Source organism: Haliotis asinina, chromosome 13, assembly GCF_037392515.1.
Source record: "Haliotis asinina isolate JCU_RB_2024 chromosome 13, JCU_Hal_asi_v2, whole genome shotgun sequence".
NCBI lineage: Eukaryota > Metazoa > Mollusca > Gastropoda > Lepetellida > Haliotidae > Haliotis > Haliotis asinina.
The window spans coordinates 38,674,670-38,818,848 of record NC_090292.1 but is presented as its reverse complement, the minus strand read 5'-3'; the positions used below and the strand labels follow the sequence as shown (position 1 = coordinate 38,818,848).

Below are 144,179 nucleotides of genomic sequence, written 5' to 3'. Positions count from 1 at the left end.
AGACGATCACATAGCACGCTGATCGGAACTACCTCCTGACTTTGGTGATAGGATCGAAAAATAATTGAAGCTGAATATCAGCGCAAGTAATGCAATAGCATTCAGACAAAACACATCAGTGAGGGATGGTGCTCATGCATTTTGTTCATAACGTACTATAACGGGCATCAGTCCTCGTAATTAGCATACGATGACAGAGTCAACGACGTCAGCGAGTCTCACCACCTGACGTTAGTCCAGTCTTATGAGAATCTATGATTGCTGAGGACCAGTCGTAACCGAGATATTGCACGTGTCCAACATACGAGAAGAAAACCTTGTTTTCGTATATTTATGGAGCAGTGCTTATTTATTTGATCTGTGTTGTCTGCCGTACAGGTCCATAAACACAACTAGGAAATATATACCTATAAGCTAAGGTTAAATAGTTTATGAAGTATACAAGTCTTCAGTTAGGTGAAGCAAACCCATTGGCAATACTCCAGCAAATCTACATTTCTTCAGTTTGAAATGACTGTTACATTTTAACATACAATTTCGAAAAAAACAACTGTTCATCTTCTCACAAATTAACTGCGTTTTGATCGACCTCTGTGTTACGTAATGGAAACATTATAGCTAAACGCGACACATCTATTCACATCTATTCACTGTTGTTATTGTGAAGTCGACATGACTATAACCTCTGCGTCTTAAGGCGATTGTTTGGAAAGGTTAATGTCCATCTGGCTGACCTTAACAACGCAACGGTTGCAACCACTGGCTTGCTTGTCATGAACTGGACTTTTGCCTGAAAGTGAACTGTCGACACATTATATACACATAGGTGAAACATTTGAAAGACCTATTTTTGATACTCTTGTATGCGACTGCTTTGCTTATCACGGAATTTTTTGTTTGGATTTAAATTTTGTTTTCATGCGAGATTTCTTGCTGGAAATGAAGAACATCTGCAACTTTCGAGTACACAGAGCCGCACCAGTGGGAACCTCTCCAAACACATTCAATGACACGTCAGTTGGTTATACGACAAAACTGAGAACACTCGGTCTGTATTTTTCTGCTTGATAAGTCAAAATGGAAACCGCAATCAGCACTTCCAAAACAATACTTGTTAAAAGCCGGACCTAAGTTCCGAATACTCAAACTTATGACCGACCCAACAATCCCAGATCAAGACTCACAGGACGCTTGCTGAAATCCTGTGTTAGAGGAAATTATTTTTAGCGGAATGAATCTTTTTGTGACATGTTTCCAAGTTCAAGAGCTCCTGATAAACACTACACCCATACTTTCTTGACGAAATGCGTGATAAAACACGAACCAGTTCAACAATCTCGTTGTACATGTTGCTCTTCTTGTTTGCTGTGGGTTGACAAGATACATGTGGATACATGCAGGTGTTAGGATTTCCGCTCTTGCTGTTAGGCACAGTTAAAATAACATAGCCGTATGTACGCCACGGCGCTTCGCAAGACCATGACACTTTCGCTAGCCAAGTTTCATACATTTTGGAATGGTCTTGTTGACAACTGACAGCAGGAAACAGATAAGCCTTGCAGGAAATAACAAATTGTGTTTCATCACAATTATGAATACATGGGGATATATTATTTAATGATCACAGATTCCAAACATTTGGAACATTCATAAAAAACGTTGTACATGCCAGTATCACTTGCAAACAATTTCAAAACGTGTTTCAACCATGACGGAACACATGGACACGCACGTTGTCCGATGTGATGACACTGACCATGACTGACTCGGTACGGGTCAGTTCTTCTCCTGCGTCTTCGTCCTGTGACAGAGGAACACATCATGTCCTAGTCCTGTGACAGAGGAACACATTATGTCCTAGTCCTGTGACAGAGGAGCACATCATGTCCTAGTCCTGTCACAGAGGAACACATCATGTCCTAGTCCTGTGTCAGAGGAACACAGCATGTCCTAGTCCTGTGACAGTGGAACACATCATGTAATAGTCCTGTGACAGAGGAGCACATCATGTCCTAGTCCTGTGACAGTGGAACACATCATGTCCTAGTCCTGTGACAGTGGAACACATCATGTCCTAGTCCTGTGACAGAGGAGCACATCATGTCCTAGTCCTGTGACAGTGGAACACATCATGTCCTAGTCCTGTGACAGAGGAACACATCATGTCCTAGTCCTGTGACAGAGGAACACATCATGTCCTAGTCCTGTGACAGTGGAACACATCATGTCCTAATCCTGTGTCAGAGGAACACATCATGTCCTAGTCCTGTGACAGTGTGAACACATCATGTCCTAGTCCTGTGACAATGGAACACATCACGTCATGTCCTAGTCCTGTGACAGTGGAACACATCATGTCCTAGTCCTGTGACAGAGGAACACATCATGTCCTAGTCCTGTGACAGTGGAACACATCATGTCCTAGTCCTGTGGCAGAGGAACACATCATGTCCTAGTCCTGTGAAAGAGGAACACATCATGTCCTAGGCCTGTGACAGTGGAACACATCATGTCCTAGTCCTGTCACAGGAACACATCATGTCCTAGTCCTGTGACAGAGGAACACGTCATGTCCTAGTCCTGTGGCAGTGGAACACATCATGTCCTAGTCCTGTGACAGAGGAGCACATCATGTCCTAGTCCTAAGTCAGAGGAACACAGCATGTCCTAGTCCTGTGACAGTGGAACACATCATGTCCTAGTCCTGTGACAGAGGAACACAGCATGTCCTAGTCCTGTGTCAGAGGAACACATCATGTCCTAGGCCTGTGACAGTGGAACACATCATGTCCTAGTCCTGTCACAGGAACACATCATGTCCTAGTCCTGTGACAGAGGAACACGTCATGTCCTAGTCCTGTGGCAGTGGAACACATCATGTCCTAGTCCTGTGTCAGAGGAACACATCATGTCCTAGTCCTGTGACAGTGGAACACATCATGTCCTAGTCCTGTGACAGTGGAACACATCATGTCCTAGTCCTGTGGCAGTGGAACACATTATGTCCTAGTCCTGTGGCAGAGGAACACATCATGTCCTAGTACTGTGACAGAGGAACACATCATCATGTCCTAGTCCTGTGACAGTGGAACACATCATGTCCTAGTCCTGTGGCAGTGGAACACATCATGTCCTAGTCCTGTGGCAGAGGAGCACATCATGTCCTAGTCCTGTGACAGAGGAACACATCATGTCCTAGTCCTGTGACAGTGGAACACGTCATGTCCTAGTCCTGTGTCAGTGGAACACATCATGTCCTAGTCCTGTGACAGTGGAACACATCATGTCCTAGTCCTGTGGCAGTGGAACACATTATGTCCTAGTCCTGTGGCAGAGGAGCACATCATGTCCTAGTCCTGTGACAGATCAACACATCATCATGTCCTAGTCCTGTGGCAGTGGAACACATCATGTCCTAGTCCTGTGACAGAGGAACACATCATGTCCTAGTCCTGTGTCAGAGGAACACAGCATGTCCTAGTCCTGTGACAGTGGAACACATCATGTCCTAGTCCTGTGACAGAGGAACACAGCATGTCCTAGTCCTGTGTCAGAGGAACACATCATGTCCTAGTCCTGTGACAGTGGAACACATCATGTCCTAGTCCTGTGGCAGAGGAACACATCATGTCCTAGTCCTGTGACAGTGGAACACATCATGTCCTAGTCCTGTGGCAGAGGAACACAGCATGTCCTAGTCCTGTGGCAGAGGAACACATCATGTCCTAGTCCTGTGACAGAGGAACACATCATGTCCTAGTCCTGTGACAGTGTGAACACATCATGTCCTAGTCCTGTGACAGAGGAACACATCATGTCCTAGTCTTGTCAAATGAGATTTACTGACCTGTAATTTGGATTGGATATCTCTTCCACTTGCGGCACGTGTACGAAGCGATACTTTCTGTCACATGATATGAGTACGTGCGCATTATAACACCCCAGGTGATACTATTCGGTAGGTCCTAAGTATCCCACGCTTGTCCTACAAGGCGACTTCTGTCGACCGATGACGTCGTTGATTACATGTCACAGATCCTTTCGACATGTTCGAAATAACAGTCATTTCTTTTTCAGAGTTTCAAAAATGGAAACCTTAGTACTACGACTTCGTAGGCCTGTTCTACTTCGTAGGTCTGTTCTACTTCGTAGGTCTGTTCTACTTCGTAGGCCTGTTCTACTTCGTAGGTCTGTTCTAAGGTGTGGTCGAAGCAATAACCTTAATTGTACGAACACTTTGTGCAACTACAGTCTGGTCAGCTATGGTTATTTACTAACTGGGTTCCTAAGGGAGTTGATATTGATAAGACGATGGTCCGTTGAGACTGATATCAAGTGATAGAGGGAATAAATACCAGCGCCTTGAGCAAGCACTGGCTGCGTGAATATGTGCGCTTTATAAATATCCTATAATAATTTGGAAAGAAATCTGGAGATTTGATTATAATGCAATAAAGCACAACATAATGTTAACTGGCACCACCTGCTAATTGTATCCTGTTATCAAGACATACAGCTATTCTTACCAGCCAACAAAGTAGTAAGTGAAATATTTTGACGCCGCAATCAGCAATATTCCAGGTATATGGCAGTGGTCTGTGAGTGAGTGAGTCAGTCAGTTTAGTTTTACGCCGCACTAAGCAATATTCCAGCCATATGGCGGCGGTCACGACGGTCTCTAAATAATCGAGTCTAGACCAGATAATCCGGTGATCAACAGGATGAGCATCGATCTACGAAACTGATACGATAACATCCAAAACAACTCAGCAAGCCAGACCACCCGATCCCGTTAGACGCCTCGGGTAACTGAAGATCAATGTTAACACGGATATTCACGGGTCAACGAACCCAGTAAATAATTAATTAGACTTACAGAATGCCTGTCAATACCAGATGGACTAGTTACGACCACTACACGGGTCACACAGTGGACGTAGAAGTTCCTACTGCAGCGGAGAGTCCCAACAAGCACCACGCGCAAGGCATTCCATGTAATGTTTACCGTGGGTGTGATGCTGACAGATCGATACACCAAGGGCACATTAGCCAGTACTCACACAATGACCCATTATTAAATATGCAGTCATAACCTCGGACACTGTCCAGTGGCGGAGACCCGTACCGCTGTAACCAACAACGGGACCACGTCGTATTTTACGAGCCAAGCGTTTATCGTCAAGGTCGTGTTTCCAGTATCGAGACTCCTTCGAGCGCATGGATACTTCACACAAGTCATCTTCCTAAATGTCGAGGATGATGGATGAGGTTTAACACGTGAAGGTCAAGGTCACCTCGAGGCGGTGACGCAAGTCTTCAAACTCGACCAAACCCCACAAACGTCAGTGTCAAGGATTAATCCATCACAGTAAACCACACAAACACGTAGCCATGCGTTATCCAGAATTATTATCTTTGAGAGGTCATACTTGTAGCGACCATGCACTCCGAGGCAACAACTGTCGTACTGATAACAGTAAGATCATGCACGAACACATCTAATGCATGCGTTCTGACATCACACAGTTAACTCCGTACATGAAACCTGCCCCACAGACAGACTGATCGCACTCAAGACCTTCGCCTCGAGGCGCAGAGCTACAGGTTTATGTTATACGTTCTGGGTACATTTCGAGAATACTTTGTGACACGAAATTCTAGATTATGTCCATTTTGTGTTGAACCTTTAACTGAGACAGAATATCACATGTGTTTGGAGTGTCCCTTTAAGAATAGTCTCAGACACACGACTGTATTGTACTAATCGTTCTAATGAGTGACTTTTGTTTAATCTTCCAGTATATGGCAGCGGTCTGTAAATAATCGAGTCTGGACTAGACAATCCAGTGATCGATGTGTGCATGAGCATCGATTTGCGCAATTGGGAACCGACGACATGTCAGCGAACATGACCACCCGATCCCGTTTGTCGCCTCTTACGACAAACATAGTTGCCTTTAGTGGCAAGCATGGGTTGCATTCGTAACTATTTGTGTCTTTCCGTGACCTACAAGAAGACTTTTACCCCTCTCGTGCCCCATTAGTTCCAAGAATCGTGGCAAACCAATCACAATCACAATCGTAATAAAACGAATGTCAAACCATGAAAATGGTGGAACCGTTGAACTTTGAAACTTTGCTGAACTATACAAAGTATAATATAAACAAATACTTCTAGTTTACGGATGAACAACTTTCAACACTGAAACATATCTGCCAAGGTACTGACTGTATTGCTGTTTTGCCTATTGGATGTAGGATATTCTAAGAGTCATGTTTGGAAATTCAGGGTTATCTGCCCTTGATAATAGTACTAGACTATTTTCATTTCTATGCACGTTAGCGCTTAGACAAGACCCAGTCGTAAACATGGACATGAGCGGGATACGAGACGTCATCGGGCTTGACGGGATGACACGAGCACCTACGAATGGTATGGGTTGCTAAAGGTCAATTCCACGCCGGACTTTCATGGGTCCACCCTTTTTATGATAAAGTTGTTGTTCCCTGCACATTACACGGTTTAGGTATTTTAAATTGATTAGCGAAACAACGTGTTTTAACAAGGCTTTACAACCCATTCATTGTATGCTGATTGACCTTCTACAATGTTATGGCGCTCCGGGATTCCATGATCTGACATTTGTAAATATATAATGGGCATGTTGGTCTGAATAAACCAACCAACTGTTGATGTGGTTAATGTTGTATCGCTGTTGAGTTTGTCATTGCAATTGCTATATCGCCTTCGTTACAGTTGCTGGTCTCGATCTATGATATTTTCGTTTTAGATATTATTGTGATCATAATTATTTGAGTCTTGCGTCAACAGCCGTGAGTCACATATCACAGCCATGTGTCAGATATCACAGCCACGTGTCACATCACAGATATGTGTCACACGTCACAGCCACGAGTCACACCTCTGCCGCGGGTCACACCTTAAGTCGCATGTCACATAACATCCACGTGTCACACATTAAGGTCGTGTGTCACACACTACAGTCATGTGCCATATCTCACAGTCACGAGTCACAAATCACAGCCACGTGTCATCCATCAAGGTCATGTGTCACACCTCACAGCCACGTGTCACACATCACAAGCATGTGTCACACAGCACAGCCACATGTCACACACTACAGTCATGTGTGGCACATCACAGCCACGTGTCATATCTCACAGACGCGAGTCACATATCGCAGCCACGTCTCACACATCACAGTTGTCACACCTCACAGCCACGTGTCACACATCATAGTTATGTGTCACACCTCAAAACCACGTGTTACATATCACGGTAATGTGTGACACGCCACTGTCTTGAGTCGCATACACCATAGTGTTAGTTAAGTCTTTTCCCAATCCGATTATGTGTGAAAGCGATGATAACATACCGACCTCAAACGATGCCCTATCGGAGTAGACCGTCTGTCTGACACAGGCGAGAGGGCAGCTCCACGTTTCAAATTATATACTTCAAATATTCTGCTCCACATCACAAAAGAAACACGTGCTTACCTACCTCCAACACAGCACGTGATTCCAGTGTCCCTCACAAGGTGTCCTCACATGGTTTCAGACGATGCCAGAGTGGTCAGTTGTGAACGTTTCCATGGGAACAAAATTGCGTTCTTCTGTCTATTTCTTCTAAACGAGTCTATATATTCCCTTGCAATGAATTGATTTTCTCCTAAATACGAGTCGGGATTTCTCTGCCACCAGTTCGATCGCACAATGCCGTCTCTCTGCTGATCAGACACATCAAACACCATCCCGCTCTCTTCGATTGTCTCCCTTGTTTTATATCAAAGGGTTTTTCATCATCGTCAGTAAGTAGCATCGATTATGTGAGTTATCAGTGCTTGCCGCAAAGAAGATCTACTCAGTAAAGGGGAAACCTTTATCAAATATTTGGCCGGTGTCAAATGGTCTGTGTGTTTGTGACTAAACACGTTAGAAAGTGCGAGTTTAAATCTGATTAGACTTTGAATTTTCTGTTCAGTGTTGGATATCGAGTACATGCATTCCCACTTACACGCTTCATCTACAAACACGCTGTGATGGCTCGTACTCTGACAAAACATATTGTCTGCTACTAGTCACCTGGACAAATCCTGTGCATCAAATACCCCTATATTTTATATCTCCCTAGACTTCAGCTAAACAACAGCCTAAAAAATCACACTGTAGGCTCCGTTTTATTTTTTCACTATTTCTTATCTATATACCAACATGACTTTCATCACCACATATCGGGAATTGCGTATTCGTTATGCACAAACTCATCCACGTATAAACGAACAAGATAAAAAGTGAAGTATGTTCTCTAAATGAATTTGTGGTGAATGATAATCAATATCCAAGGAATTGAGCTGACTGTTCACGTCTGTAGTCGACGTCAGACGCCGGGAAACAATTCTGACAACCTCCCGCCAATTTCCCACTGTGTAACTCGTGAATAATTCATTCAACCTGGAAGTGTTTTATACCACGCAAAATTACTCTCTCCTTGAGGTGAAACATGCACCGTCGTGACGTCACTCGAGTATTCCCTCAGTGCACCGTCAGTAACAGGAGGGAGGTGAGGGGCAGGTCAACGTAGAGGAGGATCAGCTTCAGTCTTTCATTCTTGTTTCTAAAATATTATAAACAAGATGTTCAAAGCTTGAATTGTTATCTTCTATATAAGATAATCCCCAGTATTAAAACCACATTAGATAATTGATGTGAAAATCCACAGAATAAATATACTCTCCGAGTATCTTCTAGTAATGGGCAGACATCACAGAATCACTGAATACATGGACAAGACATGGACAGTTATGCCAATTGTGTGTTGCCCCACATGTTGAGGATGAACTCCACTTTTGCTGACTGTATCCTTTTTATCCACTTTTTGCGCTCGGGTTTCATTCCACAATATTATTACATGTTGCCAGTTCTTGGTAAAATGTTCATTATTTTCAAGGAACAAATTTAATGTCTGTAATAAACGTTTTTCGTTTGAAGAAGACATAATATCTTTATCAACGAAAAACCTGTTACCTGACAACAATGCGTAAAGCTTGCATTGCCTTGCCTATGTCAGATAGTATCAATGTATAATTTAGTCATGTTGGTTATCAGAGTTCCTGTCAAACAGTCTGAATCAGCTGGTTCTCAGAACTCCTGTCAAACAGTTTGAATCAGGTGCTGTAATTAGTATAATGGGCCGATGGTCCCTGTTCGCGAATATACGCGTCAAACTACCAGATGGTAGAATTATACCACAGCTAATGCACCAAAGTTAATGTCTCTGTTAATAGTTATGATGCTTCGAGATTCCTTGGTTAGATTTAAACCATAGTGCGGTATATGGGATAGACTTGCACTGAGGATGTCAAAGAAACAATGAAGACTTTTGACGAAGTATACTAGAGATGGACATGGCGTCACCGACAGAAATTATCCGGATATCATAACCAGATCGTCCTGTAAATTAAGCATATTCAAACCTACAGCGTGATTGTTACTTACCAGACATGTATTTGACGCTGCACATCAGTAAATGTTGCTATGCATTTAAGTCAGTTGCTAAAAACAACAATGCGATGTGCTGTACCCAGAGGAGATCACCACTACATGGACAACCAGCGAAACCTGTTGTTATGACAGACAATGAAAGTGTCATCTTTATCAGTACAGAAGGCGAGCTGGGAACAGACAAGTGGTCGGTGCATGATGTAGTTTATCATCCCGGTATGACACGGAGAGTACACTGGTCATGTCACTATTGTCGGTTACCTACCGTATTGTTACCTTGTTGCCATCACTAATTTTGCAACGGTGAGCGGTCCTATGTGGTTGGTTAGGGGCAACTTTCACAAGGTACAGCAGGATACAGTTTGAAACACGGACCGGTAAACCTCTCAGTACTGATGATACTTTGCTGAGAAGCGTTGCCTCGTGTAGACTACAGGCCCTAAATCTTACTGACCCTCTTAAGGGTGGGTGTAGTAAACATGTCAGTTTTCGAATCGATATCAAATAACGATACGATTTGTTATGCAGGTCACGTGGTCGTATTGCATGAATTGACAGAAAACAAAAGATGAAAAAAAACAGCCGATGTCTGATTATGTGCTTTGTGTGCTGCATGGTGTGACTCATTCACCAATCGGTATATGGAAGTGTATGTAGAGCCACGTGTTGACAGCTGTAGTATGGTATTATACCAGAATCATGTGTTGACAGCTGTAGTGTGGCATTATTCCAGAATCATGCGTTGACAGCTGTAGTGTGGCATTATACCAGAATCATGTGTTGACAGCTGTAGTGTGGCATTATACCAGAATCATGTGTTGACACCTGTAGAGTGGCATTATACCAGACCCCTCTGTTGACTTCAAGGTGTCGGTGATGTCATGCGCGGCAAAGGATGACCAAACAGTGTATTCTGACGAATCATGGTTTACATGACAGACACAGAGTGCTGCGTAATCGGAATGACATATTTTGGCGGCAACCTCCAAAAACACCATATCTTACGCAGCTTAACACAACAGTATTTCTGGTTCAGTGCACAACTACTCCTCAAGCTGACACCTATTTCTTATCAAAACAAGACGTTTTATTCATTCAGCATTTTATTACAGGTTAAAAAATGAATAATAAATATGGCGCTATGTTGGTCATGCCCAGTATTGGCACACTAAGCTCTACATTTATCTGTAAGCCTGATACAAAATTTGACTAACAAAGATAAAGCAAACGTCCAAATACATTAAGGAGCTTCATGTGTGTTTTCTAGTCTTGCGAAACGTTGCTGCTTAAACCATTTCAGTCTCGAGGTAGTCTTTTTTCTACTGGGTGGGGCAGCTCCGAAAGTTCATGAAATGGCTTAGCTCTATCAGCATTCTCGATTCTCCTGAAAGTTAAGCAAAATGTTGAGATGTCGGTCGGGGGCTGTTGGTGACCCTTGATGTTCCGCTTCTTAGCCTGTCAGTTTGTCTTCCGCGTGTGACCAATCCTCCAACTGTTCGTTTTGTGCAGCCATTGATTCTTGGAACATGAGAGTACGTGACTCCCATCTCCAGAATACACTCTGTTCGTTCTTCTTGCTGTGATGTTAATCGAGGTATATTTTGTTGATCATACGGGTGTACGTTTTGACAGAGAACACAGTTTAGCTCGTGTGTTATATTCACGGGTACCTTTCTGCACGTGCGGGAAGTTATGGTTCTCAAGTCATTTTTACCGTTTAAGACGTGAAGCAGGTGCTTCTCCTTCACATATACTGTTAATGTGTGTTTGTGGGGTGGGCTCCCCATCAGTATATAGCCCCTTAGACAACAGTTATAATATTTGGGGGTGGGGGGTGGGGGGGAGTTCCTTTTGCACATGAGTGTAGATCATAAGATAGGTAGAAGAACCATATCTAGAGTAGATGATTTGCACTTGATCCAAAAGGACAGAACAGCCGGTGATGGTCTCAGTAGTCTGTATGACTTCCAGATGATCTAGGGTTTGCAAGGCAACAATCTTGTTACCCTCAGCATCAGCAAAGAGGGACAACCATCCAATGTCTCAGCCCATGCTCCTCCAAGGTCAACTTTAGAGCGGTCTGCGGCAGGACTGGTGTGGTGTTGAGGCGGGGACGATACAAGTGATGCGAGAAGGACGAGGGAGGACGGACCACAGCATTGCCTTCCCGGGATGCCTACTCATTGTAGAGGATGTACATTTGCGCTGTTTCTTCTCTCGCTCTCTTCCGTAAATTGCTGAGTAACTTGATCTTGTCAGCATCTTCAGGAGGACGAATGTAGCGGCTAACAGTCAGGCACAGCGGTGCACTTGCCAGTACAGCCAGTGACGACACATCGTTGGTCTGCCTGACTTTGATCCTGTTCTACAGATACCCGTCAAGAAGTCGAGGTGTACACCTATACCTGTACTTATCTGGCTGTGTGCAGTGCCACCGTCACAACGACATGGGATCACTCTATCTGGCAGTACATCTGGACCAGTACTTACCTGGCTGTGTGCATTGCCACCGCCACAACGACATGGGATCACTCTATCTGGCAGTACATCTGGACCAGTACTTACCTGGCTGTGTGCAGTGCCACCGCCACAACGACATGGGATCACTCTATCTGGCAGTACATCTGGACCAGTACTTACCTGGCTGTGTGCAGTGCCACTTCCACAACACACATGGAGGTGCAAGACACTCTTTGCCACTGTTCAATTGCAGGAAGAATAGTCACTGTTCAATTGCAGAGTCGGGTTTACACGACATCAACGAGTTTGGCTTTTCACAGTAAATGCCTTCATGGACACTGCGTCGCTTTTGTCCAATCTTACAAAATGTACGGTCAACGGACGGTCGACTAATAAAGATCTCAGTCAGGTGTCCTCGTTACACTTATAAACTGTTTTTGTTCATGTTGTTCCAGTCAAGTTCCGTAGTTCCAAAGACGCTATAGAGTTCCCTAACCTTTAATATAACCTAGCATACACTCTGTATCGACACGCACAAGAGAACAGGACCCAGTGGCTTGACATGAGGCGGAGCGTATTACCTGAGATGAAACGTAAAATCATTGCACGGCTGGCAGACAAGAGGGTCCGTCATTATCTCTAAGACTATCACGATATGTAAGCCTATGGAACTTCGTGTATTCCGCCAGTCCTCCAGACTGGGACACTCAATATCTGCAAATCATTTGTTTGGTTTGTTTTTTTTTTACGCCACTCAGCAATATTTGTTATCAGTGTACACGTGGTCTCAGTTTTATTCCCTGCACTCCTACACTGCGTCTAACAACCCTAGTAGGAGGTCGCGTCAGGTAACCTTTGAGATTGACGAATCAAAACACAGCTTACCAAGTCGCAAAAGTGGACATTCGCACATATCTTTTGAACTTTTACCTCGAAAAGGTTCTGCCGAATGCTATGTTCCGTACGATCGCTTCCGGCTGACACACATGGAGCACGGAACAACACTGTTAACAGTCAGTAAACAGTCGCTGAAAATAGAGTTTTTGTCAGTATTCAAAGATGTCGACTTGGCAGATGGTAAGGATGCCATCAGAAAGCCTTAACCGTATACACTCCAGGTCAAATACGAGTATATATGTTTTACGCGCATTTTCCTTTGTTGAGGAATCAGGGTCAGTGACTGGGGAATTTTGGAAGTCCCACCAAACCCCAAACAGTAGCCGTTGATGTCTGAATAGTCAGATCCGTTCGGCCGTCGCGCTAGATCGCTCAAACGTTACCTGACGCGACGACATACTTGGGTTTATTAGACTCAGATGAGGAGTGTAACGAAAAATCCTGAGACTGGGTTTACTCAGACTGTATTCCAATTACATGGTGGCGGTTTGTAAATAATCGACATCAGCAGCAGCAGCAGTAATCAACATCATCAGCAACGATCTACACAAATGGGATACGATGACAGGTGTCAGCAGGTGTCAGCAGGTGTCAGCGAGCCTGACCACACGATCCCGTTCGTCACCTCTTACACCAAGCATAGGTTACTGAAGATCAATTCTTAACCCTATCTTCACGTCTATGTACATTCCAAGATAGGTTGCATGTATTCATTCTTTATGCATGCATGAGCAGTATGTGCACATAAACCATCTTCACTTCACCTGAGGGCATTTCGCGATACGACTTGCCATTTCCTGAAGTCATGTCGGAAAATATAGTGTTGATGTAAAATCTTTTGTGCGCGACGAGAACAGCAAGAGTTGTCTCCCTTAGACCACTACACCAAATTGACAATTGAAATCGCATTACAGTCTTGAATGAGCATTGGAGAGCGTCGATTGTTATCGGGTAGTTACAGTCCGCCAATGTATATGTGTGGGTCATTATAAAACAGTGGTTGACAGCATGAGGAATGGTCTACCGCATCCAGTAACTATGGATTTTCTACTTTGAACATTGTTTTTTGTTTCACAGTTCTGACTGATATATCACTGGAAATATATTTTTCTGGGCGACTCATTCAGAAGCAGGGAAAAGTGAATGAGTGCAACTACATAGCGTCTGTCTGAATAATCGATTCTGGACCAGATAATTCAGTGATCAACAACATGAGCATCGATCTAAGCATTAAGGAACATGTTTCAACCAAGTCAGACCATCCGAGCCCGTTAGTCGCCACTTGCGACAAGCATGTGTTACTGAAGATCAGTTCTAACCCGAATCTTCACGGGTTGGTCTGATGTGGAGAAAGGGAAGCGTTAGTCATATATCAGTGACGTGATCTGCCATTAGATTACGCTACACTAGATCTTGTGTTTGTCTCTACACTCAGGTGCCACAAGATGGCTGACTTTTCGGGGAATGGAAACTATAGAACGTGTTGCTTGCCTTATCGGAATCCTGTTGCATGAAAATTTTATTATGTGTCCCTATGAGATCAGTGCCCGTCGTAAACGCATAGGTAGTGACCCCTACAGTCTCTGAAGTTAATAGAAGAGGCAAATTATCCCAAGTGGAGTGGAGACACTTCCTCAAGTCACCTTGTCCCCTGATCGTAGAAATGTATTCTTCACATTGTATTTCAACACAAGCCAAATATTGTCGATTCTGTTCATATCTGGGCTCTGTGCTGGACATGGCAGCGGCGGAATGTCATTCCTTCGTTGCCATGCTTCCGTCTGACGGGACCGATGCATATGTGCATTATCATCTTGGAGCGGCCATGGTTCGTCGAGGAACTACTTTACAACAACGGTCACAAAAAGTTGTCAAATATGTATCAATATACTTATCACTGTTCATATTTTCACCGACGAACACCAAACACCCCCACCGGACTTAGGTAATGCACCCCACATCAACTTCATAGACCGAACTATTCCTTGACTGAAATACCCGAGACACTCGCCCCCATAGCTTTCTGGTCGCTTTTGCAACACTATATAACTTCCATCGGGTTTAACAACAATAGTTATTTCATCAGTAAAGGTGACCTTTTTCCAGTGCCTATCAACAGTCCAATGAATTTTTTCCTCTACACCACGCCACACGTTTTTTCCCGTCATCATGACCTCACGTATTCCGAGCTTTTTGCAAACGGTCCGACGAACAAATCCCAGTGAATATAAATTTCGTTGAACAGTTCTTTTGGAAACAGGTTGTGGCACAGACTGATTTAAAATGTGTTATATCCCCCAAAGATTTCCGCCGATCAACTTTAACCAGCCCCGCGCTGTGATGTTTGCAGGTCTACCAGAATGACGTCAGTTTTCGACATTTTCCCGTTCTCGATATCGCTTTAAAAATTTGCAAATTGTAGAAGTATACTCTTGAAAAATCGCCTGATCTATATCCGTCATTTATCTTACTGATAATGGCGTGTTTGGTGTCAATACTCATCTCCTTTCCCTGTCCTTTAATTGTTATTGTTTCTGTCTCCAAGTGGGATGGTACCTCATCTGAGTGTGATCTTTCCCCATGAAAGTGGGATAGTACTTCATCCAAGTGGGATGGTACCTCATCTGAGTGTGGTGGTACCTTATGAAAGTGGGATAGTACTTCATCCAAGTGGGATGGTACCTCATCTGAGTGTGGTGGTACCTCATGAAAGTGGGATAGTACTTCATCCAGGTGGGATGGTACCTCATCTGAGTGTGGTGGTACCTCATGAAAGTGGGATAGTACTTCATCCAAGTGGGATGGTACCTGACCTGAGTGTGATCTTACCCCATGAAAGTGGGATAGTACTTCATCCAAGTGGGATGGTACCTCATCTGAGTGTGGTGGTACCTCATGAAAGTGGGATGGTACATTATCAACAACCAATCAGTTGAGCTTCTCGAGTTGTACAAGTACCTAGGGATACTAACTGACTGCAAACTGACTTTCACTCAAAATTCCAATGCAGCCTGCAACAAATGCCAGTCTCGCTGCATTCATTCCACATCGATTCCACTTAAATGTCTTTGTTTCATATATCATGTACACGATCTATTTTAACATTTTCTAAGCACTGCTTGTATGGATTCCTGTCGATTAAATAGGATTGTTAAAGTTGCAGGAAAAAAATGTTTGGTTTTTATTTTATTTTGATAGTTTAGACACTCTGCCCATATCATCTATTGTAAATCTTTCTGCCAGAATTTTACAAGACCAACCAATGTTTTAAGCTCTGTTATAAACTTTTACCGTCTGGTCATAGATATCTTTTACCAAATTCCAAGTCATAGAGACGAAAACGCTCTTTCACACCAGTTAGTATAGCCTTTTAGTATATTTATTGTTATATGTTTGTCTTATAAATAATGTATTTCATTTTCTTTTTAACTATGCATGTAATGTCATTGCTGTTGTTTGTTGCTATCTCGCGTTCCTATCCCTTACAATATTCCCTTTTGAGCAATAAAGAATTATCTTATCTCTTATCTGATGTTACCCCTGAGTATCTCTCTCAGATACGTTGTTGGTACACACTCATCAGAGACACTGCTTGTAGTGTTTTTTTTTCATCCGAACACAATAGCAAGATCCGTTACTGAATGTTGTGTCGCTGCTATGAAAGCACAATATCTGACGCCACGGTTCTACAACTTTGGTGGTCTTCAGCAGTGTCTCAATGAAGCGACAATTGGATGACTGTGTGGTTGACGGTACCTGACCACAGTTTGCTTGCTTAAGTGTGGTCTGTATTGATCCCCTGCCCTATGGGGCTTACATGGCCGTTTTCGACCGTCGCCTTTAGGGACTGATTACGCCCAATCACACCAACGACAACCTGTCGAGGTGAGTTGCTGGAGTAGACATATCTAATAGCAATTTGTGGAGGACACCGGGAATTGGCTTCTCCTGGGAGAATAAGTTCCGCATCAAAAGAGTGAGTGAGTGAGTGAGTGAGTGAGTGAGTGAGTGAGTGAGTTAGGTTACACTGCTCATCTCAAATGACATTCAAGTTGAAGGATCTTGTGCAATACCTTGTTCAGTTTACAATTCTGATGCTCCAACACAACAATTAACAAGGTCTCGTTTAAAGCATGAAAATAGCGTATGTTAACACCGTCTGTGACTGGTTGTAGCTATATCAAGTTCATGTATCAAACCAACAGTCCCTATAATCGACTTGGACCAGAACAATCAAAATACAAATGAATCTGCTGCAAACGTTTAAATATGTGTAATGTGAAAAAGGAATGTTAAAACGATTTAAAGCAATCCATATATTTGGTCTCATGTTTAGATTTTCTCATATTTGCCTGACTCAGTAACCACACGTGACATTGGAGCCCAGTACTTATCGCATTTAGATGAGATGCAAGAGTTACTTCCCTTTGACCATATTTTAAACGCCACAGCACGACGCGAGGCCCTGAGGAGTGTTTCGGCTGCACTCAGCTAATGACCCATTTCTGGATAGGTACAACACGTATATGTCTCTCTCAGACGTCTTGAAGCAAACATGTCTCTTTTTTTCATTCCAGTGTTGTTGGAAGTTGGCAGGACTTTAATCACTTAAGCATGGCTTCGAATCCACACTTGGCAAGTGGATGCAGTTCAGACAGAAACGGATCCAGAATCACTTTCATACGCATGCTAATGTCATGGAAAACAATATCATTCCTCATTTGTGTGACAACTATGTCATATTAATATGTCTAATGAAACACCAGTTATGGAGCTGGGAAGTAGAAAACCCCTTACATAACTTTCAGTCAACAAAATGGCTTGTGTTTCATCATTGTTCCAGATGAACATGTGTCAGTATTTATAAAATATTGATCTGTCATTCTATTTCATTATTAGCTGGAATGACTAGTGATTGGTACAGATTCATCACAGTGTTTCTTCATGTGAAAACTGTCGCACAACTGAAGAATGATCTTCTTACTTAAATGTAGCATGCATATGTATGTAGGTGGCGAGAAAAGATTTTCATATTGTTCGTAACGTTGCTTTTAAAAAAAAAAAATATTGGACATATATGAGACTAATCCCTACTTAAACACATATTTTATTCTCGTAGATTGACTGGACTATTTCAAGTAGTTCTCATTTATATCTTTTTATTGATGAAAAATGACATAACGAAACCGACATCAAAAAAAGATTCACAATACTTATTCATATTATGTTGTACTGACATGTCCTTTTCTTATACTAGTGTGGTGCAGTGGGTTAGAAGACTGCTAAAAGCCTCCGCTCGTTACGCTGAAAGCCGAGTTCGTTTCCCCACATGGGCACAATGTGTGAAGACAATTTCTGGTGTCACCCGTCGTAATATTGCTGGAATATTGCTAAAAGCGGCGTAAAACCATTGTCACTCACAATATCAGTGTGCATGTCCTTTGTCGTGTGTGTCATGAGTGATCAGCACGTGCAGGGTCGGCGTTCTGACTGCCATTATTCCTGAACCACTTTCTTCGCGACGGTCGTTTACACAGCTGGACCAAGACAAAGCTAAAGACAGTTTTAGTGCCACCCGTCAGTACTAATATAAAACAATAGACTGTATGTGATAATGTACGGTACTTTCTGCAATGATGGGAAACACAGACCCACAGGAAATCATCGGTATAACGTGGACTCCAAGGGTAGAGACTCTTGGATGCTGGTGGACAGCGAGTAACAAGCAACGAGTATAATTCACTGGATGTAATATAACTTATTTCCTGGACAGATCGCGGCATTGTTACATTATCGATCGCACAGGGGAGCAGAGTAGCCGCATGATGGCGGGGCACAGATATTACAGTCAGAAGTGTGCACACATAACAGAACCTCCACTTCCTATCCACTTCTCCTCTCAAAGAAGCAACTATCATCCATCCCCACATACTTAAGACTTTGAACCCCAACTTAAGCTACGAGTATTAATACTTGTGCGTTGTTAACCTAACACAAGCTTAATGTAATTTGTCGGTGAAGGATGCATCACGTAGACCTCACCTCGTTTTGTCATAATCCAGCACTATTAACATCTATTTATCATGATCAGCCCTGCAAAGTGGAGCCCAGCTAAGCACTGTTACTTTCATTAATACATGCATTGTCATGTCACGGAGTCGCTGGCGTGGTCGCCGCCATTATGGTTTTAACTTTCACCAGTTTCACACCCAAGCTGTTTGACGCAATGCTGATAATGGCGTTTTTATTAGTCAACGGTGGATGTATGTTGTTATACATATTATTTCATTTTCGTATTGATCTCTGTGAAGTGTTTTATGGATATCATTAGTTTTCAGAAACTGGCATCCACGAAATCGTCTTTTTGTTTTAAATATTATAGTTTAATCAAATATATGACTGTTTTCAAGCGAGACAAGGATACAAGATTCTGTTTCAAAATGTCGTGCAGGCGTTGTTATACATGTTTCTCAATGTTTTACTTCCCAATTTCTAAGATGCTACTCTTAGACGGATCTTCAAGTGTTGGCACGGACAGTCCTTCTCTTCTGTTTCAATGAAGCATGCTGAAGTCTGACTGTCGTTGTATATTCCAGAAACAACGGAAAATGAAATTTTATTTATTGTATTTTTAGTTTTCTGTTTCTGTGAATACCCGCCCCTCTGTAGAACCGACCGTTAATCTATAGCGCAAGCCTGCTATCAGTAAATTGTCTGTGTAAACCCATAAGTCATCAACACTGATTAGTCGTCAGACTTCCAACAGAAGGGGAATTAAAGGCGATGACAACTCTGAATTCAGACGAACAGAAGCGTGTCATTTCGACAGAGAACGACACTGCTGTCGAACTCCGACTTTTGTTGTGTGTTTTATTGGTACAAGTCGTGCTAGCAGAATATTTGTGTATCCTGAAGGGTTATTTAGCTGCCTCTTGAAGACAGTTTATATGAAACTATTCTGTTGTAATAAGGCATTGTTCAAATTGTGAGAGTATGTTCAAGCCTGCGAGCCGAGTTGAAATGCATTCCTCTCAAGGCTACATTCATACTATATGGTTTACAGAGATCAATGCATGAGGTAAGCAATGTCGACATAAAGCATATTTAAAATTGCATACAATAGAGCAGTGAAATGTTGACAATTTAAGAGAGAAGGGCCACGGTAGAGGTAGTACACCCTTGCATACATCATATGTTTGGTCAGTCTATAGGGGCGGTGAGGGTAGCCTAGTGACCAGGGGCAGTGTTATGATAGAACACCGCCAATGTAGTAAGTCATGGGGGCGGTGAGGGTAGCCTAGTGACCAGGGGCAGTTTTATGATAGAACACCGTCAATGTAGTAAGTCATGGGGGCGGTGAGGGTAGCCTAGTGACCAGGGACAGTGTTATGATAGAACACCGCCAGTGTAGTAAGTCATGGGGGCGGTGAGGGTAGCCTAGTGACCAGGGACAGTGTTATGATAGAACGCCATCAATGTAGTAAGTCATGGGGGCGGTGAGGGTAGCCTAGTGACCAGGGACAGTGTTATGATAGAACGCCATCAATGTAGTAAGTCATGGGGGCGGTGAGGGTAGCCTAGTGACCAGGGGCAGTGTTATGATAGAACACCGCCAGTGTAGTAAGTCATGGGGGCGGTGAGGGTAGCCTAGTGACCAGGGACAGCGTTATGATAGAACACCGTCAATGTAGTAAGTCATGGGGGCGGTGAGGATAGCCTAGTGACCAGGGACAGTGTTATGATAGAACACCGCCAGTGTAGTAAGGCATCGGGGCGGTGAGGGTAGCCTAGTGACCAGGGACAGCGTTATGATAGAACACCGTCAATGTAGTAAGTCATGGGGGCGGTGTGGATAGCCTAGTGACCAGGGACAGTTTTATGATAGAACACCGCCAATGTAGTAAGTCATGGGGGCGGTGAGGGTAGCCTAGTGACCAGGGACAGTGTTATGATAGAACACCGCCAATGTAGTAAGTCATGGGGGCGGTGTGGATAGCCTAGTGACCAGGGACAGTGTTATGATAGAACACCGCCAATGTAGTAAGTCATGGGGGCGGTGAGGGTAGCCTAGTGACCAGGGACAGTGTTATGATAGAACACCGCCAATGTAGTAAGTCATGGGGGCGGTGTGGATAGCCTAGTGACCAGGGACAGTGTTATGATAGAACGCCATCAATGTAGTAAGTCATGGGGGCGGTGAGGGTAGCCTAGTGACCAGGGACAGTGTTATGATAGAACACCGCCAATGTAGTAAGTCATGGGGGCGGTGTGGATAGCCTAGTGACCAGGGACAGTGTTATGATAGAACGCCATCAATGTAGTAAGTCATGGGGGCGGTGAGGGTAGCCTAGTGACCAGGGACAGTGTTATGATAGAACACCGTCAATGTAGTAAGTCATGGGGGCGGTGTGGATAGCCTAGTGACCAGGGACAGTGTTATGATAGAACACCGCCAGTGTAGTAAGGCATGGGGGCGGTGAGGGTAGCCTAGTGACCAGGGACAGTGTTATGATAGAACACCGCCAGTGTAGTAAGGCATGGGGGCGGTGAGGGTAGCCTAGTGACCAGGGACAGTGTTATGATAGAACACCGCCAATGTAGTAAGTCATGGGGGCGGTGTGGATAGCCTAGTGACCAGGGACAGTGTTATGATAGAACGCCATCAATGTAGTAAGTCATGGGGGCGGTGAGGGTAGCCTAGTGACCAGGGACAGCGTTATGATAGAACGCCATCAATGTAGTAAGTCATGGGGGCGGTGTGGATAGCCTAGTGACCAGGGACAGTGTTATGATAGAACGCCATCAATGTAGTAAGTCATGGGGGCGGTGAGGGTAGCCTAGTGACCAGGGACAGTGTTATGATAGAACACCGTCAATGTAGTAAGTCATGGGGGCGGTGTGGATAGCCTAGTGACCAGGGACAGTGTTATGATAGAACACCGCCAGTGTAGTAAGGCATGGGGGCGGTGAGGGTAGCCTAGTGACCAGGGACAGTGTTATGATAGAACACCGTCAATGTAGTAAGTCATGGGGGCGGTGAGGGTAGCCTAGTGACCAGGGACAGTGTTATGATAGAACACCGCCAGTGTAGTAAGGCATGGGGGCGGTGAGGGTAGCCTAGTGACCAGGGACAGTGTTATGATAGAACGCCATCAATGTAGTAAGTCATGGGGGCGGTGTGGATAGCCTAGTGACCAGGGACAGCGTTATGATAGAACGCCATCAATGTAGTAAGTCATGGGGGCGGTGTGGATAGCCTAGTGACCAGGGACAGTGTTATGATAGAACACCGTCAATGTAGTAAGTCATGGGGGCGGTGAGGGTAGCCTAGTGACCAGGGACAGCGTTATGATAGAACGCCATCAAAGTAGTAAGTCATGGGGGCGGTGAGGGTAGCCTAGTGACCAGGGACAGTGTTATGATAGAACACCGTCAATGTAGTAAGTCATGGGGGCGGTGAGGGTAGCCTAGTGACCAGGGACAGCGTTATGATAGAACGCCATCAATGTAGTAAGTCATGGGGGCGGTGAGGGTAGCCTAGTGACCAGGGGCAGTGTTATGATAGAACACCGCCAGTGTAGTAAGGCATGGGGGCGGTGAGGGTAGCCTAGTGACCAGGGACAGTGTTATGATAGAACGCCATCAATGTAGTAAGTCATGGGGGCGGTGAGGGTAGCCTAGTGACCAGGGACAGTTTTATGATAGAACGCCATCAATGTAGTAAGTCATGGGGGCGGTGAGGGTAGGCTAGTGACCAGGGACAGTGTTATGATAGAACGCCATCAATGTAGTAAGTCATGGGGGCGGTGAGGGTAGCCTAGTGACCAGGGACAGTGTTATGATAGAACACCGCCAATGTAGTAAGTCATGGGGGCGGTGAGGGTAGCCTAGTGACCAGGGACAGTGTTATGATAGAACACCGCCAGTGTAGTAAGGCATGGGGGCGGTGAGGGTAGCCTAGTGACCAGGGACAGTGTTATGATAGAACGCCATCAATGTAGTAAGTCATGGGGGCGGTGAGGGTAGCCTAGTGACCAGGGACAGTTTTATGATAGAACGCCATCAATGTAGTAAGTCATGGGGGCGGTGAGGGTAGCCTAGTGACCAGGGACAGTGTTATGATAGAACACCGTCAATGTAGTAAGTCATGGGGGCGGTGAGGATAGCCTAGTGGGTTAAAGCGTTCGTTCGCCATGCCGAAGAACCGGGTTTGATTCCCTACATGGATACAATGTGGTGAGCGCATTTCTCGTGTTCAACGCCGTTATATTGCTGGAATATTGTATAAAACCGTACTTCCTCACAACAATTACAAGGCAAAGAAGTGACAACCGCACACTATATGAAGCCGTTTGTGTTGCTGTGATTACAGGCATTTAATATCTCATGAAATAGCTTAAAATGATATACACGCCAAAATAGGTACAATGAGTGGAATCATTCATCGTAATATGGGCCGCTGTCTGTTCAAGAATGTTTTTCTTAAAGTGGTAGCAGTGACAATTGCTGATTCAGCGTTAAGTAACATGTTCTCGCTAATAACCTGTGAATTGTAGGATTAAATGTCAAGGTTGACGTGTACGGGGTTTCTTTCAATGATTTACGTCAAGAAGACTTAGAAGTTCCAAAGGAATTAATTATTTTGTCACACAAATTTAACTGGTGCTTGTTTGCAATCTACAGCCAAGAGGAAATCACATCGACGTGTGGCACTCTGTTGTATACAGCCATTGGACAATATCCGCGAGAATGTACATGATCTGTAGGTGTCTGGATGAGTGGAGGACAACATTATGTATTCCCCACGTATCACACTGGCTATATATTTACTGCACCACCAGATCCTCAAAACAAAACGTTTACGTTTTCCCCAAAGCTCTGAGCAAACAATTCACTAAAACATCCCTCCATCGCTAACCTGGCTCCTCCCTTCGTCACCAGAAATGCAATGTTTAATACCTAGACCCTAAATACTTTATATGTAAATCTGGCCAAAATATTTGATAACACTTTGTATTTTCACAGATCAGAAGTGCTCTTTTGAAGCTAAATGTGTCCGTATGCACACCTTAAATGTCTCGGATCCAGAAAAGCAAACGTTTAATCGTTGGCTAGATTTCAGATGTTATTGAAGACAGATTATCAGGAGCACTTGCTTCTGTTTTTACGTCATCTGGTGAACGTAAGAGTACACATTTCAACTTTGTACTTACACTTGTATCAACGCAGACTTGGTCTTGTCGCCCGATAATAGCAATGCGGGGTAACCTCAGTGCAACACAACGTGGCTAGTGTTAGCTCAAAGATTTGAGAGCGTGTAACTATGTAGCGGTTGTCTATCAACCATGTTCGGGAAAATCGGATCAGTGCCATTCATGGGGTTCCATTTATGATGACAATACGGAACAGGTCATCAGCTGCAGTATATAATGTCATTATAAATGGGCGTTCTGTTATCAAAAATAACTACTGTCTGTCATCAACATGCTGATTGAAAACTGGTGGTGGTCACATCACCTCAGCAGCAAGAGACAGCCTTGTGTGTAATACGTGATGGAATATACCCCTAGTTCTGTTAGTAGTCCGTTACTCTTTGGTCGAGGTCATCAGCTGGTGCACGATGATAAAATTACGAAGATTAAGCTATGTGTACACAGTGAGCATAAGGTTATAGTGGGTTGGCAGTTATAACGGGGAGGCACGGTGTAGTCATGGCAACCCATGCAGTACTAGTGGGTGATTGCATTTGGTTCTACGTCACGTATACGTTTTAGCCATATCAGCAATATCACGGCACGGCACGGCGGGGAACACCAGAAGTAGTCTTCACACACTGTACCCTTGTGGGGAATCGAACCTGGGTCTTCAAAGAGCCGAGAAAACGCTTTAACCACTACCCTACACACACACACACACACACACACACACACACACACACACACACACACACACACACACACACACACACACACACACACACACACACACACACACACACACAATCCAATGCCTTACAATACTGACAGAGTTCTGTTTTGACACTGTCCCTGGTCAGTCAGGTAATGGACATTCATACGACCGGTTCATGTCATGCGGGTTATTCGGAAGCTGACGTCTTCACAATCAGCACTGTCACCAGTCCAAATGTTTACTGTAGAGAGAGTGTGTGCACACCCAGATACAGGCATGGTGGTGGCTGCAGCAGGGGGTGGTAGTCACATTGTGGTTGTAGCAATGTTGTAATGGTAGCAGTTTTACGTCACGTTAAGCAATTCTTCAGAAATAACACGACTGGGGACACCAGAAATGTGCTTCACACGATGTACCCGTGTGGGGAGTCGAACCTTTCCGCGTGACGAGCGAACGCTTCAACCGCCAAGCTACCCCACCGCCCTTTATAGATGTAGTGATTTAATAGTGGTAGTCGTCGTGGGCAGTTGTAGTCGAAGCGTGAGCGTCAGTGGTTGTGGTAGAAGTAGAGATGGTGTTAGTAGGGGTGGTAGTGGTCGTGGTAGTGGTAGTGGTAGTGGTGGTGGTTGTGGTAGGATCTATGTTCAAAATGTCAATGAATAATATTTATCATATGATTGACATAAAATATTGTGTTTTTATGACACGCCATAACAGTCTTAAATAACACATTGTTATTGACCTAACAAGGAGGTTATTTATTCTGAGTACAGTCAGGCCGCGTTAATCCGGACACTTGTGTTTTTCATCAAAAACTTTCGGATAGTGAAACGTACGGACTACTGAAACGAACTTTTATGAACACAACTGCAGTAGGGTTACTTCCCTTTCACATGGCAATACAAAAACATACGAACGTATACAAGTTTCAAAAGACTTTATTACAGTTTGTAGACATAAGAACTTGAATATTCATATAATAACCAATCAATGCATACAATCATGTCTGGATAGATTATACAACTCGTTTTATTATAAAACTCACTTGTGAAAGAAATCTACTTGACGGTAACAGTTCTGAATGGAGCTTTTTACTTCGGACCAGCGAGGTTATTTCTGAGTATATGTATATATGAAGTCACTTGTGGTTCACGTGATGTTGTCACGGGTTGTCATTAACGTCGCTGACGTGTGCTTACTAAAAATTATTTTGTATTTTCACGTACATTCACGTATCTCATTGTTTATCATCAGCAACGGTTAACGTAACTGCAGGAGGGTTTCTACCCTAACATTGTATGAAACATTTACGTGACATCAACAAGAAACTATACTCCTCGCACGACGTCGACTCCCAGTCGTATGTGTCTATAGCAATCTTACTCAAATCATTTCCGTGTGCATTGAGTCGAAAAGCGTGCACGTTATAGCATTATCTGTGTATAACATTATCTGTGTATAACTATTATCTGTGTATAACATTATCTGTGTATAACATTATCTGTGTATAACTATTATCGATGTATAACATTATCTGTGTATAACTATTATCTGTGTATAACATTATCTGTGTGTATAACATTATCTGTGTATAACTATTATCTGTGTATAACATTATCTGTGTATAACTATTATCTATGTATAACATTATCTGTGTATAACATTATCTGTGTATAACTATTATCTGTGTATAACATTATCTGTGTATAACTATTGTCGATGTATAACATTATCTGTGTATAACATTATCTGTGTATAACTATTATCTATGTATAACATTATCTGTGTATAACATTATCTGTGTATAACTATTATCGATGTATAACATTATCTGTGTATAACTATTATCTGTGTATAACATTATCTGTGTGTATAACATTATCTGTGTATAACTATTATCTGTGTATAACATTATCTGTGTATAACTATTATCTATGTATAACATTATCTGTGTATAACATTATCTGTGTATAACTATTATCGGTGTATAACATTATCGGTGTATAACATTATCGGTGTATAACATTATCTGTGTATAACATTATCTGTGTATAACTATTATCTGTGTATAACATTATCGGTTTTTAACATTATCGGTGTATAACATTATCTGTGTATAACTATTGTCGATGTATAACATTATCTGTGTATAACATTAGCTGTGTATAACTATTATCGATGTATAACATTATCTGTGTATAACATTATCTGTGTATAACTATTATCGGTGTATAACATTATCTGTGTATAACTATTGTCGATGTATAACATTATCTGTGTATAACATTATCTGTGTATAACTTTTATCGGTGTATAACATTATCTGTGAATAACTATTATCTGTGTATAACTATTATCTGTGCATAACATTATCTGCGTATAACATTATCTGTGTATAACTATTATCTGCGTATAACATTATCTGTGTATATATAACTACTGATCGTGGTAGTCATAGTGGTTTAAATACATATAATTCCATTCAAACAGAAAGAAAAGGATTGGCAGGAAAGGCTTCACATGCGAAGGTTCACATTCATGCGTAATGTTGTATATAACAGGCATAGCAAGTTATCTCTCAATAATAACAATCTTGGATATCAACAATTTATCTTAGTTTTATTTCGCAGCAAGTTAATGCAAACTGGAAATTAACAGAAACTGTAAAACTTCCATGAATCAAATCGCTGTGACCCAATAATGAACTGGTGGACTGAGTGTAGAATACCCATATTCGTGTGATGTGATATAGAGGATATAGTGTTAGTGCCTATGACATACTATGTTTGCGGCACCAGTGCCTACAGTGTTAGTATCTCCCGAGCGAGGGCGATACCGATATTTAGGCACGAGTGTCATAAACATAATACGTCATGGGCACGAATATAATATTCTATTTATTACCGTAGTCGTTAAATTGATGAAAATTAACCAAAATCGACTTTCAAACGTTTGCTGGATACCCGCCGTTATCTCATGTGGGAGCAACGTCACAGAAGAACCGTGACATCATGGCATTGTTCATGACGTCACGTTATCATGACAAAGGGACATATTGCCCTATGGTATCGTATAAACAATACCAACCCATACCAATATGTTGGCTCTCGTGGCTAATAAATTGAGTTGTTACCATTTAAACCATTCTGCAGGGAGAAGCCTTTCTCCCAGAAATATTATTCTTATCGCATGTTATTATATTTAGGACACGTGCAAAAATAGTGGAATACATTCTCATAATTTTGTGAGCAGGAGCAAGAAGCACTATCAGAAATGAAACGATTATATTCGTCACTGTTTAAGTCTCTATGACAGTGTATTATTTGACAGAATCGACTACCAAATTGTAGATCGAACGTTGCGTTGATATCAACTTGTGGTGTGATTAGATTCTTAAACAGACGAAAGATTTTCCGTATTTGTAAGTAGGTTGTTCCAGTTTAATGGTATCGTGGGAAAAAGACGATTTGGCATAATTAGTAGATTTTCATTTTATAGTCTGATAATTTTCATTATTCCTATTTAAAGATTGCAGTTACTGTTGTCAGACACACCAGTGGTAGTGGAGGTGGTGGTGGTGAAGGTAGTGATGGCAACAGTGGTGAAGGTAGTGATGGCAACAGAGCATGATAGTTGCACTGACAGCATCTGTATTAGCGGTAGTGATAGCGATAGTGATAGTGACAGGGAAATGGTAGTGATGACAACAGTGGTAGAGACAGAAAAGGTGGTAGTGATAGCAACAGTGGTAGTGATCGCGACAGTGATAGTGATAGCAATGGTAGTAGTGGTAGCAACAGTGGTAGTGGTGGTGTTATTGGTAGTGGAAGTGTCACGGATAGTGTTATAAGACGCACTGGATACCATGCAATGGTAGGTCTCCATACCCAATAATAAAACTTTGGTCTTAGTGTCTGTACATGTCATCCCAGTCAGCAGGACGCCGCAACGGTAATCTGTTTCGGAGATGACGGTGTTTTACCACTCTAATAATAAATACATTTATTGATTGGACCTCCCGATGACATAAGCAACGTCAGATTTTCATCAGCGAAAAGGCAAACATCCTTCTCGGCTTAAAGCCGGAGAGACATCCTCATTAACCCGCTGAGAAGCCTCCAAACACACAGTCTTCTTTGTCCTTTGTGTTGTATTTTTAAAACTTACAACTTAAGATGACATCAGCCACGCTAAGAAAATTACAGATCTTGTGTGTGAAAGTCTCAATTTATTGGGAACGGGAGAGTCCACTTTGACCTTTTTCATTAGGGGTGACAGGTTTGCATTCAAATCACGGAGCGATGGTAAAAATAAATTGAAGAAACTTTATGCGCTTAAACTTGATACTGCTGATAACGATATTGCTGTCGTATCTCCCGGGCCATGTCACACTTAATAATTAAGTAATACATTAAGGAAAAAACAAAATGCAAAATCTCACACCACTATTGAAGTAGGATAGTCCCAATGAGACTGGCGACCGTTTGCTCTCTGCTTGAGTGCGCACCAATCAAATCGCTGGATTGGCGTTCGGCGACCCCGGTCTATTTTAAGGTTGACGTGCGAGAAATGTACACAAATACTGCCATGTGCTCCGCGCGTGAAGGGTGATCAGCTGACAGTTAACGACATCGATGTTTCTTTGACAAGTGTACATTTCACAATGGAAAAAGGTATGTCACTTTCATTGTTTCTTTCAAAAATACAATTGGGTTCACATATTTACTATTTCTATTCTATCCTCAAAATATATATGAATAATATTTGTCGTATGATTGACAAACTCTATTGTGTTTTTATAAAACTCTGTAACAGCCCTGAACAACACATTGTTATTTTCTCACTGGCCTGAGTGACCTTGCAACGAAGTTATTTCTGAGTACATGTATATATGAAGTCACATGTGGTTGACGTGATGGTGTCGCGGGCTGTCATCAACGTGCTTACTAAATATTCTTTTGTATTTCCATGTACAGTAATTGTTTATCAGTTGCAGGTTTCCTATCCAAAAATACATAAGTCACTGTATGAAACATTTACGTGACATCAACAAGAAACTATACTCCTCGCACGAGGTCGGCCCCAAGTTGCATGTGACTATAGCAATCTTACTCAAATCATTTCCGTGTGCATTGAGTCGAAAAGCGTGCACGTCATATAATTTGCCTCCTAACATTATCTGTGTATGACTATTATCTGTGCATAACTACATAACAGCAATGCATGAGATGGATTTCTAGGGGTCATCACGCGGGGTCAATGATGTGCATTCACATCATTTACTTGGCCGTTCTTTATATCTGCCTATGTTTTTTGGCTGTTCCGCTATAATGTAATCCTGCAACTCTCCCAGGAGCGAATGTAGTACCTAAAGTAACATCGTGTTCTTGAGGTGTGGCATCTTGGTAAAGATTAACATCAACTTCAAATTGCTAAGTGATGTTTCCGATGGGCTTTGTTTTGTGTAACTGGCATTTTGGTATTACGATAAGATAGCAGGATGTAGCGAATTGCTGTGATAGCGGAACAGGGTATCAGTATCTATAACCTTACGTAACTTCCTCACTATCCACTAGTGATTGCTTTGCACTGCACACATTGTCTAATGCAGGGTTTAGTCATTAATACCGACAGCTGACGGACATGTGTATTTCATTAGCAGGCTGCATGAAGTGTCATTTTTGTATTGACAGGGTTTCGATAGTATGTGATGTATAAATGTTAGGCTAAGAACTAGTATCTGAAATGAACATATTTTAGAGAAAAAAGTTCATAGTATAAAAAAAATATTTATGTATAAGACATAAATTATCGTTCCAGTGGAAAAGAACTAAAGCAATTGTTTTCAACAGCGCATTTGACCAAGCGCCTCAGAGCAAACCTTGACATCAGACTCTACAGGGTTTTTAACATTTTCATGAGAAGGTATAGGTATATATTCATAAATATTCCGGTGAACAGAATGTTCGTCTCGTTACTTCGTTGCTGAAATGTATAACACATCTTGCGCTAAGTTGACACACACACGTGAGTCAGGTCGCAAGACCACGTTTATGGGTTGGGAAATTTCATGATGCAGTAATATAATTACTTCATACTTTCCATGACCTCGTAGCCGATGTTGGTATTTGCACGATGAGATAGCTCCATGGGTTGGAAATCACACGGGTATCAATAAATCAGAGCCTGCTACATCAGTGACAGTCAGTCGAGCGGAACACGACAGAAGGAAGTGTAATTGCCAAGGTGATAGGGCTAATGAAAACATCAGTGTTATCTCTCTCCCCGTGATTAATTAACTGCCATGGCGGGTGTAGATATGAAAGGACCACCTTGTTTCACACCAGACGAGTATCTCATTATCGGATATCCTTTGCGGTCTGATCCGTTGTTGATCTATTACGTAAAACCAACCGCCTGTCATTTGGGTGCGTCGTACCAGAATGCACCTCGTAAATGTCACGCTGGGAGCATGGTTTATATTCATTGTTAGAGTGTTATTGTTATGAGAATTACCTCACGTGTAATAACTTTTAAAGTATTAAGAAGTCCGAGAATGACGTTGGTTTCTAGGTCGTACACTACCTGTCCACACAATACGCCCCCCCCCCCCCCCCCCCAAGCCCAACCCTTTCATTCTGTCTTGAAATTGGTTAAAAAAATGTTAAATGACCATTGAAACTCGGGCACGTTCTCTTCAACACAACACGCTGTCGCAGGTCAACGTCGTCTTTGACGTTTCCTCCATCAGTCATAGTGACCCGCTGACCCCGTGGAAGTTTGACTAAGTTACAGCATTTCGCTCATTTTTTCTTGTTCACCATCCTCAGATTCGTTCTGCACGCTTTGCATGCACGTTTTTGAGAACACGGACAGCTCACAATATACAAAAGCCCCCAACAGTGTCGGTTCCGCCCAATAACCTCGTCTATGATGTATGACAAAATTATTCGGAACATTTAGGGTCAGGTATGTTTCCGTTCCGCTTAGCGACATCTTACCTGTTGCCGTGTACCGCCAGTGATATGTATCCCATGGCAACACAAGCAAGCCAAGTTATGATCATTCCGACAGCCCTCGACTTCACAGGTATTTGCAGGTCACCTGGGGTCAAACGTATCGTGTTACCAGGTAACTGATTTAGCGTGTACATCAATAATCTCCCTTGTGATGGTGACGTTATGCACGTGTAAGTCAAGGTATGAACTAGATACCAAGAATTGACATGACAGCTATTATTTACGGTCGAACCTTGCACGTAAAGTCCCTGGAATGGTATAGCTTTCATCTGCTATGAATTCTAATTCATAGTGTGTCTAGTCACTGTACTTAACCCTCGCCCGTATTGCCTTGATGGCATCTAGACGCGCTCTGTCGAAGTTTGAGGTACTTCTCAGTGTGCCTTGTTCGGGACTGAACAATGACCAAGTTTCTGATAAGAAATATATATATAAGAGGAGTCCGCGTTTCAGTTTAACTATTGAAACAAAAGAAATAACGTGCAAGGCACGTTCTCTGATATTTCAGCGACAGCACCCGACGTCACAGTGGACAGTCTGTCCTACACTGACTTTAATGAGTCACCGCACGACTCTGAATTTATATATGACTCTGGTAGAAACCACCAATCCCCTTCAGACTGAAAAGGAATCTCAGGGAGAGAGTCAGAAGCTGGGGAAATCTAGACTTGCTTCACTCTGGCTCCAAATTTGCTGAGGTGCAGCTGTTTTTCTACCACTCACTGTCCGTCTTTCCGAAGGCTGGTTTAAAACACATCAGATCGCGCTCTGCGACAAATGTATGATCTGCGCTGCCAAAACAATTGGTGTGTGCATGGAGACCAAGAATAATAACGCTGCAAATTGTCTTTGATATTCCAAAGAAACCCTCCCATCTGTGGTTGAATGAAGGTCCACCTCTCTGGTTGCTCATCTCTGTCTGGGACAACTAATGAAGCCATCTGTCCGGTCGCACTTGACCCTCAATCCCCAAGGGCATCTCAATTCATCGATAGATCGATACTGAAGTCCAGATGCCACTCTGTAATAACTAATTGGCCTAATAATTGCTGCGGGAATTATACATGCGTTGCAGGATATCCGACGACCGTTTTGAGATTAAGGTCATATCTTTCCAGTGTCAGTGATGAGGGGCCATGCTTGAGGCGTACTTTTATTAAGCCTAATATATATTTTAGCGGTGTGACATTTAGTTGTATATTTATTGGTAGCCATGTAGAAATTATTTTCAAACTTGAAATTTATGTGACTATGAAACTCGCGAAAATGTCCTCGTGTCTTGTGGAACCATGGTGAATGCACCTGTGTTCATGTTGCTAATTATAGTCTCTTCGCGTCTGATCCCCATGCATGTAAATCACCCCTATCTTCTCCCCTCTGTCCTGACGTAAGCATCTCATTTTACAATTGTCCACTTGCGGCCATCCCTGTGGTGAGTGTGGAGATGACACGAGGAAGACTGTCCACTTGTTCTCCCATAACGCTGTGATTGATCTGTTCATTGTCTGGACCGGTCACCGCCTAGTGGCCATTGTCCAGCTATTGTCAACAGAATCGCCTCATTGACTGCAGCTTTGTGATGGTCTAATATAATGTAAACAGCATCTCCCTATGGGGGGTTCTTGAAGGAAATCACTTCCGGGTCACCGTCACATGGTATTGTTTTAACCATGTGCGGTTCAGTAGGGTGCCATTGCTTGGCCGACGTCCGGAAGATGGAATCCTGTCATAAAAATCCTTTGTGACAGCCTTTAACTTTCCGTTCCTGCTGTCATAGAGTCCTGAGAGATGTCACATTGAGTCTTTGAGGGACATTTAGAAGTGGAATACATAAGAATGAAGATATTTATGGATATCAACTTCTTTATATGATAACACAACGTTGCTGATGATGAAGGAGTAAGCATTAACTCCGAAACGTTGTGTTCTCATATAAAGAAGTTGATATCCATAAAAATCTTCATTCTTATGTCACATTGAGGACTGTAATATTTCCGATATTTACCCAATCGTAGTTAGGTTTGATTGTGGAATGCCTACCACAATCTTATACGTTCGGCTCAAGATTTCTACTCTGTTAGCAGCTCCGTGCCCAGTACTTGCTAATGTTTGCTGTGTGGACATTAGTATCAGAAATACACAGATCTTATTACCGCACATAACATGATGTTGGCATTTACATGTATACATACGACCTTCATACAACCACTCGCTCATACAGAGCAATAACCTCTCATGCAGTCCCTGAATAAAATGTATCCAAGAAAGTCCATGGAAGTCTTGAATCCGATTCATCCATTACTGATTTCAACACGCTTGTCACTTTCATTGTGCATGTCCAACCTTTTTCATTTTTCTGAAAAAAATTATTCAGTTCCCTAAGTAAGCCCCGGGAAGTATTCCTTTTAATTATATTTTATTTCTATTTATTCTGATCCATTTTTTTATGTAAAATGAGTTCATTACAGTGACGTGTCGTTCAACGGATCAAGTGCTGCCACCTTACCGATTCCTATCGTCTTGTGTCAGACAGTGTCAGTGTAACAACACCATCCAGTTTACTTCCACTTGAAATATTAATCTATTTGTATAGTAATTGAAACTCAAAATATTTTAGTATAATACAGTAAGATTAGAGAAAATCTGTACGGGACATTAGTAGTTCAGGAGCATGTGATGTCATGATTTGAAACTTCACTGCATCTCATTAACTCGTGTCTGTGGACGAGCATACCTGCTGAGTCCCTGCCCCCATCACGTGTTGTTTGATGTTGCTCACAACCGTCTCTATATTCCAGGGATCACCGGCTTTGATAACTAAGAGTGACAGATGAGCTCTAATACTGTTTTACCTCACTGAGTTTCTCGTCTTGCACACGGCACTAAATCAATGCAAGTCGTTAACCTCCGTATTTGCTAACAGTAGTGTAACGGGGGTTATTTGTATAAACCCCTTAAGGGAACACTTCGTTTCATAATCATTTTCATAATCCTTTGAGCAGAAAAGTTTACCTTTGTTCTTCCGAAAACATATTACACGGATGATTCAGTTTGGTTCATCACAATTATGTCTGTCAGCCGGTCAGGTTGTTCGTTGATCACTGTAGGGGGTCGTGATTTGGAAGATTCGGGTTCTCTTTAATTTCGCATCTTTCAACATGAAACTGACAAAGATGTGAGAGCGTGAACATGCTAAACAAACAATTCCAGTGACATCTGAATATCAGCTGTAATTCATGATCGAGGGCGGTGGAGCTGGTAGCGTTTACGGAGCTACATGATAATTATCGACAGAAAGAAATATGATTGTTCTTTGTTGACAAGGCTTCTACATCTGCCGACCTAGAGCCCTTGAAACCGCTGGGGGCGATAATTCCGTGAAATCTCCGCCTCTAAGTGCAAGCCTCATCGCAGGCACTTCATTCTAAACGTCTACACGCGAGCCGCTCATATAATACGAACTGAGGGACTAAATCTGATTTCAGCTTACACTCCTAGCAGTGCGTAGACGTATTATCTAACTATGACAATAGTAAAAAATACTGCTGTAAGGAGCTTAAGTTGTTGGCTGCTTCAGCTCAGCATGACGTCACCGACATCACCTCGCGTCATGTCGTTATCGCGAGAACAAACGGCATTTTCTCCCGTTCCATCTTGCAACTGCAGACAATAGATTTTGAAGTATGAAGCTTAGGAAGTATCCCGAGGTGACTCATTGGAGCTAATCTCAGAACATTTTGATTAGGAACTGGAGCGCTTGTCCTCTCTCACTGGGAATGTCACAGTTGGAAGCACGAGCGGCGGCAGGACATCTCTCCAGAAGAGTCTTTTTCAAAAAGGAAAACCTTAATTTGCTATTGCCTTTAATAAACACAGACTGTCCGGCCCAACTATCGCTGTATGTCCACGTGCTGATGAGTAAGTGGCCCCATTAACGCTACTTCTGTCAAGTTTATCACTTATGTCAATTCTCCATCGTCCACGTCTGAAAAAACTCAGTCGTTAATTGGTTTAATTGTAAATAAATGGCAATTAGTAACTGTAATATAGCATTCAACATTACTTCCAAGCCTGATATCCGCCAAATGATTTTTGTGAATGTGTTTATGGATGCACTATTTTATTCAATATACTTCCGCATAGTCATTAACGGCACGAAGCCATAGTGATTGTGCTTTCGTTGACATTGTTTACACGAAAAAGGGTTTGTAATTACAACTTAAGGCGATTTCTAGCATTTCACGGGCGGAAATGGCTTTTAACTTTTCGTGTTCAAGATAAAATATGCATTATGGGGTTGTTACAGGCTTGAAATCACTGTCACTTGGTCCTTAATGACTGATTGTCTTCGTCTATTACAAGCTAAAGACTGTCTCCTCTGCCCTATGAAAATGTTCCACGACAGAAGATAATGTCCTTGATAGCTTGCCCAATATTAAGAAAACACTTCTTGTCGAATCCAAAATACTTAACGTGTTGAATCAAGGGAAAACACTTCATTCAGGAAATAATAAAAGAAATAATATTCATAGATTTGGAATGCGGGTGATAATCAGCATCGATATGTTTGTCGTTTTGACAATTTACAGCGTTTAATGTGTAAATCAGTGTGTTGTGTTGATCCCAGCGCGACTCGGTTCTATGGTACAATATCTGGGCAAAAAGCGCAGTCAAACGCGGGCTAGATTTTGTCTGCAGGATAATGGGACGGCGGTGAACTCTGACCTGATTCCTGCATGTTCAAAAGTCACGATGAAGCTACTGAAACAGATACCCTGCCCCTATAATTCAGAAAATCACTTTATTCCATGCCCAGACAATGCGATCTCGCGAGATTTTCCCACATGTGTACTCGACACGGAAATTGTTGCTATCGTCACAAGAGCAACCTTTGTCGATGCGACATTGGGCTGATTTCAACAGCGGCTATGTAATTCCAGGACGAATGTCATTCAAATGTCCAGACTTAACAGCGATAATTGTAGGATAATCGGGCGAGGTGGGGGAGCATTTTAGCAACCCTTAATTACCCCATCGCAAGTTTTGTCTCGGACTCTTCGAAGGGGGGACACTTGAACCCTGCTATATTTATCTTACACGACAGGGTCGAGAATCCAAATATAATTACAATCTGTATTGGACGAGTATTTATGATCGGTGGGATTATTTAGAGAAGTTAGGAGCTTAATCATCCAAGGAACACGTGCAGCCACTTGGCTGGATCTGTAATTATATCTAGACAGGTTTTGTGATGTTCGTATCTGTGCGCACGGAGCCCACCAAAATGCTGGAATATCTTTTATCAACATTTAAATCGTGATCCTTTGTCCCGTTTTCACTATAAATATTTTTTTGTTGCAGTAAACGTAAGATATCTTTATATTGATGTAGACATTTTGTTGAAATCACGACGTCAAACTTCGCCTGGAACACAATGGGAAACGGAATCAATCTAAATTAATGTATTAATTATCTGAGTTTCATTCATGGAGCAGATATTTTTTACAAAGTGCAAATTATTAAGGAATTCAAATGTTCGAGTGCTGGCTTTGAAAGAGATTTTGAAAGGTCCACCCACTTTAACTGTTTACATGAGAAAGTATTTATCAACAAAATAATCACCCGAGTAAATTTGATTTACTATCAAAATCACTTCAGACACAAAGCAATCCAGATTATATTTGAACGGCGACAACACTTGATTTTTTTAGCAATACTGGATTCAATTTGAGGCTGACAATAGACTGGATAGCGGAGACTGCAAATGACCCGGGAATGAAAAGTCGCTGTTGTCAATTGCCAGCTCCCGCGATCAGACTCATTCTGGTATAAAGTATCGGGGTTGTAGAGGTGATTGACAGATGCAAACCTCTCGATACCTTCATAATGAAATAAATGGCGTCGTATAATAGATATTTCGAGTCTTGTGCGAGCAAGGCTGATATCTGTCTGAGAGTGGAAATATAACACTCCAAGTGCCGTCTTTGCATTTTGCCGTATCTCTTATAACACAATACAAGTTTCACGCCTATACAAAGAGGGCATTTGTGTGATGTTTCCCAGGACAAAGCAAGCATGATTAATCCCCGTTATACGGTGTAGAATTTCATTGTTGTCCAAGATTTAACAAACATCTGCGCGTGCGGCAGCATTCAAGGCCCCATGTGCCATAATTAATATGGCGGAACGACGAATGATTCACAGATCATGTGATCGACCATCAGAACTCGGCGGTAACTAAACTTCCGGAAGGTGTTTGGTTAATGTCAAGAAATATGACTTCGGATGCTGTTTTGCTAATATAATATTATCAATAACTAACAGAATTAATCCGACCCACCTGTGTGTCGGTTTGACATATTTACTTGGAAACTGAAATAGCTTGAGGATATTCTCGCCATGACAACTTTGGTCGTGACACGCAATATAGCGACGTTCTGCAATAAGTACACTTGTTAATGCTCTTGTTCATGTGAGCATGAAATGCTATGAACCAGTATTTTCACTCAGTGTTGTTTGAAGATAACTTGTAAACTCTTTTATTTGATATTACCGCGCAACGACTCATACATGCAATTTAACGGTCAGAAATTTTGACAAGTCAGTTCAATGAGCATGTCCATTTCTGTAATTAACAACGATTGTAAAAGATCCGCGATGAAATAAGTCATTAACTCAGCAATTCAATCAGGAAATATTTGCCCATTACGATTGTTAAATGCTCTCTGCTGCACGGATCATTGACCCGGTCCGCACGGGTTGCTGTAGTCGTGACCCACGACACACCGCCGCAACACGTAGGTCGTCCACCCAAGCGTCCGATTTAGTTTCATCTTGTTCCCATCCCCATCTTGCAAACCCTCAGTGTTAATTTCTCTTAGCTGTGCAACACACACGTAATGCCATCGAAAAAAACATTTTACTTTGTATTTCCGATGCGCATTTCATGCTGGCAATGTTTCATCTTTCGCTCAAGGACGATCTTTCGTCCACGTCCTCACGCCCTTTTTGGGTTAATTTACCATATTGCTATTTAGGCAAAACACCCTGTTCATGGTTTCCATTATAGACACATTTAGTAATCATCAAGATACCAACGAGAACCATCTTTAGGGAAATATTAACGACCACACATTTTTTATGTATATCTGTGTTCAGCATTTGTTTCCTCTTGCACAAATGCAGATTATATACTTAATAACAAACCACACGAATGTACTGTTAACCGGGGTAACGGTGGTATTTCGTCAAATCACACACATGAGTAAACACGCGTGGGTCGTTTCCTTTGAACTTTGCCGACACGCAGCTTCCCCTTGTCCTGGGGGAAACCTGTGTTTGGCATATTTCTCGTGAAGTTACTTCGGATATGAACTGGGCCGACATAAGGGACATGATGCACGCGCATGACCGAAGACAAAAGCTCGCTCAAATGTAGAGGTTGCACGCGACAGATGCACGCGCCGTCAAATATCGCCGCCAGTTGTTCTCCAGATGCGGGTTTTAGGGGAAAGGGAACCGCCATTGTATTGTAGGTACCCCTGAAACGATATGGTGACCTTTAGCGCCCATAGCCAGGGTATCCCCAAAGCTACCCACAATAATCTGCCTTGTTCAATGGGTGATTTACAAAGAGAAATATTAGTCGGTTTGCAGCTCATAAACAAGCCATCAATAAGATGCGGTCTTAAACATAATAACGAAGGACACAGGAGCACGCCCTGTATCACCAGGGTTAGTTGCTTGACCGGGGTCGCTGACCGCTGCAAACAATTCGTGATCTTGTTTCAATCTGGCTGCTTATCCAACCATCTCTATTCTACAGTTTTTCAATTGTGATGCCATTATGGAAAAGTCAAGTATCATTCTGCACTACAAGTTTCGCATGTGGTATTTCAACAAAATGACCCCAGCAAACAAACCCGCCTTCCCCATTCTTACACATAAGGGCTATGGTCCGAATAAATGTCAAAGGTGAAAGCACTCCCAAACACCCACCCAGTTTGACAGGTCTAGTACCACTGAACCTTCCCCACAATGTCAACTTGGAGACTTAAGTACCAGGCGTTCCTATTGCTAGGAAAGTTTTACTTTTGAAATATGCCCCCTTTTTACCCTGACGTCATTGTAATCAAAACGATGACTAACAGACAAAGGGTCATTTTAAAAAATCCGATTCTTAAAGTGGTAGACGGAAGAGAAAAAACGACGCCCGATGAGTCACTGAAAAAGTTGACAGTTTCTTTTTAAAAAGTGAACACATCCCCATCGTTGCCTGAAGTTGGCTGCTACGCAATCAGGCCTTATACGGCTTGACAATATTCAGTAATGACATGCATGTACAAATTAGAAAGTAGGAGTCACCCAACCATAGTTGGGAGACAATACAGCTTCCCCCTCCCGACAGACATGGGGGCTCAACCGTCTGAAGATGACCTGAAATCAATACAGCACACATGGCCACGATAGCCTTTCATTGATCAGCGCTTCTCTAGACACCATACACCCGTACGCTGGGAGGGTAATCACCCCAGCTAAGAACAATACCCTCTGTCTCTGTGAGTCATCAGCACGGCCCGGCCTTGTGCGGGGGAGGGGTGGGGGAGTCAGGGTCGAGGGTAAGGGAGATAGGGTCACTACTCGAGAGTCTAGGGTAGTCGAGATGAGTAAGACGTGACATCATTGGTTTTGATTTGCAACTTTCATGCATACATGAGCGCGTAAAAGTGAGGCTGATGAGTTAATATTTGGACTTTATCGTTTAGATAATGTGCATATCACTCCCACATGACGTCACCACGATGTCTGGACAACTGGCGTTAATGTGGGCAGCCACTTTAAACTTTGAAATGCTTTTTGTCCATTGCACAAAAAGTTGTGAAATCTGATGTCATCCAATGAAATCCTAATCATGTTCTGGATTCATTAAAAGTTTTAAAACGTTTGCTTTACAATAAATGCCCATACAAACCCCGCGTGTGTAATACTGCATCATGTAAGGTATAATGTTCATGTTTTATTCCATTTGTTCGTGTAACACAAAAAGTCACAAAGATGACGCTTCCTATTATGAGGAAGTTTTCACCTCTCTGTAAGGTGTCATTTATGCTTCAGAATTATGTCCGCCGCTTCTAAACGTGGACTTGGACCTCGGTTACACCATCAACTCTTCTAACCGCAGCATCAACAGTGTTGTTAACGTCCTCTGCAACAACCGAACAGTCAGTGTTCTCAAGTGCCTTTCAAGTCGAGTCTGGAACGGCACCAAGGCGCCATGTACACCAGGTATAACATCGACCATCATCATTATCATAAATAAATCGATTTCTATAGCATTAGTTCCAGTTCTCGAAAAATAAAGTTAGACACTTTATGTTTTCTTAAAAAAGTATTTCTTCGGTTTTGATTCGAAAATCTTCATGTTTTTTATTGTCCATAAATCAAGTGGAAACAACCTGTTCACCTCATTTTACCGTACTTCCATCAAATATGTGCGTATGGTCTGCATTCTTGAATTCACAACCATTCTGTTCACGAACACCATGCTTTCAAATTTACAATAATGTGAAATTGTGAAATGACTTTGTGTGATTGGGGATTTGTTTGGATTCAGACGTGGAGGTTGCAGAGGCAGAGGAGGTTCAGGTGGAAACCATCATCATTATCGTGTGGGTGCTAGGCGGAGTTCTCCTCCTCGCACTGCTCGTGCTCCTTGCTGTCATTGTGACGTCACACAAGAAGGACGTGAGGGGGAGTTCACCAAGGTATGTGATCCATTCGTCAACATGCAATGTCTCGACAGATTGTCCCATCAGCGATAGATTTCTGACTGAAACCGTTATCTCCACACTAACTGAAGCAGGTCATTCTTAATTGTTTGGTTTATTCGCATGCTATTTTGTGTGTTCATTGCTTCTGGTATGACCAAACAAATCGGCATACAACCCTAATAACTGTATGATACAAGTCCGCAAAACATCAACTATTTTGAAAACACGTATTTTGAGATTTTCCCATTTCTAGTTCCACACATTTCAGAACGTCCATCTTCACCGTATCGTCCAACCGAAATTCACGAGGGGGAGACAACCCAGCCTTCACGACTGAGAACGAATCTCCACAAGGTCAAACGTCCTTAGCCAGAAATAGTTCCCACAGGTCGTCGTTACGTCCTCCGTCCTATCATGAAGCTGTGTCAGGAAGGATCATATGTGTGCCCGGTATGGCCGCCAGGATGTCGCCCAACGTGGGTAGAGCTACACCTAGCGGTGGTAGAAGAGAGATTAACAGCCCAAGAACTCGCCAAAACAGGGAAGAAAATTGCAGGTCCAACAACGGTGCTAGGGGGCGCTACGTATATGATTACCCGTCATGTTACTGGGAGGAAGAACCTCCACCTCCATATTCACTGGTGGTCGGAGACAGACCCGAACCGTCTTCTAGAATTCCAGCAAGCTCGTCACATCAACCCCGAAGCTCAGCGACTGCTGGTGTAGATTCTTCCCGAATACAACACATAGAACGACATAGGCCTCTTCAAACCTCGGCTCCGATAGCCAGGTCAGTAAGTGAATTAAAATACTCCTTGTTATCAAAAATGAGAAACGACGTCCTATCATACTGAGGAAAACAAATTAAGGAACACCACTTCATGTCGGAGTTCCTATGTTTATTTTCAAATTTCCACCCACAACGTTGTTCAAAGCTGATGTTGAAAGTGGAAAATATTCTAAGAACACGTGATTTTTCCAGTGTTCCTTTATTTGTGTCTCTAAGTATATTACAGAACGCCGTAATCGAGAATTCTGAATGTAAGTTCTCCTGATGCACCAGAAATATAATCAGTTTGTACGCCAGATGTGTCACTGCATCTTGGCTTTGAAACATGAGTTAGTGGTGTGATATATTTCTTTAGCCTGTCATTTTCTCGGAGACGGTAAACCGGGAACATATTACACACATAATGCTGAGAAACTTGAATCACTTAGGGCGATTGTTTTTCATCGATCTCCTAACAAAAGAACGAGTCTTTGTTTAGTAATTACCCCTCCTACGCTCGTCCTTCTAATCTCCACAACCGATGCTGGCTGGTTATTAACTATTATTGTAACCTTTATTTCATTTTGTTTCCGCTCTCATATTTCTAAACTGAGATTTGTTTTACGTTGCAGGTTAGAGTATGATTGTTTCTGACTGTGAACAGTTTGGATTTCAAAAGCACCGACGGCGCGAGATTTGCATCACGGCGAGACGAGATACGCCGAGACTAGTGCAATTGTTCCAAAGTGACAGAACACTTTTAACGCTTTTGTGATTTTTCACCAAAACACGGGTGATTGTCATCTCTAATCACGTGACCGTCCAGAGACAATGTTAAGAAGTCCCCATGTGCAATATATTTCAACGTGCAATCTGACATATGATATTGACATTCCTTGTGTAGTGACCTGCAGTGGGTATCATCAGAGACCATCTATTATATGGTCTCTGGTATCATGTAGAATCAGACGTGCTTTAGTAACGTGTGCAGTGACTCTGTGTGCCAAACTATGTAATGGCTGCCTGTAGTACTTGGTGGCATCTTGTATCTGCTTATTCACAAGCTAGTCATGTACAAATTATCAGTAGGTGTCAATTTTGTGTATGCGTAAAATCGGTGCTACCAAACAGTATTACTTCATCAGTACCACAATACTCATGGTCCAGCTGCTGCAGTGGATGTAGGTTCCTGGTAGTGGCCGACTTTCCATGCGGGCTGCCAATATCCATGTAAGGGGCGGTATTCTAGGATTGTTTTGAATTTATTAAATGCCTAGTCACAAAGCAAAAATACCTATTACCAATTCTGCCTCTTGTGATTTCTTCCAAATATCCTAGTAGTGTATCAAACTGTCATTTGAAAGCTGTGTGTCTTCCAGATTTACCGTCCATAAACTGACATACATTTCACTTAATTTTTCGCCAACCGTATCTGCGGACCTAAACTAGTCAGAACTGCGTAGGATCAAAACCCTCATCTACAATTTGATGTTGTAATTTGGATGTGGATTACGATATTAACAGACGTGAAGCATCAAGGTCCGTTTCATGGCAATACATCCCAAGCTGATAACAATCAATTTTGGCAGTCCCGTAGTGAAGGTGAACGTGTACAAATCGTGTAAGTATGTAGATAAGTAGATAGCAGGTCTGAGTGCTAGAGTCATCCAAAGAACACTGTATATAGACCACTCCGTGCTTCCTTGACATAATGTCAGGAAGCTTTCGCCACCATTCGTCTTGTTCCGGGATCTGCCGTGCAGGTTACGGAAAGGGGAGAGCGGTGGCGAATGATCAGTTAGTGAAACTAGTTCAGCAACTTGTCGGATGTTTCCGTCAGCGCGGATACGACCGATGTGGGTTTTGCGGCATTACCTATACGGTATTATTGACAGAAGTCTTCCATTAGCAGATAGATCATCTTCATGTACATATGCATGTACTGTTATTTGCATTGCACTGTGCGCCTGAGCATTAAATCAAAGTTGTGTGTATATATCATAAAAGTATTACATTTCTGTTGTGCATTCCGTTCTTTTGAATGTTCAGAATGTTTAATCCAGTATGTAAAGGTTGTAATCGTGTTTGTTTCAACTAGAAGTGTCATAGTTAACCTCTGTCGCCAGTGACCTGTGTCATACATTTCACCGCTAGCCTGTTTCAGTTTCCACTCTTGTACATTGCACCGTGTGATAATCCTTTGTAAATGTGTTTTGAAATCTGATGTCAGCCATGTCATGTTAATCTTTCACTTTCATACTGCTCCTGTAAGTGTGCCTTCATATGTTTTGATACAGTAATATATTTACCTGTTTACATGTAAACCTTTGTAGTGTGCCTTTCACTCAAGTCTGTGATGTCTGTCACTACAGACACGTTTCACCACTCGACGTTCATGCCCACCCGAAGTGTCTGTTACGGAAAGGGGCGAGTGTTCACGATACCATTGTACATAATCACATGTATCTTAGAATTCACTGGAAGTGACGAACATCAACTCTGGCAGCAGAGCAATATGGCAAATATGATCATGTGTGATTTTAAGGGTGCTCTTCAAAACTGATTTGTACTACACACCTGATCATCTAGATTGCATACAATGAAATCCAGTTTCGGGGTATCTCTCTAGTCTTTGATAAAACTGTTTTATACTTTTGTACGATTTGTCATTATATGCAATGATCTGTCCCAACTTCGTGTGCCTGACGGTATGTCCATGTTGTTACTTGTTTTTTCCCTGTCCATTTTTATTATTGTCTTCCAAATAAAGACGTTTTAAATGTATATACTTTTCCTTTGTGGATATGTAATTATTGTATACTGTGAATGCCTCACAGAATGTTTCACATATCGCAGTACCGCAGCATTCAAAGTCAGCGTTTGTCAGTGATAAGCTACCGAGCTCATTTTCCTTTAATCACCGGTGTTATTATCAGTTGTTAAGAAATAAGGAATGATTGGAAGTATTAGCTTTACTGTTTTGACATTAATAATACTAAATAGAGGTAAAAAACAACATTGCCATGAAGTTATGTTAGCAGAAAGTTCGTGCAATGATCAAACAGCCAATGAAATATTGTTAGTCGACGCGGACATGTTTTTCCTTTTCGTGCAGTTTTTAAAATCATGATTAATATAAATATCAGCGCATCTCTGGAGCCGCTGATGTGTTTGTGTCACGCAGCAGGAAGAGGCAACCAGTCAGTGGACCAGTCACTTCAGTCACGTGACCCAGCCCGGGACTGGCATCAGGGCTTTTGTTGTTGCGGAGATGTTGTCGCAATACCCTGTAACCGTGACAAGAACTTGATAATTAAATCTCGTGTCCACAGTAACGATCGGGGCAAAGTATCAACTGAATTTGAACAGATGGAGAAAATTGCGGGTTAGAAAATCACACTATGCTAAAGCAGGAAGAATAGAATATTATCCCTGGTTAGAATAAAGATTCTAGGTTTATTGATAAACTTGTTTAAAATGTGCTTTTGTGATATGTGTAGCTGTTCTGGAGTGCTACAACTGTGACGACAAATGGCAACTGTGGTTGATAATCTGTAGAAATGTATTGTGTCCACTGGTATTTATGCTGCAGTTAATCGGCGGAAGTCTGAAATGTTCTGCCACTGGTAAAGAGTGTAGGATATTGTGCTATCTCTGGCTGACATTGGCTTAAAGCCTTAGAGTTTTTTCAACGTATTGTAGAGAAATGCTGCTGAATAGCTAATCGCGCAAAATATCTTGTACATTTTAATCTTTTTACCTTTTGAACATGCATGCATTATATGAACGCAACAGCATGACAGTAATGCGTCATATGTTAGCTTCTGTTTGATGAATGGACGACGTAAGTGGTATTACTGGTGATAAAGATCCACACAAATCATGTTTCCACCAGGAGTCTGTTATGTGTAAAGCTTCTTCCATTTTGATGAAATCATAATAAAATTATTATTCCATTATATTTCTCTTTATCGTACATATTGAACTAATCTCGAGGGATGGCTATTTCTATATACTGCCGACAGCGCAAAATAGGCAAATATATGGTGTAACAGCTTCCGGTTAATGGTACTCAGAGGTACCCCCTGTCCAGTATATATACTGGCTGATGACCAGATGTGCGGGACCCTGTATGACACCGGAGGTTTTCATCAAGGGTCATACTTAGACCACACACAAAATATTCTTCTTTCTCATAACATGTTTTAAAAAAACATATGGCTTGGGCGAGCGGATTTTATTTTTATATTTTATGTCCCAAACCCACTGATTTATGTGGGAATTTACACCTTTTCTCTGATACAAAAACGAAACAGGAGCGTGACAATTCATGCATATTATAACAGTCAAGTTGCATTTTCTCAAGTGTAAAAAATAATGTTTTTGGTCGGGCGGTAAAAAGAATCAAGATTATTATCATATATAGATGGATTATAATACAATGCCGAAGCCTCGACTCGGTAGATTCACGAATGTATAGGATAGGTGGGTAAATGCAATTGTCCCAAGTAAGCTCAACTTATCCATGACGATATGTTTATATATGCAAACCAAAGGTGAGAGTGAGATGTGTCGTGCCCGTGTCCACCTGTAAGACACACAGCAGACACACAATAGTAGACACATGTCCAGTGCCTTACTCCAGGCAGCCTTGCAAATGAATATGTGTTATGTGTAAATATACTTCTTGCAATATAATCTATATTTTACACAATCTGGATACATATTATGCATAATGCAGAACTGAGACATGACATACTAGATACAACTCCAGACCAACCAACCTTTACCTTACGGTATTCGAACCCACACTCTGAGAGTGAGGCACCTAATTGTCAGCACACAAAGTCAGCCATCTAACTAACCCAGTCACGCGGCTTTCACAATTACAACATGTGACATGTGACCACTCTTAAATGGCATTGTGTGACCATAATCGTATGTGATACTGTTAACAAAATAAGATGTAATGGCTCAGTGGCACCCTGTATGTATCTCTACGGCACAGGGTTATATTCCATCGTCGCAAACAATGCAGACGTTTTAATTCAAGTCACACACATGCCCGAAGAACCACAGGAGTGGGTTAGGAGTAGGAGGTATCACTTCTTTACACTGTTGACAATGCGCGAAAATACATGTAGTTCTCACAATATACTGTGTGTCGGCACTTCTCTTGACGTAACCATATTGTTATAGTCAGCTGGATAATGTATCCTTGACTCACTCCAATGTAGTTCATTTTAATGTGATATATGAACAACGGATATATGTACAGTGTATAGGACGTTCAGAGAATATAGCTGAACTGAGATTTGCGGCCAAATTATATAGAACGTCAAATCGTACAATGTTATCATAGGTGAAATACATAATGCTCCGTACCCACGTTTGTTCAACTCACGCGTGACCTTGACACAACAACACGACAGAACAGTAACCAGTGATAAATAATTCCTATAAAATTTCCTTCAAGATCTGTTTCTTATCACTGAACCCTTTTAATTGTCAACGTGTAGAATCACTGCCTAGTTTTGTTGAGTTCCTAAAGCCTCTTTATTTGTGAAATAGCAAAAATAACATTTCCACATGGAAGACAGCACGCGCTAGAACATTTACTCCAAAGAAGCAATTGTTTTGTTCTGCGTGAGCCTTATAAGTGCAATGCACATTACCCATTTTCCAGAAATGACATTATATTGAGATCTTGTCACATTTGGATAGATGTTTGTCTTAGTGTTACCGTGGAAGTACTACTTTTAACATTGTCATGGATGTGTGCAATTCCACTGTTCAATAGATCGGCGACTATTAAAGGAAACATTTATATCAGTTTTGATGCAGATGCTATAATTCATGTGCTGATCTAAATTTATTCTGAGGCATGATCGAAATTTTGTGCACTCTTAGCAGTTATTCATTTTGTTATCTCTCTTTATTTGCACCGAGGCCATTTAGGTATCATTTTTTCATGATACAGTTTTTGCCATTTCTTCAATAATTTCAGCAGCTTCTCGCTATATTTCAAGTTTATTTAATTTGTTTCAACTAGAGGCAGAGCAGTTGTCCCAAATATCACAGGACTGCTCTTGAATACGTTTCATTAATATCAAGACTGGTGATCTTTCAAAATATTTCACTTTACGCAAAGCTGAAAACGTGTGCTTTCGACACAACAATAATAAAACATGTACATTTATAGTTTAGACAAAGAGACGGTAACATATAGACATACTATATGGGGAACAACTTCTTTAAGCCATGTAATGTTTCCATGCACATTTTTTATTGTTGTCAAGCATGTATTTCCGTAAAGTCTGTCTATGCTGTACTACCCAACTTCTAAAATACCACTCAAAGAAGAGACAGCAAGATGGCTTTTTTGTGTCTCTACATGTTCACTGGCTCTATTGAATAACAAAACTATGGCTAGTCAATCCCCAACTTGTTCATGGCAAGTGTATGTTTCGTTTGAGATGATTTAAAATAAGGCTAAATAAAAAAGTGCAGTGTATCTCGGACATAAGCGCGTCACTTTCACTTGTTCGCGCAAAAAATAATTTTGACTTGGCAGAGTCCCGATCATCCATTGTCCACCAGAAGAATAAATGTTGTAAGAACGGCTGTGACTGAATCTACAACTCTAAACACGTGCTAACCTTTCCAAGCTGAGAGAAAAAAAATGTGTTCCTCTCTCGTCACTTTTTTCTATCAAACATTAAAAAAAGTTCTACCGCCCTCGCCACTTTTCAGAAAAAAGTGCCCGAGAAACATTTAATTTTTTATGCAACCTCACAAGCACAACGCATACCCTCTTACGAAGAAACGATATATTTTGATTTATCACTTCTTCAGTGTGAGCCACGTCTGTGTCTAATATCTATATGTGTATATCACTTTATTATTTAGAATTACGAATCACGCTGGAAACGTTCAAAAAGCCATTTCTCGTAACCATGGAAACCTTTGGATAGCACGAAAAACTGGAAACAAAATGTCGAGTAATTCTTGCTTCCATGCCAGATGGCCTATGCGACCAGTAATCGAGTTAAAATGGCGAACCTGACAATCAGAAGTGCTCAACGTGGCTAATTATTCTCGGTGCCGAGATTCTCGAGGGGACGGGACACGCGCTGGGGCGGAGCGGTACTTTGAGTAGAACTATAGCCGGCTTCGGGTAGAAAAATGTTTTATTGTTGTGTTGAAGGCCGCGAACTTGCGTGTAATACTTAAACAAACGGCCTAATCTAATGCACTGAAGATCGACAAAAGGCACTGGCTTATATGACCGACGTGCATGGTTTAACATTGTTTATAAATCTGATGATAAGGCTATTAATACACTTGGGCGAAAGAGCTAGAAAATCTCATTTCCACTAAAAGTTCTACAAAAAGAGTGACAATGAATTTATCCTCTAACGTTGGATGACGTGATATAATCAGTTTCTCATTACGGGCAATCTTCTTGATTAATTGCAAGTATTATCCGCTGATTACATAAAGATTACAACATCGTTAGATGGGAAGGCCTGTTTACACAGTGATCTCACAGGCTCAGGTCCCATTGTCTCGAGTGAAGCATCTTCTGTTAATTAAGACACATTTCGCATCCACTCATTAACTACCTCAGCGGCAGTTAGCAGATTTATTGAAAACTACCATGATTTATGGCTAGGATTCGGTTAGTCATCTCAAAGAAAGAGAGTGGTTGTCAGTGAGGTCTGCAGATTACGTGACATCTATTACGTGTGATGGTGTTACTATTAATATGGTGTTGTAGATACATACATGCATCTCAGTAGCTACTCAAGCCTGCAGTTTGTCAGTAGTCGCACAAGGAAGGGCAGACATATCAGTAGCCGTGCACATCAATTGTCCGACACTTCAGTAGCCTGATGGTAGTCTCAGTAGCCTGATGGTAGTCTCCGTAGCCTGATGGTAGTGTCTCCGTAGCCTGATGGTAGTCTCAGTAGCCTGATGGTAGTGTCTCCGTAGCCTGATGGTAGTCTCCGTAGCCTGATGGTAGTCTCAGTAGCCTGATGGTAGTGTCTCAGTAGCCTGATGGTAGCCTCAGTAGCCTGATGGTAGTGTCTCCGTAGCCTGATGGTAGTCTCAGTAGCCTTATGGTGGTGTCTCAGTAGCCTGATGGTAGTGTCTCAGTAGCCTGATATGGTAGTGTCTCAGTAGCCTGATGGTAGTCTTACACATTAGCAGTCTGATAATAATCCGACACGTCAGTATATAATGATACATGTCAGTATCCGAACTAGCTAGTAGCTAGATACACAACAATAGTCAGATACTGGGAAATCAACTCAACACTTACGCTCATTCAGATCCCAGTTAGGGTGGAGCAGAAGAGAGCAGTGTTCAGACAACAGAACAGTGGCTACAGCCGTGATGAACACAGCGTGGACGCATTCAATGTAATTTGCAGATCGACTAAAGAGAAATGTATTTTGAGTTTTCTTTACTTCTTCCATTTTATGATACAGAACACATGTTTCTGTTTATAAAGTGTAAGCTGTCTAAACCGACACTCATTGGGACTGAAGAAATAATCCGGTTTCGACTGTGTGCCGAATTGTAGAGCTGATAGCAAACGTACAAGCTGTGGATGGGACTGAGATATACTCCTCGCTCTCCCTCGAGAAACACCAACATTTAGGCACTCGTAAACTTAGTATGGCCTTCATGCTTTGGAGCTCAACCTGCTGGTCACCTCCTTCGTTTTAGAAAACCACAACTGTAATGACGTCAACAGTCAACATGACTGCAAAGCCATGTTACGTCAGTGTGACGTCATTCCTACAATGTCGAGCAGATGAGGCTGCTTAGAATACATTGGATCCTGTGAAGTGAGAGTATTTGTAACCCGGTATTGTATTGCCTCTACGCCCTAATATTATTAGCCCGACGAAAATAAATCACATTTTCTCGGTCATGTCGGACAATCTCCCCTACTCTCAACCCAATACAATTTGTAATTAGCTTGCAATTTTGGAGAGATGCTGTAATTTTCTTCCGTGGTTGAAGCCCTGCAAATATAGATTTTGAGATAATTATTAACTAACAGCTCTGTTAAAATTGGGAAGAGCCCAGTTGATGGAGCAGTTTTTGAACTCGTGGAAATCTACATTTCCTCTTTCTACTGTATGGCTATGGCTTTGGGGCCAGGGAAGGAGAGAAGTAAAATGTTTTGTTTTGGAGTGTGAGACGGACGTGTTCTTGAGATGGCAAAGAATATTTTAGTGGTATATACTCTTCTATCTTTTATGGTTATCTCCCTTTAAACAGCGAATAGTAGACTGACATTGCCCTCGCCAGGTAAGTAAACAACATGTCATTGTCTGTCCGACATCAGCAAAAGCCTGATATTATTGTGTGAGGAAAAAGGTACCTAGGTTTGCCTGCTTATACCGTTTTATGAAAACAATTCCTTTATATCTTGACTGCTGTCACTAAACGCTTATAGGTGGAGTTTCTGTGGTCAAGACACCGTTCTTAATTACTTACATACTCAAATGCATTGTTTTGGTAGTTATACCAATTGACCCAATGTTGGCCGCGGACTTGGACACCGCATAGGCAACTCCAGTGATGCATTTTCATTAAGCATAATTTCTTTGGTCTTGGTGGGTAATTTTCTTAAGAAATATACAAATCTGTACCTACAAGTCCATATATCTTAGTAGATACTGAATTAAAAGCTTATATCGAGAAACTGTGTCACGATTCTCTGGGGCTATTTTGATACCGTGTGTACCTTGCAGATGTCCAGCATGTGGGCAGTTTGACTGTGGAGACATGAACACATCCACTACCTCCAGCCCACTTGAAGCCAGCTTGATAAACCTCGTCAGAAAACTCAACATGTCAGGTACAGCCGAGTGTTGGGGATTTTATTCATCAAGTACTGGGCAAATCGGTTTATCCTTCATGAGCCAGTCATTCATTATAATCAGCGTATATAATCCCCTTCATCTGAATTTTCCTGACATTGTCATTGTATTTGTGGGGTTTGTTTTATGAAATCTCAATTGGTCCTTTTTTCCAAATTTAAAAGCTTGTAAGTTCAGATTGGTTGAAAAAGCAGTTATTCAACACATTTTCAGATAAAAGGAATGTTCGAAAGTGAGGGAAAATACAGTATCAAGGTGTACTTTTCTCCACAGTTGATTATATCAAAGGACAGTTTGCCGCCAGTGTTCTATGTTCACTTGTGCAGTGATAGAAATTAACACTTGCCTGGAGGCCTGAGGCAAGCAGAAGTTTGTCTAGGTGAATTAGAACTGTGGTACTTGTTGTCTGGTAGGTGACACGGGTATGTGTCATTGCTGATTATAAAGATGGAAAGACTTCTGTCCCCATCCCCTCTTCTGATAACTGATAAATAGCTCCACCATAATCATTTAAATGTGTTTGGCTCACTACAGTTGGTTAATATAAACTAACTATTTAACTGCATCATTTCTTTTACTGGACCAGTAGAAAACAGCTTGGACCAAGGGCCTATCTGAAAATATGGTTAATTTCTATCACTGTTGTGGTGAAAATTAAGTTAGAAAGCTCAGGGTATGTTTTACTACATACTCTATCTCTGTGCAACATTTCACAATGACATATATCCTAGAAAGTAGAAAGTGGTTTTACATTTTTTTATCTCCATGAAATAATACAAATTGTTAATTCCAGAGTATTCTAAATGGTTACTGGAGAAATCCACAAATCCAATTTGATCTCTTGACATGGAGATGGAAGAATGTGGAAGTTATTGTTATCATTTTATATATAGAAATGGAACATTGCCTTTATTTCTGATATATTTCATGTAATTTGTAAGCTAGGAAACTATGAATCAGCTGCATTTCTGATACATATAGAACCCCCTGGTTTTGAGTGATTGGGTGAGTTTAGCTTTATGACAATTTTAGCAATATTCCAGCAACATCATGAGAAATGGGCTTTACACATTGTACTAGACTAACAGCTAGTCTCTGATATGAACATATTTTACTGAAAAAATGTTCATAGTGAATAAAAATAATATAATGGAGCCCTGAGACTTTCTTCTGTTTCCTGAAGCTATGGAAATCAAGACTTGCCACATTTTCTAGACGTGCGTGAACTTTCTTGGATATATATACTTCAGGGTCTGTACTACAGACTAACATTATACCAGTGTCTTGAACTGAACCCAGATCTTCGGAGGAAAAGCAAACACTTTAATCACTGGAATACCCCACCACCCCAGTCTGGTTTTGAAAAAAATTACAAATGTATTAGCCTGAGCCTTCTGTTTTCAAGCATTTTTTATTAATTTATCTCACAAGCTTCAGCATATGTTTTCCAGGTCTTTTTGATGTAACTTACATGTGTGCACAATTCCAAATAATGGTCTTTTAAAACAATGTGGTTCTAAACTTCAAGATTAACTTTCTCAAAAAAATCTTTTTTTTTCATACCTAGAGCACCCAGTTTTCCAGTATCAGTCCCTGGGTCTGTAGACTGATCATGAGAATAACATGACTGGTTTTAACTGTATATCATCGTCATAGCAGTGATACTTACCACATTGTCATCCGTTATGAAGATGGAGTATACATGTATGTTTGACATCATCTTTGGCCAATCCAGATGCTGACAGTCAGCCACCTCTCTCTCCATATTGATAGAAACCCTCCATGTGTGAAAATATAGCTGTGTGTTTCACAGATTATTCGGTAGTTTGGCAGATCTATGTCATATGATATAATTTTGTGTTTATTCATATAAATAACTAATCATTTATGGAATATATATTTTTGATTGCTGAACACTGATGAACCACTGATTGTTTAACAAATCAGTGATTGGTGTCTAACTTTTAACTTCTTCTCAGGGCAGGTAAGGAGGGGACTATGATCATTAAATAAGTAATCAAAAAGGAAGTTAAAATGCTCAAGTATGTAAAAAAAGTCATGTATTTGTGTCGATCAGCTATATTATATTTTATATAACTGACCAACTGACCAGCAGATTTCATACCAAAATGTTTGTGGAAACTCTTAGTATCATTTCAGTTGATCTAGCATACATAATTGAGAAGCTGATGTATCATGTCAGAATTTATAATAGTGTCGGAAAGTAGACTAATTTTGATATTTGTTTGAAGCTTTGCCAGGTCACACAACTCCGAACAGTGGTCTTCCGACAGAGAGCAGAGAGGAGTTCTTTCATCACCTTACTCTCAAGGATGAGACTGTGTTTGTGGCCCTCATTGTCATGGGCGTCATTGTGCCTGCAATCTTCATATCTGTCTTTGCCCTAATTTGCATCAGAAGACATAAGGAGATGAAGGCCAGGAAGTAAGAGTTACCTCCCTTTCACCAGTAATGCTTCAGCTCCTCACAAGCTGAGGCCCAGTCCTTTACCCTGACTACTCCTTACTAGGCTAAACATAGTGTAGATATCGTAATGCCCAGAGAATGTTGGGTCTTTATGTATTCATGAAAGAGACCATCCATTGTTCTTTTTATCTTTTTGAACTGCCTATATATATTCCGGTTGCTTTGTTTACCTACATGCAGAGCTCATATATATGGTCTCTGGTATAGGACAATGTAGAATCTTGACTGGCTTTTCTTAACTGAATGACATAGTTGCACAGAGATGCCTACCTCTGTGATTTTATCATAGTCGCTGCAACTTTTAACCTCAAACTATGCCAATATGATTGCAATAGAAATTCTACAAAATTTGAAGAATTCATTAACATTTGGACACATAGATAAAAACATATATTTTCCTCGATTAAGTACACTTTTGCTAAAAAGGGATGACAAGAAGAAATGTGATGCTGATAATTTTTAATTATGCCGTTGAAAATGTGTGAAGTTAAATGTTCACAGTTAATGAGTGTCATATTATCTTTCTCAGAATCCACCACAATTTGAAGTATTTAGTTGACTACTAATTGTCATCCTTGAAACCAATATTTGAAACACTTTGGTGTTGGCAACTCTGTGTTACGTGGTTTGAGAAATGAAATTCTATTTGAGTTATGGATGTTAACTTTTGAGATATGAGAGGAAGACAAGGTTTGAGAATGTATTCTTTTTCTCTAACTGTATTTCTATATGTCTATAAGTACAAAGCTTAGTGGATACAGATTATGTGATAATGTAAGGAATTAATGACATGTTTACATTTCCTTGTCAGGTCAACATTAAGGTAATTTGTGATGATTTTCCACTTGATTTCTATGAACATTTTCATTAGCACACAGTGTTTACAAATGGTGTTTCAAAGTAACAGGACATTGGGTCCTTTTAGATTCAGATGTCTGTTTGGCCCACTGAAAATTTACAGGACCCACAGAATAAAATCTAACACACATTTCAGATTTAACATTTCTCATAATTGGCATTGAAATTATTAACATTATTTAATGACAAACATTATAAACATAAATTCATAAACAGTGAACAGGTGTCACATGCCACAAATAACAACTTCAGACAAAGTTATCGTGATATATTCAGTCAGACACTGGGGCCAGCAGGTTGGGGACTTCTGTCTGACCACTGGCAAATCTGCCAGATTTTTCAGAGGGTTAGACGCTATTCATGAACACTGAGCACAATGAGTGAGAGCTTTTAGTTTTTCTTACTTATGTGGGAATTTGTCTTTTACAAGAAATGAAGTGAGGGAGTAAGTTTAGTTTTACACCGCACTCAGCAGTATTCCAGCTATATGGTGGTGGTCTGTAAATAATTGAGTCTGGACCAGACAATCCAGTGATCAAAAGCATGAGTTGCTGAAGACAAACCTTCACAAGAAATAGAAATATGTCTTTATAGAATCTTATAGAAACTTGGTGCAAAGCATATCAGAATTAATTTGTCATCAAACTGAATTGTATGTGGAAAAGTATTGTTTATATATTGTTCTAGTTATGACCAACTATTGGGGGATTCCTTTATCACTATAAAATATATTGTGAGTAATCATTTTTCGTATATAAAGTTCTGTACTGAAATTTGTACTACAAATCAAACTTTGTAGAGATGTATCCAGATTTATGGTTCAGAAGTTGAAGATATGTTATAGAGAAACATTTACAACTCAACTGACTTCCATAAAATGTATGTAATCCACCCATCCCCTCTCCAGCCCTGCATGTCCTTACAAAAGCAGTGACACCACTAGTGTACATGTGTACAAAACTGATGACCCCCTATTAGCCCAGAATGGGGATATGTACAATGAACAGGTTTTATTATGATCCACACTGAATTTCACTAGCTTACAACAGGACTAGCCTTGATAACCCTTTTTTGACATGTTATTTTTGATGATGTGAACATGTACGGCCACTGGGAAACATGTTTTTGGGAGCCACAGATTACCGAAACTGTGGTGTCATGTAGAGCATTATTGCGAGGGATGACAGAATGGAGTTTGTAGTCTTGTTACATAGCGTTGATGATGGATGTTACTGGTTGAAAGGCTGCTGTTTGGGCAAGGCTTGGCTATGTAAAGCTGAATATTGTAGGTTGTACGTGCAGTGGACACAAAATATCTGAGTCCTGTGCTGGCATTCTGATCCGAAGTCGAGTGCCTCGTCCACATGACCAAGAGGTTAACCGTGCTACATATTCTTCTCTAGAGTCAGTGTCACCTGAGCCAGTAGGCGAGATTTGAGCCTGCTACACAAACGCGTACATCAGACTCCATTACCCAAGAGAGAATCTTACAGTGTTTTTGTCTTACCTCCGTAAACTGTGCAAAATGTCACTGTACTTTATTGTGAAGATCGATAAGTTTGCTACCGACTTTATGATGTGTACACAAAATTGTGTCTGGATTGACTGGATTTTTAACATCTGTGAAACATATTCTGACAAGCCTGAAGTGTGCTTCAAAATGATTAATTTATGTTTTGTGTTGAGTGTGCAAATGACTTCATGTCTAAATAAAGCATTGAAAGTCGGTAAAATAAATATCTACATAGTGAACACAGAAACAGCGAATTGAATGGTTCTCAAACTCCAAGCACCTCGTGCATGATATTATGATGTTGTAGGTTTGTTAGCTTCTCAGTGGAGAGTTTGGCTGTCACCATGGTAGCGGGTAATATTTTTTCCAGTTTTCACCCTCCTGGGATGACATGGAAACTTGTTAAAGCATCATTGACCAATGAAATTAAATTATATTTTACATGTAGGTGAAATAAAGATATGTATCTTCCAAGAACAGATAATTTGGCAGAAGCTGACATCCATAATTTCATCTCTAGTCATATCACTACTAAACAGCATAGAAAGCTTTGAATGAGGTTGTTATCTCCATGTAGCAGCATTAGATTATTGCTGTTTCAGAGCAGCGATGTTGTTGCGGGATGCCCAGGACATGGCGATGGAGGACTATCCATACATGATGCGGGGTCTCACTCGCTTCTCCCCTTGGAGGATCTGATGACCACCACCTCTGTCTGTTCAGCATGCAATAACCTGACACAAACACCATGGCAACTGGCACCATGGCAACTGGCACCATGGCAAGTGGCAGGAACAACAGCGGTGTATGTTTTGACCACATGGGTAAATGTAGTCACACGTTACAGTCATAGACCTCTTGCTTGGCTCCAAGTATCAATTTGACATCATCTTTCATGTCTTATGGAACATGAATATTGTTTATGAAGGCTTGTTCATGCTGATAATGATCTAGTCGCAACATAAAAGTGCACACAGTAAATATATATCAAGGTTTTACATGACACACAAATGTGCGGAGGGGGAGAATGGATTTGGAAACCCAGAATTACTTCATCCAAAATGATACACAAAGCACCTAAAGCGCATTTAAACCTCACATGACCACTGATTCAATCCAGGCTCTGATATAATTATCTGAATATTCACCTTGCTACACCATTTCAAAACTTTACAGGACTCTCGTATTACCAGCAGGGACCTGTAACATTTATTGATGGTGACTCTGCTTGTGTGGGCAAGGTAAAACGTTGATATATATTGATATGTTGATGCTACTGACAGTGCAATGTATTTTTTTTGTGTGCAAATTCTGCAGGTACAAATTCTCGTCTTGTTCATTGTTTCTTGGGAAATGAAAGCTTCAATCTAATTTCTCAAATCCCTTTAAAGACAATGTAGTTGTGTCATGATGCTAAGTTTAGTTGCAAGTTAGTGACACACTTCTACATATTGTAGTGTATACTCATGGTGTTGTATTGAGTCAGCCAGCCAGCAGTTGTAGCAGCTGTCTGTTGTGTTGTTTGTCATGGTGGTTGGTGTCTCTTGTACATCTAAAGTGTCTTGTACCACCTGGTATCTCACATACATAGCATGTCAGTAGCTGTCAGGAGGGGTCCCAAGCACCGTGCTACAGTCTTCTGTCCCCACATACATTGTTTGTCCACAGCTGTCATGAAGAGGTCCCTAGCACAGTGCCAAAGTCTTCCGTCCCCATCCCCACGTACATAGCTTGTCAGTAGCTGTCAGGAAATGTTCCTTGCACAGTGGTACAGTCTTCTGTTGTTGTGGGTTGTAGGATGTTTTAACTAAAAGATGATGATAAGGGGAGCTTTTCCCATGCCATGAATTTCTAAGCTAATACACCGATTACAACCTAACAATAGATAGGACTGACTGAGACATACCTTGTTCCCCCCCCCCCCGGACCTGACTGCTAATTACCCTTCCCCCCCTCCCCAACCCCAACCCCCAACCTCAACAATAATGAGGCTGTGCAGTCCCAGAAGCTCCCCCACTCATGTCTTACACAGATGTCCGTCCACTGATACTGTGTGCTTACTTGGTTTAGCAAGTGGTTAACAAAAAAGATTTTCAAGTGTACATTTTTTGTGCATGTTTTTCAGGTTTGAAGGAATTATATATTTTACAATGAAAATGATCAACCCCAGTAATAGGAATTTGTAAAGAAAGTGTATGTCTGGAGTGACATACATATATGACTCTTGCTGGAGACAAATATGCAAGTGTTGGCCAGAATCTCAAGGATTGGTAGTGTAAGGGAGAAGTTATCTCCCTTCGACCAGACTCCCTCTAATGTGAATGTTATACTAGTCAGATTTTTTTGCATTTTGTTTTGATAAAATTATATTTTAATGCCATATGCATTTCACAAAGTACATATTTCCATAAATGAAATACATGTAAACAGTATATATTTAATAAGCTTTTAATCTTTTTGAAGCAAAAGAACTTTTAAGTCTATCAGAGGAAATATGTTTTGGATTCTGAGATATTCAAGTAGATATGCCTTTCGAAAATGATGAAAAACTACTCAGATTAATTGTTCCCTTGACCTGTGTGAAAACTCCATCCTGCTGATACTCAATGAATGTCTGTTCGACCTATCAGTGTGATTACATGGGATCTGAGTGATTAGCTGGCTGTAGAAATATATAGATTTCATTTCAGATTTCATGAGGAAGTGACGTTCACAGAGGATGAGGACATATGGATGTTGACTTTTGTGTTATGAGCTGAGGAAGGAGTCAGGACATACTCTGAAACATTGTGTTCCTCACAAGAATAAAGATAAAAACATCCATGAGTTCTCTCCCTTGTGTGTGTCACAATTCTACTGTAGTTGGCAGTTGAGATTGAGACATAATTTATTCAATAAAGAAACGGATTGGGCACAAGTTGTCCAAATTTAATAAGCCCTCTCCACAAAGTGGCAGTTATTAGCATGGTCGTATTTTCAATATCCGGTAATCCCCTGTTGAATATACATCCTTCAGACAGCACCGCAATGCACTTTACCTGAATCTCTTTGTATTTGACATTTGACATCACAATAATTATTTTCAAAACTGAGTATTTTACTAATAATGAAACTGAGTTACCTGTTTGTTTAACTTATGTTTGTTTGTCTGTATATCATGACAGTATTTATTTGGTTGTATTATTCTAGATATCAGGTTTTGTGAACACTGTCACCTGTTACAGATTCTGACAGACTAAAAAGTGGCCACAACTCCACTCTTCATTAAAATTGTCGGTATGAGTTCATTTTGGATATGAATTCACCGTCTCCTATACATAATGTATGTATTTTATATAGGCTACGTTAATAACTTTCAAGGGACATAACTCTAAATTGTTGTCATTGTTGCTATGGATAATGTTATCTTCAGCACAGAAGATCAAGATTGTACCTTATGATCGCAAAATGAGATGAGTTACAGTTGTGCTGCAACTGGATTTGTGTAAGAAGTGTTAGTATTGTAATTTGTAACTATGATTCTTTTTGTGCAAGTGGGCCCTCATCCGAAGATGCTGTCCTGTGGAAACCTGTAGTATGCCTGTAAACATCAGTCTGCAGTACTACCAACAGATCCAGACATGAACAGCTACTGATAAGAATCACTCCCAGTAATTTGGACATTATTACATCTATAGATGTACATATTTATTTATATATTTTGGGGAATGCAATTAAAGGGTAGGCAGGAAGATGTTAGGGCCATTTATGGTTATTCTCCTGTCCCTTCCTTACATGATTACAATTAGACTTCTGATGTATAACAAACATCACCACTGTCCAACCCTTTCAGCACTGTTTCACAGGTTGAGGCATATTGTTTGAAACAAAAGCTTTTGTCATTGTGTCCCAGGGTGTATCACAGCCTGACATGTCCCAGGGTGCATCACAGCCCGACGTGCCAGGGTGCATCACAGCCTGACATGTCCCAGACTGTAACTGCTAAAGTGGATTAATTGGTGTCATCATCTAGTGTTCAGCTGAATGTACTAGTCAGAATCAATGTCTATATTCTGATAAACATTGATGGAGTCTTTTATGCTGAAAAATAACTGGAAAATAGTAGGTTGGTAGATTCCACTGAGAGTGGATGTTTCTGTGTACCCTCTATTGATGGGACTGGAAACATGATGTTGGATGTAATTCCTAGTGAAGGCCACAGTCCTAGATATAATTCCCAGTAAAGGTTCTGGTGTTAAATATAAAATTCCTGGCCAAGGTGTGGCTGTTAAGGGTAATTCACAATAAAGGCCAAGATGACAATAGTCATGATGTTAACTGTAATTCCCAGCGAAGGCCAGGACAACAAAGGCCATGATGTTAAATGTTATTCCGAGTGAAGGCCAGGAGGACAGAGTCATCATGTTAAATGGATTAACCGGTGAAGGTCAGGACAACAAAGGTCATGATGTTAAATGTAATTTCTGGTGAAGGTCTTGATGATAGATTTAATGTTCTCCAAATGCCATGATACACATCAGGAAATATATCTTCCTTTAGTTTGTTCTTCCATGATCCGCTATTAAGTGTGATGTTAAGATGTGTACTGCCCACTGCACCGTTGTCCATCAGTATCTGCAGACACCTGGCCACAGGGGCTTCTAGTCCATATATTTATGATATAAACAGAGCTTAGAGAGCTTTTTTGTTTTGAGCCTGTATTGTTATAGACATGTACTAGATTCTGCAATAAACATTGCTGCATTTGTCTGTCTGTGTTCAGTGACTGCTTTCATTTTGAATCTGGTCCTACTGGAATGGCCATTGCTCAACATGACCTATTGCACACAATACAGAATCCTGGATACACATTGTGAAATCACAAGCGAGATTGGGAATACAGTATCTAAAACAAGTTCCACTCAGAAACAGGATTGGGAATACACCATCTGAAACAAATTGCACACAGCAAGAGGATTGGGAATACACTATCTGAAACAGGTTTCACACAACACAAGACCTAAATACAGTATCTAGAATAAGTTGCACGGGAACAGGGCGCAAGTTTCACACTAAACGGGACCTGCATAGGCTATCTTAAGTTGCAAAGAAACATGATCTTGGACACATTATACAAAAACACTTGCACACACCTCGAGACCTGGATAGACTATCTAAACCAGCTTGCACAGAAACAGGGCCGTGGAAACACTATTAGAAAAACAGTCGCACATAAACAGGACCCTGCATACGTTATCTGAAACAAGTTGCATAGAAACATGGCCATGGATACACTATCTAAAATCAGCTGCACGAAAAACCCAAGGACCTAGAATGAACTGCTCTTGGAAATGTTTCTGAATTTGGGAACTGTACCTGGGTTTAATCTATATGACCTATGTTTCGAGGTAATAGTAACCACTCCACGTTGTCCCGATACGCGCGCGTGTCTATTGCAATTATCCATACGTCGAACCACAAGACTACAACCCTATTCATATCCAAATTTAAGTTTGTTTGGAAAACCGAAGAGTAACAGTAACATACATGACGATCGACATATTTCACACAGTAACATTATGGTTACTTGGGTTACTGTCAACCAGTCAGTACTGCTTATTGTTATGACAACTTTACTGCAAGCTATTTATATTGAGAATTTCTGCGGACGGAAGTGTTAGTGAAGACGTTTAACAGTGTGATCCTAAACCTGTCAATAATTACCCTACCTTCACGTCATGAGGACGATGTTGTAAAGAAGAACAAAATGGTGATTGACTGTCAATACAAATAAAAATAACTTTCCATTAACAGTGTGATGCAATCACGCTAATCCAGCTTTTAAATGTCCCATTGAACAGGGTGGTTTCGGTCCACAGGATCCAGGGAAAAATGATATGGCGCGTGTGAGTGACGGTGTGTGCACGGCCGAGTCTTGCAGGAGAACGTGGACACACGAGGAGGCCCAACCCATAGTAACAACAAACATGTGGTTCATATAAAACATTCATTATATAAATATGACATTGTAGGACTCGGTTATTGACCAGATTCTGAGTATATAGCGTGTATAGGGGAAGATAGCTGTGGGGTAGAGTCCGGGCTTGGAGGGTGACTACTGTCCCTTACAGAGAGGATGTGGGTGGGGGTAGAGTTTGGGTTAGGGATATGACAACTGTCCTCTGCTGCCTCACTGACGGGGCTCGACACCCGTATGATGTAATATCTTTATACGGGAAAGCAAGGCAAGAAGACGTATTCCGCTAGGCTGTGCAAGAAGGGCACATGACTGACATTTATGAAATCTGCACTCAGTAAATATCCAAGTATGATTTATAAGATGATATCGGTTCAGAAAAATAACTGAATAATCACCTTTTCTGTGACTAAAACGTCAAAATATAACAACACAATGGAACCATTGTTCAGCTGTGCGGAGACGAAGTTCATCATCCGTGCGGGTTGGAAGTGAGGGCGAGTTATGGAGTATTTCCTGGCAATCACAGGAATGGAAGCGCACTTACATGTAAAGGACATACGTGTTACAACAGTTGACGGCGGTGAAGAGTGGGGTGAGGTTTTGAGTACGATTACACTATGCAGAAGGGTCAAATATAAATATGAAAAGTTATTTCGCATTCGATAATACAATCCAAAATGCCGGTACAGTGACATCATATTTGTAGGTCAATATTTACACGTTATTATGTGCAGATAAATATATTAACCCATATGCAGATCCTAATTTCATGTTCATCCTACACAACAAAACCCCAGTATTGAGAATACCATCTTCAATTGGAATGGTATCCCCGTATTCAGAGTTTGCACAACAGGTACCCCTCGACAGGTACCCCTCGACAGAGTGGTATCAGGGCACCATATCTGTGCCAACCCTCCATCACACACCTGGGTCCAGCTTGCCAGTCAGGGTCCTACTAACGATGCACGTGACATCACCAGTAGTGTATAAAGTGGTTCTGTGTTGCCTTTCTTGGTGGATGTTGGATCGACACATTTTCGCAGACACACGCCTTCCGCAAACTCTCACAAGAGTGGAGTACATTGTTTAATATTGCACTTCGCCGCTATTCACTACGACCACAGGCCGTCGACGAATATGTCACTATAAATATGACGGGTTTGCAGATACGTCGTCCACCGTCTTCCTCGTTAACGTCACTTCCTGTTGGACCCCACCTTCTTTAAATGGCATATGGTCTCCACGTGTGACAATACTTCAATTCCTCAAAACCGGGTGCTGTCGGGCGGCAATGTGTCCATGGTCGTGAGCATGCGCGAATCTTGCCAGGAATCGCTGATTGGTTTGAGAAGTAAGACTTTCCCTGAGCATGCGCGGAGTATCTCGTCATTATCTATCTCCGTTCCATCCTCCTCCAAGACAACCTTGACCTTGCCCCGGATCCCCAGCTTCTCGCGGCCTGTGAGAGCAGACAATAGGGGTCAGTACAGAACTAAACAATCAAATCTAAGCACTGGTGTATATATAAGCACTGGTGTATATATAAGCACTGGTGTATATATAAGCACTGGTGTATATATAAGCACTGGTGTATATAAGCACTGGTGTATATATAAGCACTGGTGTATATATAAGCAGTGGTGTATATAAGTATTTTTCTTGTAGCACTAGTATGGATATGGGGTTGTCCGGGATGGGTGGATGTCGGCAGTGTGCGAAATAACCGCTGGCCCGCTAACCAGTTGTTAGTAAAAATCCAGTCGGAACACTAAACCTCCACAGTCAATGGCCCGACTTTCCAGTAACTTTTCATGTGGTGATTTTGTAAATATATCGCTCTCCCCGACTTGTTAAGTTATAACACACTCTAATGCAAGATTATGGCCTGATAAAAATATTCATGATACCAGCAGCTAAATGACGAAACCCGTGTCTACATTCAAATTTCGGGCTAGTGAATTATGTTGGCTTTTTATGCTACCCGACTGGCTAGAAAATGTGGAAACTATTTCACACACTGGATATGGGTTTTTGTGTGGAGACATGTTTGGTGTATATAACCTATTGCCTGATCTGATATAGGTCAAATCCTGTATAGGTTGTCCATCGACTGAAATGTAAACCGGACTCAAAACAGCACGTGATATCTTCTCCTCTCTTCTGCTATCTGCCAAGCTACAGTGCCAGTCAAACGAGGGGCTACAAGTGGGAGTTGTTTACAACGACAATGTCAGTAATGCAGTGCATTATGTCTCCTTGTTGTTACATAGGGTAAGAGGTAGCCTAATTGCTATAGCGTTTACCCGTCGCACCGAAGACGTGGGCTCCATTCCCCTCATGGGTAGAATGTGTGGAGCCCATATGTGGTTTCCCCTGACGTGATATTGCTGGAATATTGCTAAAAGCGGCGATAAAACCATACTCCCACAAATCACTCATTCTGTCGTTATGTACACATCTATTCCAAATTCGTTCGGGAAGTGACGTCAGCTAACATCTCAAACAGTCACATCAAAATACAGCGCACAGAATGTCCTATGTGTGGAACTGGCTCGAAGACGCTGTCTATTTCCAGCGGGGACCACACAGGGGCATAAAGGTAAACACGTTCAGAAAATATCAATTTGTCAGTGTTATACGCGAGTACATCCGGGATGATAGATGGCAAGGGAGGGGAGGGTGGAGGTGCTCTGGTTTGCTCATTCTTCACGCACAGCTGAAGGTTAGAATTAGTCTTTCCGTAATCCATGCTGATCACAAGAGGCGATTAACCGGATCAGTAGTATGTATCTACATGTCCTATACCAAATGATACAAGATAAATGTGTGTGTGTGTGTGTGTGTGTGTGTGTGTGTGTGTGAGAGAGAGAGAGAGAGAGAGAGAGAGAGAGAGTTTGTGTGTGTTTGTGTGTGTGAGGGTGGCTGGGGTTCAATGGTCATTTAATAACCTTTATGCACCCCCTGGATCCGCCTAAATTGCGGAAAAACTGGTTCACGATGACGCTGAAGGCACTGTTTGATTTTGCTGTACCTTGTTGCAGATTTCACTGCCTGTAAGACCACAGTAATCGTGGTACTGAGTGAACCTACAGATGTGTTGGGAACAGCTCTTGCACTGATTGTCTGCAGGTTCAACTCGGAATATTTATTTAGCAAAACTACATCGAAATTCACTTAAACGGTTTGAGAACGAAACGAATTCGATAAAGGCGTTTGTGTCTTCATTGGAGACCGTTGAGCCTAAGTCCACAGTTGCGATGCAGCTACTCTTGCTTCCTCGCGTGATCTTACCTCGATCAGTCAATTCCTCAAGGTCATCAGCAAATGCAAAGGTTTTCCTGTTGCGGTCGTTTGTCCAGATTTTATACAACCTCCTGAAATGCGAACATATTTAATGACTGCGCGAAAGAAATAATATCTGTGGCGATAGGAGTATACTGTCACACACAGATCACTGACACACCCTGACAGACTGATCCATCCAGCTGATGACAGTAGAGCTCGGAGTTGTCACAGTCACAGGAACACTGCTTGAGGAGATCGCAACGATATCACCAATAATTGATTATTACTTGAACATCTCTGGTTAAATCTATATGGATTCCAGAGTTATCACCCAAACGCCATTGTGCAAACTCATCGCATCTGGAGGAGATGTCAAAGTACGTGGGCGGAAGGAAAACGTAAGAAAATTGAAAGTGATTGTATCTGACTAGGAATCAAAGCGACACATCATATATGAAAACTGGTTCACGATGGATTTTGTACCCTAAATAGTTCCTGAACCGCATGTACTGAAAGCGCATAGGGACGACACAATGTAATCAACCTATCCTCATGATGTCGAAGGGATGACACAATGTAACCATCCGAGGGGATGACACAATGTAACTATCCTATACTCAAACTGTCGAATGGCCTTATAGCCATTTACCGACACAACCAAGCTTGTGTCAAATTGTAGCCGTCGCGTCCTCAGGGTAGTTTGGTATGAAACCAATGATTGACAAAATCATACAAGTTCAAACAGACTGGTTGAGAGGTTTGATATGTACATTGTAGAAATTTGCTTTCTGAAGGACCCTCTTGAATTCTTGAATCGTACCGGAGACCACCACGGATCTGTAAATGCACTAAGAACGAACGAACGAAAGAACGAACGAACGAAAGGACGAACGAACTATGTTGCCATTGTGTTAGTTTGTACCTTTGCAACTGTGTACCTGGTCTTACCTTTGGCTGATTTCGCCGTTGGTGTTCGGCAGGCTGCTGATGGAATCGTTCATGTAGCCGATTGAGCTGCGTCGTGACTCCCGTCTCACCAACTCGTCCAGTGGGTCTCGGATCGAGAGACGTTCCAATGTCTGCGCTAGACGCTCATTCCTACATACATGGGTGCAGTGAGATACTCATACAATGTTATTACATCTTACTGTCAACGTATGTGGCATGTGGTTTTCCGATACAAGCATCGATTAGCATGTACACACAAGACAACGGGGAATGACACTTGTGATAAGCATGGGAGAGAAGCCGTGAGTCAGGAAACCCCTCCCTCCCATCGCCTGAATCTCCTCCACCCCACCCCTACGCCAACTAGGCCCCGTACATTCAAATGGTCGGATAGAGGTTCCTTCATCATGTGTTTATGTATCTGTTAGTATCACTGTATTTGGTCGCATATTATTAATTTTACACAGGTTTAACTGGTGTCCAAGAATCAGTTTTACTACATGCATATAAAACCAAGTGGGCTATTTACCTTCTCCTTTTCGTCCTTGACTTCCTTCTAGCCAGGATGATTACAATCAGTATTAATACTACAACAAGTATGAATATCACGGAGCAGGTCACAGCCAGGATGATTATCTCTCTATCTGAGTAGTCACCTGGAAGACAAAGGCGAGATTGCATACTTTGTGAACAGTCTTACTATGTTTTCAACTCCCTGAGGATTTTCCACAGTCATAGAGGTTTAATCACTCTTTCTCATGCTATCTGGTTCTAAAGTCACTTACTAAAGAATACAAATCCTTCAACTTGTGACTGTGTAGCAGCCAATGTAAGGGCGCTGCGTCACCTGCCCCGGCCCACTGTCATTATGCGTGGACATGTGACATGAACACGTGACATTATGTGACTCATTCAAGCCGTGACCACGTCATGTATGAGAGCAAGACCATATACATAGCCATATGCAATATTTGCAAGAGTTGGTATGTTTATCTCTGCACTCAGTAATATTCCGGCTCTGTGACAGCGGTCCCTGCGTAACCGAGTCTTCACTTAAAATAATCCAGGGATCAACATCATGAGCACCGATCAGTACACGCAGTTTGGATACGATGGCATATGACTGTATATGATTGTCAATCAAATGAGCGAGCCTGATCACACAATCCCCTTAGTCGCCTCTTACGACAGACGTAGGTTACTGAAGACAAGTTCATCTTCATGGATCTTGCTGGGTCATTTGCAAGAGTAAAACGCAATATTTACCTATTTCTGTATTTTAAAGCAAATGGCCCAGATACGCTGTGACATACAATAAAGGAGAAACTGGCATAATATTTGCCTTTTACTTGAATACCAATTTCTAAATGCCTCTCTAAAGAACCTCGCCAAAACTTCAAAAACGATCCGTTGGAAATAAAATAATAAAATGTCGTACGAATACATATAGGAAGACGGTCGCTCCATTCTGCTGTTGGGAGACAGGTCAGCTGACTCTCGCCAACCAATCGCTGACTGGCGTCCGAGCACGTGACTATGACTGTGGTGTTGACCGCTGTGGATGATGTGCTGAGCGTCAAGGAGGCGTTGTGAGCCTTTTTCGTGAGATCTTCACAGTCTGGCAACAGGAACCAAACAACTTTGACAGTCTTTTTGCTTCAATGTTTGCATTTGATGGTACGTGTCTGCGGGTGGACATTCTTAACAAAAGTATAGAACTAGCCAGTGTTTACATCTAATCACGATCGCGTTCTTGATCAAATCGGAGTGTACATCAAAAACACAGTTTCCTAAAGCTTGAATGTCTCATATCTGATGCTGCCTGTGAGATTGTCTGACATTGCGTCCCAGTGGCGCCAATGATGTCAGTCAGTCGGGTTACATATATCCACATGTATCCACATCCACGCCGCACTCACCAACATTCCAGCTTTATATGATTAATATTGAAGTCAATTTCAAACAATCCAGTGATTATGAGCGCAGGATGAATATGGATACTATGACATGTGCCAAGGAAATCTGAAAGACCGACATGATGAAATTGGGATAATGATGGTTGCGGCCTATAGTATCTTTCATATACACATTGTCGTTGAAAGAATTCATGTTCCGTTTTAGTATAAGTACTACCCTGCAAGTATGTACATCTATATCAATTATAGAACAGATGACAGAGCAACCGCTGATGTGGCTATATTGTGATACAGCCTATTTACGAGCTCCGTGATAGCCCTACTTCTCCCGGGTCATGTTTACTTTGAAATACCTACAAATCACTGTATGATATTCCCAAATAAATCCATACTGCGATCTACAGTTGACGTTCGTCAACACCCTGTAGTGATTGTAGATTGTACTCTGATAGACAACGACAGCTGTGGGCCCATCAGTGTCGACCTGAGCGATGTAGTGTGTCACTGAGATCTGAAGGCCCTGATCAATCCCCACTAGATGTGGGTGACGGATGGCCAGACGCCTTTCCAATGGTTGTAAATACAATTATCTTTTCAATATCTGCTAGAGGTTATCCAGGTATCCATAGGTTGAGGGTTAATGCGATACAAAACTGTTCCTGCTCTGACAGTCGAGTCCTACCCTCATCAGCACCTAGGACCCGCGTGTTGAAGTTGATATGACGTCACGCTTATGTCAATCATTAATTTGTAACCTGTCCTGTACACCCTTGAATACCACCATACCTGCCATATTTGAATACTGTCAGAAAGGGTAGACGTCAGAACCTCGCTCACGTTGTAACCATCTGAAACAAGATAAGATGCAGTGATAAAGCTAGAGATTTCAGATGGAACGACGAAGGATTTTTATCATCTTGATTGTTTGCAACGTAATAAGGGAAATATGGAGTCTTTACAGTCTGTAAAATAACTTCGTGCCCTTCCTTCCAAAATTATGCTTCGGCGTGCTTGTCAACTCAGCCTGTTATGTCTTGTCATACCCTCCCTCATACCCGGTCTTGTTTTGTCATTGTAATTAGATGTGTACATTGTACATTTGTCATTGTAATTAGATGTGTACATTGTACATTTGTCATTGTAATTAGATGTGTACATTGTACATTTGGAATGAAGGTTATCTATATCTTTGATCTACCGGAATATGGTTCGCGTGAACAACGGAAAATGCAAGAACCATTTCCATGCTACTATAGGTAGCATCATCCTTTACCATTGATCCATCTACTAGGATCTGAAAGTCGTGGTTCAAATCCTCAAATATTCACACAACGATTCTTGATGTCAACAACACACTGTTTGTTTGGGTTTTTTTGGGTTTTTTCGCTTTTGGAGAGTTGCGTGGTATTAATTGCCCTGTCTCTGTATGTTCATTAGACACTGATGTGTCTGACCATTTGTAGCTCCTCGTGTACACTGTGTGCGGTGTAAAACAACGGACAACTAAATCAGATGCAAAGGCTGCTTCACCTCTTATGCTCTCTCTCTCAACACGCCATGATATATCTGCAAACATTGTATACACTGACTCCACCGTGTATGCATTTACCGTGACGTGTGTTATGTAACAAACGTTGGAATAACGGAGATGTGAATATATGTTCACACAGATGTTCGGTATGAATATGTCTTGATGCGTGGAGACCGATCATGACTCACACATTTACACGAATAACTACATTCGTATGAGCTGTGGTATCGCTGAGTGGTACACACACTGGCAAGGTTAAGTGAGTAACTGCTGATAGCAAATGCCCGACATTGATCACCTGATCATGAAGTCGACATGGAGGATGAGTGAGATGAAACACCCAGAATTATGCGTGAAACATGCCATGCACGTTAATACTCATACGACGATGATATTTATTTCAAACAACAACACGTGGATGTGCTTTATCTGGTTTCTGATATAGAGCCAACATAAGTCGTTCGTGAATTTAAATTACATGTAAGGCGGTTGTTTCTCAACAGACAACGGCGAAGCCTACCTTGAGCTTGCGAACCGCAGCTCTCGTCAGCATCATCAACAGTACATAAACATATACTTACCTCCGAACAGACCGGGGACAGCATTATGCAGCCATGTGTTATGATATTCCTCTCTCAGTTACACATGACCAGATTGCTCCCCACGTAGTCGATACAATCAACTGCCAGCTGCCTTCTACAGTACTCGTCAAAATCAGGTACTACCCAATGTCGGTGCTTTTCATTGGAAACACGCTATAGCCTAAGCGTATAAATCCAAGCCTCAGACGTAGCTTAATCTCATTAATACACCGAAAACAGCACCAAGATGTGTGTAATGAATTATTACATGTCTGGAGTTGAATCTCTGTCTGGGCTCGTGCTGTAGGGAGTTTACTTCACTCACCTTCTACATGTTTAGGTAGGAAATCAGAAAACTGTGATGAACGTTATTATTATGCGTATGTTGCCTAGAAACCAAGCATAATAATCGGACGGAATCTGTGACACATAGTCTGCGGATCCTGTCCACCCAAAAGCAGATGATGTCCGACTGAACTTATTCGGAACTTGAAAGTGGCTTCAAGCCCCGTCAGAAGCATCCCTTACAAACATCACCGTTTTTAATATTTATACTCACACAGTACTCATATGTGTATATCATACTATATTACACTTCCTTAAAGGTCACATGCAACGTAAAACAGAACTTTGTAGATTCTGATACCTTTTGGAATGCACTTACCGAAACAAATCATCAAAAATGCCAATTCAATCTATAAAGGTGAAAAGCGCTGAGAGAAAAGTGGTTTCAACGGCTATGCTGCGCTGCTCTCATAACGCATGCGCAGTGAATAGATTCGCGGAGCTTGAAACAGTATATGCCTGCCCGAAGTATGAGGCCGTGTGCAATAATCTAATCTTGTTTGTGTGCACAAACAAGTAAATAATCTACTCGTTACATGAAAAAAACATGTTAACTGTGATAAGTAGACTCTGTCACAGAGAAAATTCAATGTCTGGTTTAGTGACACCTACATCTCTGCCTGCCTGTCTGCTAATGACAATATGCAATGCCCAACTTCAGTTACTGACCATTTGCAATTTGAAATCAACACCATTCGGGCTTATAAGCCACAAACAAAGAGCCGGCTAAGCGTATCAGCAAGTGAACCAGTGGCCATTGACAAGACTTCGTAACACATGAGTGCACATACACCGCCTCTGACTGGGTTCGATATCGCGGCTGCTTCGTTCCAAGGGAGATAAACCCAAGTACAAAATATTGCACTTTTGATTTGCTATTATACGCTTATAATTTTGTTTATTTGTTTTTTCAGAATCACCAATGCATTCTAAATATTACGGACAAGTGATACCTGTTTTAATTATGTTTGCGTCTTTGGTTTTCATGTGACCTTTAATAGTTTTCTTTGAAATGGATTAAATGGAAGATTAAAACCAACAACTGTGAGATTTGTAGTTTAAGGTGTATATGACATGATACCAAAACCACAACGACAACAACTTTGCGACACGCAAGGCTATTGTATGACCTGGAAAGTGAGTGAATATCTGTTTACAGTTGTGCGTACAACGGCTAAAGAAACACCAGCGAAGGGTTGACGAAAATAGGCATTCGTACAATACCGAGCAAGCAATATTTTTTAAAGAATAGTGTTGTGTACACGTGACAATCGTTTTATGATAAGTTATCTAGCAATCTCATCTTGACCGTGTCAGTGTGTTCCTGACTGTGGTCGTCTCTCATCGCCTCAGCCCCGTCTCAGGTAGCTTTGTCGGAATCCAATGACTGTAAACAGCAACTTCTAAGTGATGTATGTTTGTGTATATTTGAAGGTGTGAACGGTCAAGTAGCGGAACCCATTTCCTGGCACTCTGTGGGTAATAGGTCTGTAACGAGGTTAATAGAATGTACCGACACAGCGGAGGTTGTGATACCTTGATGAGCAACCTTTCTCTCTCACTGTCTCTGACACACAACCTGCACACGCCCGATGACGGTGACTATTAAGAAGAATATAAACGTAGTATAACGACATGTACACGTCTAGTGGCAAGCCTTCAGTTAAATCACTGTCGGAAACAGGAAAAAACTTTTTTTTTTCACATTTATCTTTACATTTAATGTAGCTGATATGTGATAGTATGGAATATCTTCTAAAGTAAGTTTGGTCTAACTACAGTTCCAATGGTAGGGAGATAGGAAACGTAATAAATGAACTTTATTGAGGAGAAATTGGTGCAGAAATGAGTAAAGCGGATTTTTTTCAAAGTCCAAAGTGACTTATCTGGAACATACCATGGCTTTATTCAAATTAGTGTGCGATGAAATTGTCTTTCAAAGGACACTTTTTAAATTTTGAAATCAGCCTTATAATAACTTTCATAATGAAACTATTAACGATACAGCTACCATGGAGACACACTATCACTTAAAAAAGAAACATGTAGGAGGGGTCGTCTCAAAAGAAAAACTAGGACAGGTGTAGCAGACGATGGCTGGGATAGGGCTGGGAGATAGAGATATCAGCTAATATTATATGATAATCCCTTTGGGGAATTAATTGTGGAAGTACACGGTATGTCATAATAATTTACAAGTAATATCCAGTCTTGTCGATCTTCGGTTGGTCATGCTACCTATATATTTTGAGATATTTAATACAATGCTTTCTTGTATGAAACTTTAGAGAAGAAAAACATGTAAAATGTTAATCAGTACATGAGACATAATCAACACATATACGAAAAGCAAAAAATACCTTTGAGATGGCCCATTGGGCCAGTGGGCAGCACATGTATTTCCTGCCATGTAAATCGACGGTACGTCGTCATACCTGGCATCATCGTTTGATCTATTGTTTTCAGGAGCTTGTCGTCTTTTTTCCCGATTTTTACGAGTCAACTTGATTTTTTTTGATAACCAATTACCCTTCCCACTGCATGCCCAGTTAGGCCAAAGTGAGTTATTTCGACACATTCTAATTGCAGTTGTGTATATTTTAGGTATGCATAGTAACAGCCTAAATCAGTTGGGTTTCTTTTCTATTTTCGACAGTACTTTAGTACTGACTGTCCTAACGGCATGTACACATCTTGAGGCAAGCATTCAGTTACCGCTGACTATCGTAACGGCATGTACACGTCTTGAGGCAAGCATTCAGTTACCGCTGACTATCGTAACGGCATGTACACGTCTTGAGGCAAGCATTCAGTTATCGCTGACTATCGTAACGGCATGTACACGTCTTGAGGCAAGCATTTAGTTACCGCTGACTATCGTAACGGCATGTGCATGTCCAGTAACGAACCTTTAATACAACTCTAGGTCACTGGGACACCCTTTCCTAGCACTTTGTAGATGAAAACGTTCAGCGGCCGATGTGGGAGACAACGGGAGATATTTTTGCGCGACTCTGTGTATTGAACGCGTCCAGATGTGGAGTGACTGCAACAGGTGTAACAGCCCGTCTACATGGGGACAACAATGTACAGATGGCACATGGGACGCCACTTGCGGAACACGAATAGTAGGACAATGTATTGACAACAATGTATACAGTAAGTCATTGCACCTGACGTTTATATACAATTAGGTATTTATTTGTTTAGCGAGATACTTTCAGAGTAGTAGGAATTCATTACGCAGATAACATGTGTGGTAATATAATATTCATCCATAGCTACTCACACGTGTACCATCAACATTACGTCACAACGTACGGCTGTTTCTCTATTACATCAGAGTCTCGCATGAAAGGAGTCGCAAATAGACGCATATTTTGTCATAGGGTTAACATGATTCCACAGAGGAATCACCAAAAACTTCGAGCCAGCAATCTGTATCCTTTTGTCAGCACAGCTTACTGAACGTTTCATAATTAGGTTCTTGCATAATAAATCCCACTACACTAGGAGCACTAGAATCATGTGCTCCTGGATCACCATGTATACTCTTAAGAAAAAGTAGGGAAACTTTAATTTTTAATTTACGATCAAAAATATTTGGGAGATTTATCGGAGCCAATCAATGATAATATTGAATGCTATGAGAGTGCATCACCATTTACACTTCCTTACAACCATAGCTATTTGGAATGTGGTCTTTTTAACACAAACGACTAGAAACAAACACTAACAGTTGTGTGATGCAAGATAAGTGTCCAAATCAATCTTCTAAGTGATTTCCCGACCTTCTTGAAAACCGTCAAAATCAAGAATGTCATCCCATGCACGTGTTGTGCTCGTGCCTCCCATTCATTATGTTTAGGGGCGGTAACAGAGGGAAATGGTGGTGCGTTCATACGATGTTTGTCCTTGAAACGATTGTCAACGTTTACACTTCCTATCCAATTGAATGTTTATGTTCCCCAACTTTTCCCGAAGAGACAGATACTTGTGACAACTGTGGTTGGATGAAATAGTGTAAGACGTTTATGTCTTTTAAAATCACACGTATCCAGTAATTAAAACTGACCACAGTGCTGTCATTGTCATAACCATGACTTATGTGTAAAGATATTTTCAAGTCGGTGATATTTGGTGTGAAACTAGGTTTGATATGTTCCGCTTCCTGTGCTTGGAAAATGAGCCGGACGAAGTGGCCAGAAATGGTGTTTTGTTGTATTTTAAAGTCTTGTGTACATGAGATGGCTGTTAACAGCCTGGATGATTTAAGAAATATCAGGTCACTATAGAAGTGTATGGGAAAACACTTGATGTTGTGTAACCATAAACGCGGCCCAACAATGACGTCACCATGCACATAGGATGCAAATACAAGGAAAGACACGGCAAAGGATGTAGCACCAGAAAGGACGTTACGCCAGGAAATGATGTAATTCCAGGAAAGTGTATGACGCCAGGAAAGGTTGTGACACCAGGAAAGGACGTGACAACAGGAAATGATTTGACACAAGGAAAGGACATGACACCAGGAAAGGTTGTGACACCAGGAAAGGACGTGACAACAGGAAATGATCTGACACCAGGAAAGGACATGACACCAGGAAAGGACGTGACAACAGGAAATGATCTGACACTAGGAAAGGACATGACACCAGGAAAGGATGTAACACCAGGAAAGGACATGCCACCAGGAAAGGATGTAACACCAGGAAAGGATAGGACGTGACACCAGGAAAGGATGTGACACCAAGAAAGGTTATGACACCTGGAAAGGATATGACACTAGGAAAGGATGTGACACCAGGAAAGGACATGCCACCAGGAAAGGATGTAACACCAGGAAAGGATAGGACGTGACACTAGGAAAGGATGTGACACCAAGAAAGGTTATGACACCTGGGAAGGATATGACACTAGGAAAGGTTGTGACACCAGGATAGGATGTAATATCGTTCTATAGAGGGGAATACCATTTTATCATCTGAGTATACCAATGATAATAACCGACCGAACCACGAATGTAACATGAAATGTACAACTTCGGCGGCTGAACGTATGGTGTGTTCGGATGAATTCTAACATAGGCACCGACATTACATTTTTGTGTGTACACAGCCTGGCAAAGCACTGACAACCCTTACTCCAAGACAAGGCGGTTCTGGAGTTGTAACCCTGTGGTTCTGTACCTGAGGTAAGAGCGAAAAGAATGCCGGGAAGGGTTGCTGTTACGACTGTAAATGGACTTTAAACTGATACTTTATCGATAACGACACGGATCAATCTTTTTCGATCGACCTGTTGTTTTGCCTTCATTGAACAGTGGAGATGTTCAACTTATCGTAAGTCGTCTAGTTATGGACATGCACAACACAATGACACAACACAATGACACAACACAATGACACAACACAATGACACAACACAATGACACAACACAATGCAGTGCGAAACATAAACGAGTAAAACAAGACAGTTAGAGTCTCTGCTAAACTTCAAGGTTGAACTTCAAGATTACATCAGCTGCCTTTACCAAGTACATTATTCCACCAAACAGGTGCTGAATGATATTAGCAATCGATATGTGGTATTCGTCTGTCAAAAGAGAAAGAAAATCTCATTTCCACTGAGGCCGAGAAGGCAGCTGTCTGGCAGAGATCGATACGATAATGAGGTGCTGAGCCATACCAGTTTGTACTAGAGTGAGGTGCAGCACCGCTCCCACCCCACCCCTCACTCCCAGATTACCCCCATAGTTGACTTAACTAGGGCAAGCCGAGCGACACACATTCCTCACGGTGCAAACATTTTCTTCTTAACACATTTCTTGTCCACGTGTTTTTGTCTGGCATGAACTGCCGTTTAATGTGAGCTGCAGATAAACCAGCTCTGGCAATAATTGGATTACAATCTGATTTATCGCTGAGCTAGCTTTTTGTTGGTTGCGTCAGTCTGACATGGCATCCATGACCTAGCTGCTTCAAGATGCCATTCCAAATCAGTGATAGCGATTCGGCTTTAGTAGCATCGGTGTCTTTGCATCGTGAAATATGAATATGAAAATTCGCCATAGCCACATGCGGACCTTGAAGTAACCTTGTTACCTAGGCTATGGCCAACGACAGTGAAAACCTTCAAATGATCCACGGTTTTGAGTAAAAGTATGGGGACAACTGACAAAAAGGAAAATAACCAGCTATAGCAATAAGTGATCAGTATCTCCTGCTGTGCCTCGATGCGGGTTTGTTCAACAAAGTCCTTTTTTGGCTAAGGTCCAATAAACATGCAAGACATATCGTAGATAGATGTATATTACAAACAGACGGAGAGTCTAGGGTATTCATGTATATGTACTAGAAGGAAACAAATGTCGCATTTCCTTTTTAATATCTTGAATATATGTCATATAAATTGTTATGTTTCTGAAAATGTCTGCTTATTCTTCGTCAGTTTGATGTTTCCGGCATTCTTTGAACGTGATTCCTGGTAGAATATTCGCTCAACATGTACCTTTAATATTTGTCTCACAGATTTATCAAAATCCAAACTAAAATCAAGGAGGATTCTATATATGTTCTCAAAAAGTTCTTGAAGATTCGTTCTGCTTTCTTTCTTGTGGAAGGATTGTGTGAGTACGTGATCGTGATTTGATATCAGCATTTCTGTTCAAACATTGTTGCTCGTTACCCGATGGGGAAGCCTTGTGGTTAAAGCATTCGCTCGTCACACCGACGGCCCGGGTTCGATTCCCACACGCATACTATATGCTAAGCCCATTCCCGGTGTCACCCGCCATTATATTGCTAGCATATTGCTAAAAGCGGCGTAAAACAACACTCACTCACTCATTACCTCACATCTATTACTTAGCCATGTTAATAAAATAAATCACGCATTGTAATGAAGATATCAATGCAGTCAACTCCTTACATATGTAGAAAACCTGCTGCTGGATATTCTACACTAACTAACGACTGGAGACAGTAAATATATTCCCGGGTTTACGATAAGCATCAATACACACGCTTGTCTTTGTTCTGGTACTCGAGACGCGAACGTCACGCGGGATCGCCATGTATTTCACACCTTTCACCCTGAACAGGCACAACAAACTCGAGGTGATATACCTCGCCGAATCACCCGATAGCGTGGCGCTGCTCCGTGTCTTGACTCGCAATTAGAATCTTGATACAGTACTCCATAATGTCACGCGGACAAACAGACATAACTGTACGTGACAGTGGCATACGTACATGCACATGCATCTTACACGGCTTAATGAACCTTTGTGCTCGACTGCCGCGGGGAATTACACAGGAGAATAATCAGACACGTCTTACGGATATTTGAATACTGTGACCATTCTATTACAAGTTTGGGGTGGGGTAGAGTAGTTGTTAAAACGTCCGCTTGTCACGCCGAATACCCGGGATCGAATTCCCCACATCGGGACAATGTGTGCAGCTCATTTCGGGTGTCCCCCGCCGTGATATTGCTGGAATATTGCTTAAAGGGGCGTAAAACACATTTCCTCAACGTGTGCACAGGCTCAACACTTTAAAGGGAAACATGCTACTGCTGAAATATGTAATGCCATCATTATTTCAAGATATTTTGTATGAACTGAGTCACATGGCACTAAGTGCCACACCATGGTCAGGTTCCCTGTGAAAATGAGAGTATCTGGGCAAAACTGTAACGTCAAAAATCATGAAAACATATTCTTAGTAGAAGACAACTGTCAGCAGCCTATAAACCAACTAGTGTCTGGGTGGTTCCTAAGGACCGACCGTTCAACTCTTTGGTAAAAGCACTGCCGAGTTCCTAAAGAGTTGCCAGCAGTACATGGCCTCTTGAGAGGGATCTATAGCTCGTTCACCTCTGTGTTCAATAGGGTTGACGACAATGACAATACGACAACGACGCGAACAATGGCCTCCTGCTCCAGTGAGGCATCAGCGATCCTAGGTCGTGCGTTATCGTTCTTGAGGAATACAGGCCCGACTGCACAGTTAAACTGGCTCAAGTACTCATCTTAAACGTCACACGGGCACATCTGTCATCGTACCCCGCTGAAATGCAATAGGCATAGAGTGGTAACACCGAACCAAGACAACAGTCTTGAAAGACAAATGAAGCGATATGCACCATTTGGACTGCATGGTAGTTCTTACCTTTTAAGTTGGACTTACTCTCAGGCATTGCCCTGTGATGCGTTATGACGGCACGATACATCTCCCATGGTGCCATCACCATGTACACGCAAAGGGAATACACACCGAGTGTACAGAGTACAGAACACTGCCATATTGTTCCTCACCCATTTATAGTCTGGCAGAAAATATTTCAGGACGGTGTTTGGTTACTTTACTTTAAAACTATAAGTGCTATCCGTTTCCAATTTGGAATAAGGTTTTATAATTCTTCTGCCACTGAGGATTTTAATTGTCATAATGTATCACTCGATAATAAGAAAGTTGTCATTATTTCAAGTCACAACAACACCTCGCATGTCAAGGGTGTTAGGGGGCATGTTAGGGGACAGGTTTATTTTCTAGGCATTATTGACAGTCCATTAATCATATTTCTGTGAAACTATACATGTACACATTAGTGAAGTTTGTCTTTGAGTTTTATTTTGGGTGTTACTTGTTTTCCTCGAATTTTTCAAGATTTTTCAATCACAAGGCATCTCTTCTTCGGACAGGTCAGTATCTCATTCATCTCCAAGATGTATTAAGATTGGTGGGATGGTCTCTTCTCTAATACCATCTAGTTTCCAGTACTCATTTTCAACTGCCAATACATGTGTGACTCATCGACTGATATCAGTCTCCTCAATTGCCGTGTGAACATTTTATTTTTTTCAAAGTCAGATAACCTGAATGTAGTGTTGCAGCGTGATACCTTCCTCTTGATATCCCCCATATCAGTTCAATTGGATTCAAATCACAATGGTCTGGCGGTAGTCGTAGACCCTCGTGACCAGCGTTCTTCAACATATTGTTGATGGCACAAGAAGGTGGTGTTTGTGCTGTATCACAAGCTCATACTACACTGCTTTTGTTGTTTTGTCAGGTCTTACGATGTTGTTTCTGTCAAACCATTCAATGATCTCTGCTTTACGGCAATTGGATGTTGGACACCGTTGTCGGACTAACGGCAACTGTGGTATGGAGCATTTTCCATGACTGCCAAGGATTTTTCTGGACGGGCTGTGATCAGTTGTTCTTTTACATACTGTGTAAAGATAGCCCCGTTCATTTCCGTATGGTAGTCTCTCCCATCTCTGTAACCTTCAACGCGTTACTTTCAAATTTTCTCAAGTAATGTATTCTTGATTTTACGTTGTCATGCCGTTCACACATAGCAAGTTTTATCCCCTGAACACTTTTATATTTGTAACCAAATTTAAGCAACAATTTGCAAATAGTATAACAACAGACATCAAGGTGGTGGTCTTGAACAAGAATTTGTTTCAATCGCCGTACCGACACATGCTCATTTTGACGTGTTAGTTTTCTAATTGTGTCTCTGAAAAGCCTTTGATCAAAACTATCCAGTTTTAATTTCCTAGCAATCTTTGAGATGGTCCCTGGAATGTCTGTAGACGAGGCATGAATAATTCCTCTCAACACGCCCTTTGAGAGATCCAAGGCATGTTGGGTCCGTTTGAAATACTTTTCAGGAGCTACAAATGGACGACCCCTTTCACTTTCTCGTTTGAAATAATTATAGATTTTTCTAATATTGTCTTTTGCGTCAGTCGCCACATTGGTTGTGGACATTTCTCTATGTGTAGATGTGTGTGCACTTCGTGAAATGCACGTGCCTTACGTCACGTGACAAGATCTGCCGAGCATAATGTAAGGATTTCACATATGGCCTGCCTATTTGCATGACCGGGTCGCTGTTCCGGTAAGTTGCTCAACACCCTTGACATGTGAGGTGTTGTTGTGACTTGAAATAGTGACAGCTCTTATAGACAACTTTCTTATTATCGAGTGATAAATTATGACAATTAAAATCCTCAATGGTAGAAGAATTATAAAGCCTAATGCCAAATTGGAAACGGATAGCACTTATAGTTTCAAAGTAAAGTTACCAAATACCATTCTGAAATATTTTCTGCCAGACTATAGATATACCGGTACTTGACAAGTGTATTAACATGTATATTTACACAAACTGGTATGCTTTCGTGTAAATACAATCGCTGATCGAGGTTCGTGGGTATTTCACACTTTGTAGTATTTGTGTCAAATAACGGTAACGGTCCAGGTTTTAAACGTATAAGGTTTCAACACTGGTATACGGGCGTTCATCGCAAACACCTGCATCATTGCTGTGGTGAGATCTGTAACACTGCCTTATGGCTGTGTTGTAATTTGTAACACTGTCTCATTGTTGTGTTGAGATCATCAACGCCTCGTCATTGCTGTGTTAAGACATATAACATTGCGTCATTGCTGTGGAGATATCTGTAACACTGCCTGCTGTGTTGAGATATGTAACACTGACTGTTTGCTAACTTTAAATCAACAGATACCTCTGTTCTGTTGCACTTTAGTAATCCACAAGAAATACTCCTAGAAACGACTCTCATGATAACATGACGATTGATGTCCCACTATCTATAAGAAGGACGCTGTCTGTGCCCCTGCCAGCCAGTACATAACAACTACAAACATATTCTTATGTTGACCGCCTGTAATCTGCATGCCCCAGCATTACGTCCATGTAGATATTACATCTCAGGGTGGTTTGGTTCACTACAAACATATATCCCCTGTAGCATCAGACTCACATGTATCCCTATATGTTCGTTGTACATTTGTACTGAATCATATGACACCCGAGATGAATCAAGTATACATGGCACTTATCACGACAACATAGTTTGGTGGCACCAGTATCAGGTGAATCAAGTATGCATGACGCTATCACGACAACATAGTTTGGTGGCACCAGTATCAGGTGAATCAAGTATGCATGACACTACCACGACAACATAGTTTGGTGGCACCAGTATCAGGTGAATCAAGTATGCATGACACTACCACGACAACATAGTTTGGTGGCACCAGTATCAGGTGAATCAAGTATGCATGACACTTATCACGACAACATAGTTTGGTGGCACCAGTATCAGGTGAATCAAGTATGCATGACACTACCACGACAACATAGTTTGGTGGCACCAGTATCAGGTGAATCAAGTATGCATGACGCTACCACGACAACATAGTTTGGTGGCACCAGTATCAGGTGAATCAAGTATGCATGACACTTATCACGACAACATAGTTTGGTGGTACCAGTATCAGGTGAATCAAGTATGCATGACGCTACCACGACAACATAGTTTGGTGGTTCCAGTATCAGGTGAATCAAGTATGCAGGACACTACCACGACAACATAGTTTGGTGGTACCAGTATCAGGTGAATCAAGTATGCATGACACTTATCACGACAACATAGTTTGGTGGCACCAGTATCAGGTGAATCAAGTATGCATGACGCTACCACGACAACATAGTTTGGTGGCACCAGTATCAGGTGAATCAAGTATGCATGACACTTATCACGACAACATAGTTTGGTGGTACCAGTATCAAGTGAATCAAGTATGCATGACGCTACCACGACAACATAGTTTGGTGGTACCAGTATCAGGTGAATCAAGTATGCAGGACACTACCACGACAACATAGTTTGGTGGAACCAGTATCAGGTGAATCAAGTATGCATGACACTTATCACGACAACATAGTTTGGTGGTTCCAGTATCAGGTGAATCAAGTATGCATGACACTTATCACGACAACATAGTTTGGTGGTACCAGTATCAGGTGAATCAAGTATGCATGACACTACCACGACAACATAGTTTGGTGGCACCAGTATCAGGTGAATCAAGTATGCATGGCACTTATCACGACAACATAGTTTGGTGGTACCAGTATCAGGTGAATCAAGTATGCATGACGCTATCACGACAACATAGTTTGGTGGTACCAGTATCAGGTGAATCAAGTATGCATGGCACTTATCACGACAACATAGTTTGGTGGTTCCAGTATCAGGTGAATCAAGTATGCATGGCACTTATCACGACAACATAGTTTGGTGGTACCAGTATCGGGTGAATCAAGCATGCATGGCACTTTTCACGACAACATAGTTTGGTGGTACCAGTATCAGGTGAATCAAGTATGCATGGCACCTATCACGACAACATAGTTTGGTGGTACCAGTATCAGGTGAATCAAGTATGCATGGCACCTATCACGACAACATAGTTTGGTGGCACCAGTATCAGGTGAATCAAGCATGCATGGCACTTATCACGACAACATAGTTTGGTGGCACCAGTATCAGGTGAATCAAGTATGCATGACGCTATCACGACAACATAGTTTGGTGGCACCAGTATCAGGTGAATCAAGTATGCATGACGCTATCACGACAACATAGTTTGGTGGTACCAGTATCAGGTGAATCAAGTATGCATGACGCTATCACGACAACATAGTTTGGTGGTACCAGTATCAGGTGAATCAAGTATGCATGGCACTTATCACGACAACATAGTTTGGTGGTACCAGTATCAGGTGAATCAAGTATGCATGACGCTACCACGACAACATAGTTTGGTGGTACCAGTATCAGGTGAATCAAGTATGCATGACGCTATCACGACAACATAGTTTGGTGGTACCAGTATCAGGTGAATCAAGTATGCATGACGCTATCACGACAACATAGTTTGGTGGTACCAGTATCAGGTGAATCAAGTATGCATGGCACTTATCACGACAACATAGTTTGGTGGTACCAGTATCAGGTGAATCAAGTATGCATGACACTATCACGACAACATAGTTTGGTGGTACCAGTATCAGGTGAATCAAGTATGCATGGCACTTATCACGACAACATAGTTTGGTGGTACCAGTATCAGGTGAATCAAGTATGCATGACACTATCACGACAACATAGTTTGGTGGTACCAGTATCAGGTGAATCAAGTATGCATGACGCTATCACGACAACATAGTTTGGTGGTACTAGTATCAGGTGAATCAAGTATGCATGGCACTTATCACGACAACATAGTTTGGTGGTACCAGTATCAGGTGAATCAAGTATGCATGACGCTATCACGACAACATAGTTTGGTGGTACCAGTATCAGGTGAATCAAGTATGCATGACGCTACCACGACAACATAGTTTGGTGGTACCAGTATCAGGTGAATCAAGTATGCATGACGCTATCACGACAACATAGTTTGGTGGTACCAGTATCAGGTGAATCAAGTATGCATGGCACTTATCACGACAACATAGTTTGGTGGTACCAGTATCAGGTGAATCAAGTATGCATGGCACTTATCACGACAACATAGTTTGGTGGTACCAGTATCAGGTGAGTCAAGTATGCATGACACTATCACGACAACATAGTTTGGTGGTACCAGTATCAGGTGAATCAAGTATGCATGGCACTTATCACGACAACATAGTTTGGTGGTACCAGTATCAGGTGAATCAAGTATGCATGACGCTATCACGACAACATAGTTTGGTGGTGCCAGTATCAGGTGAATCAAGTATGCATGGCACTTATCACGACAACATAGTTTGGTGGTACCAGTATCAGGTGTATCAAGTATGCATGACACTATCACGACAACATAGTTTGGTGGTACCAGTATCAGGTGAATCAAGTATGCATGATGCTATCACGACAACATATTTTGGTGGTACCAGTATCAGGTGAATCAAGTATGCATGGCACTTATCACGACAACATAGTTTGGTGGTACCAGTATCAGGTGAATCAAGTATGCATGACGCTACCACGACAACATAGTTTGGTGGTACCAGTATCAGGTGAATCAAGTATGCATGACGCTATCACGACAACATAGTTTGGTGGTACCAGTATCAGGTGAATCAAGTATGCATGACGCTATCACGACAACATAGTTTGGTGGTACCAGTATCAGGTGAATCAAGTATGCATGGCACTTATCACGACAACATAGTTTGGTGGTACCAGTATCAGGTGAATCAAGTATGCATGACACTATCACGACAACATAGTTTGGTGGTACCAGTATCAGGTGAATCAAGTATGCATGGCACTTATCACGACAACATAGTTTGGTGGTACCAGTATCAGGTGAATCAAGTATGCATGACACTATCACGACAACATAGTTTGGTGGTACCAGTATCAGGTGAATCAAGTATGCATGACGCTATCACGACAACATAGTTTGGTGGTACCAGTATCAGGTGAATCAAGTATGCATGGCACTTATCACGACAACATAGTTTGGTGGTACCAGTATCAGGTGAATCAAGTATGCATGACGCTATCACGACAACATAGTTTGGTGGTACCAGTATCAGGTGAATCAAGTATGCATGACGCTACCACGACAACATAGTTTGGTGGTACCAGTATCAGGTGAATCAAGTATGCATGACGCTATCACGACAACATAGTTTGGTGGCACCAGTATCAGGTGAATCAAGTATGCATGACGCTATCACGACAACATAGTTTGGTGGTACCAGTATCAGGTGAATCAAGTATGCATGGCACTTATCACGACAACATAGTTTGGTGGTACCAGTATCAGGTGAGTCAAGTATGCATGACACTATCACGACAACATAGTTTGGTGGTACCAGTATCAGGTGAATCAAGTATGCATGGCACTTATCACGACAACATAGTTTGGTGGTACCAGTATCAGGTGAATCAAGTATGCATGACACTATCACGACAACATAGTTTGGTGGTACCAGTATCAGGTGAATCAAGTATGCATGACGCTATCACGACAACATAGTTTGGTGGTACCAGTATCAGGTGAATCAAGTATGCATGGCACTTATCACGACAACATAGTTTGGTGGTACCAGTATCAGGTGAATCAAGTATGCATGACGCTATCACGACAACATAGTTTGGTGGTACCAGTATCAGGTGAATCAAGTATGCATGACGCTACAACGACAACATAGTTTGGTGGTACCAGTATCAGGTGAATCAAGTATGCATGACGCTATCACGACAACATAGTTTGGTGGTACCAGTATCAGGTGAATCAAGTATGCATGACGCTATCACGACAACATAGTTTGGTGGTACCAGTATCAGGTGAATCAAGTATGCATGGCACTTATCACGACAACATAGTTTGGTGGTACCAGTATCAGGTGAGTCAAGTATGCATGACACTATCACGACAACATAGTTTGGTGGTACCAGTATCAGGTGAATCAAGTATGCATGGCACTTATCACGACAACATAGTTTGGTGGTACCAGTATCAGGTGAATCAAGTATGCATGACACTATCACGACAACATAGTTTGGTGGTACCAGTATCAGGTGAATCAAGTATGCATGACGCTATCACGACAACATAGTTTGGTGGTACCAGTATCAGGTGAATCAAGTATGCATGGCACTTATCACGACAACATAGTTTGGTGGTACCAGTATCAGGTGAATCAAGTATGCATGACGCTATCACGACAACATAGTTTGGTGGTACCAGTATCAGGTGAATCAAGTATGCATGACGCTACCACGACAACATAGTTTGGTGGTACCAGTATCAGGTGAATCAAGTATGCATGACGCTATCACGACAACATAGTTTGGTGGTACCAGTATCAAGTGAATCAAGTATGCATGGCACTTATCATGACAACATAGTTTGGTGGTACCAGTATCAGGTGAATCAAGTATGCATGACGCTACCACGACAACATAGTTTGGTGGTACCAGTATCAGGTGAATCAAGTATGCATGACGCTACCACGACAACATAGTTTGGTGGTACCAGTATCAGGTGAATCAAGTATGCATGACGCTACCACGACAACATAGTTTGGTGGTACCAGTATCAGGTGAATCAAGTATGCATGACGCTATCACGACAACATAGTTTGGTGGTACCAGTATCAAGTGAATCAAGTATGCATGGCACTTATCACGACAACATAGTTTGGTGGTACCAGTATCAGGTGAGTCAAGCATGGATGACACTATCACGACAACATAGTTTGGTGGTACCAGTATCAGGTGAATCAAGTATGCATGGCACTTATCACGACAACATGGTTTGGTGGTACCAGTATCAGGTGAATCAAGTATGCATGACACTATCACGACAACATAGTTTGGTGGTACCAGTATCAAGTGAATCAAGTATGCATGACGCTATCACGACAACATAGTTTGGTGATACCAGTATCAGGTGAATCAAGTATGCATGGCACTTATCACGACAACATAGTTTGGTGGTACCAGTATCAGGTGAATCAAGTATGCATGACGCTATCACGACAACATAGTTTGGTGGTACCAGTATCAGGTGAATCAAGTATGCATGACGCTACCACGACAACATAGTTTGGTGGCACCAGTATCAGGTGAATCAAGTATGCATGACGCTATCACGACAACATAGTTTGGTGGTACCAGTATCAGGTGAATCAAGTATGCATGACGCTACCACGACAACATAGTTTGGTGGTACCAGTATCAGGTGAATCAAGTATGCATGACGCTACCACGACAACATAGTTTGGTGGTACCAGTATCAGGTGAATCAAGTATGCATGACGCTATCACGACAACATAGTTTGGTGGCACCAGTATCAGGTGAATCAAGTATGCATGACACTTATCACGACAACATAGTTTGGTGGCACCAGTATCAGGTGAATCAAGTATGCATGACGCTATCACGACAACATAGTTTGGTGGCACCAGTATCAGGTGAATCAAGTATGCATGACGCTATCACGACAACATAGTTTGGTGGTACCAGTATCAGGTGAATCAAGTATGCATGACGCTACCACGACAACATAGTTTGGTGGTTCCAGTATCAGGTGAGCTGAGGACAGCGCCTATCCGTTGTTTAACGACACACCGACTCCCCCTATGTTCCTACAGTAAATACATGGATTGTCCTTTCAGATCCCTAGATGAACTCCACAAGCCCTTCACACGCCTCGTGGTCAGCACGATCACATTGTGAATGTATTAAACCTATCCATGGTAAACATATTTCAATAGTGGGCGATATATTGTAGATAAACACTTTCTCCACCGTGTGTGCCAGTAAGAAATCCCGTTAGCTGCTAGTGTTTGATAACACAAAGTAACATGATACCGTTACTCATGCAGGAATCCAGACTATGTATTACTCAAATACTTGTTAGCTGCTATATAGATTTACGGACACATTGCGGGGTTACACATAGGACGTCATATATCATGGGCGGGTACCGGTTAATCAATTCGTTTCTAGACTAAACACGAGAATGAACTGGAAATGTGATACTTTACAAAGCGGTTGTAATTGGGTTTCCTTGAACTATGGCAGTATTCGATACCTGGGGTGTGATGTTACACCGCTCTTGCCACGTGGCAGACAACGTCATTGACCGACTGGAGATGTCGATGTTGTGCAGCTCTGAACGGTGTTCATGTACATTGCAGTCGATTTATCCACTGTGAGGGGAAAGGACAAGGAGACAGAGACAGTGAATCCTCCATGTGGCATGGTGATGACGTGAAGAGAGGTACAGATTGATAGTGGTCGGCAGTCACCATGATGGTCATTCCCTCACACATGCATACGCGCACGCACGCACGCACGCACGCACGCACATATGATTCTGCAGGTGTATAAGCAGTGAATACAGAAATGAAGTGTCTAGATATTTCTTTACTGGCTCTTCAGGTGCACAATGAAAACTATGCCCACGCCTTGTTTTTTTACATCTCTCAGTGGGGTTGGTTTGGTTGGTCTTCATATCTCTACACAGACATACATCCTATACTGGTTATGGGCGGAAGGCTCACAATGTTACACTGCCCCGTAAATCTATCTGTGTTAGATATGACGCTCTGGTCATAATCGCAAGTCAGTACAAAGGTGAAGGTAGGCTCTCTGGCCCGTACATGGTATTACGATATATCGGTGTTCTTCACACAATCCGAAAAAACGTCTGCATTTTAGATCTGATACTAAACGCCAGTTACCCGTTCTCGTAAGCAACATACCTGATTTTCTTCGTGAGCAGGTTTACATCAATGCATTACAATATTACCCCTCGTATATGGCAGGCGTGTCTACTGCAGACAAGCCCTTACCTCGAGTGACTGTAAGCATGCTCATTCCACTGGTATACTGTAACCAAGAACATCACACCTGTGTTTACTATAAGCTTTACATTACACCTTTGTATACTGTAACAAAGAATGTCACACCCATGTACTGTAACCAGTATCACCACACCTGTATACTGTAACAAAAATATTGCATATCTGTGTACTGCAACCAAGTACCCGTGTTTACTGTAAGTAAGAACATTGCACCTGCGTATATTGTAACAAAGAACATCACACCAGTGTACTGCAAGCAAGAGCGTGACACCTGTGCATTGTAACAAAGAGCATCACACCCGTGTACTGTAATACAAATATTGCACCTTTGTATACTGTGACAGAGATCCCATTTGTGTACTGTAACCCAAATCATCGCACCTGTCTACAGTAAACAAAACCATGACACTTGCCTACTGCAACCAAAAACATCACATCTGTGTACTGAGAACATCACACCTGAGTGCAGTAAAAACAAACATCGCATAAAAACACACATCGTGTGTGCAGTAACAAAGATCCCATTTGTATTCTGTAACCAAAAACATCGCATTTGTGTTCAGTAACAAAGAAGATCACATCTGTATTCTGTTTTCCTACGTCTCATCTGTATACTGCAGCACAAGCACCAAACGTAGTTTCTTTGTAACCAGGCACATTAGATATCTACAACGTTAGCTAGAAAACATATGAATGACATTGTACATATTTTTTAAGGATTTTCTCCAACCCAATTTGTCAGCATGTTTATTTGTAACAACACCACGCGTTGAGACTGACAAGTGTTGTGAAAAGTTTGAAAAGAAGTCTGGTGTAACTAAGTGGAGAATGTGTAGTTGGTGTCTATGGGGGAAATATCAACGTCCAGTAGTACGTCATTGCTAGTAGTGAAAACCGCTCTGTCTTCACACCAACACGCGGTCAGGACGGGAACACAAGCACGCACCTTCCATAAGGCGATAATTACTGTGTTATTAGCATAAACGGTATAGCATAAATATTTAAGCCGACGGCATGAGCGGCAGAATGTAACTAGACACAGGTGGAAGTGATCACTGTTGGTGTACTGGATGTGCATACCAGGCGGACACATATGGAATATGAATAAACACCGACAGATTCATAGGAGGCGATTCTCTTGAAACGAGGAAGTCATCTGTGGCGTCGAGCCCAGTACGAGACGTGCACGTGAACACGGACTGACGGAAACCAGTAGTTACTTTTTGTATTAAAACACATTGAAAAACTAGGTGAAGAAAACGCCGATCTGTTGTGGAGTACACCTGCAGACACAGTAAAACGACCCGCATCCCTGATGGTAATCTGTTTCAGACTCAAAGAACAACATTGCCCTAGATTTCCTCAGAATGTGAACTTCTGGTCTCCTCGGTGCCCCTTTTCATTTTAAAATGGGTTTGTTTGTTGCTGTGAAAATGTATATGTTGTGAGACTAAGCGCTAGCCTACCCTGATGGCTGTAGTGTATGTGCAACTATCAGCGTGATTGCTAAGATAGCGATATCTCTGATAGGTGTACACCTAACAGTGATTATCGACAGTTTGCACACACACTCGCTGAATGCAACCCTACTAGTGTTCTGACCCCCCTCCCAAACCCCTCCCAATCCCGCCATGGGACTCCGCCTGGGGGGTGGGGTGGAGGGGGGGGGGGGTGTCGCGGGGGTGTCCAGGCGAGGTATATGACACTCACTAAGGTTCTTAAAAATCTATATATGATATGTTTACACACACGTTTCTACATGGCTAAAATAAACAAATACGTTTTTATTAAAAACTCCCACCTAATACTACATGTAGATGAATAGTTTAGTACAGCGATAAGATTTAACTTACGCACTTGAAGGTTGACATTTTGTCATGAACCGTTGCTTGAAGTGCACATAGATCTTGGCATATGATATATTTAACTACATGCTGTCGTGGCTACAAAATGCACAATGGCTTCCTTCTGTCTCTGTCATTATCAGCTCTTTGCGATATCAGATACTGTTCGAGCTGACACATCTGTGATGATCGGAATGTCCTCACAGGTCAGTTAACCACTGCATCATGTCACGTATCACATACACTCCCAAGGAAATCAACACTCTATTTTCAGGCTAAAAGCAACTATATACGTTGTCCTCCATTCATGTCTCAACGACTTGCATTCAAGGCACTCCATCGCGTGCTCGTCTGAACCCAGTCGTATGATATTATTATCGGCAAGCAGGCTGGAAGTATGTGGCTATAGTTATGTGAAGCTATTAAACCGTATGACATGGCTATTGGGCAAGTACTGTGAAATCCTACACCTGCGTTTCTTGTAATTGACATTGTTAATGAGGGCGGCGTACAGCCATGCCAGGTGGACGCATGGCGGTTGGAGCGATCAATGTCTTAAACGTACACAAGGGTCTCACAAAACATAAGTCATTGTTAATTCACAAAGTTGTACAACATACACCTACTGTCGTTGTTGTAGATATTGATCGCCTGAACACAACACTTAGTCTGTATAACTTTAGAGATACCGCTACAAGTGCTATGATCTATGTTCAGTCGCATACTATTCTGGGTATTTAAGAAAAATGACTTCATCACGTGTGTGTATGTACACCTCTTTCACTATCGTTTTCTATCACTTGTAGATAGAGCAGCTTTTTAAACATCACCGATGTTTGAAAACTGAGAAATTATATCGTCTTTGATCATTAACTATAGTGAAAACACTCACCTGCAAATCTTGAGTCTGCAGACCAATAAGCAGTGCTGTAGGCTCGACTTATTTCTGCACCGTTATCCCGGAAGACAGGTGTGTCTTCAGCCGTTATATCTACTAAGCAAGTAAATTCAACGCTTGTTTACTCTCGGACCGCTAGAAATCACTGAGCGATAGGTAACACCGGCGAGAGGCCTTTGCGGACAAACGTGTTCGTTCTTGCAGGCTAGTTGTCAATTTAGATTTACCCAGCTTGATTACCTATGGACACGAATCTGTGTTCGTTCTTTGGAGCCGATTGTCATTTTTAATTACTCCAGTGGGTAAGGGATGTAGAATTACTGAAGTTATTCCCAGTGTATATTATTTTATGTTGCGGTCATATACCGGCGTGTAAGTAACGGTGAAACTGTATACACAGACCTTGGTAATTTGATACGGGGATCTCAGTTTGTTGAATGCGACTTTCGTATAGTTAATACAAACACTGAGGGTGACGCATGTCGACATGGTGTTATTGTTTAATCTGACGTTGGCAGACCCCAGCAATATTCACATACATTCACATTGTTAAGTTTGGCTTTACTGTTGACGAAGTCTGGACAAAGCAGACACCTCGTTGAATATTGCATGACCTCAGATTACCTCAATAACCTCCTGAGGTGTGAAAAAATGCAGTTATTGACCCGTATCTTATTGAAAACATATGAGATATAACGTCACTGTGTTGTAGGCGAGACTGTCGCGTGGTGAACGTTGTCGCACACTCAACTACGGAATCCTATAAGGGACAATGTCTCTTGTCACACTTTGCTTAATTTTGTCACTTTTTGCTTGTTTTTGTAAGGGCGACAAAGCCACAATGTTAGGTTCCACGGAATGTGCAACAGTGATTGCAGGCAGTGTTTTCAATACTCTACTTTACCAGCTGGCCATCAAGGCCTGCTGCTACCTGCAGGCTTTAAAATCTACAGGCCCTGAATGATTTCTGCAGGCCCATTTTGTTAAAGTTAAACCAGTAAAACCAAAATGGACTACACAGAACTCAGTTTCACGGTGTTCCTACACACTCAGGCGAAGTCTCTGAAACACAGAAACGAAACATGATGACTCTTGAATGATTCCCGAACGTTGATAAAGGAAACGAGGGCAAACATTCCAGTTGAAACATAACTGACAGATAATGCACGGAAGGCCATAAAGGTCTGCACATATTTGAAACTGATAGCCGATTAAATAACAACCAGCGCTGGGCCTAAGGGCCAACGATTATTTCGAACGCTGACTGAAGGTGAACTTGCCTTGATGTGTCTTCTCTGCTGCTGATGTCAACGTTGGTGGCTGGGGTGGTGCTGGGAACGTCACACGTCGCTTACGAAGATAGTATTTATGCTTCCCTGAATGGCTGAGGGTGTCCAAGCACAGACTCATCGGGATGTTGACACGACGGCGAAATTTTATTCAGGTGAAATTGCGTAAACAACGTGTTAAATTAAAGATTGTGAGGCTGGTATAATATTATCCTTTGTGCGCTTTTGGTCGTAGTTTATACTAGTATCTTCAGAGTGTTTAGTGTGATAAGTGTAGTATATACACATATCGGTCAAAAGTGTAAGTTTGTGAGTGAGTTGGGTTTGGACCACCTTTAGAAAATATCTCAGCAATATCACAACACGGGACTCCAGAAATGGAGGAACTGGGGATCGAATCCGGCGTGGCGGGCGAACACTTTAACCACTAGGCTATCCCACCGCTCCATAAGGTATATGTACTAATAAACGTACAGTCAAACGAAGGAGACCCGAAATCGAGTACGACATGAGGCGCAACAAACGTAAGCCAACTGTGTACCACCCATTCAATTATTTACGAGGTCGGGGGGATTTAGGATTGAGTTTAAATGTTTCTAATAAAACGGATGAATAAAGAAAATCGACCGTCCGTGTCCAGCGTTATGACATATTGAAGACTGAAGACTGGGCTATACACTGCCTCATTGTACCTCCACAGTAGACATGCATATGTATAGGGGATTTCCCGTGTTTCCAGTGTTTCAGCAAGTGTTTGCTCTCTCGGACATAGAGACACACAGCGACTACCACAAGAGTCTGTCAGTTACCCTGACCACAACTACACACTGCAGATTGGCAACCGTTTGTCGTTACTGACAACTGTGTCACATATTTGATATATGACCTCTGGCCTTTGTCGAGATACAAGCAAAGATAAGAAGCACCTCAGATTTGCTGGATTCAAGTGAGCATTTTGAAGTGTGGACATTGTGTCCCGGTCAAGTGTCTGTAGGGGTATGTAATATACGATCTGGTGTACAGCTCATACCTCCATGACAGGTACCTCACTAACATTAGAAGTTGTTTGTTCACAGGTCAAGGGGGCTACATGGTTTCATGTACCATCTATGTTAGTTTGTGATCCCCAAGCCCAAGCCGAACAACTCAATGTAAATTTTGAACTGTTTCAACCACGGGTATTGGATCATTATAAGGAATACCGAAAATAGGCAATACCCCAAACACTACTAAACACGAAGTACCCCACTTCAGTATTTCCAGATGGTAACATAGAAAATGTTTCTCTATATGGTGAATGTTTGAATGTGTGACCTATTATTGTAGCATGTCGAACCTGGAAGTAGATCATATATACCCCTCAACGAAATACTTCCTTGATGTGGTACTAGTATTTGGGAAGGTGGACGAGATAAGTGTAGCAACAAAACCATCGACATTTCCACACTTGCATCTATATATTGATCCTGCCTCACATATAAATGTTGCTCAGGCAATCAATGTAACCTGCTTTTAAAAGCGAGGACTTTTTCTGTGTTACCCGCTGTAATGCTGAACTGTTGGTACGTTGTTTCTGTTGGCTCAGGGAATGTGGACACGCATTGAAGGTGCAGTGTACATAAACCCATGGGGTCCGAGGGACCACTGAACAACGTATTTGTTTTTCAATGTTAATTCTGAAGTGTTTGAAGCACGGGTACAAATGTTTCGTTAGCCATCGATGGATTTTGCAAACAAGAAAAACAGATTTAGAGTTATCTCGCTTCCATCGCTTTGCATTCGCAAAACATCAGTACTTTCTGCTCATCATACGTGATTCTATGTTATTCGAGATAAAGTATTACTACCATGGAGTACTAAATGAGTTCGGCATTCCCAGCAAAGTACATAGGAAATGTTCCTCGCTTTTAATTGGGGTACATTGAAAATGGTAGAAGAGCGCTCAACCAATCAGAAATATAATATACACCGAAGTAACCCTACAGGTTTTCATAGTTGTCAGGTCACGCTGAACTGAAGCATAATGCGCACATGACGTTGTGTACTGAGACTTTCTAAGATGCTTCGGGGAAAAATCAAAGGCACCGACAGTACTTTATCAAACGATGTACACTTTTTACATTATGTCACAATGTATTGGCGACACTACGCCATCCTTGACTGCCCCCTCGTAATCGATGCACGTCAGTTGTCATCACCTCCTACAGCCTCGTATGTATGTGTGTGTATGTGTGTGCGTGTGTGTGTGTGCATGTGTGTGTATGCATGTATGAGTTTAGAAAATTGAAATGCTTTTGTTTGTGAAAAGGAGAAAGTTCAACGAGGTCATCAACAAAAAGCCATTGGACGTCTGCACAATCTCCAGTTTGCCTTTCAGTAAATGTATTCATAGTGTTCAAGTCAGCCTTTGTTTCTGCTTGTATCGTTGCTGCAAAACGAACAGTCCACCACATCCAACATTTTATGGCCGCATCACAAAAGCGTCTGTTAGGCGGATTCTCAGATGTCTCGTGCTTTCTGAAGGAGTGCAGTCTTTAATGAGTCGGGCTGTGTCACACAGATACTGTAGCTTCTCGGAGAGTGGCTGCTTATCAAGAAACAGTTACTTCTGATAATTCAGTGACAAGTTTTACTGTTGTTAGAGTGATAATCGATCAACAATGACTGTCCGAAAACTTTGCGATACTTTGACCAGGAGTGTTGACATGCTTAGACCAGGACTGTGAGTGTTGATATGCTTAGACCAGGACTGTGAGTGTTGATATGCTTAGACCAGGACTGTGAGTGTTGACATGCTTAGACCAGGACTGTGAGTGTTGACGTGCTTAGACCAGGACTGTGAGTGTTGACATGCTTAGACCAGGACTGTGAGTGTTGATATGCTTAGACCAGGACTGTGAGTGTTGACATGCTTAGACCAGGACTGTGAGTGTTGATATACTTTGACCAGGACTGTGAGTGTTGATGTACTTTGACCAGGACTGTGAGTGTTGACGTGCTTAGACCAGGACTGTGAGTGTTGATATGCTTAGACCAGGACTGTGAGTGTTGACATGCTTAGACAAGGACTGTGAGTGTTGACGTGCTTAGACCAGGACTGTGAGTGTTGATATACTTTGACCAGGACTGTGAGTGTTGATGTACTTTGACCAGGACTGTGAGTGTTGACGTGCTTAGACCAGGACTGTGAGTGTTGACATGCTTAGACCAGGACTGTGAGTGTTGACGTGCTTAGACCAGGACTGTGAGTGTTGATATACTTTGACCAGGACTGTGAGTGTTGATGTACTTTGACCAGGACTGTGAGTGTTGACGTGCTTAGACCAGGACTGTGAGTGTTGACATGCTTAGACCAGGACTGTGAGTGTTGATATACTTTGACCAGGACTGTGAGTGTTGACATGCTTAGACCAGGACTGTGAGTGTTGACGTGCTTAGACCAGGACTGTGAGTGTTGACATGCTTAGACCAGGACTGTGAGTGTTGACATGCTTAGACCAGGACTGTGAGTGTTGACATGCTTAGACCAGGACTGTGAGTGTTGACATGCTTAGACCAGGACTGTGAGTGTTGATATGCTTAGACCAGGACTGTGAGTGTTGACATGCTTAGACCAGGACTGTGAGTGTTGATATACTTTGACCAGGACTGTGAGTGTTGATATACTTTGACCAGGACTGTGAGTGTTGATATACTTTGACCAGAACTGTGAGTGTTGATATACTTTGACCAGGACTGTGAGTGTTGATATGCTTTGACCAGAACTGTGAGTGTTGATATACTTTGACCAGAACTGTGAGTGTTGATATACTTTGACCAGGACTGTGAGTGTTGATATACTTTGACCAGGACTGTGAGTGTTGATATACTTTGACCAGGACTGTGAGTGTTGATATACTTTGACCAGGACTGTGAGTGTTGATATACTTTGACCAGGACTGTGAGTGTTGATATACTTTGACCAGAACTGTGAGTGTTGATATACTTTGACCAGAACTGTGAGTGTTGATATACTTTGACCAGGACTGTGAGTGTTGATATACTTTGACCAGGACTGTGAGTGTTGATATACTTTGACCAGAACTGTGAGTGTTGATATACTTTGACCAGAACTGTGAGTGTTGATATGCTTTGACCAGGACTGTTCATATGATATCGAAACATAATTTCATTACCCTATTGAGGAAATGACTTACTTTTCAGCCGATTAGAATTGTCTCGTGTGAAAGCGAAAATAGTGAAAGTGAAAGCACCACAAACAAATGGGTTACAGTGGTCCTTGTTCCAATTCCTTGTTTTATAGGAAAATGGTATTTACAAATGAAATTTAACCTTATACTTAACACCGTATTTCTGTATTATATGTCGAGGTTTAGGCAGTGAAAGCTCGTAAAAGAAGAAGTGTAGTATTGCAACATACAAACGCTTAGAAGTATCAAATCCAGCTGACTAATATTTGTGTATCCAGTTAAATGAATTATTCTAAAAGGGTTAGACTGAGGTTGCGCAATAGGACGGAACCAGTAAACAGGATACGAGACTGTTCTGTAATCAATGTTTTGACTTGCTTTGACCAGGACTGAGTCGTGGTGTACTTTGATAGGGGTCAAACGAATCTTGATTTTAAACTCATGGACCAAAAAAGCGAGCATTTTGAATTTTTGGCAAAGTTCTTAGTGCAGAGACAGGGGCATCCAGATGTTCGAGAAGCATGTGCACAAGTGCAAAGTTTTTGATTCAGTAACCTGTGCTGTGCTGTCTTCATTCTGTCTCGCACAGTATTTTATGTTTATTAGTTTTCGAGTTAGGTTGCAATTCATCGGTCCGCTTTTGAGCCAGACGGGCAACAGTAAGTGGGAACTTGAAGGCTCAGAGAATCAAACATCGTGGTTATACCATTTCTCCACCAGCAACAACACTTCTGCAGCACGATAGCGGTAAGCCCCCACCCAGATTGTATCACCTATTGCAGCACGGCTCCCTTGGGAGCTGCATTCGCCGCCTTACACGCGCATCCTGCACGTCATTGGATTGCGGGACCCTTGCGCGTCACGTAGAATTTTTCCGTTTCTTTTTTGGCAAATTTATAGCCCAGCAATTAAGGTTTCCGTGATTTTAGGCCTTCTGAATTTCTTCCACAGGAGTCTCGGTGGAAGACTTTTCTTCCACCCAGCCTCCGGTGGAAGTCGCTCGCGCCATTGTATTTTGGAAGCCTTTTACTTTGTGATATCTATGCATGTTATACATGGTTGGAAACCCGATCCAACGCTCTCTCCAAAAATGCAAACGTGATTCTAATGGTGCCCCTGGTAACCAGTCCAGATTGAATCTCCGACATGATGGTTTGTGTAATTTTGTTGAACTTCAATTCTTCTATATCACAGTAGTCATCATGCCACCATAGTCCGGTCATGATGTAATGGCAACCACTCTTACGATTCACCTTAGAAAATGCATTTCTATGCTGCGTTTGAAAGCCAGTTAAAGCGTGTGTCAGACAGTGTATAAAACGCACACGTTGCGCATTTAGTGGTGGAGCTACATGGGTATTAATGTGCGAAATGCAACAAATACCGCAGGTGATATAGATTGGCGGAATTTACATGAATCTGTTCACCGGCTATACCGGCGTCGTTAATATTTACAACTACAAAGCATTTGCAAGGGGATTCATGTGGGATTCTGGAAATGTGCAACATGCTGGTGTGCAACATTAGACATTCGCTCTACACAGGAATCAATATACGTGACAGAGCTAAAGTTGCAACGAAATGGAATGAAGCCATAGAAGCAACGCCTGTGGTCTTAATATATAAACTTTTACGGTGGTGGAAAGCCCTTGAAAGTGCGGTTCTGCCAAGGTGTAATGTGCATTCGAGTCGCGTCTGAGAGTCAAGCAATGCGCGCCATTATGTAAATGCATTTGCGCCAATGGCGGGTAAAGTAGTCGGGGATCCGGCGCTCGTCTCCCGTCAGTGTTACGGCAGCTATAATTTCACGATCCACCATCCAAAATTTAATGTTTAACATGCATCTGAAAGCCCTTGAAAGTGCGGCTCTGCCAAATTATAACGGGCGTTCGAGGAACATGAGATAATCAGGCAATGCGCGTCATTACGTAACTGTTCTTGTGCGACTGGTAGGTAAAAACGGAGATCTGGCGCGTACCTTCCGCCAGCTATTATTTCATTATCCTTCATCCAAAATGAAAGATTTAAAATGCATCGGAAAGCCCTTGAAAGTGCGGTTGTGCCAAGGTGTGACGTATATTCGTGTCACCTCAGACAGTCAAGCCATGCGCGTCATTATGCAACTGCTGATGGCGGGTAAAGTCGGGGGTCTGGCGCACGTGTCCCGTCAGTGTTACGGCACCTATAATTTCACGATCAATCATCCAACATTTAATGTTTCAAACGCACCTGAAAGCCCTTGAAAGTGCGTCTATGCCAGGTTATAATATGCATTCAAGGAACGTCTTTTAATCAAGGAATGCGCGGCATTATGTAACTGTACTTGTGCGTGTGGCTGGTAGAATTGGGGATCTGGCGCGCATCTTTCCTCAGCTGTTACTTCAGCATCAGAAACCAATGGTGTAAAAGGGGTCGGTAATACCTTGACAATGTGGATGTGCCAAGGTATACTGTGCATTCGAATAAACGTTCCCTTATGTAACGACGCGCATCAAACAGACAAGATGGCGCCATGCTCTGACAACTGTAACTTATCACAAAGGCCGCCTCTGTCTGGCCACTTAGTTACTGAGTTGCGTTCGCAACTCCTTATCATCATTATTTTCATAACTTCTTTCAGATCTGTCCGCATGGACTGATTGTATATACTAGGAGTACACGTTCTTCTCTACCTTCCTGTAAACTTAATTACTACGTGATTAGCTGCATATCACTCGTCTGTGTTCACATCTTCGTACCCTGGAGATGCTATTTATCAGCAATTGTAATTTCGTCACCTGCCTTGCTCTTTTATGGTTATAATCACTCAGCTTGGGTCACTTCCTTTTGACATGCCGCTACTTTGTGATTTTAAACCTCGTCGCCCCACTGACTTCAACTTTGCGTATAAAATTCCTTTGGCATGTGCAATTCACACCTTTTGGCATGCTCTTGCCCCTCCAAATGGACATCACGCATGGAATGGAGATGGACAATTTCCAGTTTCCTCCTCCCCCGTAGAAACATCCGGCTTGGCCACGTGAACTTCATCTAAACCATCCCATTGGTTGTCTGACCGCGACATGGTAATATAAGGGAATGCATGTCACTGCAATTTCATCATCACAGACCAAGTGTCTTAGTGGATCACTACCAGTCAGCGCTGGCAATCACCATTGGCAAGTGAACTTTACTTTTATTTCTTCTCGTTTGTTCTTAATTTCTGCATTTTTCAGTCATTTACGTTGCTCACTTTATCAAACTGATACTCAACATTACTAGGTTTATTCCCTAAATAGACATATCGTATAAGCAGTTTATTTCTTAATTTGTCCAGGACTGTGACATCCAGACCAATCATTCCCAGAAAGTAAGTGTCCCAGCACTATCATCAAGTATGCCTTCCACAAACATTTCGGTCGTTTGTCAAAAGTGTAAAACATATTACAAAGGCATCGCGCATTTAAAGCAATGTTATCCTGGTAGTTCTACTCCTGGTCTACACGCCATACACGCCCAAAATCGCCGCCGTAGCGAGTCCTATACTGCTACACAGCTGGTGTCAATGTCGGCTCTATTGGCATTTTGTGGCACATACAGTGTCAACAAAAATCAAATCCCTGATTACATCAGGGTACTTAAACACTTTGGCCACACAATTCAAGGACAGGACGCATCTGCAGCCTCTCCTTCAACTAGTAATCCAATGCCGAGTACCAGTGCTGGTTTAACTGGGTCTACCAGAAGTGGTACTCGGTATAATTACAAACAAAACACAGTCAGGGCTAATCTTACAAACACTGGCTTATACGATAGGTTCCCTGAAAGTGAGCCGACACTTTCAGGGTTTTATCAATATTTAACCAATATTCTTAAAAAAGCAGGGCGTAATGCTGGTGACACGTGTCGCCGCGTTTCTAAGTTTTTCTATTATATCCAAAAACATGTTTTCCCAAATAGTAATATGGCTTGTATCAACTTTGATATATTTGAGCATGTAGATGAAATTCATTATTTTAACACGGTCCTTTCACAAAATGGGGTATCTGCAGGTGGCATTAAAAATTACATGTCAGCTGTCAAATCCTTTCTCAGCTACTGCCAAACGTACGTTCAAATGTCCCCAAGGGTTTTCGATAATTTGCGTAGGTTTACAAGTGCTACGCATTGTTCATATACAGGTGTCTCTAGCCAGTATAAACGCGAAGAGGTCCGTAAATCTGTTACAGAATTCAGAGATGAAACCAAACAACCGCCGCCCATTTCCGTTGTTCAAAAGGGGTACACCGATCCTGCAACCAGACAAGAGGTGAGGGACATCCTGGACCGGGCCAAGGCAGATCAACTTCCATCTGAGGACGATCAGCGCCTGGTGATGCGGTACTTGTCTTGTGGGATAATTCAACTTGGACATGCCCAAAGACCTTCAGTGCCGTCGTGTATGAAGTTGGCAGATTTCAATAAGGCACGGTGTGTTGCCGGGAGGTACCAACTTTCTTTCATGGACCACAAGACGTCCATGAGCTTCCTGGTCACCCTAAGCTTGTCCAAAGAGGATTACGACATGTTCAGGGATTACCGTCAATATGTACGTGGTGACATGCCTGAAGATGCTCTACCGGACAAATCGCCTTTCTTCAGGAGAGTGGACGGCACTGAAGTGGGGAATATGTGTCTCGAGTTGGCCCGCTATCAGAGGACAAGAGGTTTCCTTAAACCCAACTTCGAAAACGAACGGAGGACATTTACGGCCACGGATGTTCGGAAAGCTTTGGAGACTGAAGTGGCAAGGCAGCATCCCGATGATGCTGCAAAACGTAAGATGGCCAGTGACTATCTTGCACATGGCCAAAAGACTGTCAGTAGGTACTACGCTAAGAAGACTCCCTTACAGGCTGCTAGTGAGTGTGCTTTTGTGCAAGATGTTATCCAACAAGCAGCGGGTACATCGAACGCTGAGGAATCTGCATCGGCGTCAGTTCCAACAGATTCCTCCAGCCAGCTCCAGCCCCAGCCCCAACACCTTGAAGGTAGGGGGAAGGGAAAAGGGAAAAGCAAAGGAAAAGGCAAGCTCATAAAGCCCCAAAGGTGAGAAACAAGTAGATGAAAGTGAAAGTAGACCGGAAAGTTGATAAAGCCAAAACCGTAGGATAGAAGTAGTAGGTTATAGCCTGTAATTCCATAACCTTATGTCAGTTTCGACCCATTAGGTTTATACAGCAGTAGTAAAGGGGTTCGCTGTTCGAACTTGCTGTTGTGGGAATGGTGCAGGAAAAGCCACATGACACTAGACCAGAGAGTAGATCAAACCAAAACCGTAGGATAGAAGTAGCAGGTTATAGCCTGTAATTCCATAACCTAATGTCAGTTTCGACCCATTAGGTTTATACAGCAGTAGTAGAGGGGTTCGCTGTTCGAACTTGCTGTTGTGGGAATGGTGCAGGAGAAGAAAAATGGCACTCTTAAATGAGCAACCTCCACGTGGTGACTGCTGGTTAACACAAATAGCTCATAATGTATTTGGTTCAGTTATACAATTCTTTATGTATCTAATGTGTTATGTCTTTTTCAGATATATTTTTCTATATCCGTTCTGCGCTATATAAGTCATTTCAAATGCAATGCAATGTTTCGTTCATGTGGTTTCGCAAAAGTCTATTTCATGATATATTTGGTTCAAACATACCATTCTTTATATATCTAACATAGTATATCTTTTTCAGCTATATTTTCTTTCTAGCAAAGATGCTAGGCATGTCCGTAGGTAATGCCGCTTGTCCGTTCCGTCGCAACGGCGCCGGTAGCGGAAGTAGACTTTCGTTCTAATTTCGTTATCCCTCATTGGATTTCTAATATCTATGATTCATTTGAAAGGTCTCTTCATGGGGTTTCTGGCGATGCATAACATGCACGTCTGCAATGCTGTGCACAGCTGCAACCGTCTGCATATAGTGCCGCTTTTCTATCCGGCTTGACTTCCGCCGCCGACTCATGTCGACCCCGCCAATAACCCCTTATGGTATCTCTCTCCTTTCGAAGATCCCTAACATCTACAGTGCATGTGAAAGCCCATGCAAATGGGCTTCAAGACGATGTACGACATGCCCATGTGCACTGGCATGGCAAGCTACATACGTCTGCGTGTCATGCCGCGTGTCCCGTGCGTCGCGAACGCCATCAGTGCGTTATTTCTTGGTTAATCATGTGTACATGTCTGATGCGACTTTCAGTATCTTATAGTCATTAGAAAGAGCATTTCAATTCGCTTCTGGTGGTGTATGGCATGTGCATGTGCGACGTTGAGCAAAGATGCTAGGCATGTCCGTAGGTGATGCCGCTTGTCCGTTCCGTCGCAGCGGCGCCGGTAGCGGAAGTAGACTTTCGTTCTAATTTCGTTATCCCTCATTGGATTTCTAATATCTATGATTCATTTGAAAGGTCTTTTCATGGGGTTTCTAGTGATGTATAACATGCACATCTGCAATGTTGTGTATAGCTGTCCGTATGTAATGCCGCATGTTAGTTCCGTCGCAACGGCGCCGTTAGCGGAAGTAGACTTTCGTCCTAATTTCGTTATCCCTCATTGGATTTCTTATATCTATGATTCATTTGAAAGGTCTTTCCATGGGGTTTCTAGCGATGTATAACATGGACATCTGCAATGTTGTACATAGCTGTCCGCATGTAATGCCGCATGTTAGTTCCGTCGCAACGGCGCCGTTAGCGGAAGTAGATTTTAGTCCTAATTTCGTTATCCCTCATGGGATTTCTTATATCTATGCTTCATTTGAAAGGTCTTTTCATGGGGTTTCTAGTGATGTATAACATGCACGTCTGCAATGTTGTGTATAGCTGTCCATATTTAATGCCGCATGTTAGTTCCGTCGCAACGGCGCCGTTAGCGGAAGTAGACTTTCGTTCTAATTTCGTTATCCCTCATTGGATTTCTTATATCTATGATTCATTTGAAAGGTCTTTCCATGGGGTTTCTAGCGATGTATAACATGCACGTCTGCAATGTTGTGTATAGCTGTCCGCATGTAATGCCGCATGCTATTTCCGTTTCAACGGATCGGTAATCGGAAGTTAATTTCGTTGATAATTTTTATATCGTTTTCTCGTTCCTAAATGTCCATAATGCGTATGAATGCCCTTTCAAATCTGCTTCTAACGACGTATCACATGTACATATACAATGGTTTTTGGAGAGGCTACACACGTCCGTATATACCGCCGCTTTTCGCGTCTACGGCCTTTCAATGGCGCATTTGCTCTCGTGTTGCCTTATTGCGTCTTTTTTGCTTCTAACTGCAGCACTCTAGTCTGTAGCATACATTTTTTGGTATCATTAGAAAGCTCTTCTGGTGACGGCAACAATGGTGTAAACAGATTTCATCTATTCTGAAAATTGTAAAGTATATTGCACAATTTGTTCGAAAAAATAGTCGTTTTTTACTGTACTTTTTTTAAAAAATACTATGTAACTTCTTTTCTAAAAGTCACATGTCAAATTGGATGGTATTGCCAGAAAGCCCATTTAATGGCGGAGGTACATGCAAAATCTTTTCAAATAAAGTAAATCTAAACTTTTTAAAATGTGTACTATCGTCAGGTGAAAGTTTAACTATCCAACGTATTTACGTACTTTACGTATTTACACAAGGGGAACCCGAGCCAGCTTGGCCACTGCTCGGAAAATGCCTAGGTTCCCCGGGCACGAACGTAGACGGGACGGGAACGGAACGGCGATGCGGAAATTGCGACGGTGCCCTCTACGTCTGCCCACGAAGGTTGGAAAGTATCAAGGTTGTGCATAGGGGGATAATTCCGACCTCCACCATGATCAAGCACTTGGTTGACGTGGTGGTTAGCGTGAGTAACGGCGCGCGACGTTGTTCATACTATTCATCATTCGTTCTGCCGAAGACGCTCGATCTATAAGCGGCCATGGTGTAGCAAAACCGAAAACCAAAACTATCGAGTCTTGACAGGGGGCTCAATGGCGAGTTTGCGAGAAGCAGAACGATATGCTGGTGTTGCATACGCCGGTGATTTTACCTAGAAGCAGGCGATGTCTCAGCCACGAAGCAGGCAAAACACTGGCGTTGCACAGAGGTTGAGGGGGCGACCTCGAGACGAGAGGCGATGATGGTGAAACGGTAGCTGGCGCAGGCAAACCCGTTCGAGTCTTTATTTGCCCGTGAGCAAGTGTAGACTCTGCTGACTTTTGCCTAGAGATGGGTGATAGTGTCGGAAGCAGATCGACATGCTGGTGTTGCATAGCAGGCGAGGGGACGATCCCGAGAGGAGAGTCGATGATGGTGAAACGGTAGCTGGCGCAGGCAAACCCGTTCGAGTCTTGATTTGCCCGTGAGCAAGTGTAGACTCTGCTGACTTTTGCCTAGAGATGGGTGATAGTGTCGGAAGCAGATCGACATGCTGGTGTTGCATAGCAGGCGAGGGGACGATCCCGAGAGGAGAGTCGATGATGGTGAAACGGTAGCTGGCGCAGGCAAACCCGTTCGAGTCTTTATTTGCCCGTGAGCAAGTGTAGACTCTGCTGACTTTTGCCTAGAGATGGGTGATAGTGTCGGAAGCAGATCGACATGCTGGTGTTGCATAGCAGGCGAGGGGACGATCCCGAGAGGAGAGTCGATGATGGTGAAACGGTAGCTGGCGCAGGCAAACCCGTTCGAGTCTTGATTTGCCCGTGAGCAAGTGTAGACTCTGCTGACTTTTGCCTAGAGATGGGTGATAGTGTCGGAAGCAGATCGACATGCTGGTGTTGCATAGCAGGCGAGGGGACGATCCCGAGAGGAGAGTCGATGATGGTGAAACGGTAGCTGGCGCAGGCAAACCCGTTCGAGTCTTGATTTGCCCGTGAGCAAGTGTAGACTCTGCTGACTTTTGCCTAGAGATGGGTGATAGTGTCGGAAGCAGATCGACATGCTGGTGTTGCATAGCAGGCGAGGGGACGATCCCGAGAGGAGAGTCGATGATGGTGACAGGGTAGCTGGCGCAGGCAAACCCGTTCGAGTCTTGATTTGCCCGTGAGCAAGTGTAGACTCTGCTGACTTTTGCCTAGAGATGGGTGATAGTGTCGGAAGCAGATCGACATGCTGGTGTTGCATAGCAGGCGAGGGGACGATCCCGAGACGAGAGTCGATGATGGTGACAGGGTAGCTGGCGCAGGCAAACCCGTTCGAGTCTTGATTTGCCCGTGAGCAAGTGTAGACTCTGCTGACTTTTGCCTAGAGATGGGTGATAGTGTCGGAAGCAGATCGACATGCTGGTGTTGCATAGCAGGCGAGGGGACGATCCCGAGAGGAGAGTCGATGATGGTGAAACGGTAGCTGGCGCAGGCAAACCCGTTCGAGTCTTGATTTGCCCGTGAGCAAGTGTAGACTCTGCTGACTTTTGCCTAGAGATGGGTGATAGTGTCGGAAGCAGATCGACATGCTGGTGTTGCATAGCAGGCGAGGGGACGATCCCGAGAGGAGAGTCGATGATGGTGACAGGGTAGCTGGCGCAGGCAAACCCGTTCGAGTCTTGATTTGCCCGTGAGCAAGTGTAGACTCTGCTGACTTTTGCCTAGAGATGGGTGATAGTGTCGGAAGCAGATCGACATGCTGGTGTTGCATAGCAGGCGAGGGGACGATCCCGAGAGGAGAGTCGATGATGGTGAAACGGTAGCTGGCGCAGGCAAACCCGTTCGAGTCTTTATTTGCCCGTGAGCAAGTGTAGACTCTGCTGACTTTTGCCTAGAGATGGGTGATAGTGTCGGAAGCAGATCGACATGCTGGTGTTGCATAGCAGGCGAGGGGACGATCCCGAGAGGAGAGTCGATGATGGTGAAACGGTAGCTGGCGCAGGCAAACCCGTTCGAGTCTTGATTTGCCCGTGAGCAAGTGTAGACTCTGCTGACTTTTGCCTAGAGATGGGTGATAGTGTCGGAAGCAGATCGACATGCTGGTGTTGCATAGCAGGCGAGGGGACGATCCCGAGAGGAGAGTCGATGATGGTGAAACGGTAGCTGGCGCAGGCAAACCCGTTCGAGTCTTGATTTGCCCGTGAGCAAGTGTAGACTCTGCTGACTTTTGCCTAGAGATGGGTGATAGTGTCGGAAGCAGATCGACATGCTGGTGTTGCATAGCAGGCGAGGGGACGATCCCGAGAGGAGAGTCGATGATGGTGACAGGGTAGCTGGCGCAGGCAAACCCGTTCGAGTCTTTATTTGCCCGTGAGCAAGTGTAGACTCTGCTGACTTTTGCCTAGAGATGGGTGATAGTGTCGGAAGCAGATCGACATGCTGGTGTTGCATAGCAGGCGAGGGGACGATCCCGAGAGGAGAGTCGATGATGGTGAAACGGTAGCTGGCGCAGGCAAACCCGTTCGAGTCTTGATTTGCCCGTGAGCAAGTGTAGACTCTGCTGACTTTTGCCTAGAGATGGGTGATAGTGTCGGAAGCAGATCGACATGCTGGTGTTGCATAGCAGGCGAGGGGACGATCCCGAGAGGAGAGTCGATGATGGTGAAACGGTAGCTGGCGCAGGCACACCCGTTCGAGTCTTGACAGGAGACTCTAGGTCGATTTGGTGGTAGTTGTTCATGATTTGCCGTGTCAAATCTTTGCGATTCCCTAAGGTGTGGCATATGGGAAATGAGCGGTCTATTGCTGTAGTGTCTACAGCTACGTGAGACATCTACTTGATGGGTAGATGCGACGGCATGACATGCCAGACGGACATTGACGTTTTGTTATGCATGTTGATGTAAATCGTAGTGTGTGTTGTTCACGTGTAGCAGCTCTACTGCCAACAGTACTTGAAGAACCACGACCTCCTTCCTACGTCGACTCAAGTGTGCCTTCACAGCAATCAGACTTTGGAATGAAAGTTGTATCCTTCCACGTTTCATGATTTGTATGATACATTTGTGTTAACATATTTGAGGTATCTGTCCATTATGTACGGCAATTGTATGGGTATTCAATAATTCGTGAGCTATGGTTATCATGGTGCATGCTAAATTAAAAGAACAACCTAACGCTGTTCCCTTCTAATCCAAACCATTAACCTCCAATCAAAGTAACATAAAATTAAAACGGAGAGTCCACGTCCTTCTCTCTACACTAAATCACTAACCCATTCCGAATTAACCTAAATGACATAACCTTAAAGCTAAAATCATCAATACCGACAATGTTAAATCTAAACCGCTAACCCAAACCTAAATGACATAAATTTAAAGCTAAAACCATGCATACCGCGGTGCGTATAACTGAATAATAAACACTGACAATGACAGAACGTAAAACTGGAGATAAATGCCAAACTAAAAGGACAAAAGTAACACCGCCTAAACCACTTAACCCCCAAACCAAAAACATTAAATTAACGTGAAAAAATTACCAAGAGAGAGAGAGAAGGTGACTACGAAACTCAAACATTACCAACTCAAAACAAAAATACCTAACACCACTAATAAAAACTAAAAGCTCGAAATAAACAAAATAGGTGGAAAACGGTAGATCATGTAACCCTTGACCCAAGTGAAATGGTATACTTGCATCAAGGTCTACAAAGTCAGTCGGTCGGCCGAGGCATTGATAATATGTTACCGGGTGAAGGTGCCATATTTTCAATGCCTACAAACTGGCCCGGAAAAATTGTCTTTAATTCCAGCTGGTGTGATGCTTAATACCGGGTTTCCATGTTTGCCGATAGTTTGATGTTGCATGGAAATGTAGCCTTGGTATTGTCCAGCTGGTGTGATCCGTACTCCCGATAGTTTGATGTTGTATGGAAGTTGTTTGATGTTGTATGGAAATGTAGCCTTGGTATTGTCTTTAATTCCAGCTGGAGAGAAAGCGAAGACACTGCCTTTGTGATTCTTAGTGTTACTACAGGTCACCCTCACACAAGACAAACACAATCACATCACATCACTACATTGTCTGGAATTGTGCCGTGACTGGTGTCATGTTTGCAGAAGCACTTGTCGGGGTGGGACACACAAGCTTGGCTCTGATGCTTTGATGGTAATGCCTAATCCGTGAGTTTCTGAGTGAGAAGCCAACCAAAGTGGCGGCAATTACGACTGAAAACACCAATCATTGACTCGTTGTTTTATCCCATAACTGAACGAGATGAGTGAGTCGTGTCAGGCTTAAGCTAACAACAGGTCTTAATCCATGAACGATTGATCCCGTGAGTTCAATGCAGAGCTCAGTACAAACACTTATCAATGACCCAGGCTATATATACTTAGCAGTCAGATACGAGCATCACGGCACTTGTGCTGATATTATTTGACACAACTCATTGTCAGAAATCGTTCTTGAAGACTAACTTCATTCAATTCATGGCCTGCGCACTTTTTGAAGCTCCTGTTTCAAAGCCACTGCACTTTGCCATCCTGGGGCATAGTTTCGTGCGGCGACTTGTTCAAGTCTGTCCCCCTCCACATGGCATCCTCACTACCGTGCGTGGGATCGGAGGGGCGACCGTCGCTCGGATGAAAGCTGAGGTGGATGCCCTTGATGCAGCTTTTCAGGGCATTGTGTTCTTTCAAGTGGGAGAGAACGACGTGTCGGCCTCTACTGATCCTCGGGACCTGGTCGAAGACCTGCTGGATCTTCTGGACTACCTTCGGTGGAAACGGCCAGGCTCCAGGGCGGTGATAGGGAGTCTGTTTCCGAGGGTAAAACCAAGGAACATGACGGTCTCTGCCTACAAGCGGAAGGTGGAGGAGGCGAACCGGCGCTTGAAGAAGATGTTGCGATGCCGTCTGGATACCACCCTTTGGGAACACAGCCAGCACATGAGGATGGGACCTGCGCTGCTAGCCAAGGATGGCGTACACCTGACACCAAAAGCTAATGGGCAGTTCTGGCTTTCAATTCGTAAGTGTATGTGTAGGTATGTTTACTCACTCACTCACTCACTCACTCACTCACTCACTCACTCACTCACTCACTCACTCACTCACTCACTCACTCACTCACTCACTCACTCACTCACTCACTCACTCACTCACTCACTCACTCACTCACTCACTCACTCACTCACTCACTCACTCACTCACTCACTTTGGCTTTGGGTGGCTTTAAGGGTGGGAAAACATAACGGCAGCCACACGTGTCGCACATGACGCGAAAGTCAAGACACAGGGCTTCCGACCCATGTCGAAGACAAAACCCTGGGGTCGATGTACGAAACATGACAAGTACCTACAGCGTGAAAAAATTGCCATAAATCGGGATAAATCGGGCTTAAAAGCGCCCCGGCGTCGAACCCGGTAAAGATTTGTCACTTCTGATGTTACCACCAGATAGCCCTGGGGACCAGCTTCACGTCGATGTGAAACCTGTCAATAGGATGTGAATATTCAACGTTCGAGTGACGTTTAAAAGATGCTCTCCGAGTAAGGCTTTTGTCTTGGTAAAATTACAGGTCTATAACAGATGGGAAAGTGGGCGTGGACGCCCAACCAGGCACCCCATGTCGACCCCGTGATAACCCCAGGTGCTTCATGCACGTGGCCGAATTTTCATGTATGATATGTGTGCAGTATGTCTCTTTCTCCCGGGATGGGACAATTAGTGAACGCAGGATGCATAGATCAAACCCTGGTGATATCAAATCTGAGCTGTTTTGGCCCCCGTTACGCGCACGGGGCTTAGCTTTGGGTGGCTTTAAGGGTGGGAAAACATGACTGCACCCGCATGTGTCGCACATGACGTGAAAGCCAAGACACAGGACTTCCGATCCAGAGTCAAATCAAAACCCTGGGGTCGATGTACGAAACATGACAAGTACCCGCAGCGTGAAAAAGCTGCCAAAAATCGAGTTACATCGGACTTAAAAGCGTCCCGACGTCGAACCTGTCGACGACAGGTCATTTCTGATGACACCGCCAGATAGCCCTGGAAACCAGCTTTACGTCGATGTGCAACATAGGAATGGGGCGTGCATGGTCAGCGCCCAGGCGGCCGTTAAGTGACGGCACCCTACGTCTCTTGCCCCCTGATATAGGCCATAAAGCGCGAATTATCCAAAACATCTTGAACGCCCAGAGTAGAATATCGAAGTTCTTCCATGGCCAGAACGCGCACAGGACTTAAACCCCATAGGACCCTTGTGGGATAACCTGAATCGTGAGAAGGCGACCATGACCCCCAGCGAACCGATGAGCGCTTGCAGACACTCTCAGGAACGAGTGGAATATAAATGGCGTCATTCGTCGGCTGACGACATCAATCAGACGGCAAGTCATTGCGCTTGTTGCTGCTAGAGGTGGTCATATTCGTTACTAAAGGTGTGTATGCGTGACCAGAGACCTGAAGCGACTGAGGCATTTCGTGATTGACACTTGTTGTATCTGTTAACCCTCCTATTCCAACTCCTCTGGCCATTACATGGCACATGCTCTTCATCTGCAGTGGGTTTCTCATAGACACTGTTGGCGCATTGTCCCAAATGCTGGTTTTATTCATGTACTATCACCTAAAACATTGCATGTTTGGCTTTGATTTTATCGATCATTAATAAGCGTTTTCACTTTCTTTTGCCCACTGGTTTAGTTCTTTCGGTCAGCTCTACAGTTTTGTAGTTTACTTTAAATGCCGAGATTCATGGAAATATTATTCACAGCAAAATCTCACAGCTGAGGATGCCTTGATACAGCAGGTGCCCCTTATCTTGACAGTTTATGGGCAGAGTTCTGTCATAATCGGAGTTGATGTTTAATTTGTAATAAGAATTGGGAATTTGGTCATAATCACTTAATTACAGACATTGTGACCCAACACGTACTGTCCTGGGACGATAATACGAAGTACTGACTGTCCGGGGACATTGTGACCAAGCACTCATTGTCCTGGGTTTATGTTACTGTCAGTCCTGGGACATTGTTACTGACTGTCGTGAGACAATGTTACCATGTATTGACCGTCCGTTGACATTGTTACCACGCACCTACTGTCTTGAAATATTGTTACCAAGCACTGACAATCCGAGAACATTGTTACGAAGGACTCATTGTCCTGGGACCACATTAATCTGTTTGTCCAGGGACAATATTACCAATTCCTGACAGTCCTGGACAGTGTTACTGACTGTTCTAGGACGCTGTTACCAAGCACTGGTTGTCCGGGAACATTGTTACTGACTATCCTAGAACATTGTTACTAAGCACTGAGTGTCCAGGGACGTTGCTACTGACTGTCCCGGGACATTGTTACTAAGTACTGAGTGTCCAGGGACGTTGCTACTGACTGTTCTAGAACATTGTTACCAAGCACTGGTTGTCCGGGGACAATGTCACTGACTGTCCTGAGACATTGTTAGTAAGTATTGACTGTCAAGGGACGTTCCTATTGACTGTCCCGGGACAATGTTACTTACTGTGCTGGGACATAGTTATCAAATACTGTCTGTGCTGGGACGCTGGTAGCATGTATTGAGTGTCCTGGGACGTCGTTATCAAATACTGTCTGTGCTGGGACGCTGGTAGCATGTATTGAGTGTCCTGGGACGTCGTTATCAAATACTGTCTGTGCTGGGACGCTGGTAGCATGTATTGAGTGTCCTGGGACATAGTTATCAAATACTGTCTGTGCTGGGACGCTGGTAGCATGTATTGAGTGTCCTGGGACATAGTTATCAAATACTGTCTGTGCTGGGACGCTGGTAGCATGTATTGAGTGTCCTGGGACATAGTTATCAAATACTGTCTGTGCTGGGACGCTGGTAGCATGTATTGAGTGTCCTGGGACGTCGTTATCAAATACTGTCTGTGCTGGGACGCTGGTAGCATGTATTGAGTGTCCTGGGACGTCGTTATCAAATACTGTCTGTGCTGGGACGCTGGTAGCATGTATTGAGTGTCCTGGGACATAGTTATCAAATACTGTCTGTGCTGGGACGCTGGTAGCATGTATTGAGTGTCCTGGGACGTCGTTATCAAATACTGTCTGTGCTGGGACGCTGGTAGCATGTATTGAGTGTCCTGGGACGTCGTTATCAAATACTGTCTGTGCTGGGACGCTGGTAGCATGTATTGAGTGTCCTGGGACGTCGTTATCAAATACTGTCTGTGCTGGGACGCTGGTAGCATGTATTGAGTGTCCTGGGACGTCGTTATCAAATACTGTCTGTGCTGGGACGCTGGTAGCATGTATTGAGTGTCCTGGGACGTCGTTATCAAATACTGTCTGTGCTGGGACGCTGGTAGCATGTATTGAGTGTCCTGGGACGTCGTTATCAAATACTGTCTGTGCTGGGACGCTGGTAGCATGTATTGAGTGTCCTGGGACGTCGTTATCAAATACTGTCTGTGCTGGGACGCTGGTAGCATGTATTGAGTGTCCTGGGACGTCGTTATCAAATACTGTCTGTGCTGGGACGCTGGTAGCATGTATTGAGTGTCCTGGGACGTCGTTATCAAATACTGTCTGTGCTGGGACGCTGGTAGCATGTATTGAGTGTCCTGGGACGTCGTTATCAAATACTGTCTGTGCTGGGACGCTGGTAGCATGTATTGAGTGTCCTGGGACGTCGTTATCAAATACTGTCTGTGCTGGGACGCTGGTAGCATGTATTGAGTGTCCTGGGACGTCGTTATCAAATACTGTCTGTGCTGGGACGCTGGTAGCATGTATTGAGTGTCCTGGGACGTCGTTATCAAATACTGTCTGTGCTGGGACGCTGGTAGCATGTATTGAGTGTCCTGGGACGTCGTTATCAAATACTGTCTGTGCTGGGACGCTGGTAGCATGTATTGAGTGTCCTGGGACGTCGTTATCAAATACTGTCTGTGCTGGGACGCTGGTAGCATGTATTGAGTGTCCTGGGACGTCGTTATCAAATACTGTCTGTGCTGGGACGCTGGTAGCATGTATTGAGTGTCCTGGGACGTCGTTATCAAATACTGTCTGTGCTGGGACGCTGGTAGCATGTATTGAGTGTCCTGGGACGTCGTTATCAAATACTGTCTGTGCTGGGACGCTGGTAGCATGTATTGAGTGTCCTGGGACATAGTTATCAAATACTGTCTGTGCTGGGACGCTGGTAGCATGTATTGAGTGTCCTGGGACGTCGTTATCAAATACTGTCTGTGCTGGGACGCTGGTAGCATGTATTGAGTGTCCTGGGACGTCGTTTCTGATTGGGGTTCAGTTAATCTAGACTAGTCCAAGAAAGTCTAGAAAGACCTTTTTTATTTACTGTTTAGAATCTGCTGAACACGGTTAATGCGCTGATAATGAATGCTTTGCGTTTACGTAACAATCCTACTTTAGACAACTTGTTCGCAAGGCAGATTTACAGCAAAATTGGACTCGCAGATTGTGGCAAGTTCAACACACGTATGATAGGCTTTTCGACGCTCGTCCGTCGTGTTTGGAGGTCGGCTGTGCGTACTGGCTGTTACGTCCAGACACCAATGATTGTCTGCAGAAGAAACAAAGACAGCATTAATGTTCGCAACCGAGTTACATGAAATATAGGAGACAGAACGACTCCATTAATGACTGTCATTGTGTAGCTCCTCCCTGTCTAATTGTACCGGTACCTGATAGATGGAACTGAGGTCTTGATTCCTGACGGGCCAAAGCAGAATTGATGCAGCCTCGTGACGTGCGGAATCACCTACGTGCATGTAACGGCCTAGCATTATCACAATGGAGATTGGTCTTGTGTTCAGAGGATGGTCATGGAAATGTGTTACAACAACCCCGTGTAGGATGTTGGTGATGTATCAGTTCTATTCACAAATATATATCTCTTATATATTCTTTTTTTCTCCCAGTCAAGTGTAGAGTCACATGAGACACACACCCAAACCATCTGCCAAACAACACTTTCTCCTATAATTTCCGTATACATATGCAACGTTTCTGCAGGGACAAACGAGAGCTCAATCGTCAGTCATGCATGAACAAAGGAGATCATCTGTCGTCCGACCAATGGACACTTTGGAATTCAAACCTGCAGTAACATTTCCGAAGATGCGTTTTTCAGCGTTGTGCATTCGTTCCATGAGCACAAACCGGAATTACAGCGACAAAAATATAATAATCAAACAACACTAATTTTGAAAAATAAGATTATGAAATTTCACACATGAATGTGTCCTGTGCGTTTCTTTTTGGGGAGAGGATAATTATAACATAAATCATAGCTGGTCTTATGGAGTTAACAGCTGTGTGTTTTGCGATACTTTGTCCATGTGTATATTCATATGACAAATTAGGAACAGGAACATAAATCGCAACGGAATACTTTTCGAATGTGTTTGTAATTCTTTCATCAGGTTGCAACGTTTGCTGTTGAAAGTTTGGCCTTTGACAGGTAGGTGCGTTTGGCAGTCAACATAACAACTTTTTCCAATCTACGGAAGTAAATACAGCAAACTAAAACGTTTCAGTACTGTACTGTCTGTCTAGTTACTTACGTGTAGAGGTGCGCAGATTGCCGGGCCGTTTGTAAAGGCATGTTCCTGCTCTCTGGCGGAAAACGCCCATCGCTGGTCATCTCGATGTCATCACCTATCTTGGACCTGCAGATACAATCATGTGTCAGTGTGTCGTGTTTGCACATAGCACGCCGTGTGTCTGACGTGTGTCCGTGTGTCGTGTCAGCAGATAGTAAGACATGTTTCAAGGTGTCAGTGTATCGTGTCTGCAGACAGAAGGACGTGTGTCAAGGTGTAGATAGAATCACGTGTCCGTGTGTCGTGTTTGCAGAGAGCAGGCTGTGTGTCAGTATCTATAGATAGCAGGACATGTGTGAGGGTGCCGCGTCTGAGGACGTGTGTCATCTCCAACCATATATCTACGTACTATTCATGCATACTATCTTTGCACTATTCCACCGGCATATCTAAGCACTATTCCAGCTGTATATACGCACTATTTCATGAGTATATCTTCGTACGACATCAGAAAGTATATCTTCGTACTTTATCAGCAGTATGTCTAAGTAACATTCCAGAATTATATCCACTCACTATGCCAGTAGTATATCTAGGCACTATCCCAGCTGGGTATCCACTCACTATTCCAGCTGCGCATCCACTCACTATTCCAGCTGGGTATCCACTCACTATTCCAGCTGGGTATCCACTCACTATCCCAGCTGCCACCCACTATTCCAGCTGCGCATCCACTCACTATCCCAGCTGCCACCCACTATTCCAGCTGGGTATCCACTCACTATCCCAGCTGCCACCCACTATTCCAGCTGCGCATCCACTCACTATCCCAGCTGCCACCCACTATTCCAGCTGCGCATCCACTCACTATTCCAGCTGGGTATCCACTCACTATTCCAGCTGGGTATCCACTCACTATCCCAGCTGGGTATCCACTCACTATTCCAGCTGCCACCCACTATTCCAGCTGGGTATCCACTCACTATCCCAGCTGCCACCCACTATTCCAGCTGCGCATCCACTCACTATTCCAGCTGGGTATCCACTCACTATTCCAGCTGGGTATCCACTCACTATCCCAGCTGCCACCCACTATTCCAGCTGCGCATCCACTCACTATTCCAGCTGCGCACCCACTCACTATTCCAGGTGGATGTATACGCTGTATTCCAAGTGGATGTCTACCTGATCCCACCACTTACCCCTTATCTCAGTCAGGCGCTGCTGAACACTAGTATCTTCCAACCTACATCTTCATTTGGAGATCATTTAGGGGATGTGACAACAACTGACTGCATTTTGAATTACTCGCACTGAATGGGGACATGGGTGTCACAAGATGTCTCGGGCTCAACAACTGGCATTGATTGGGGACCTGGGTGCCAGACGGTGTCTCGGGCTCCCAAACACAAATTATGATGGGGTCCCAATATCAAAAGATCATGCGTTCGAATACCTAAGAGGCCGCGCGCTGATGAAGCCAGTGAGCAGGCAAGGGGAAAGCGTAGAAGCCAGATACAATGTCATGCAAATAATTATGCAAAGGAATCGTTTAAAAAGAAGATATTTATACAATAGATTGGACTTGGTGGGGGACTAGGAGTGCATCATAAGAGGATTTGATGTAGCACCCTTGATCACGGTTGATGGTGGGCTTTTAGAATTTGGTGTGGATGACTTTAGTGAGTTTGCGTTAACACTTAGTGAGGTGAAGTCCATTTTAATATAATAATGATGCAAGATCACTCTACATGTTGACTACCATTTGCTTAGGAACACTCTGAGAGAGGAACCCTATGAGAGAGGGACACTCTGAAAGAGAAACACCCTGAGAAAGGCGGGTTATTGTCACATGACCTACCACCGTTGTTCCCGTAGTCTCTTGTCGAGCCTCCGACGGTAACAGATGATCTTGACGATGATGAAGGCAGCTGCAAGCACTCCGCCGACCGCTCCAACAATAGCCATGATGATGTTGGTGACCTTCCGCTCACGGGTGATAAGCGCTAAACGTTAAAAACAAATACTGACTTTCTGCTGAGAACGAACGAATACAAAACTGTGACTAAAAGAAAACAAACTTTTAACATTGATATAAAAGAAACACGTTCTGTATCAACTTTTCACGAACTGAGTATATCTTTAGTCCTGAGGTAAAATCTCATCGGTGCTTCACGCGCCCGTCCCGGACTGACACGAGTGATAACGAATGGCCTTTAAGGTCTACCACGATTTCCCTGTAGTAAGACAGTCATGAAACCAATTTTGAGCCCTCTTTACAATGAAGGGGTATCAACTACGGGCGTATGTCTTCTATGTGAGGGGGTTGTTGGATAACGATCTCAGACTGTATGTTGAATCACGTACGAACACACTTGGTGTTGGGACGTATCCATGTGCCATTCTGACACACGGCCATCATGTCGTCCTGCGGGATGAATACCTCGGAGACACACTTCACTGGTAAAGAGGTAGTGTCAGAAGTGTAGGAGGCCGAGTCGATCATCAGGTCATGCTCGTTGTCCTTTCTCACAACCACTGGAGGAGTAGGAAGAGGACAATCTGGAACAAAACATGTGTGATGATAGTCATCCCTGTGATAGTAGGACTAACATCGCTAACATTCTCCAAACAATATTGCTGCTGTTGCATCACAAATTTGTTGCATGTCCCAAATACCTTATTGCTGCTGTTGCCTGTCTCGCATCACAAACATGTCCCAAATACCATATTGCTGCTGTTGGCTGTCTTCCATCACAAACATGTCAAAGATGCCTTATTGCTGCTCTTGCTTGTCTTTCATCACAAAACATGTCCCAAATACCATATTGCTGCTGTTGCCTGTCTCGCATCACACAACATGTCCCAGATACCTTATTGCTGCTGTTGTCTGTCTTTCATCACAAACATGTCCCAAATACGATATTGCTGCTGTTGCCTGTCATCAATCACAAACATGTCCCAAATACGTTCTCGCTCCTGTTGTCTGTCTCGCATCACAAACATGTCCCAAATACCTTATTGTTGCTGTTGCCTGTCATGATTCACAAACATGTCCCAAATACGTTCTCGCTCCTGTTGTCTGTCTCGCACCACAAACATGTCCCAGATACCTTATTGCTGCTGTTGCCTGTCTTGCATCACGAACATGTCCCAAATACGTTCTCGCTCCTGTTGTCTGTCTCGCATCACAAACATGTCCCAAATACCATATTGCTGCCGTTGCCTGTCTGGCATCACAAACATGTCACAAATACCTTATTCCTGCTGTTGCCTGTCTCTCATCACAAACATGTCCCAAATACCTTATTGCTGCTGTTGCCTGTCTCGTATCGAGCAAATGTAGAAATGCATTTTCAGAGCCAATTTGTGAGCTTATTAACACGTGGACACACTGCCACATAAACGTTTGGTATTCATCTCCTCGAGACCTTTCCAATGATATAAAATATGTCTTTGTGGCTTACTCCCTTCTGTGTGTCAAGTTAGGACTCGCTGGCCATTCCTAAGTTGTCCCGCCCCGCCTAATGCCTTATTGCTGCCGTTGCCTGTCTCGTATCACAAACATGTCCCAAATACCATATTGCTGCTGTTGCCTGTCTTGCATCACAAAACATGTCCCAAATACGTTATTGTTGCTGCCTGTCTCCCATCACAAACATGTCCCAAATACCTTATTGCTGCTGTTGCCTGTCTCGTATCACGAACATGTCCCAAATGCCTTATTGCTGCCGTTGCCTGTCTCGTATCACAAATATGTCCCAAATACCATATTGCTGCTGTTGCCTGTCTTGCATCACAAAACATGTCCCAAATACGTTATTGTTGCTGCCTGTCTCCCATCACAAACATGTCCCAAATACCTTATTGTTGTTGCCTGTCTCGTATCACAAACATGTCCCAAATACCTTATTGTTGTTGTTGCCTGTCTTGCATCACAAAACATGTATCAAATGCGTTACTGCTGTTATTGCCTGTCTCGCATCACAAACATGTCCCAAATACCATATTGCTGCTGTTGCTTGTCTTGCTTCACGAACATGTCCCAAATACCATATTGCTGCCGTTGCCTGTCTGGCATCACAAACATGTCCCAGATACCTCTTTGCTGCTGTTGCCTGTCTCGCACCACAAACACGTCATGAATAAAGGCCGGGCGGGACAACTTAGGAATGGCCAGCGAGTCCTAACTTGACACACAGAAGGGAGTAAGCCACAAAGACATATTTTATATCATTGGAAAGATTTCGAGGAGATGAATACGAAAAATTTATGCGACAGTGTGTCCACGTGTTAACAAGCTCACAAATTGGCTCTGAAAATGCATTTCTGCAGAAATTTCAGGCAGAACTTTTTATTTCTACAGAAATTTCTGGCAGAATGTTTTTATTTCACTACCAGAATTATCTTCATTTAACAAAATTCTGCCAGAAATTTCTGTAGAAATGCATTTTCAGAGCCAATTTGTGAGCTTATTAACACGTGGACACACTGCCACATAAACGTTTGGTATTCATCTCCTCGAGACCTTTCCAATGATATGAAATATGTCTTTGTGGCTTACTCCCTTCTGTGTGTCAAGTTAGGACTCGCTGGCCATTCCTAAGTTGTCCCGCCCTGCCTAATGCCTTATTGCTGCCGTTGCCTGTCTCGTATCACAAACATGTCCCACATACCATATTGCTGCTGTTGCCTGTCTCGTATCACAAAACATGTCCCAAATACGTTATTGTTGCTGCCTGTCTCCCATCACAAACATGTCCCAAATACCTTATTGCTGCTGTTGCCTGTCTCGTATCACGAACATGTCCCAAATGCCTTATTGCTGCCGTTGCCTGTCTCGTATCACAAATATGTCCCAAATACCATATTGCTGCTGTTGCCTGTCTTGCATCACAAAACATGTCCCAAATACGTTATTGTTGCTGCCTGTCTCCCATCACAAACATGTCCCAAATATCTTATTGTTGTTGCCTGTCTCGCATCACAAACATGTCCCAAATACCTTTTTGTTGTTGTTGCCTGTCTTGCATCACAAAACATGTCCCAAATGCGTTACTGCTGTTATTGCCTGTCTCGCATCACAAAGATGTCCCAAATACCATATTGCTGCTGTTGGTTGTCTTGCATCACAAACATGACCCAAATTCCATGTTGCTGCCGTTGCCTGTCTGGCATCACACACATCTCACAAATACCTTATTGCTGCTGTTGCCTGTGTCTCATCACAAATATATCCCAAATACCTTATTGCTGCTGTTGCCTGTCTCGTATCACAAACATGTCCCAGATACCTCATTGCTGCTGTTGGCTGTCTTGCATCACAAAACATGTCCCAAATACGTTCTCGCTCCTGTTGTCTGTCTCTCATCACAAACATGTCCCAAATACCTTATTGCTGCTGTTGCCTGTCTCGTATCACAAACATGTCCCAAATACCATATTGCTGCTGTTGCCTGTCTTGCATCACAAAACATGTCCCAAATACGTTATTGTTGCTGCCTGTCTCCCATCACAAACATGTCCCAAATACCTTATTGTTGTTGTTGCCTGTCTTGCATCACAAAACATGTCCCAAATGCGTTACTGCTGTTATTGCCTGTCTCGCATCACAAACATGTCCCAAATACCATGTTTCTGCTGTTGGTTGTCTTGCATCACAAACATGTCCCAAATACCTTATTTATGTTGTTGCCTGTCTGGCATCACAAACATGTCCCAGATACCATATTGCTGCTGTTGCCTGTCTCGCACCACAAACACGTCATGAATAAAGGCCGGGCGGGACAACTTAGGAATGGCCAGCGAGTCCTAACTTGACACACAGAAGGGAGTAAGCCACAAAGACATATTTTATATCATTGGAAAGATTTCGAGGAGATGAATACGAAAAATTTATGCGACAGTGTGTCCACGTTTTAACAAGCTCACAAATTGGCTCTGAAAATGCATTTCTGCAGAAATTTCAGGCAGAACTTTTTATTTCTACAGAAATTTCTGGCAGAATGTTTTTATTTCACTACCAGAATTATCTTCATTTAACAAAATTCTGCCAGAAATTTCTGTAGAAATGCATTTTCAGAGCCAATTTGTGAGCTTATTAACACGTGGACACACTGCCACATAAACGTTTGGTATTCATCTCCTCGAGACCTTTCCAATGATATAAAATATGTCTTTGTGGCTTACTCCCTTCTGTGTGTCAAGTTAGGACTCGCTGGCCATTCCTAAGTTGTCCCGCCCCGCCTAATACCTTATTGCTGCTGTTGCCTGTCATGCATCACGAACATGTCCCAAATGCCTTATTGCTGCCGTTGCCTGTCTCGTATCACAAACATGTCCCAAATACCATATTGCTGCTGTTGCCTGTCTTGCATCACAAAACATGTCCCAAATACGTTATTGTTGCTGCCTGTCTCCCATCACAAAAATGTCCCAAATACCTTATTGCTGCTGTTGCCTGTCTCGTATCACGAACATGTCCCAAATGCCTTATTGCTGCCGTTGCCTGTCTCGTATCACAAATATGTCCCAAATACCATATTGCTGCTGTTGCCTGTCTTGCATCACAAAACATGTCCCAAATACGTTATTGTTGCTGCCTGTCTCTCATCACAAACATGTCCCAAATAGCTTATTGTTGTTGCCTGTCTCGCATCACAAAGATGTCCCAAATACCTTATTGCTGCTGTTGCCTGTCTCGTATCACACAACATGTCCCAAATACCATTTTGCTGCTGTTGCCTGTCTCGCATCACACAACATGTCCCAAATACCACATTGCTGCTGTTGCCTGTCTTGCATCACAAAACATGTCCCAAATACGTTATTGTTGCTGCCTGTCTCCCATCACAAACATGTCCCAAACACCACATTGCTGCTGTTGCCTGTCTCGTATCACACAACATGTCCCAAATGCCTTTTTGCTGCTGTTGCCTGTCTTGCATCACAAAACATGTCCCAAATACGTTATTGTTGCTGCCTGTCTCCCATCACAAACATGTCCCAAATACCTTTTTGTTGTTGCCTGTCTCGCATCACAAACATGTCCCAAATACCTTATTGCTGCTGTTGCCTGTCTCGTATCACACAACATGTCCCAAACATCTTGTTGCTGCTGTTGCCTGTCGTGCATCATAAAACATGTCCCAAATACGTTATTGTTGTTGTTGCCTGTCTCCCATTACAAACATGTCCCAAATACGTTATTGCTGTTGTTGCCTGTCTCCTATCACAAACATGTCCCAAATACGTTATTGTTGTTGTTGCCTGTCTCGCATCACAAATATGTCCGAAATACCTCACTGCTGCTGTTGTCTGTCTTGCATCACAAACATGTCCCAAATACCTTATTTATGTTGTTGCCGGTCTTGCATCACAAAACATGTCCCAAATGCGTTGTTGTTGTTGTTGTTGTTATTGCCTGTCTTGCATAACAAAACATGTCCCAAATACGTTATTGTTGCTGCCTGTCTCCCATCACAAACATGTCCCAAATACCTTTTTGTTGTTGCCTGTCTCGCATCACAAACATGTCCCAAATACCTTATTGCTGCTGTTGCCTGTCTCGTATCACACAACATGTCCCAAACATCTTATTGCTGCTGTTGCCTGTCGTGCATCATAAAACATGTCCCAAATACGTTATTGTTGTTGTTGCCTGTCTCCCATTACAAACATGTCCCAAATACGTTATTGCTGTTGTTGCCTGTCTCCTATCACAAACATGTCCCAAATACCTTATTGCTGCTGTTATCTGTCTTGCATCACAAAACATGTCCCACATACCTTATTGTTGTTGTTGCCTGTCTTGCATCACAAAACATGTCCCAAATGCGTTATTGTTGTTATTGCCTCTCTCGCATCACAAAGATGTCCCAAATACCATATTGTTGCTGTTGCCTGTCTTGCATCACAAACATGTCCCAAATACCTTTTTGTTGTTTTTGCCTGTCTTGCATCACAAAACATGTCCCAAATGCGTTACTGTTGTTATTGCCTGTCTTGCATCACAAACATGTCCCAAATACCATATTGCTGCTGTTGCCTGTCTTGCAACACAAACATGTCCCAAATACCTTGTTGTTGTTGTTGCCTGTCTTGCATCACAAAACATGTCTCAAATACGTTATTGTTGCTGCCTGTCTCCCATCACGAACATGTCCCAAATACCTTATTGCTGCTCTTGCCTGTCTCGTATCACAAACAAGTCCCAAATACGATTTTGCTGCCGTTGCCTGTCTTGCATCACAAACATGTCCCAAATACCATATTGCTGCTGTTGCCTGTCTTGCAACACAAACATGTCCCAAATACCTTGTTGTTGTTGTTGCCTGTCTTGCATCACAAAACATGTCTCAAATACGTTATTGTTGCTGCCTGTCTCGCATCACAAACATGTTCCAAATACCTTATTGCTGCTGTTGCCTGTCTCGTATCACACAACATGTCCCAAATACCATATTGCTGCTGTTGCCTGTCTTGCATCACAAAACATGTCCCAAATACGTTATTGTTGCTGCCTGTCTTGCATCACAAAACATGTCCCAAATGCGTTATTGCTGCTGTTGCCTGTCTTGCATCACAAACATGTCCCAAATACCTTATTGTTGTTTTTGCCTGTCTTGCATCACACATGCCTCAAACACGTCATCGCTGCTGTTGCCTGTTTCGCATCACAAACATGTCCCAAACATACATTTATTTCAGTCGAATGAGGAGACCAGAGGTACAATTATTGCAAATAACCTCATGCATTCCCCAAAGCTTCCTTTGAGGATAAACTGAGATATTCCGGTGTGACGACTCTGGACATCGCATACACTGGTGATTCAAAATAGAAATATATTTGTAGTGGGACTGCATGCTGTCTCACCAGAAGGAAGCACCACAGAGCTGAGAACGTCAGGTCCGTGGACGAAGTAGTATTCACCATTTATGTAATGTTTGAGTCTCAAAGTAACATCGTTTTCAGAAAGACTTCATCTACAAGGGAATTTGTGTCGGCGTGAAAATATCACCCGTGGCTGCGTTGTGATTAAAACAAAAATTACGTCTTTCCTGATACAGTTGCTCCTATTCTCCCAGTAACATCATACATGTTCTTTTATCAGAAAAAATCATCCAGAAGTGCCTACTTTTTCCGGGTTTGTAATAAAGCCCTGGGCCTAGATTTTCAAAGTTCTCTTGCCATGTACTAACATTAACTTACGACTAGTACTATCTTAGCGATAAGAGAGCTTCGAAAATCTAGGCCCATGTGACACAGAAATGTGTCAGTCCGGTTTCGCTCACTCGCACACGTGGAACACACGTAATATCTTACTTACTTGGGACGACTCTAGCATTGCTGACACAACACAGGACAAAGACGGTCAAAGTGAGGTAATTCCAGACGGGGAGATGGCCACAGAACTTCATCATTGGGGGTCATAAACTGCAGATACAGTGACAACACGGCATGGTATAAACATTATTGTTATATTCAGGGAGTTGTATCAGTTGGAGACAAGGATATGGCATTATCGGCTACACAAATATCTACACTTTGGTTGACAGGATACATTTCCTTATTGGCGTTTCCTTTTCGTCATCATTTGTTTTTCGAAAGATTGAGGTTGGAAAGCTGACGATGAAGATGTTGAGGTGAGGAAGGAGAATATGAGTGTGTGAAAATAAATCTTCCGTTTGGTGACATTGAGAAATGTACTTGATAGTGGAAAGACATACGGCAGAGACATTGGGCTTCGTGAGACTGGGGATTGTGTGAAGGAGGGATATGACGGAGGGGCTGGGTGGGGAGACACTGACATGGCAGGTTTAAATAGTATGTGATTGTGCTGTACTCACCCTAGTCAAGCTAGCTATCTCCACTTCCTGATTCACACAACCGACATGGACGAAGTCCCAGATAACACGCCAGTGATACCGTAAGACCTCAAGTATTTATTAATAACAACAGATCCATACAGATCAGTCAGTGCAACCTGAAGCTATACCACACGGATCCTTCTGTCTCTACGACAGTCAGTGCAACCTGAGACTTATCAAACGAATTCAACAATTTTAAGCACAGATAAATCTGTGGGGTCTACAGTTCAAATGATTATAATATAACTACGGTAATGACGAGATAAACTTTCGTAACCTCATCTTAGACAGCACTTATGTTGCAACATTTTACCATATTTAGGCTTTCAGTGATATCTAGAATCTAGAACTGACTTGCTGTATTGGGGCTGGTCGCTTTGTACACGGTACCACGTGCAGGAAGCAATATATCAAATATGCAATGCAATTCAGTTTCGGCAAAATGTATTTCTGATGGAAAAAATTCATCCTGGCTTTGAAATAGTTTACTTTAGTGGGGTATGTATGGAATCCTTGACGGGGCATTGTGGCGTTGTCGCATTGTGGTTATAATGCATTGTGGCGCTTTAAATAACCGTTTCGTTTATGCATTCAAAGTGCGACAATGCGACACTGCCCCTTCTTGGATTCCATTTCTACGGGAGCTGTTTGTTGTGTTGTTGTGATAAGCTTGGACAGGTTGGCACGTTGTACACGTTATCGTCAGGGTGACCTTGGTAAGTGTGGCCGGCCCAGTAAACTGTACTCGCCCTGGGGGTAGTACCACGGGTAATATGATATAGGTGCGGTAGGAGTGTGAGCCGTGTCGACTATTGAACCTCCACACGAAGATGATGCAAACAATTCTCATGCAAAATAATAAGCGACAGACTTTGTACCTCAACAAACACATGTGCCACGCACATTTCCAAATTGATGTATGTTGATAAATAATGTAAAGTGACTGAGTGAATAAGATTTTCCAATATGTCAGCAATATCATGACGGGTACACTAGAAATGGGTTTCACACATTGTATCCATCTGGGGAATCGAACCCGGGTCTTCTTTGTGACCGGCGAACGTTTTAATGTGTGAAACCTATTTCTGGTGTCAATAGCGGTGATATCGATGGAATATTGCTAAAAGCGGCGTAAAGCCCAACCCACTCACTAATGAACCGTTGTGGTTTTAGTTTGCACTGTGAGGAGAGCTTGCTTGACGCATTCTCTCCTGCTGATGCCCTAGCGTCGAACTATCTTCAATGTCACAGGGCCCTGAACAGGCATTTTATCAATAATAACATAACTAAGGAGATTACACTAAAGATGGCGCTCTGAACAGGGATATGCACACGTCTCCTATTTTTTCAGTTTAGTTTTTATTACATTATTTCATTGTCCATAACGTTTTCTAATCCTTTACGGATACCGCCCAGATTTTTAAATATTAGAAAGTTAATTTGACACATCACCATTCTATCACGTCATGCTAAAGATTAGGTAGTTCTACAGAGGTACTACATGATGGTTTGAGCGCTGTCTTCAAAATAAATTGAACAAAAATCGCATGGTGTACTAACGGTCAGCACAAACTGGACTTACTCACTCCTGGACAGAAAGCAAACATACTGTCTCTTGGCAAACACTGTTATCCCTAGACAGATAAAGGCATTATACGTCTTGTCTCAACACAGACAGAGGTAGATCTATACATTCACAACTTTCGGATTACCTGTAATGGTTAAAAATGCGCATGTGTGTAGTGTATCTATACATTCACAACTTTCGCAATGCCTGTAATGTAGAAACTACGTTCCAATATTGGCCAAAGCCCTGTGTTCGATGCTACTGCACATGGTTCATTCAAATACTACCCTTAACTAGTTTAAATACGTATGTAGGTGATGTATCTATACATTCACAACTTTCGCAATGCCTGTAATGTAGAAACCACGTTCCAGTATTGGACAAAGCCCTGTGTTCGATGCTACTGCACATGGTTCATTCAAATACTACCCTTAAGTGCTTAAAATGCGTATGTTTGTAGTGTATCTATGCATTCACAACTTTCGCAATGCCTGTAATGTAGAAACCACGTTCCAGTATTGGACAAAGCCCTGTGTTCGATGCTACTGCAGATGGTTCATTCAAATACTACCCTTAAGTGCTTAAAATGCGTATGTTTGTAGTGTATCTATACATTCACAACTTTCGCAATGCCTGTAATGTAGAAACTACGTTCCAATATGGGACAAAGCCCTGTGTTCGATGCTACTGCAGATGGTTCATACAGAGGTAATATCAGGAATGTTGAACATATTCCCGCCACCATCTTTCGTGTTACCACCGAGTTTAATAATAAAGGTTTTAAAAAACAATAATATCTTGTTATATTTTCCTAATGTTGACAATATGCTCAAGACTGGGTAAGAATTCGTCGTAAGACTTGTTAGAAGAGACGACTAACTAAGTTTCATATTCATGAGGATGATCACTGGATTGTCTGGTCCAGAGTCGATTATTTACAGGCCCTGACCATTTAGTTTGACTATTGCTGCTGAACGCGTCCCGAAACAAAAAAAATAAAAAAAATAAAGCCATTCAGACACATTTGACAAACCATTCACACTTAAAAAGCATTTCCAAAAGATGGAGACTTTTTAAGACTTCCAACAATACGCAATTGTCGATGTGGTCGATTGAAGCAATCTTAAGATCTTCCTACAGATGCATCGGCATTCTCGCATCGGCATATGGGGATGTTTCAGAAGTGTTCTTGTGGGAGAGTTTAGACAGGAATGGCCCAGGACACTGCAGACATACGCCGCCAAGAATACCATTTCAGCGTTAATATTCCCAAACATGCAAAGACACCTCACTCAGATTTCAAAGATTAGTGTTTTTTTCCGATTCATTTATTAGTTGCATGTTGACTAATATTTGTTAATATGCAGGACGATGTAAAGGACTCTCTTAACTTAAACAACTGTCTAACATCACCGTTAACACGCAAACACTATGTAAACGTTATTTCCATGTTCCCATGAACACAGTTTTACCTCTCAAGCTACGTCATTACGACATCCACTGCACCCCCTACACCGTCTCACCGTGATGGCAGACGGGTGATTGATGACACTAAGTTAACTCGACTGATTGATCGGAACACGTCGATGATGCCATGATGGGGACGATCACGTGTCAGGTGTTGAGGTCCGTTTGCCGCAGCATCACTGTAGGTGATACATTCTGTCAGAGATGCGGACTGGGTAATGTATCGGCGCGCTGAATATTTTAAGGTAAATGTCTGTGGTATTATGTATTGGACGAAAACCTTGTTTTTCACATTTTCATATCAACGAGTCAGTTGATAAACATTTTAATATGTTGCATTATTTGATGTGGCGTTTTGTAAAGTGAGTGTTGTTTAAAACGACTTTTGGCCCTAGATGCGAAGCTCCGAGGCTTTGTAAATGCAATTTGACATAAGTTGAAAAAGTCAATAGTAGCATCCCACGTAAATACACAGTAATTAATTCATGTAGCTTATGTTTACTTGTTCTATTCTTACTCCCCCCATCTCTCTCCTTCTCCTCTCTCTTTCACTCTCTCTTTCTCACACAGAAACACAGCACACACACAAACGCACACATGCACACAGGAACTCTCACACTTTTAACCCCATACCATCCCATACTTATTTGTTCGTACACACTCCGTTAGCTCCTAGCAATGGGTGCCAGCTAAGAAACAGATAATCCCGGAGAAGTTGTCTTAATGTATATTTTAATACGCTTTCTTGTTTATCTGATGACTATTCATAATCGTCCATTCAACAGATCAACTCTCAGTCACTCCGTGTGACGTAATCTCAATTTAAGCGCTTGGTGGGAACTTGGGTATTTTTAGATTTCACACCGTTTGCTATCTCCCTTCAAGGCCAAATTATACACACACCCTATATCTGCCAGCTATTAAATAATAAAAATAAAAACTTCTTGCTTCCGTCTTCTGATTTGCTTATAAGTGGCAATAAAATTGATCGGGTGATTAATGAGTTTTAGCCGACGTCAGTCACCTGCTTTTACGATAGCTCCGGGGCATGGGTTGGCTGTGTGGAGCTGTGTAGGAAGTGCGTCGTAGGATATCCTCAGTACCGTGATGCTGCTGACAGTAACCCACACGTACCTTGTTTCTACATTCTCTCTAGAGTAACATTGCAGTAGTGTGGAATGACGGTGAAAAGTAAGTGAGTTTCGAGATTATATCAGTAGCAGCAGATCAGGAGGACAGAGTGATTCAGTTTCACTGTAGTGTACCGCAGTATCTCTTACAAAATAGACATATTAAACACATACTGTTCACCATCTGACAACGTTTACAGAAAGCGAAATGGTGACAGCATTGTGGATTTAGGGTGCGTTTTACTTGCGTTGTGTCCGCAGACAAGTTCATGACACTGAGAGACTACGTCTGTCGGGGCACCAGTGCATCTTCACCTGCTGAGTGCGGATGACAACAATACAAGTAGGCGCCTGTCATTGGTATCATTTAAAAAAACCAAAACATTGTCTTACACATTCTGTATTTGTGCATTCATACATATTAAGCTGTATACTCATGCTATTTTGTGTTGACCACAGGCCAGTCTCCAGCCACGTGTGATCTCTCTAGCTGGGCGTAACTAGGAAGTAGGACAACGTTACGTGAGGCAATCAAAGCCCGCCAGGCATAGCCGCCATCTTGGTTTCTGTTGTCTGACAACAGCACGTGTCACCTGCTGCATTCATCACAGAACAAGAAGAAATTACATTTGTGGATAACATCTGCCGGAAGGAGCGTCTTAACGGATTATCATTCGTGGAAATGTGATGTTATTGTTCTAAAATGGATTACCTTTGACGTACAATTGAAGACACAACTGTAGTGAGTGTAATCTGTGTGAGTTGGAGAGAAACCATCTTACTTGTTGTGTATTACTAATATTTCGACATGGGCACGACATTTGATTTTGCAAATGCCCTGGGACCGCTGAATGGCACAACTCTGCCGTCCATTCTAACAAGTCCTTTTGTGATAAATGAGACCGCCACGCCACCCATACTGCAGAACATGTCAGTGATCACAGCGCCCTCTGTTGTTGTCACGACGCAACCTCCATACACCGCTATGGATGCAGTGACGTCGTCGGGTGAGTACATGACGTTGTTCATTGAGATGTTAAATGGGTTCTTCTAATGCTGACTGAAAAAGAAACTCTCTTTTTGTTAAGTTTTAATATACAAGACATCAACATGAACGCCCACCTTTGTGAGATTTCATTTTTTCGAAATTTGCGTTTCGTTTGCTGTTCAGTATATTACACGCGAACGCGTATTAGTTTCACATTTTGAGGGATGAATACAACCTGTACGTTCACAAGCAGACGCATCTAACAACAGCATTACGTGGGATAAAAAAAATCAACAGTTCGCTTTACATGCCAATAAACACTGACATGCAGATTACACTGTAGGGAGACACAACACTGAAATTCAACACCGAGACACATTACACTGTAGGGAGACACAACACTGAGACACATTACACTGTAGGAAGATTCAACACTGTGACACTTTACACCGAAGGAAAACTCAACACTGACACACGCTACACTGTAGGGAAACTCAAAACTGAGACACAGTACACTGTAGGGAAACTCAACATTGAGACACTTAACACTATTGGAGATACAACACTAAGAGACACAATACCCTGTATGGAGACAGAACATAATGAGACACACTATAGGGAGATTTTACACCGACACAGATTAATTACACTGTAGGAAGACTCAAAAATGACACAATTACAAGGAAGACTCAAAAATGACACAATTACACTGAGACACACTGCAGGGAGATTTACCACTGACACAGGTTAATTACACTGTAGGAAGACGTAGCATCGAGGCACATTACACTGTAGAGAGACTCACGAATGACAATTACACTGAGACACACTGAAGAGAGACTTATGACACATATATATCACACTGTAGGGAGACTGACACTGAGACATACCACTTTACGAAGACATTGATATACATTAGGCACATAAAGAAACTGTGCATTGTCAAAATATTATCCCAGTTGATAAGTACGATAACAATGTCAAACGTACATTGAAACGACAGGGACCATGAGACCATAACAGTTCGGGTGAATTTCAGTTGAAAACTCAATCACAATGCCGTCACGAGTCTACAAGCGTGAAAAGGGTCAAGCGACCATGTCACAAGCTCAATAACGGGTATGTCCACCATCGGCCTTGAGTACAGCAGTGCTTCGACGAAGCATAGAGTCTATCAAACGTGCAAGGAAGGTTTGTGGTATGTCACGCCAGATTCTCTCAAGTTCTGTTGCAAGGTCACGGACCTTATCTGTCGGATGAGGAAGATCCATCTCGTCCCAAATATGCCCTATCGGGAAGAGATCCGGTGAATTTGCAGGACAAGACAGTAAGTCAACGTTGTGGTGTTGTAAGAAATCCATAGCAACCCTTGCCGTGTGAGGGCGGGCATTGTCTTGTTGGAATGTTAACTCATGGCCAAGACGTTGCAAAGAAAGGAATTGCCACAGGTCGAAAAATATGATCCCTGTAGCCCAAATCAGTTAAGTTGCCTTGAACAATCTCCAAATAAGTTCTTTGGCGTGCTGTTGTTCCACTCCAAATCAACATGGAAGCGCCACCAAAAGGATTTCCCTACAAGACACAAGCCTGTGCATAACGTTCTCCCACGCGTCTGTAGGCACGTTGGCGTCCATCACTATGGGAAATATTAAACCTGGACTCATCGGTAAAAACAACATTTCTCCACCAAAACAAGGGTCTGTGGACATGATTTCGGCACCACCTTCGGCGAGCTTGTCGATGACGTTGATGACGTCAAGATAGGTCGTATGACGGGGACGTCGTGGTCTGATCCCGTAATGACGTAAACGTTGTCGAGCTGTGTTGAGTTGAAGTCTTGGGGTGGCACGGGCAGTTACACGTGGACGTCCACAACGTGGCCTATCAATGACGTCATTTGCGTTCTGGTAGCGTCTCACCAGTGCAGAAATGGTGCTCTGGTGGCAGTGGAAATGTGCAGTCAATTGTCGTTGAGACATTCCCCTACAGACCATCCCAATGGCCTGATGACTTTGGGCAGACGTTAGCCTTGGAATGCTATGCGTTTCAACAGCCGTTAAATTGCTTGAACGACCGCAAGGGCAGGGGTTGAGCTTGCAATAGTGACAGTATTGTGTGGCATTCATTTGCTCTGTTTCTCTTTCCCGAAATGCACGTGCAACAACGTATTGCACGTCTCAAAGAAGAAACCACCGACTTCACGGAATATGGCACGTATGTTGGATACATGTCACTAATCTCTGAGTTTAAATCCTTATGTGTCTACACAGGTTTGATAAATTTAGATTTTGAATTATAAAATGCACAGTTTCTTTATGTGCCTAGTATACATGACACTGTAGAGAGACTCAGTACTGAGACACATGACACTGTAGAGAGACTCAGTACTGAGACACATTACACTGTAGAGAGACTCAGTACTGAGACACATGACACTGTAGAGAGACTCAGTACTGAGACACATTACACTGTAGAGAGACTCAGTACTGAGACACATTACACTGTAGAGAGACTCAGTACTGAGACACATGACACTGTAGAGAGACTCAGTACTGAGACACATTACACTGTAGAGAGACTCAGTACTGAGACACATTACACTGTAGAGAGACTCAGTACTGAGACACATGACACTGTAGAGAGACTCAGTACTGAGACACATTACACTGTAGAGAGACTCAGTACTGAGACACATTACACTGTAGGGAGACTCAGTACTGAGACACATTACACTGTAGAGAGACTCAGTACTGAGACACATGACACTGTAGGGAGACTCAGTACTGAGACACATTACACTGTAGAGAGACTCAGTACTGAGACACATTACACTGTAGAGAGACTCAGTACGGAGACACATGACACTGTAGGGAGACTCTACAATAACGCATATTACACTGGATCTGAAGGCTGATATACATGATTAGGACAATGCAAGGCACTTGTTACACTATTGTTGATATCACTGTTTAGTTTGAACTCCACTGTGTTCACGTCCAGTGACACTGATCCCTCAACATGACTGTTGTAGACAACATTCTCCAATGTCCGGAGATTGGCGTCAAGTCCGGCTGGTATGACGAGAAGCTGACCGCCAGTACCCGCAGCCGGGACGTAGGGACCATCGCGAGCATCTCCTGTAAAGACGGCTCCCAACTGCGCGGACCCTCTGTGCTACGCTGTGATGAGAATGGAGTATGGAACGGCACACAGCCACACTGTGAAGGTTTGTTGTCCACATACATGTAGTGGGTATTATTTGTGAGAAAATGTTTATTTTTGTCAGTAAGCATGAAAGACATGCTTCAGGAAACTGTGCAATGGTTTTAGGAAAAATCACCAGATTGTGTGTCTTTTGGCCTTGTCAAATCGAACAGGTGCTCAGGAGATACAACACTCATTCTCAGCTAAATCCAAAATTTCAAAATTAAAATTAAAAAAACCCGTATTTTCATAGTGTAGAGACAATTGATTTAAAAAAAACATATCACATTTTCTAACGTTTCAAACGGAAACCTATTCAGACAATGACATACTTTTCAACCGACCAGCCGATTTTCTTGTGTGAATGTGGTGTAGTTATACTGAATTTAATAACACCGTATTTGCAGCATAAGTTGCAGGCAGCATGACCTTAACTAATACATCACAGACTGTCCCTGGTCGTAAAATGATTCACAATTCATCTGGCTGACTGGCTACACATGCTATGTGTTTTGCGCTTATTCAGTATCGGTCTGTAGTATCAACTCCGTATCAGACAGCCAAACTTTCCTAGCGGCAGAGACTCGTGTTGAGACAGAGCACGCTGCACGACGTGTTTGCAAGGATTAGAAGGAGCGTAGTGTTGCAATATACAAGTGCTTAGATGTATCAAACAATACTGATTAATATTTATGCATCCAGTTAAATGAATTAGTCTTAAAGTTCTGGACTGGTTATTGCACCAAGTTGCCCAAAAGGACGGAACCAAGTCAACATGAAAAGAGACTATTGTAATCAATGTTTTGATTTGTGAGGGATCAAAAATCGTGCCTCAAATTTAACCACTGGGCTCATAAGCATCAGATATGATTCACTCCACCAATTTCTGTATCAAAATAAGTTCGCAGCTGTTTGAATGAAGAGGTTCGTCCTTCATTTGGAAATACATACAGTCTATTATGGACTGATCACATAGGCTCACGCACTAACACAAAATTGCATAATTTTAAAAGACACCCTCTACAAATCTTAAAGGAATAACAACAAAACTGATTGCACGCTGACGTTTAATCACAACCTGAACAGTATAAAGCATATATCAAAAGCATCACCCATTAATAACAATACGTGTTGTATGAAAAATAACATGCTAATATTAGAATGAAATTCTTCTGTTGTCAAAATGTAACTTATTTGATGTAAACTTTAACTAACTCAAGTCATAAACAGAGATCGATATCTGATCCAATAAACATCACTAATATGCAACGTTTGAGCTTTTGTTCTGAGGAAATCGGGAAATTTTTCATATGACAAATCTAAACGCCTGTTTACATCAGTTGTACCAATGGTGACGTGACGCGTTGCTTTCTCAATAGGGATATTGTCTTCAGTGAAGAACACCATCAAAGTTGATCCACATTTCATCCGTATGAGTTGACCAATTGTATTGTCAGGGTTGCCCTTGCTTCCAAGATGTTTTCCATGAAGGTTACTTTGGCATCGCGGCCATCAGTGTCAATATCAGTAACTTTCCTAACATACCATTATCTGTCGTAAACAGCATCAGGATATCTTCCAACAACTGAGATGGAAGGCAGCGAAGATGAATAGACACCAGCTTCAGCAGCGTTTACACAACTCATTCCCACACCGTCTTTAATCAGAACTGCACGTGCATGTAGTTTGAGTGCTTCATTGCGTTTCTCTAACCCATAATACAATTTATAACGGAATAAATTCTACACCTCCAATCTCTACCCTCTAAGTCTAATCGGATTCTTAAAGCAGATTTTCTTCAGGATTTTGCTCTTATTCTTGACAGACATTTACAGAAGAATTTCCTGCTTCTTGGTGATTTCAATATCCACTATGAGTGTACTGATAATGCAGACGTCAAGAGGTTTCTCAAACTTCTAGATAGTCATTCCTTGACCCAACATGTAGACACCACGACTCACAGAAATGGTCATGTTATTGACTGGGTTGTATCAAGAGGTCTCTGATCTTGTTACTGATGTAGTGGTCTAAGATAGACAACTGTCAGATCACTTCCTTATAACATTCAAATTATCTTTAACGGTACCACCTTCACAGCGTGTTGAAGTCAAGTGTAGGAATCTGAAGGCGATTGATCAAGACCATTTTAGGCATGACTTAGCCAATTCTGCACTTGTCCAGCATCCCCCGATGAACTTGAAGATTTTGTCGACGCTTACGATAAGACTCTATCCGATCTCATCAATACGCATGCTCCTGTTGCTGTGAAAAATATCAACCCTAAAAGATCATCGCCCTGGTACTCTGAGGTAGTGCGACATGCAAAACTACGTCGCCGTAAAGCGGTAAGCGAAAGTCAAGGTTACAAATACATATGCAAATTTATAAGAAAGCTAGAAATGAAGTTTCACAAGCAAACGCGACTCACTGCTTGTCTAAGATTGTCAAACATTCAAACAATCCAAAATTCATTTACATGGATATTGTTTCCTGTCTTATGGGGAAAGAAAAGAAAAGTATCTTGCCTCCACACTCCTGTGAAATACACTTACCTGATGATTTCAATGGATATTTTCTTTCCAAAATTGAGAAGATTCGTGTGGAATTGGACATTGCAACTTCCGGTGTTAGTGTCGGTTGTGATGTCCCATCTTTCAGTGGTGCTTCTATCGATTCCTTCAAAGAGTTTTCTGAGAGTGAAGTGCTGTCTCTCATTAATGATTGTAACTCTACTACATGTGAGCTGGATCCGCTACCTACCAAAGTGCTGCTCATGCACTCTGATATCCTTCTGTCCGTGATTACAAGGATTATCAACAAGAGTCTAGTAACTGGATCTGTGCCTACATGTCTCAAGAGAGCAGTAGTGAAGCCTCTTCTAAAGAAACAGGATCTAGATTCATCAACTCTCAGTAACTATTAGCCTGTATAAAACTTTCTTACCTAAAGTGCTGGAGCGGGCAATTAAATCTGGATTGTCGTCCCACCTAGACAAGTTTGGTCTGTATGACAAATATCAGTCTGCATAGAGGTCAGGACATAGCACGGAAACAGCGCAACTTCGGATAATGAACGACATGCGTATTCCTGTGGATAAGGGCTTTGTAAGTTTATTAGTATTGTTGGATCTCTCCGCGGCCTTCGATACTATTGATCATGAGAGAATAGATGTGACACTGAGAAATTCCAATTGGTGTCAACGGGACTGTGCTGAAATGGTTTGTGTCCTATCTCTCTGCGTCCAATCTGTTTGTATTGGGGACTGCAGCTCGGAACCAGCGGTCTTGAAGTACGGTGTTCCGCAGGGATCAGTGCTCGGGCCAATCTTGTTCAGTCTGTATATTTCAAAGCTAAGGAAGTATATCTCACCAACAGAAATGCTACATCACATGTACGCCTACGATACTCAGCTACTCAATGTTTTCCAACCTGGGGATTCTGCCCAAGTTGTCAGTGCGCTTGAAGCTTGTGCTGATGGGAACAAGTCTTGGATGATCCAGAATAAACTCAAGCTAAATGATAGCAAGACTGAGGCACTTCTTGGTGGTACTCCCCCAAAGAAATCTTGGAGTTCTATTCGACAGCAATCTCTCTATGGACGATCGTATAGGCAATCTGCTAAACTTGCTACTTCCACTTGAGGAATGTTGAATCAGTTCGGGATTACCTCTCAACTGATATGGCCCATATGCTGGCTAGAACTCTTGTCCTGTTTAGACTGGACTACGCCAACAGTCTTTTTGGTCAGTTAGCAAGAGATGAGATAACAAAGCTGCAGCGCGTGCAGAAGACGGCTGCTCGCATTGTGACGAGAACAAAGAAAACGGCACATATCACACCTGTACTTCTGTCACTACACTGGCTCTCCATCGAAGATCGTATCCAGTATAAAATCGTGACTCTAACATATCAGTGCTTCCATCAGACTGCACCAGAATACCTGACAGAGTTAGCTGAGCAGTATGTCCCATCTCGTCCATTGAGATCAGCAGATCGGCTCCTTCTGAAAGTGCCCAAAGTAAACCTAACAAAGTTTGGACAGAGGTTATTTTCATTTCTCGCCCCATCACTCTGGAACGATCTACCTTTTCAACTGAGGGCGTCTACATCATTGACTTTCTTCAAAACCCGCTTCAAGACATATCTCTTCAAAAGACTCTACAATGTATAATACATCCAATGACAATACATTTGTACATGTTCTGTAGTGCATAGAGCAGGCACCTAGTGCCTGGAGATTCTACGCATTATACGTTTACTTTATTGTTATTATGATATTACTGTATATACTTTTTAGTTTGTAATGCCCAGCCATATAAGTCTCGAGCAGCCTGGACCACCGCTTTGCCTTGCTTCATTGCATCTGATACTTGCCGTTTACAACAAAACCATCCCCCCCCACAACAATTAATAGAGTCAATTTTACGATTTAAGAGGTTGATGTTCCATCACCTAATGCTAATACTGTGCCTAATGTAATTTAAGGTCACTTATACTTTGAGGACGGTACTTTAGTTAAAGATTGAGTATACAAAGGCCTGTTTCAAGTATATTTTTCATTCATTTGACCTCATTTCATTCATGGCGACGGATCAATGCAAAGGCGGAAGGCAAGTAATCCAACGAGCTTGAGATGCCCATCTGTAACCGGGTGTAGACACTTTGGAGTCAACTTTGTGTGTAGACTCTTTCAGTGTTGCTACAACCCCTAGTGCACGGTACACCACCCTGAGCACGTCAAAGAGCCCATGAATCCGTTGGTTAATGACCAGATGGTGACTACATGAATACATGCTCAGCCCCAGTTGCAGGTACAGCAACGTGCAGTAAACTTGTGACTATGTGCCCCAATTAACCCAGCTGTGAACGGGTACCTCATTAATTTAGTGCACCTAGGGGCTGCAAGTCTTGTATACTCCCTAGGGAGCTGAGATTGATAATACGATGTCCCATTGAGATTGACATCCAATCATGTACTAGTTGCATGGATATTTGCGCTACATAAATGCGCTCTAATAATGAAAATAATAACAGTAATATCTGACGGATACCTGCGACATTTTACTTGGGAATTATAATTTCGTACCTGTGTAACTCCTTGATCAATAAGTGCCTAAGACTTAACACCCAGGACTTTTTCAAATATATCAGTATTTGGTACTTGGGATCTCCCTGGCATATTCTGCGGACCCATAATGTCTCAAAGATGCTGTAGGGGATTGAGAACTAGCATCCCTGACGAACCAAGACAGACTTCCTACCGCCTCTCGACATCAACAATCAGCGATGACGCGAGCCCGGTCCCGCCTAGCTTTGTCGCCCTATAAGATTAACATTGTGTTCGGAGGTTGATAATCGACACGTGGTACAACAACCGTGTCTAGGATGCCAGTGATGGTACCGTGACGGCTGTCCATTCAGATGTTCTCTCAGGTCTAGTTTACAGACATGAGAGAGGAATCTACACACGCATACGTGAAGCTGCACCATGAGGTATGCAGTGAATCGCATATGCAAATAAGCATATATGCAGTGAACCCTTCTCATGACGTTATAACGTTTAGCAAGCAAGCCCTAAAGATAACAACGAATACTTGAAAAGGCTCTAAACCCGGACTGTTTATCTTATGCAATAGTCTGTAAAAACATTTAACTGAAACTTGATATTTGTCTCATGATATATTGCACGTGATTCTTGCCTTTGCTCGTAACATGTGCATATTTAAAATCATGGTGTGCTTTATATAAAAAATCATTTAAACAAATGTTAATATGACATACGTATACATAGCTATATTTGGGCTAAAATCATAGGCCTAGAATACTTTTGGCCACGTGTATGTATATGGTTATATTAGATAAGGTTATATTAGTTGGACCGCACAGTGTCACCTTCCTTTGAAGCTGTCTTTTTTAAAGGCGTTCTGTTTTAATCAAATGGGCTCATAATTGTTGCACATTAGAGTCCATATTGTGAAGTCTAGTGTCTGTTGTAATGATTATATTATCTAGCGACCGCTCCCTATTTACTATTGTCTTCACAGGCACTATCAAGGTGGGTCTGCCGATGTCGAAGTGGTTGGTCATCGCAGTGTTGTCTGGTTGCAGCGCGCTGGTCATCATGGTCGTCACCATCCTCCTCTGTAAGTTCGTCTGCTGCTCCAAGTCCAAGAAGACAGACGACGGGTGGGTCATCTGCCGTTAGATCGCAACAGTGAAGCAGTTATCTGCCACTATTTTCTGACAACTATTGCGAGGAAGAAAATCGGCTTCATGCCATTAGCTTGTCATAGTTAGGCAGTTAGACTACTGTTTAGGCGCATATATGTATGAAGAAGAGAGCTGCTAAACCCTACTATTTTTTACTATATCAGCAAAGATAGTTTCTGTGTAGACGAGGCAGGGAGGCTGTGTAGGGATCCATGTCAGACAGTCACAGGTACCAGTGAATGAGTGAGTGGGTGAACATCATGTTCACATCTGCAGTATATCAGTCATATACGGTGACTATAGATATACATTAATAATTAATAATATGAGGTAAAGTATAAAAACTGTCTACGAAGGGCAGTAAAGCAACTAGACTATCAAAGATATAATTTTTAAAACTAGCAATTACATGCACAACATTCAGCCATACAAGAAAAGACAACACGAAAACAACAACTGAAGGTTTATCGCCATACCAAGGATTATTCGGACTTAGAGTACCTTTTCTTGCCTACATGGACCCAAGCTGGATTCACACCACCCCTTCAACACCTTGTGATTGTAGGTAAATTTAGGCGAAATCTCAAATAACAAAATGCTACCATTAAAAAGTTGAAGTGTTTGGGGCTTACCCCACCTGAACCAGACGTATAATACCTGTCCTCTCCGACTGTAGCCACAACGATACACCGCCACGATTATTTACAGACCTCCGCCATATAGCAAGAGATATTTTTAGATAAACATACTGTGTTCGAAAATCAGAGACACGTTTTACCGAATTGATGGCAACTAAATTTCAATTGGAACCGAACGCGTACCGTCATGGTACAGTCCTAAGTAAGGCGTAAAACTAAACTCACTCACTCAATCCAAGGCGGAGAAGGCTTCATGCTTGATGGAGTCAGTTATGTAGTTACAGGTGGCTTCAAGGATGCTTGTACGTCTATGTACGTCACACTGAGACACGTTGTGGATACTTTAAAACCTGAACTGTCTTCCTTTCTTACTGTAAATGCAGTTCATGTGAGACATTTCTGAAGCGCCTGGTTTCATTGTTCCTAGGTCCTCCGGCGTCACTGCGGACACAACTGACCAGGAATCCACCAGTCCATACTATTCCGTGAACATCCTCAACAGGACACGATCAGATGCCACAAGTGTCCATTATGCAAAACCGGAAGTCTACAGTTCCTTCGTAAATCCGGGCTTTTACGAGGATGTGTATGCAAGATGGCGGAGTCGGGAAGAGCTGACGGAACGGGTATACGACTCGCCATGGCTGATCAAGTGAGTACAGAAGATGGAGGCAGTAGGCTACTTTGCAGTGGGAAGAAACAGGAATAGATAAAACAGTTACAATTCGTCTGTGATATGGTATTGTCTATTTCCTTTGCTTTATAGGTGTAAAGTTGAGCCTATTTCCGTTTCAGCCGGCGATTACAAGATCAGTGTCCGACCCAGGAGATGCGTTGGAGCACAATGAGTTTACAGGCCCATGATCACTACGATTACGGCAGGTGAGGAAAAATACTGACCAAAACAAATAAAGTACACGGCTTGTTTTTTTAAATTATTTTCTCTCCCAAACAACGAATTGGTCGTACATATTTGATTGAAACGTATTAGTAAATATGTGATGCTTTATACAGATGCAGAGCATGATTACACACAACTGTTAGATGGGCGATGTGTATAAATACACGTACACTAAAAACATTAATGTAGCTAAAATACTACTTTACTGCTAATATACTTCTGTGACGCACGTACTTAATTTATGTACTTAATGTATCCCACACCAGTTCACGACCTGTACACCCGTATGATGTTATTAAAACGTAATTTTAAAAAACTTGCCACTGAGCTTTGTACTAGCAACTAGACTGGGTGGCTCTCTAACTGTCAGTCTAGCGGTCATCTCGATCAGGAGCAGTTGTATGAATTTAAGAAGATATGTTCTTCCAAATACGTCATTTCTGGACACGGCTAATATATTGCACCTGACATTATTAAACTTGCAGCAAGATTGTGAAATAACTCAGAGAAAAATATTGCATACCCAAATTGATGTAATGCTGCATGTAACACCTGACTGTGTGAGTTGCTGTATTGTATACTTTGTAAGTCGGCTGGAGGCATAAACACAGTACACCACACGAAGAAAGCACAGTCCCGACCAAGGAAAATGTAGATATAATTGTCGCTTTACAGGGACACGGGGTCTGTGCATCGAGTTTAATGAGAAGACTGGTGTATTTTCAGGTTTGGAAAGATTCCACGGTCACAAGTGACGGATCAAGAGATTCAAGACACGGAAGAGCTGACCACATTTTAAGTCAAACCACATCGTGTAATATTGCAAGATCAATGTACACATATATAGAGCAAAATGCATCTCTATTGAAAGATGGTTTGTACGATTGAGTATTCGTGAGAGTACATCTCCGTAAATGAACAAATTCTCATCACACATTTTCCTTGTGGAAAATCGAGCCAGGATTTTCTAGGGTAGGCTACCCCGACGCAACCGAACTCATTTATGTTATATAGAAATGTTCATGTGTAAGATAAGAATGATTATCTATATATGCATGTAAAGGTTCTAATCCATTGCTGTTTGTAAGGAATGTGTATATAGCTGTGTATTTACTGTATCATATAATAAAATATAAACATGAGGCTTACACTTTGTCTGCCATCTGTAACTTAACGCAACCACTGACGAAAACCGCTGACAGTGGGTTGGCTTCAGACAATTGCCTAACGTCAAACATTCACTCACTCAACAAGGACAATGACTTGATGTAGACCAATAAATGACATGTAACATGAACAATGACTTAAAGTAAATAACAAGGACAATGACTTACCGTAACATGTTCATTGACAAGTAATACGGACGATGACATGACGTAACAATGACGTAAAACGTAAAACAATCACTGGCATGTAACACGGACATTGACTTATCGTCACATACTCACTGGCATGTAACACGGACACTGACTTATCGTCACATACTCACTGGCATGTAACACGGACACTGACTTGTCACATACTCACTGGCATGTAACACGGACACTGACTTATCGTCACATACTCACTGGCATGTAACACGGACATTGACTTATCGTCACATACTCACTGGCATGTAACACGGACATTGACTTATCGTTACATACTCACTGGCATGTAACACGGACACTGATCTAT

General features: G+C 42.5%; 7 protein-coding genes across 20 annotated transcripts in view; 4 read left to right on the top strand and 3 right to left on the bottom strand.

Annotated features, from left to right (window-relative positions):
- LOC137260101 (carbohydrate sulfotransferase 10-like) overlaps positions 1-9,662 on the bottom strand; it is a 23,854-nt gene extending 14,192 nt beyond the window's left edge. For 2 of the 8 annotated variants that reach the window (XM_067797798.1, XM_067797803.1), the window contains exons 1-2: positions 9,520-9,662; positions 7,522-8,638 (exon numbers count right to left, since the gene is read on the bottom strand). The gene's annotated coding sequence lies outside the window, so the exon portion shown is untranslated. Of the gene's footprint in view, positions 1-4,876; positions 5,450-7,521; positions 8,639-9,519 lie in introns of those variants that run through there. The other 6 variants (XM_067797799.1, XM_067797805.1, XM_067797797.1 and 3 more) reach the window with 5 other exon arrangements.
- Positions 9,663-29,376: 19,714 nt separating this feature from the next.
- On the top strand, positions 29,377-45,134 carry LOC137260031 (uncharacterized). 2 transcript variants are annotated; one of them, XM_067797714.1, is made up of 5 exons: positions 29,377-29,465; positions 40,926-41,096; positions 41,425-41,575; positions 41,850-42,371; positions 42,983-45,134. In XM_067797714.1, exons 1-5 carry the CDS (start codon positions 29,456-29,458, stop codon positions 43,002-43,004), a joined length of 876 nt encoding a protein of 291 aa, XP_067653815.1. In that variant the 5' UTR covers positions 29,377-29,455; the 3' UTR covers positions 43,005-45,134. The 2 variants fall into 2 exon arrangements, with proteins under 2 accessions (XP_067653815.1, XP_067653816.1); XM_067797715.1 differs by having other exon boundaries at positions 29,393-29,465; positions 41,850-42,375; positions 42,983-43,077.
- A 6,499-nt stretch (positions 45,135-51,633) lies between these two features.
- On the top strand, positions 51,634-61,859 carry LOC137260236 (uncharacterized). 2 transcript variants are annotated; one of them, XR_010954743.1, is made up of 5 exons: positions 51,634-51,677; positions 52,124-52,230; positions 54,505-54,697; positions 57,713-57,934; positions 60,645-61,859. XR_010954743.1 is itself a non-coding variant. In XM_067797930.1 (4 exons), the coding sequence occupies exons 2-4, from the start codon at positions 52,158-52,160 to the stop codon at positions 57,807-57,809; spliced, it is 363 nt and encodes a 120-aa protein (XP_067654031.1). In that variant the 5' UTR covers positions 51,634-51,677; positions 52,124-52,157; the 3' UTR covers positions 57,810-61,859. The 2 variants fall into 2 exon arrangements, 1 of the variants encoding a protein (XP_067654031.1); XM_067797930.1 differs by having other exon boundaries at positions 57,713-61,859.
- A 1,223-nt stretch (positions 61,860-63,082) lies between these two features.
- On the bottom strand, positions 63,083-92,847 carry LOC137259855 (uncharacterized). 4 transcript variants are annotated; one of them, XM_067797483.1, is made up of 7 exons: positions 92,629-92,847; positions 70,008-70,069; positions 68,744-68,923; positions 67,835-67,961; positions 67,306-67,455; positions 66,364-66,446; positions 63,083-64,531 (listed from the first exon to the last, which is right to left on the bottom strand). In XM_067797483.1, the coding sequence occupies exons 2-7, from the start codon at positions 70,012-70,014 to the stop codon at positions 64,338-64,340; spliced, it is 741 nt and encodes a 246-aa protein (XP_067653584.1). In that variant the 5' UTR covers positions 70,015-70,069; positions 92,629-92,847; the 3' UTR covers positions 63,083-64,337. The 4 variants fall into 4 exon arrangements, with proteins under 4 accessions (XP_067653584.1, XP_067653586.1, XP_067653587.1 ...); XM_067797485.1 differs by lacking the exon at positions 92,629-92,847 and adding an exon at positions 91,746-92,137; XM_067797486.1 differs by lacking the exon at positions 92,629-92,847 and adding an exon at positions 71,998-72,104.
- LOC137259532 (uncharacterized) lies at positions 76,036-76,410 on the top strand. Its single transcript, XM_067797165.1, has one exon. It carries the CDS (start codon positions 76,036-76,038, stop codon positions 76,408-76,410), a length of 375 nt encoding a protein of 124 aa, XP_067653266.1.
- Positions 92,848-115,298: 22,451 nt separating the features above from the next.
- LOC137260203 (uncharacterized) lies at positions 115,299-126,540 on the bottom strand. The gene is made up of 6 exons (XM_067797898.1): positions 126,377-126,540; positions 125,857-125,963; positions 118,895-119,089; positions 118,389-118,533; positions 116,549-116,653; positions 115,299-115,545 (listed from the first exon to the last, which is right to left on the bottom strand). Exons 2-6 carry the CDS (start codon positions 125,948-125,950, stop codon positions 115,452-115,454), a joined length of 633 nt encoding a protein of 210 aa, XP_067653999.1. The 5' UTR covers positions 125,951-125,963; positions 126,377-126,540; the 3' UTR covers positions 115,299-115,451.
- A 3,086-nt stretch (positions 126,541-129,626) lies between these two features.
- On the top strand, positions 129,627-143,611 carry LOC137260125 (uncharacterized). Of its 2 annotated transcripts, none has more exons than XM_067797827.1 (7): positions 129,627-129,676; positions 131,021-131,568; positions 134,581-134,775; positions 140,798-140,939; positions 142,029-142,253; positions 142,397-142,483; positions 143,229-143,611. In XM_067797827.1, the coding sequence occupies exons 2-7, from the start codon at positions 131,370-131,372 to the stop codon at positions 143,299-143,301; spliced, it is 921 nt and encodes a 306-aa protein (XP_067653928.1). In that variant the 5' UTR covers positions 129,627-129,676; positions 131,021-131,369; the 3' UTR covers positions 143,302-143,611. The 2 variants fall into 2 exon arrangements, with proteins under 2 accessions (XP_067653928.1, XP_067653927.1); XM_067797826.1 differs by lacking the exon at positions 129,627-129,676 and adding an exon at positions 130,544-130,622.
- The last annotated feature ends 568 nt before the right edge of the window (positions 143,612-144,179 follow it).

Excerpts from the sequence above, each read along its gene's own strand:
- LOC137259532 (XM_067797165.1), top strand. The coding sequence starts at position 76,036 with ATGCACATAGGATGCAAATACAAGGAAAGACACGGCAAAGGATGTAGC.
- LOC137260031 (XM_067797714.1), top strand. Across the intron at positions 41,097-41,424 it reads CAAGGCGCCATGTACACCAG|ACGTGGAGGTTGCAGAGGCA; the intron begins GTATAACATCGA and ends GTTTGGATTCAG. Across the intron at positions 42,372-42,982 it reads ACCTCGGCTCCGATAGCCAG|GTTAGAGTATGATTGTTTCT; the intron begins GTCAGTAAGTGA and ends TTTACGTTGCAG.
- LOC137259855 (XM_067797483.1), bottom strand. Across the intron at positions 67,456-67,834 it reads TCAAGGACGAAAAGGAGAAG|GAATGAGCGTCTAGCGCAGA; the intron begins GTAAATAGCCCA and ends CCATGTATGTAG. Across the intron at positions 64,532-66,363 it reads TGAGGAATTGACTGATCGAG|GCCGCGAGAAGCTGGGGATC; the intron begins GTAAGATCACGC and ends CTGCTCTCACAG.
- LOC137260203 (XM_067797898.1), bottom strand. The coding sequence starts at position 125,950 with ATGATGAAGTTCTGTGGCCATCTCCCCGTCTGGAATTACCTCACTTTG. Across the intron at positions 118,534-118,894 it reads TCCCAACACCAAGTGTGTTC|CGCTTATCACCCGTGAGCGG; the intron begins GTACGTGATTCA and ends TTTAACGTTTAG. Across the intron at positions 115,546-116,548 it reads CAATCTGCGCACCTCTACAC|ACAATCATTGGTGTCTGGAC; the intron begins GTAAGTAACTAG and ends TTTCTTCTGCAG.
- LOC137260125 (XM_067797827.1), top strand. The coding sequence starts at position 131,370 with ATGGGCACGACATTTGATTTTGCAAATGCCCTGGGACCGCTGAATGGC. Across the intron at positions 131,569-134,580 it reads GGATGCAGTGACGTCGTCGG|ACAACATTCTCCAATGTCCG; the intron begins GTGAGTACATGA and ends TGACTGTTGTAG. Across the intron at positions 134,776-140,797 it reads CACACAGCCACACTGTGAAG|GCACTATCAAGGTGGGTCTG; the intron begins GTTTGTTGTCCA and ends TTGTCTTCACAG.
- LOC137260236 (XM_067797930.1), top strand. The coding sequence starts at position 52,158 with ATGAACACATCCACTACCTCCAGCCCACTTGAAGCCAGCTTGATAAAC. Across the intron at positions 52,231-54,504 it reads CAGAAAACTCAACATGTCAG|CTTTGCCAGGTCACACAACT; the intron begins GTACAGCCGAGT and ends ATTTGTTTGAAG. Across the intron at positions 54,698-57,712 it reads AAGGAGATGAAGGCCAGGAA|AGCAGCGATGTTGTTGCGGG; the intron begins GTAAGAGTTACC and ends TTGCTGTTTCAG.